At 36.6% G+C, this 144,179-nt stretch overlaps 2 protein-coding genes across 7 annotated transcripts; both read left to right on the forward strand.

Moving 5' to 3' along the window:
- The first annotated feature begins 7,045 nt into the window (after positions 1-7,045).
- LOC132273957 (uncharacterized) lies at positions 7,046-68,585 on the forward strand. 6 transcript variants are annotated; one of them, XM_059775083.1, is made up of 20 exons: positions 7,054-7,272; positions 8,006-8,469; positions 8,601-8,669; positions 9,370-9,472; positions 19,862-19,969; positions 24,456-24,637; positions 26,742-26,937; positions 29,158-29,415; positions 32,702-32,848; positions 33,695-33,773; positions 36,391-36,501; positions 36,599-36,768; positions 47,505-47,623; positions 49,558-49,681; positions 49,791-49,862; positions 50,156-50,282; positions 50,472-50,586; positions 63,871-64,007; positions 64,106-64,218; positions 68,190-68,585. In XM_059775083.1, exons 2-20 carry the CDS (start codon positions 8,156-8,158, stop codon positions 68,454-68,456), a joined length of 2,811 nt encoding a protein of 936 aa, XP_059631066.1. In that variant the 5' UTR covers positions 7,054-7,272; positions 8,006-8,155; the 3' UTR covers positions 68,457-68,585. The 6 variants fall into 6 exon arrangements, with proteins under 6 accessions (XP_059631069.1, XP_059631066.1, XP_059631068.1 ...); XM_059775082.1 differs by having other exon boundaries at positions 7,056-7,272; positions 49,794-49,862; positions 63,814-64,007; XM_059775081.1 differs by having other exon boundaries at positions 7,068-7,272; positions 63,814-64,007.
- A 41,172-nt stretch (positions 68,586-109,757) lies between these two features.
- Positions 109,758-110,799, forward strand: LOC132272622 (F-box protein At5g03970-like). Its single transcript, XM_059773731.1, has one exon. The coding sequence runs from the start codon at positions 109,758-109,760 to the stop codon at positions 110,664-110,666; it is 909 nt and encodes a 302-aa protein (XP_059629714.1). The 3' UTR covers positions 110,667-110,799.
- The last annotated feature ends 33,380 nt before the right edge of the window (positions 110,800-144,179 follow it).

Genomic DNA, 144,179 nt, shown 5'->3' on the forward strand with positions numbered 1-144,179 from the left:
ACTCCTAAATTAACAAAAAGTTATTTATATGGAACCATTAATTGTGTATTGAAATACAAAATAAATTTAATCATAGCGTTTCACATTTTTCAAAACAGCATAGAATTCAAAAAACAACCCAGGCGTGTGAGTTTCTTATTGATAAAAAAAAAAAATATCAGGGTGAATTATAACAATTTAATTATTTTTATAACAATATCAGGTCTTTCCTTTATTATAACAATTTAATTATTTTTAAGAGAAGGTAACTTATAAAAGGGTAAATTACTGTAACCTCTACTGAGGTTTTATACAAATTACACATGACTAGATTATTTGATATTTATTTACTTTGACATTTTCTAAATTCGTCTGCTGAGTATTCAAAAGTAATTTTGTGTGTAAAAAGTCAATAATACCTCTATATTATTTTAATTCGTATCGTTACTTTAAAATACATAAGATTATTATTGTTTTTTTTTAAAGGGATTGTTTTATGCAATGGATTGATAAAATTGTTATTGTGTAATATATATGTGTGTGTATATATAGAGTAATATTTATTAGAGAAACTTTCACACAGAGAGAGAGAGAGCACGAAAGAGTGAGAGAAAATGTTTTTTCATTCAAGTGTCTCCAAATGATACGTATACATGGCCTTATATAGGCTTGGATTTTAGCTTTCACTGTAAGACTCAAATGGAGCTTCCACTGTAAGACTCAAATGTGATCTCATGGATGACATCAACCATTTGGGGACCCCACACATTTATGAGATATATATAACACTCCCCCTTGGGGTCCACAAAACTACACTAAGAATATGCCTCGTTAAAACCTTGCTAAGGAAAACCTAGTGGGACAAAACCTTAGCGAAGAGAAAAGAGTACAGTATTCTTGTGTATCTGAAAATGGTATTGCATATATTAAAATTGCCTCATTAAAACCTTGCCAGGAAAACCAGTGGGACAAAACCTGGACGAAGGAAAAAGAGTACAGTATGCCAATACATTTTTGATCACTTGCCCCCCTCATTAGTTCAACCCTGAAGATCCTTTCGTTGACGCATTCCAATGTTGTCCACTAACTTTTTAAATGTTGTAGTTAGAAGCGCTTTAGTGAATAAATCTGCTAAATTATCACTCGAGCGTATCTGCTGAACATCAATATCACGGTCGTGTGTGGAAAAGAATTTTGGTGAAATGTGCTTAGTTCTGTCACTTTTTATGTATCATCTTCTTACCTGTGCAATACATGCTGTGTTATCTTCATATAATATTGTTGGACTATCTTTGATTGAGGAGAGTCCACATGATTCTCGAATATGTTGTATAACAGATCTCAACCAAACACACTCTCTACCTGCTTCATGAATTGCGAGTATCTCAGAGTGATGTGAGGAAGTTGCAGTCATGGTCTATTTCATATATCGCCATGATATAGCAATATCACCACAAGCAAACAAGTACCCTGTTTGTGATCGAGCTGTGGGTCAGAAAGATAACCTGCATCTGCATATCCGATCAACTGGGGCTTTGATTTTCTTGAATAAAACAACCACATATCAGTCATTCCTCGAAGGTAACGCATAATGTGTTTGATCTCATTCCAATGTTTTCGAGTTGATGCAGAACTATACCGTGCTAGGAAGTTGACTGCAAATGCTATATCAGGTCTGGTACAATTTGCAAGGTACATTAAAGCACCGATTGCACTAAGATATGGTACTTCAGGACCAAGAACTTCTTCGCCTTCTTCCAGAGGACGAAAAAGATCTTTCTTAACATCAAGTGATCGGACAATCATTGGAGAACTCAAGGAGTGAGCTTTATCCATATAAAAGTGCTTCAGGACTTTTTCAGTGTATGTTGACTGATAGATAAGAATTCCACTTGGTAAATGTTCGATCTGCAGGCCGAGACAAAATTTTGTTCTATCAAGATCTTTCATTTCGAATTCTTTCTTTAAATAATTAGCTATCGTGGTGAGCTCTTCAGGAGTTCCCACAAGATTTAGATCGTCAACATATACAACTATAATGGCAATCCAAATTTTGATTTCTTGATGAAAATACATGGACAAACTTGATTATTCACATATTATTCTTTTAGTAAATACTCGCTGAGTCGATTGTACCACATGCGTCCGGATTGTTTCAATCCGTACAAGGATCGTTGTAGCTTGATCGAATACATGGTATGTGGTTTCAAGCTATTTGCTTCAGGCATTTTAAATCCTTCAGGGATTTTCATATATATATCACTATCTAGTGATCCATATAAATAAGCTGTAACCACGTCCATCAGACGCATATCCAGTGCTTCTGAGACTGTCAAACTGATCAAGAAGCGAAATGTGATTACATCCATCACTGGAGAGTATGTCTCCTCATAATCAATACCAGGTCTCTGTGAGAAAACTTGGGCTACAAGTCGGGCTTTGTATCTTACAATTTCATTTTTCTCATTATATTTCCTTACAAATACCCATTTGTACCCTACAGGCATGACATCTTCAGGTGTCTGGACTACAGGTCCAAATACTTCACGTTTTGCTAATGAGTTTAGCCTTGCTTGTATTGCTTCTTTCCATTTTGGCCAATCATTTCTACATCGACACTCTTCGACGTTTTGAGGTTCAGGATCCTCTTTATCACTTGCAATATCAAGAGCAACTGCAAAGGAGAATATATCGCTAATAACAACTGTATTTCTATCCCACAATTCTCTATAGTTTATTGAGATCTCATTATTTTCAGGTACCAGTGCCTCTTCCGGGGCATGTGCCACTTCCGGGGCATGCATATCTTCTGGGGCTACTTGCTTATAAAATTTAGATTGATCAATCATTTTCGTTGTTCCTTTTGCAAGTGTGACCTCTTCAGGAGCGCCAATTTCTTTATTTGATTTCTCTTGTGCTTTCCTCTTTTAAGGAATAGTGTCTTTTGCACCGACTGGTCTACCACACTTCTGGCGTGTCTTAGATGCATTTGCAATAACACTGACAGACTGTCCTACAGGGACATCCATTCTTGCTGGAATGTTTGCAGCTAGTATATGTGATTTTATCACTTTCTTTGTGTCAGTGAATGCATCGGGTAATTGATTTGCAATACTTTGCAAATGAATGATCCTTTGAACTTCTATTTCACATTGATTTGTGTGAGGATCGAAATGAGATAAAGTCGAGACATTCCAATTAATAACTCGTTACTCTTCTGCCTTTTTCTTTTCCTCCCTTAATAGAGGGAAAACAGCCTCATCGAAATGACAGTAAGTAAACCGCGCCTTAAAAACATCACATGTCATAGGTTCAAGATATCTAATAATAGATGGAGAATCAAAATCTACATAAACACCAAGTCGTCATTGATGACCCATTTTTGTGCGTTGTGGGGGTGCAAGGGGAACATATACAATGCAATCGAAAACTCGTAAGTGAGAGATACTTGGTTGTTGACCAATCATAAGTTGTAGTGGCGAAAAAACTATGATATGCAGTTGGTCTAATGCGAACTAGTGATGCTGCATGTAATATCGCATGTCCTCAAGCAGAAACAGGTAGTTTAGTTCTCATGAGTAATGGTCTAGCAACTAACTAAAGACGTTTGATAAAAGATTCTGCAAGACCATTTTGGGTGTGAGTATGTGCAATAGGATGTTCAATAAGAATGCTAATTGACATGCAATAGTCATCAAATGATTAAGATATGAATTCCCCGGCATTATCAAGACGGATAGTCTGGATTGGATAATCCGGATATTGTTCTCGTAATCGGATTATTTGAGCAAGGAGTCGAGCAAATGCAACATTACGAGAAAAAAGTAAACTTACGTGTGACCACCGTGTTGATGCATCAATTAAGACTATAAAATATCGAAATGGTCCACACGCTGGATGAATTGGTTCACATATATCCCCTTGAATTCATTGTAAAAATGGTGGGCATTCAACAACGACCTTGGAAGGTGATGGTCTGACTATTAATTTACCCTGTGAACAAGCGGTACAAGGATAATCATTTGCTAAAAGAATCTTCTGGTTCTTTAGTGGATGACTATGTGAATTTTCAATGATTCGGCGCATCATTGTTGACCCATGATGATCAAGGCGATCATGCCAAAGTACAAAAATATTTGGGTCAAAGCACTTCTGGTGCGTCACTGCATGTGACTCAATTACTCTTATATTTGTATAATATGATCCAGAAGATAAAGTAGGGAGTTTTTCTAATACATGCTTCTGGCATGTAATACAGAGATATTCAACGCCTCCTTCATTTATAGTCTCAATATGATAACCGGTGAGACGTATATCTTTAAAACTTAATAAATTTCTTTTTTATTTAGTGGAGTATAGATCATCATCAATATTCAATTTTGTTCCACATGGTGACACAATGATAGCTTTTTCGGAGCCTTCAATTAGATCTGCTGGACCTGATATTGTATTGACACGAGCTTCAACTAATGTTATACGTGAAAAATATTTTCTATCTCAGAGTATGGTGTGCGTTGTTGCACTGTCTGCCAGACATATATCTTTACCATTTATCTTGGGTACAATCAATGCCTTAGTCAGATCCATGCTTCTTCATACACAAAATATAGATTTTATTACTTCAAACTTGAAATACAAACTAGATTTACATACAAGATAGCCAAAATAAAAACATACCGGTACAACTTAGATAGAGACATATGGATACAATGAAAATTTAAACATACTGATACAGATAAGATAAAACACACAAGGGATAACATGTTAGAGAAGAACATATTAATTGGTATTGACATTTCCATCACTAATCAAATGATCAATACTACCACTAGAATCAGCAAAGAAGTCAGAAACATCAAGGTGAGTAATATCAACTGGTAAGTCGTCATCCACAAAATTCATTTCAATTTCCTTTCCTTTTCTCTTATCATTCATTGAGGCATGGTAAAATCAATTAGATGTTTGGGCGCACGACAGGTACGCGACCAATGACCTTTCATTCCACATCTATAACAAAGCTTGTCATCATATATCTCAGGAGCTTTGTTCTGCAAAGCTTTTCCTTTTGCCTGCTTGGTCGCATTTGAATTCCACTTCTGGTGGGACAGTGTGGAGTTCCTTCTGGGAGTCAATGAGGAATTATGACTACCACGATTATTATAATTATTTCTATTGCGACCATATCCACGACCACCACTATGTCCGCGTCCACGTCCATGATTGTGAAATGAGAACACATTCGCTTCTTGGAATAGTACAGATCCAGTTGGATGGGACTGGTGGTTTTTCATCAAAAACTCATTATTCTGTTCAACTACCAACAAACAATAAATCAGCTCAGAATATTTGGTAAATCTGCGCTCTCTATATTGCTGCTGCAGGAGCACATTTGAGGCATGAAATGTGGAGTATGTTTTTTCTAACGTATCATCACCACTCATCAGTAATTTTTTCTCCACATAATTTTAATTATGAGCTGATTTTAAACAAGGCTGAATTGTATTCACTTACACTTTTAAAATCCTGCAATCGCAGGTGGATCCAGTCATAGCAGGCTTTTGGAAGGATCACAGTTTTCTGATGCTCATATCGTTCTTTCAAATTTTTTCACAGTGTAAGTGGATCCTTAACCGTGATATACTCTGTTTTTAATTCCTCATGGAGGTGATGGCGAAGAAAGATTATAGTTTTCGCGCGGTTCTGCAGAGACGCATTATTTTCTTCCTTAATTATCTCTCCGAGATTCATGGCATCCAAGTGGATCTCGGCGTCAAGGATCCATGACAAGTAGTTTTTGCCCGAGATATCAAGTGCCACAAATTTAAGCTTGGTAAGATTTGACATTATGAACTATAAATGATAAAATAACATAGTTAGAATTATTTTATTAAAAGAATAATCAATTTGAGATTATAAAAATACTGCAGTCATTATAATATGATTTGCATAGTGGTGATACCATATATATAAATAATAGTCAATTTATAATCACAACAGAACAAGTGGCTTGGTGGCTCATTAACTCAACTTGCGTATAAAAGGGCCACGGTTCGAATCTTGTGGTAATTAAATTTTTTTTTTTCTTTTACGTACTCAAATCTGAGCCAATTTATATGTATAGTAATGTACATGAAGTAACATGTAAAAGATTGTAACTAGATATTTAGCAAATATAATATGAATTGTTAATAAATATACTACACAATGTCAAAAAGTTAATCATGTGCTTTCAGTAAACAAAACAATGGCAAAAAGACAAAATATATTTACACTAAAAGACACATATAATATATATTTCTACGTTTTGCAAAACTTCAGGTTTGTAAGGGTACTCAGTGTAAATGACTCTAGGTCAAAGAATTTTAGATTCATCTGGACTTTAGGCCAACAAATTTTGCGAAACTTCGAGTTCGCAAAGAGTACCAAATATTCGTAAAACTTCAGGTTCACAAAGAGTATATTAATATATGCAAAACTTCGAGTTTGCAAATTAAATAATTTAGTATTTACGAGACTTCGGGCTTAGCAATTTACTTTTCTATAAAGAATAGACAAAAATATGATAATATAAATAAATAAATAAGTATTTGCGAGACTGCAGGCTCAACAATTTTAATTTTATGTGAGACTTGAACAACAACAGTTTAATATAAATAATTATTTTTCTTACCCTTTGAAGTGAGAAAGAAAAATAGAATTTTTTTCTCAATTAATAAAATTTCGTGCTGATAACGTGTAATAAATAAATATGTATGTATATATGTAAAGTAATATTAGAGAAACTTTCGCACAAGGAGAACACGAAAAAGAGAGAGAAAATGTTTTTTAATTCAAGTGTCTCCAAATGGTACGTACACGTGGCCTTATATAGGCTTGGATTTTAGCTTCCATTGTGACTCAAATGGAGTTTCCACTGTAAGACTCAAATGTGATACATGGATGACATCAATTATTTGGGGATCTCACACATTTATGGGATGTAATTTTTTTTTTTTTTGGTTTTTTTGCAATTGGTCAGCGTAGGAAGACGTAATTTAGGATTTTTTTATCTGAATATTTTAGTACTGTAGTCCACTAGCTTTCCGAAAATATTTTTGTACTATTCCAGATGTCACTTTATATAAGGAGCGCTCTCTTACAGGTTTTTCTCTCTATTTTTCTCTGCAAAATTGCAAATACACACACATACGAAGAAAAACAAGAAGCTAAGCTCAAAATTCAAACACATTTTGTCAATACCGAGAATCAATGGACTTTAATTGAGCTCAGATCAGTTCATTCATGTCTCAAAACGTAAGTGAATTCTTTCTCTCCATGTTACAAACAGAGCGCGTGAGTATATATATATATATATATATATATATATATGCATATGCATGTGTAATTGTGTGTGTATTTATCTATTTCCAGTTTGTGGGTTTGTCTCATTTCTTCTTTACTACGCATGGTTGTCACAAATTTAGTCATTGCTATATGTTGTTCTCTTTAAATCTGGATATTACTCTGTTTGATGTTCTTTCAGTTCGTCGTGGGTTTGCCTTTTATGGTTAATTTTGGTCTTGAAAGTAAAGTATGAATTAGGTTCATGCATTGCATATGTTGTTCTCTCTAATTTCTAAATGAAGTATGAATTTGGTCTTGAAAAGGAAGTATGAATTAGGTATATGTTGTTCTCTCTAAATTAGGTACATGCATTGCAATATTGCATCTACATGACATCTTAATATGGATATTATTCTGTTTATTCGCTTTCAGTTTTTGTGAATTGTGGTGTTTTTTAGTACTTTCTTTTAAATATTATTTTTGCCAGAGAAATTAGTATGGAGAAGTAGGCCTTTTGGATTATTGAGAGAGGAAAGAGTTGACCTTTGTGGGGTGAGTTGTGTAATTGGAGGTATTGTGTGTTTGGAATAAACTGGTATGTGGTGTTTTGATGACTTTGTTAATACAGGGGTGATATGGGAAAATATTATAGTACAGTGGTTTTGTGAAGTTAACAAACCCCATAATTTTTTCTTAATTGCAGTTTTGGAGAGAGGGCATTGTTGAATGTTTGGGTCCTCGTGGTGGACTTGTGACGGGTACAGAAATGTTCTGTTGTTGTTCAGTCCTTCACAATCAAGGATAAACTGCTACCACTTTTTTCTTTCATAGCAGTTTTTTTTTAAAGCTTATTATGGAAGGAGGAGGAGAAATTAGAAGTACCAGTGAATTGGATGATGATGATGGTGCAGAGGTTAATGATTCAGATTTTGCCTTGAACCGAAGAGACGAAGATGGAGACGACATTGCAGGTGAAGATGAAGATGAAGATGGGGATGGTGCTTATACTTTCGAATTCAATGGCGATATGGATCCTTTGGCTTTCACGGAAGACGATGCTTGTGGTGTTCAGCCTTATGAGCAATTTGAGCGTATGGAGCATGAGTACGAAGCTCTGGCTGAAAAAAAGCGAAAGGCACTCGCTGAGCATCCTCCTCCTCCCCACAGGTAATCATCTATCTACATTTGTTTTATGCCATTATGTTATTTATGCATTGAATTACTTAATGTCATAATTGCACATTACAAGTATTAATTTCAAAATAGCTACTTACAAGAAATAGTTTGTCAAGCATCAGGTTTAAGACTCTAAGGTTCGACTCCTCCTGGGTGCAAACAATTCATTTGGTGGGGGGTGGTTGGCAGGGGTGAGTATCAACTAAGAAAAAAAAGAAAGAAATAGTTTGTTCATATTATTGTCACACGTTCTTGTTATCTGTCTCTATATGTATAGATGCAATTAATTCATTGTAAGAAACTTGTTTCGTGTCTATGCATATTTAGAAGTATTGAATGCACATATGTAAGTATCATGATTTTGTGGTCATAAGTTATTAGTGGTATTTGAAGAAAACTTTGTTTGTGGTTTGTGTGTCACCCATAATTTAGCCTTACTTGTGGGTGGGTTTAATGTGACTAATGTTGTGGGTTTGTGAGGTTGGGTTTTTAATCGCCCAAACTAGTTTAAACTGCTTATGTTCATGAAATCTAAGCATTTTCTATTATGGAGGCCAAATTGGTCATGCTGTGTTGTATGAACCTAATTTTTAAAAATTTGAACAGAAAGTGGCTCATTTTCCACTCAAAGTCAACCCACTTATAATCGGGCCAATTTTAGCATGGTTTAACCGATGGATGAAAATTTACATCCCAAATCCATATATTTCTTTGCATTCTTCAAGTTACATGAGTTAGCTGGGGATTAAGCTTCTACTTCTAGGAAAGTGTTATTTACGTTTGGATAAATGAAATAATTTTCATTAAATTATGTTGTAGTCTTGTAAAAATTGGCACTTATGTACTTGAATAGGACCTTCAGAATCTTACTATATCGAGTTTCCATGGCAGTGGAAGCCCAACTAAGAAGTCAAGGCTAGAGGATGGCGTTGGAGCAAGCTTTGAAGAAATAATGGAAGCCATGAACTTTGGTACGCGGAGAAAATCAAGGAAGGTATGATATATGCTTGTCATCACTTTTAGAGCTGAGTTCATTTGTCAACAATTGTGAAGAAAACAACTATCCATCCAAGCTTGGTTTTGTCTGAATCTTCATGGAAGAAGAAGCAGTTCACCGGCCACTACATTTGTGGATCCCACCAAATTATTAAACCTGACAGCTGCTCGCTCTTTGAGCAGTGATTCACCGTTCAGGCGGTCACTAGATTGATGATGAGGTCTTTTTAAAATTTACTCTTTGCTCAGTGATTGACTGGCCGCTAGATCCAGGGGGATCCTACCTTATTATCAAAACCTAGTTACTTGGTTGATTGGCTCTCTTGGAGGCTCATCTTGCATACAAATTCTGGGGGTCCCAGATCATGCATCTACCTAGAACATTTCTTCGCTTAAGCATAAAACTTCTGATTATAAGGCGTCTCCACAACATAAAGAAAACTTGAATTAGATTAGGGTGCATCAACCTCAAGGATTCACAATTTGCAAAAGAATCTAGGTAATGCGATGGTTATTGAGTCATAAAAGGTATGCTCTTGGAAACCCTATTTGGATTTCTTGGATTTTGGTGAGGAGGAAGGGGCCCCCCTGCCAAGGCGAGCTTTCTAATTTTGAGCTTAATCGTGCTTTCTGGTCAGGTCTAGTAGACTTCGTTTGTTTAGAAGGCTACCATGATAAATTTGCCACCAAGTTCCTTCTCCTAGCTATAATCTTTTGTATATAATAATGTATTGGCTTTGTTTTATTGCTTGGAATGAAAAATTGAAAACAAATCTTTTAAAGCCTATTTGTGATGTGTAATGCATCCTTCCTTAGGTGTGTGTTCCTAACAAACCTCGGTGTGACTGTCTAGTCTTCTCTCTCCTTTTCTTTCTTTTTTTGAAAATTATATTCTCTTTTCTTTTCTTCTATTTATTTTCTTAAACATTTAGGTTCTCTTCTTAGGAGCTGTTCTTTAATAGGTTTAGTGCTGGATTTAAAATGCTACATCAAAATCGAGTTCCGTTTGGTTATTAAATGGTTCACGCCAAAAAAATAAAGTAAAAATGTTTGGTTTTGTTTTGCTAGGTTTTCATTCACCAAGCTTGCTTTGAACAAAATATAGATTTGGAATATTGTATCAAATCAGATTGCAGTGAATTCTGATTGAATCTGAAGAGTTCAGTTGATGAAAGTCTTTGATTGGTTAAAAAATTACTTTTCATGCTTCTTCTTCTTCTTCTCCTTCTTGGTAGATACTCATTTCTAACAAATACATAAATCCTAAGTTTCTGACTCATTTCATCTAAAAATCATTATACTCTTCTGTATTCTGAAACCTTAAAATCTTAAGCTATCTAATCCTTAGCCTGCTGTTAAAGTGATTATAGACAGCATAACATTAATATCAAACGGTGATCCTGCATCATCAGGTGAGTTTTCTTCTTCTCTTTTTAGCTTGGGTTCACCGTTCACCTAGGTACTTCGTATTTTTTTCTGGGCATGTCCTCATCCATGCTGCTTGATACCCATCCCATGAACATGAGAACACATTTTCATTTATAGTGCTTCTAATGGATCCCCTATAGACACACCACAAATTGTCTGTCATGGATAATACTCATTGATTTACTCCCGAACTATTGTGATGTGCTTGTTTACCTTGCTCTGCTAGAACTAAACCTTTGGTAATGCAAGCAAGTCTCCAGTTCAACTAACAATGGCAAACACCTAGAACAGGAAAAGAGATGAGAGAGATGTACCCTCCTTATGCATTGCCCTTGACAACTATGCAAAGTGACATTGATGAACCCAACTTATTATCCATGTCCTTGCGTGGAATCGAAACCTTTTGGAGAATAAGTTGCGATTCTTGATCTTTATAAAAAAAATTCATTATAGACTTTATCTTTCATATGAATTAGTTTCTTTTTGGGATTTATTGGCTGCTCTAAACTATTATTAAAATCTTCACGAGAAATTCAACCACTTTTTATCTTCACGTCCCAATTATGGTCTTATGACCATAATTGAGATGACCTGTTTCATTTATGAGCCTTAAATGTTGTACACACGAAATTAAGTAATTAAACTTAGGTTGCTTCTCCTTTGCATTTACCCTTGTTTGGTGCATTGCAAAGGCCAATGGAATGGGATACATTCCCTTCCTTCTCTTTCCTTGGGGATACCTCTTCCGTCACTCATACCTTACCTTACTTCTAATTTTTAACCTCGAACTCTGCTGCTGTTGATCAACAAATCCGTTCCTCATGCGATTTGATCTTCCTCTTATATTGATCTCCTCTACCAGTCTTCCAATCTTCAATTTTGATGTTATGGTTGATAATTCTTTAAGTAATTAAGTCTATAATAGTTCACCTTGTTTTGAGCATTCAATCACACAGAATATGGTGTCCCTTAGAAACCCAAGGTTGATATCAAAGCTTTCTCCCTCTAATAGATATAAAATTTCTTAATCATGTGAAATCATACCCTAGACTGCCTATAGCCCTATATTGGTGGCCAGTAGGAAAAAAAGCCAACTAAAATGCTGATTTTCGCAAGTTTCCAAATCAGTTTTGATCGGATTGATCGATCCAAGGCAAGGTTGAGCGTTGGAAGTCCCTCCAGTTTCCTTAAAGTGATGTTCCCAGCAAGTTTGAGTGATCAACCTATCACTCAATGCTCTCTGGAGTTGGTTCGAGCTCTCCATCTATCACTCGAGCTCACTATTCTTCTCTTTCTTTTGTTCTCTTCCTTTGTTGGTTTTGTTGGTCTGTTGTTTTGTGGATTTGTTCATGAAAACGCTTGACTGTCAGAAGTTGTCTTATTTAGAGGTTGCTCGTATTCCTCGTCTGGATTTGAAAGGGGAGGTGGAACGGATCCCTTCTTCTAGGGATCATGTGTTTAGGGTGAATTCTCTCACCACCTCCTCTCGAGAATGTGTTCTTAGGGCCTGCCTTGTGGGGAGATTTGATAGAGAGGTGGGGTCTTTGGAGAATATTGAAGATTGGGCCACGAAGACTTGGTTGATTTCGGGCGGGGTTAGGGTTAACTCTTTGCCGGACGGGCTTTTACTATTCTGGTTCTCGTCGGTGTTGGAGGCTCATAAGGTTCTGGACTGGGGCAAGAAATCTTGGGGTGAGGCTTAGCTTTTCATCGATCCCTGGTATTACAGGGTCGGGTGCTCTGGGTTGAGGTTGAGGTTTAATTGCCGGCGAGTTATTCTATATGGTCTGCCGTTGCATCTTTGGTGCCAGAAGCTCTTCGTCGCCATTGGAGATGTGTGTGGAGGTTTTCGGGATGTGGAGGCTTTCGAGATGAGTGACACGGAAAGGATTGTGATCATCGTGGCTGACGGCGGTGAGATTCCGACGAATATCGTTGTGGAGGATGGACGGTGGGCTTTCAGAATCTTGTTATCTGAAGAAATTGTTCCGACCATGGTCTCGTTGTCTGGGGTAAATTTCGGTAAAAGTTCCGGTAAAGGTGATTTAGGACCACCGGCGGCATCGGCTAGTGTTCCCCGCTTGTCTTGAAGGTTTGGTGGTGGGCTTGGATCTAAGCTGGAGTTCCAAAAGGCGGAGGTGCAAAACAGCCGCCGTTAAGGTCAGGGACGTTTGAGCCATCACGCGCCTAGGGCGAGTGGTAGTGGGAAGGATGCTTCTGTGACACGTGGTTAGAGGAGGAATGACGCCCGTTGTGAGTGGAAGACAGCTGTTCCACCACGTGTGGAGTCACGTGATCCTCGGGGTTCTTTGAATTCAAATTCAGTTGGTTAAGACATTGTAGGGCCGATCCAGAGTGGGGCTTATGTAGTGGGCTTGAAAGTGACTGGAAGGACTTCGCTTGAGTGGGGTGGGGCTAGGCCAGTTTCTGGGCCGGGGCGGCTCATCAAGCCCGTTAAGCGGGATGGACGTCTTAAGTTCTCTGGGCCACTTTTTTCTTCTGGGCCAGCTCAGTTTAAGCCAAGAATGGCTAAGGCTAGGGCGGTTAAATGGGGCCCCAATAATTGCCTGTCAATTTCAGTTCAAGGTGGGCAGCCCAATTCATTTTCTGTAGCGGCTAACAGTCTTGCTTTTCAAGAACCTCCTTCGGACATGTTACAGAGAAGATCGACCTCACGTTCTTGGTCGAGGAAAGAGAAGTAGAACTGGGCAAAGGTGAGCTTAAGTTTGACGAAGGGGGATGGCATTTGTCCGAAGACTTTCCGGCATGGATCGTGTTGTCAGAACCGACTCTCGGGTAATAGATTTGATCTCCTTCAGTCTAGGTTTTTGGGTGATGATGAGCATGGTGATTGTGATTCCATACAAGAGGATGGTCCCTCGTGGAGTTTTCCGAAGCAACCCAGCAAGAAATGGACCAGAAAGGACAAACAGAAGTGGGTCGCCCGTCAGGTTCCTCATTCGTGTCCAGGTATGTCTAATCCTTATTAGGTTCGGAACTCTTCATCAGCTTTTATCTCTTCTTCTACTCCTTCTTGTGAGATGTTGAGAAGCAAAGGGGGGGAGGTTCTTGATGGGAGGCAGCAGATGTTGTCGCCTGTTCCTAAGGTTGACTCGGTGGATGTGCCGAGTTCTACAGTTGGCTCTGATTGTGGGGTTGTTGGGCTGTCAGAAAGGGATGGGACGGTTTGTTTGTCTGCTGATAGGGATTTTGACCGGTTATGTGTTGGGATTGCTGAGACTTGTTAGGATTTTTCTTCCTTTTCTCAATTTTATGATTCACTAGGGGAGGAGATGGGTCGGCCGGCCATGCCTCTTTTGGGGGGAACGGAAGGGCTGTGTTCATCTTTGAAAGGTGGCCAAGTGACTTGCTTGAAGGGCCCTCCGGATTTGGTGACTGTCTGTGTGGGCAAAGACATCCGTATTTCCCCAAGCGATGAATCAGCTTCTCTTTTGGTGAAGGAACTGCAGAAGCACAGACTTTCGTCTGATGATCAAACTGCTGACTGCAACCCGGACCCTTTCATCTAGGAAGGTGTGTTGGATTATGGTGAGGACTGGCTGCCACATGTTGAGGAGGCAGTGGAGGCCAAGGGAGGTGAGGAAGATGGGAGCAGGATGGTTCAGGGCAGTTCTCTTGATTTGATTGTGTGGAAGGAGGAGGGTCATGCTAATCTGGGGGTTGTGGACCCCTTGGTTGTTATTCATCCAGAGGATTTGGGTAGCAAGGAGTGCAGGCAGGAAAGGGAGGATACGGAAATGAATGGGTCAAGGCTAATATTAGGGCCATTAGTGATCTGTTGGGTGTTTCTTGCAGGGGTAATCGTGATCAGGCCTTAGCAATTCTTCAGGCCACGGCAGAGGGGAGTGAGGGGGAGATGATTCAATTTTCTAGGAGGAGGAGCAGGAAGAAGAAGAACCTTTCTCCGTGGAGAGGGGAAAGGGAGCTAAGGAAATGTGAACTACGATAGGTTGATTCGAGGGGAGAAAGAGAGGGGTAGTGGTAAGGGAGGAGGGAGGGGTAAGGGGGTGATGGGGGTGATTGTTTTCTCATGAAGCTACGACTTTTATCTTGAAATGTCCGCGGTCTTAATGATTCGGGCAAGCGAAAGGTGGTAAAGATGGCGGTGAGGAAATGGGGGGTGCATTTGGTATATCTTCAAGAAACAAAGATTGATTCTATGACTGATCGTGTGGTGAAGAGTTTGTGGGGTAATCGGTTTGTTGAGTGGGAGGCGCTGGATTCTGTTGGGACTTCTGGCGGTGTTCTTCTTATGTGGGATAGGAGATGGATGGCTAAGGTGGATGCTTGTAGGGGGAGATTTTCGCTGTCTTGTGCCTTTGTGATGGAGGAGGATGGTTTTACTTGGGGTTTTTCTGGGGTGTATGTGCCGGTCGATGATAATGTAAGGGATGGGTTGTGGGAGGAGTTGAGTGGGGTGAAGGGAAGGTGGTCTCTTCCTTGGTGTGTGGCGGGTGATTTTAATGTGGTTAGGTCCCTGACAGAGGGATCTACATGTGGTCCATGGACTCAGGCTATGATGCACTTTTCTGAATTTATTGATGGCCATCAGCTTATTGATCTTCCTCTTGAGGGAGCTTCTTTCACTTGGTCCAGTGGAAGGGAAGTTCCAACTTTTTCTCGCCTTGATAGATTTTTGATTTCCGGTGACTGGGAGGAGAAGTTCTCGGATGTTGTTCAGGCTGTGTTGGCTAGGGTGACGTTGGATCACATCCCTTTGGTTTTGGATTGTGGAGGTTTGAGTTCTCATAGCACTCCTTTCAGATTTGAGAATATGTGGCTTCGAACGGATAATTTCTAAGGATTTGTGCACCCTTGGTGGGAGGAGAACCTGGTGGTGGGTACGTCGAGTTTTATTCTTGCAGGAAAGCTTCGACTTCTGAAAAATAATCTCAAAAGATGGAATAAGGAGGTGTTTGGGAGTTTGGAGTGGAGGAAGAATAGGGCATTGGTTGATATTGCTGAGATTGATAGATTGGAAGGGGAGGGAGTTCTTTCTGAATCTCATCGCCAGTAGGAGAGTAGCTTGTCAGGTAGAATGTGTGGAGATTGCAGTTTTGGAGGAAATTTCGTGGCGCTAGAAATCTCGGGCCTTGTGGCTCAAAGAGGGAGACCGGAATACCAAGTTCTTCCATAGAACTGCTAATGCTCATAGAAGGAGTAATCACATTGGGTGGATGTGTGTGGATGGTACGATCTTAACTACAGAGGAGGAGGTGCGAAGCGGCATAGTCTCTTTCTACCAAAGGCTTTATTCTGAGCCTCTTCGATGGAGGCCATGGCTTGATGGTCTTCACTTTGATTCTATTTCTGCCTTGGAAAGGGATGGGTTGGAGAGTCCTTTTTACTAGGAGGTGCTGAAGGCTCTAAAGAGTTGTAATGGTTATAAATCTCCAGGCCCAGATGGTTTTACTATGAGATTTTTGTTGGAGAGCTGGGAGGTGGTTCGGTACGAGGTTATGGGCACCTTTCATGAATTTCATTCCAGGGGGCGGTCTGAGAAATCGCTAAATGCATCCTTTATTGCCCTCATTCCTAAGAAGGGTGGCGCTTCTAACATCAAGGAATTTAGACCCATTAGTCTGATTGGATGCATCTATAAGCTAATCGCAAAAGTCCTTGCGTTTAGATTGAGGGAGGTGCTGGACGGAGTTATTTCTGAGTCTTAGAATGCTTTCATTGGGGGTAGACAGATCCTGGATTCCGCCCTTATTACTAGTGAATGTGTGGATTCTAGACTTTGCAGTGGGGCTCCTAGTGTTCTTTGCAAGCTGGATATCGAGAAGGCCTATGATTATGTTTGCTGGAATTTCCTGTTTTATCTGTTGGAGAGGATGGGTTTTGGTGAGAGATGGAGGAAATGGATTGTTACATGTGTTTCCACTGTCAGATTTTCGGTGTTGGTGAATGGATCTCCTACGAGGTTTTTCGGTAGCTCTCGCGGTTTGAGGTAGGGTGACCCTTTCTCTCCGTTCCTGTTTATTATTGTTATGGAGGCTCTTAGTAAGTTGATGAGAAAGGCGGTTGATTTGGGTTTCATTAGGGGTTTCAAGATCGGCCCTGACTCGGTTCAGCAGATGGAGATCTCTCACCTGCTTTTTGCGGACGACACTATTGTTTTTTGCGAGGCAGAGGTGTTCCAGTTGAGGTATTTGAGATGTGTTTTGGTCTGTTTTCAGGCTGTCTGTGGGTTGAAAGTCAATGTGGGTAAGAGTGTGCTTGTCCCTATGGGGGAGGTCCAGGATGTGGACATTTTGGCTGCTGTTTTAGGGTGTGGGACGCAACGCTTCCCTATCTCGTATTTAGGTTTGCCGCTGGGGGACTCGGTTAGGAGGGTGGGAAGTTGGGACCCAGTGATTGAGTGGGTCGAGAGAAGTTACGTTAGTGAAAAATACTTTGTCAAGCCTCCCAACGTACTTTCTTTCGCTTTTTTGGGGCTCCGGCCTCTATTGTTGGAAGACTTGAGATGCTTCAACGTAACTTCCTTTGGGGGGGTCGCGGAGAGGAGTTTAAGTATCATCTCGTCAGATGGGAGCAGGTTTGCTGGCCTCATCAGTTGGGAGGGCTTGGGATTAGGAGATTGGCGCCATTCAACAGTGCTCTTCTTGGCAAGTGGCTTTGGAGATTCGGCAGTGAAAGACATAGATTATGGAGAAGGGTTGTTTCGTGTCGCTTTAGGGAGGAGAGAGGGGGGTGGTCAGCTAGGCCAGTCAGGTCTGCCAGTGGAGGGGGGGTGTGGAGGGCGATTGGGAAGGGGTGGGATGATTTTTCCAAACACATTAGATTCAGAGTTCGGGATGGAAGGAATGTCCGGTTTTGGGAGGACTCCTGGTGCGAGGATAGGCCTTTGGCTCTTTTGTTTCCAAGGTTGTTCAGGATTGCTGTTGATAAACATGCTATGGTTGCGAACTGCTATTGCTTTGATAACGGAAGGTTGTCGTGGGATGTGCGATTCCGGCGATCTTTTCAGGATTGGGAGTTGGATGATGTCACTGGTTTGTTGGCTCTCTTGTATAGACAGGAGGTGGGAGGCACTGGGGCAGATTCCCTCATTTGGGTGCCTTCTTCACAGGGGATGTTCCAGGTCTGGTCCTTTTTTGTGTGCCTCACAGGTTTTCATGGTACCACCTTCCCGTGGAAGACGGTGTGGCTTTCTAAGGCGCCTCTTAGGGTGGCCTTTTTTGTGTGGACTGCAGCTTGGAGTAAGATTCTGACTTTGGACAACTTGAGGAAGAGAAGACATATCATTGTCAATCGTTGTTGTCTTTATAAGTTTAATGGGGAGTCAGTGGATCATCTTCTTTTGCATTGTCCTGTGGCCCATGATTGTTGGAGTCTCATTTTTGGTTTGTTTGGTATTCATTGGGTCATGCCTCGGACTTCTCAGGAATTGCTGGATATTTGGAGGGGCCAATGGGTGGGGGCTCAGGCGAGAGACTTCTGGAGGGTGACCCCTTTTTGCGTTTGGTGGAACCTTTGGAAAGAGCGGAATAGAAGATCTTTTGATGGGAAGGAGTCTTCCATTGGGGTGCTGAAGTTTTCTATTATTTGTACTCTTTTTTGTTGGGGATGGGGGAGAGATTTTTCTTCTCTTGAGGACATTGTGGACCTCTTGAGTTCTTTGATTTCATAGATTCTGTTTTTGTACAGCTTGGGACGCGTTCCCCTTACATTTTTCTTATCAAAAAAAAAAAAAAAAAAAAAAAAAAAAAAAAAAATTAAAAATCTGTTTAAATATGTTCAATTTATCCATCACAATTTTCGATTAATTTATGTGTTCTAATTTTGAAAAAAATTGTTTTAAACATTGTTTTGAGCCTTTTAAAGATCAATCTTAAGTCATGGGAGGTCCAATTCTATCTAGTAGATTAACCCCACCTAGATTCCTATGTCCTATAAGATCTCATTTTACCTTAACCTGGACATGAGATTGAGCTCGAGAGGTTTTCTGCACGTTTTGGGTATTCTTCATCTTCATCATCTTCACTTGTTGTTGATGACCCAAGACATTTTGTTCAATCTTACAACCCTAGCTTTGTGTAGGAATTTGCCAACACATGACTCAATATCCCTACACATGTGACAGACTATGACATACGAGTAGTTGGGAACTCTTATTTTTGCTCCACATCTTTCACTTCCTCAAATTTCGTTACTTTCTGATGTTTCATTTATATTGAAGTAAAAGTACTTAAATCTCTTCTTTTTGGAATTCCTAGAACAGTTTTCTAAACTGGATGCTTTTAAGTGAAATTATGAATGATACAAAATATACCAAAAGGTACTTCAAGTATTAGGTGTCAAACCTTTAACACAGGTTTACATATGGGTTATTCTGGGAGTGGAATCTATCTGTCAATGATTCATTTGAATTGTCCAGAAAATGCCTCCTTTTTCTCAATGCTTCAGTTCACATGTTTTATTTTTGTTTACTACTCTGTAGTACTTTTGTTCTGTATGCACACGTCTGTTGTATAGTATATCCTTTTAAAAAAATTTAGTCCTGCCTTCAAATGCTTCACTTGTTTCGCAACCTATTAATAAAACTTCTGTTAGAACTATTTGTTGAATGGCTATAGTTCCTTTTTTTAGTTTGTCTTTCAGGGTAAGTCCTTTATTTTTCGGGGTAAGTCAGTGTCATGCACACTTCCATTTCTCCAACTGGAGACTTGAACTCTTGGAGGACTTGGGCTAAGCCCTTGGTAATAGCTATAGTTTTCTTCATACTTAAACTTGCATATCATGTGCAAATATTCTAGCTAGCTTATTTAATATCTCACAGTGATTTGATTTCATAAACATATCAACACTATTTTGTGCTTGAATGTTTTGTGAAATATCTTCAGTTTTCTTGTAACTTGTAAGAATAGAATGTATTACATGTCTCTTTTATTTATTTATATTCTCCACACTTTTAACTTCTTTTCACCTTATGCAGGTCAAGAAGAGAGGTAGGCGGAAGGGATCAAAGAATAAACTTAGTCCAGAGGTGTCACAAAAGCTTGGTGATGCTACACTTCATTATGCACATGGCCGCTATGAAGAGGTATGGTGTCGAATTATTGATCACTTTCTTGCATTGGGGTAATGGTGTTTGTTAAGCTAAGAAAACCCTATTAACACTGGGTGCTGAGTCAGTTAAGGTATGGTATGCTGGTCAGTCTCAATCCACTCTATACTCATGCTATTGTGCAATATTCAAGCTTTTAGACTCTTATGTATTTCCTTATTGTAACTCTTTTTGGTTGATGCCGTTCTTGTACAATCTTCTACTTGTATCCAAATCCTGCTACTCACAGATGTTTTTTGGTTGCATGACAATGCCATTTGCAGTTTGGTCTTCCGTTACCTACTGCAGTTGCTAATTGATTTTTCTCTCTTGCCAATTTCTGTATCTTTACTTCTAGCTGCTCATGCACTTTAAGTAATTTTTGTAACATTTTTTGGGGGCCTTTTGAACTTGTAATTCATGGCTTTTTTTTTTCCTTTTTAAAAAGTTTTTATGTTTTGTTTATTTTTGCCTTTATAGAATTCCCCTTTAATCTGATTGTTATATTCTGGTGATATTTTCTTGAATCAGGTTTTAATTTCTGCCTTCAGGCTCTGATTCTTTCTTATGCCAAACTATTAAAATTGTGGAAAACATTGTTGTTGAATTCTATAAAGAAAAAATAATCAGGTTTTAATTACTGTCTTCAGGCTCCGATTCTTTATTATGCCAAACTATTAAAATTGTGGAAAACATTGTTGTTGAGTTCTCATATTATGTCTGAACCCACTGGCAACATCAGTATTTTTTCAGGTTTCCAAGTTTTGCATTTCAATTGGGGGGTTGAGAGCTTTCAGTGGATCATAAATTTAAAAGTTCTAAACTGAACTTACTATTATTTTGCACATCTTGTTGATAAAACAAGGAATTAGGTGTCTGTGGTTTGCAGTAATAGTAAACAAGAGAAGTTGCAGAATTAAATCTCAAACTCACCCTTAACTGAAAATAACATTTAATTATTGGGAATGTTCCAAACATAGCTCACTAAACACTAGAATTGGTATTCTGCAGAATGGGGCTCCTTTACTGCATTCAATTCCGTGTGAATTAGATGAGGCTTTGGGGTTTCTATTTTAAGAACAATCAATTTGTGCAACTTAGAATCGGATAATATGATGGTAACTATTTAAAAAAAGAATTAGACAATATAATGGGGTTTAGTATACAAGACAGTTCTCAGATTTGGTCTCTTGGCTTGGTTAAATTAATGTGTGCCCAGGCATTAGTTGACTGGTATAAAAGGTTGTCTAGCATGATTTAGGCGTATTAACCGTTTTATTTAGTTGTTGTTTCTTGCCAATAGGCCAGGTTAGGTGCTAATATTTGTGGTTGATAAGGTGAAAATGGTCTCTTCACCCTGGCAGGAACTTGTATGTTTGTTTGCTAGTTTGCAGTACAACCCCTAAATAACGTTACACAAACCATTAAGACGAGAATATATCAGGTGTCGTTTGTAATTCATTCTCATTTTTTAGTTACAAGGTGAACTTATACAGGAAGTTTGGTGAATCAATGTTGGGGAAAAACAAATTGGAAATTGGCTGAGTGTGGTTTTGGGAAGAGAACTTAGGTATATGGGAGTTGACTTGAAGAAAGGCAAGATTAAATGAGAAAAGAAGAGAGAAGGAAAAAATTGAAGTGTTCATACTCTTTCTAAACCAAGCACTAAAGTTGTAATTCTCAATTCAATATAACTAATGTGAAAGACGATTACAAGCGTTTTACAGGTTCCACAATCCTAAGAAATAGAAATCACAAACCTTGAATAAACTAATCACAACCTTAACTAAATCTTAAATAGAAAATCATTTGGAAGATAAAAACAACTAAAATTTTCCCCTGCAATAGTAGCATGAAAAAAAAGTAACCTCACTATAAAAACATCATTATTATCTTTCTTGCCTTTATCCCTCTTGAATGAGGATGGCCGTATGAATTTTCTTTTGGGACAATTTCATTTTTGACAAGTTTTGGAGGCAATATTCAAAAGATGACCGTATTCCAATAGTATTGTGTGAAAAAGTCAGTTAACACAAAATAATTTCGTAATTGACAACTTTCACTGTTCATCTATACACTTGGTCCAAATTGCCCCTGGCACGCTTTTAAGCTATTACCCAATTGCCTCCAGGCCTCGACCTATCAAATAACCAAAATACCCCAAATTCTTTTCCTCCCTCCCTCTCTCTCTCTCTCTCTCTCTCTCTCTCTCTCTCTCTCTCTCTCTCTCTCTCTCTCTCCTTTCACATATTACTCTCTCTGTCCTCTCTCTCTATATTAGTCTCTCCATTATACAAGCATATTCCAAACAAGTTCAAAAGAGTTTCATCAGTTGTGGATTGAACCACAAATGGGGATTCAGATGGAATCGACTACCGACGAGTTCATGACCACCGATTCCGAGTCAACTCGTGTTAGATCCACAACTCCGAGGTTATTCATCAGGAGAAATGGTCACGAGGAACTTAAAATCCTACGCTGGTGAACGTTGGGTGTTTCCACAAAGTTAGGGTTTCTCTTTGAATCACACCCCTAGACTTCATTCCAATTCTCTCTCTCGCTCTCTCTCTCTCTACATATATTCCAATTCTCTCTACAGATCCAAAGAACCCTCTCTCTACATCTATTCCAATTCTCTCTACCGATCCAAAGAACCCAGCCATCACCCTCCATGGCCACGCACTTCAATCTCACCCCAGATTTAGACACCCATTACCCTCTTCGACAAGCCCATCAACAACAAACCCTTATCTCTCTCAAAATCACTTGTGGAAACTGGGTCTAGGCCAGCTGTTGTGCATAAACAGAGCATCCCCGGACCCCTCGAAACCAATCGGAGCAAACATGCCACCAATGGCATTGCTGTTGTCAGTCATCAGCAGCAAACGGTTGGCTGGGAGCTCAAGAGTTCGAATTCAACTCCGATGTGGCCATGTGAGTTTGAGAACTCAAACTATTGAAACCCATCAAACCAGGGGAATTCGAGCTCTGGTTTGCAAGAAAATTAGCGTCACTGCCCAAATTGAAGCCATTGTCAAAAGGGTTGTTGTAAACAACATTAAAAAGGGAAGAGAAGCAATATTTAGGTGGCAAAAACGACTATGTCTGTGATGGGTTGAGGGTGAATGCCGCTTGTGACGGTGATGGTGGCGGTGGTGGCAAAGTGGGTGGTGCCGGAGGAGGGTTTGAAGATGGAGGTTTGGGTTGAGGGAGAGATGGGTTTTGATGGTGATGGTGGCGGTGGTGGTGGGTGGTGCTGGAGGAGGGATTGAAGATGGAGGGTTGGGTTGAGGGAGAGATGGGTTTTGATGGTGGCGGTTCTGTCTTCTTCTGGAGTCCCATGCAAGGCCCATGTTATAGAGAGAGAGTGTGTAGAGAGAGAAAGGAAGATGGATGGAGATGGCGTCTGCTTATGTTTATGGCGGAATTTGACCTTTCGACGATGATCTAACATTGTATATAATGGTGACTTAAAATATAGAGAGAGAACAAGAAGCCTCAAAAGGTGCTGAAGGCACTTTGGACCAAAATAGTACATATTACCTTATTGGTAATTACCATTGTTAAGTGACTTTTTCACCCAATACGTTTTGGTATTTGTTGTATTTTGAATATTACCTCCAAAACTTGTCAAAAATTAGATTGTCCCTTATCTTTTTCCATTCAACCCCACTATAAAAACATGAGCTAAAGTAGCATGAACAGTATTGCTACTACCATTACAGTAATTTTGCGTCTTTTTAAAATTATAGATAACTAGAGCTGTAGAGCCCAACAAATATGGCTGAATCTAATGGCTGCCTTGGAGCTCAAAGCGTTAGAACTTTGCTATCAAAGAAGGTTTCTTTTCTATGATCGGCAGCAATGCTAATCCCAGGATGCTACGGATAGAGTTTTTAGAGTCTCTAAGTTTCCTTTATGTGTTGCCTTTACCCTCCTAGTTGCAGGAGTTGACGCCATTGTGAAGAACATAACCCTGTTTTTTGAGTTATCTTTGATTGATGTTCAGAATTTATATTTTGAATTTTTATACTTTCTTGGAGCCATTTTTTTATGTGATTGTATCTTTTGGCTTCAGTTGGTATGAGAAAGGCCTAAATTTTTTTCATACGCTTCGTTCACGTGGTGACAGAATGGAGTTCTGCTCATGTTGTACCCTTCTTCTCCACTGTGGTACAAGTACAATATTTATATCTCTAATTAAGTTTAAATGATGCTAGTCAAGTTCTGGGTTCTTTGGTGGCTTGTTACTTCAAGTTTGGTCTTGTTATATTTTTGCATTTTGGTTGGGTTCTATTGAATGTACTATTGTGGGTACTTATCAAAAAAAAAAAAATAAAAAAAAAAAAAAATAAAAAACAGAATGTACTATTGTGGGTGAGTTCTCAGGTTAGCACCTCTTCCTTGTAATCTTAGCTTATAATCTTTTTGGATGTTGTTTTGCTGATTATTCTGATTTTCATTTTTATTTTTTGTGATGTAGGCCATATGTTTGTTGAAAGAAGTTGTTCTGCTCTCACCAAATTCACCTGATCCATATCATACTCTTGGCCTTGTATATAATGCAATTGGTGATAGAAAGAAAGCCTTGAATTTCTACATGCTTGCCGCACATTTGACACCAAAGGATCCATCTCTATGGAAACTTCTTGTCACCTGGTCCATGTGAGTTTTCTGAAGTTTTTTAATTTAATCATTTATATCAAATAATTGAAACAATGATTTATGGATAAATTGGTTCATCAACAACAATAAATTGATTCATATATATATATATATTTTAAAACTACCGTTTAGGCATTATAATCTTATGTGGTTGAAAATTACACATCCTTCCTTTACAATTAACGGCTTTACCTTACCATTTTAGTTGATTTAAATGACAAATTAATATCCTTATTGTACTTTTTGGAAAATGGAGTTCTTTGCTTGCTGTTCTTGATACGCTTCAAAGCATGTTAGTGCATATTGAGTTAATCAGATGTTGTGAGAGTTGGAATGGCTGCTAGATGCCCCTGAAAGCCTTTACATCCTCAAATGACATCTTGAACACAAAAACATTGTGAAGTGTTCCCGCTTGCATCGACAGTTTCACCACGGTAGTCTTTCTGGTCTGCTTCAGATTTTACATCCTCAAAGCATAATAGTGCATATTGAGTTAATGAGATTTGAACTTGATATACCCAAGTGGAATTGACTAAAGATATTGCTAAATCCTCTCTCAGTAACTGGGCCGTTGACAGCCTTGACCAATAAATTAGAAAATGAAGATGTTAGAAAAGATTCTTAATGAGTCTGTAAACTGGCAAAATGAACATTTTTCACTAAATTTTGTTGGACAAACACCGAATGATTGTAAATATTTCACTGTAACTCTCTTTTATTCTATACCATACTGGAATTATCAGAACAAAATCCATGAGATTGTTTCAATGCTTGCTAACTTGGCCTTTTTCGTTTGACTATGCACTGAATTCTAAACTTCCAAATTGCTTTAAACTTGAATTCTCTATATTCTAACCTAAATATAGCAACAGTATTTCACTAAAACATGTTAAAAAGTCTCAGTGGTATAGAGATTCAATTCTATCAAGTTCCATAGTTGTGTTTTCTTTAGATTCCCCCTTTCATGGTCCTTTTGTGGTTTGTATTGAGAACTTTATATCTTGTCATCATTGTCATCCTTGCTTTGTTCCTCATTGAATGGTTTAGCCACTTTAATCCTCTTCTTCCACTCTTTTCTATTACAAGTTATGTCTGCTAATACATATAATATTTGAAGTCTTTTCTCAATGTTGCATGATTTGCATCCCATGTTTGTTCTGGTCAGCCTCATTGATGTAGGAATTTAGGAGCAGCCCCAAATAGCTGAAAATTAAAGAGTGCAGCAGCTGAAAATTCAAATAATCAGGGCTGGAGTTTGAGGTTTGGTAGTATAGATGTTGAAAAATCAAGGAAAAGAGACTTATCAAAAAAAAAAAAAAAACAAGGAAAAGAGAAATGGAATAAGACGAACGGGTCTAGGCATCACATCTAGAGAAGGTCTCACGCCCTCATAATTTGTGAATCACTCACAAGGAAATTTCATAAGATGTTTGATTATTCATTCGTTCATTGATTCAACCAAGATTACAACCATCCCTTTATAGGATTTCTACTCATGCCTCTTAGACTTACAGGGAGGTTAACTCACGACTTTTGAAGAAGAGAGAGAGAGGACGGGCCTTGGCGCAACATTAAGGTTGCTCCATTGTGACTTGGCGGTCTCAGTTTTGAAATGGAGAATGGCCTCTCTGGATGCAAAGGTAGGCTGTGTACATCTGATTCTACTTTTCAATGGCTGAAGCCTTGTGCACTGGGCTAGCCATTTTTTTTATTTTATTTTTACGTGAATCTTGTCGTGTGCGCTATCTAAGGCTCAAGTTTCAGTTTAACCACAAAATAACTTTGGAGGATGCCTAGTTAAGGATGGTTTTCTAGAGGCTCAAATAACTAATTTCATGGAATTTTGATATTCCTGTCCCACATGATTAAGAAATCAGAGCGTTTCTGCTTTTCATAGATCTTGATATTCAATGCATTTAGAGTTGTCCTTGCTTTATATGCCTGCATGGTCAGACTTACTGCATGTATATGCGGATATACCCTTTTTGCTGTATTGAACTAACACCATCCTTGTTATTTATAAAATTATTGCAATATATGACTTCCTATGTTATAGAACAGAAAGAATGAAGTGTCCTCTGATGTTTTAATTTCAATTATGTAGAGAGCAAGGCAATACTGGACAAGCCAGATACTGCCTTTCCAAAGCAATAACAGCGGATCCTGAAGATGTTAGTCTCAAATTCAATCGGGCTTCACTTTATGTGGAGCTGGGAGATAATCAGAAAGCTGCTGAATCATATGAGCAAATCTCACGTCTCTGCCCTGAGAATATTGAAGCACTGAAGACAGCAGTGATGGTTTTTACCCTTCTCTGTCTCTTAATAGCTTTCATTTTAAAACCAAGTAGCTGATATGGCTTCAGTTCATGTGATTGATTTGGAAAATATTTTGACTTTACAATGCTAAATTAGCTTCTTGTGCATTAGGTAATAGCATATGCAGATTGCTTTTGCTAGCTTAGCTGCCCTGCATTTTATGAATATATGCGAATTGAACTGCTACTTCTTGTGTTGTTTCATTTTTACCAATACACACACATATATATTCTCCTTTTTTTTTTTTTTTTTTTTTTTTTTTTTTTTTGTTTTTGTTTTTGTTTTTGTTTTTGTTTTTTTTCATAATTGGGTTTTGTATAACAAGAAGAAAGAATAAATATTTACAGGCGCACAGAGGGCATACCCTCAGAATATTACTGGAGAGTACAACAAAAATACCTTAGATCAAACTCCAGTAATTTAAAGAAGAACTAAAATAAACATCTCTTAAGAGGACATTAGAAACAAAGAAGATCTATATAAAAATTTCTAGTCACTGCTAACTAGAAATAACCTTATAGGGATCAAGATCACACAAGCCAATGCTCCAATAACTTCAGCCATATAACTGTAATAACAACAGTCTCTAGTTGTATTGCATACACTACAATACATCCTGTAGCCTGACATTATGGACTTGTAGAACCTCCATTAGCATAGTTCGAGCCAGCTCAGAAGGCTCATGAATCTGCCCTTCATGTAATCTAGCATTTCTTTCTTTCCACAGCCCCCAAATAGCAGCAGCAAACAGACTTTTCAATGTGTTGAAGCCATGATATAATTTATCACACCACTGAAATAGCTCCCACAATGTATGAATAGCACCAAAATCAGAATCCCATCCTAAGACCTCGGCAAACCAAACCCAAAATTTCTGTGAATATGAACAAGTAATGAACATATGATTTTTTGTCGTCACTATCAGACAAACACAGAGTACAAATTGGAGCCAAAACCATATTTCTCTTCTGCAGATTCACCATGGAAGGCAACTTGTCCTGCATAGCAAAAACAACCGTTGTAGACCACCTTGGTCTAGCTTTACCCCTACACAAATAATGCCACTGAACAGATTCTTCTACTGATGTACAACATTTCCATGCTTTTTTGAAACTGAACTGCCCCCATTCCACAAAATCTTATCAGGTCTCTGCAAAATAGGAATATTCAAAAGATAATCTCTAAAAGGTTGTAATCCCTCTTCATGAAGTAATTGCAAATCCCATCCTCCTTGAACTATTAATGCCTGTAAAGTTGCTGTTTTAGCCATAACCAACAGTCTGCCCAACCTATGACCAAACTGTTGTGAGACAGTTAATCCCCCACACCAAGGATCAAGAAATACCTTAATTTGTTGCCCATTCCCAACCTGATACCTAGTAAACTGCAACATTAAGTCTCTAACCTCCACCATAGATTTCCACACAACTGAATTTGTAGCTTGAGGAACTACATTCCAATATGAAGCTTGCGGAATGTATTTCTGCTGAAACCATGATACCCATAATCTGTCTTTGCTGGTCAAAAAGTCCCAAGCAAAGAATACACCTAGATACAATCTGTAAATCCTTAAGTCTCCTCAGCCCCAGACCACCTTCCTTCTTAGTTTTAGTCACCATTTTCCAACTCAACAGATGCATTTTATGCTCTTGTTCTGTACTACCCCATAAAAAATCCCTGCACAGTCTCTGGATTTGGTTAGTAACAGCCACAGGTACCACAAATAAGCTACACCAATACAAAAAAATTGGATTAACCACAGTTTTCAACAACTCCAATCTTCCTGCTACAGAAAGTAACTTGTTGCTCCAATTCTGAATTTTTTGAGAAATTTTATCAATAAGATCTTTGCAATTGGACTTCTTTAAACCCTGTGGACATAAAGGTAGACCTAGATATTTAATTGGAAATTCATCTTCACTACATTGCAGCATCTGTAACAAAACATTCTTCCTCCTCACTGCCCTTAAGAATAACACTGTGCTCTTAGCAGGATTAATCTGAAGCCCAGTCAAATGTGCAAACTGTTGAAATATATCAAATAAAGCTTTTGCATTAGACAAAGATGCTTCACACACTACTAGAAGATCATCAGCAAATAAAATATGGCACAATTCAGAGTTAATTTTCCTGGCAGAATAGGAAACCTTCAACTGTTGCGAAAGTACTGACATTAGTTTATTTATTGCTTTCCTTTTTTAGTTCTACAAAAAATGTGGCCAGCATGAGCGTTCTGTCAGTGTTCTGGAGTACCATCTTAAACATCATCCAAATGAAGCCAATTTTAGTGTGGTTGATCTTTTAGCTGCAATATGCATGGAAGAAAATGCACACATCAAAGCTCTTCAGCACATTGAGCATGCACGACTGGTTTTGTGTGCTGGGAAAGAATTACCATTACTTTTAAGAATCAAAGAAGGAATATGTTATGTTCATCTTGGACATATGGAAAGGGCAGAGGTTTGTTTCATTTATCTTCTAATATTGCTAGACGCTCATGCAGCTTTTGGAATTGCTTGTTTCTATTTTCGGGTACTCTAATCTTTTATTTGTTGCGTTCTATAATGTCTTATTAGAATAATGTTTTCAGTTGAATGTTCAGTTTTTCTTGGATATGCTGTTTGTGATAATTGCTTTTACACACCGAAACACATTTTTATTTTATTTTTGGGTATAAATTGTATAAACACATTATTGATTTTGAAACATAATTGCCCAAAAAAATTGATAATTTTCTATACGTTATGTTTGTCATTGATGCCAACTACACTCCCTGTGTAGTAGTTGTCGCAACACTTGATAGATTTAATTACGGAACGCATAGATGTCATTTTGACCATAAATTGGATTTTGGTGTGGAATTTTTTGGTTGAGGTGTAGCATTTTGACAATAAATGATATGTTTTGGTTGATGTATATGTGAACATCAACTTGAGGACTACATTACTTAAATGTTATGAAAATGAGTTTGACTTCTGCATAATGGGATTATACTTGCCTATTCAATATAATTGATGATAGGGATGTACAAACTGAATTGTGTAATAGAACACACAAAATTCTAAATTTTATTTTTTAAAAAAACTGTGCTATTAAATCACCAAACTGAAATACTTGGGGAATCGAAGTTTAAGTTTCTTTTCGTTTTGCTTTATGTATTTTCAGTTTCGGCACAATTATTGTTGTTTCTGTAAAATTCTTCTTATACTGTGTATTATTATGTAGCCAGTTTTCACTCTAGAGAAGAGGCAACCACTATAGCAGTCTAAACCTCAGAAAATTCTTTACACTTTTGGTTAGAGAACTTTTTGGGATTAAGAGTCTTTTGCAGTTGGTTGTTATAATTTTGAATGTCAAGTTGCAGTATTTTACTCCCTCCGTCCCACAAAAAGTGTCCCTTTTTCGGGAACCTAATTTTTTAAGAGTGTAGTTTTTAATGTTTTTTTATTTTTTTATTTTATTTTTTATTATAGTGGTAGGGAATGAATTTTCAAATATACCCTTCTATGGTGGATCCACATGAGGTCTTATTTCTTTTATAACTTCAAGGCAAGGAGGGTAAATCGGGAATAGTAAACAATAGTACATTGGATTTTGAATTGGGACAGCCAAAAATGGAAAGGTGGACACTTTTTGTGGGACGGAGGGAGTAGTATTTAATGTATTTTTAGAAGGTTTACTTAATCATCAACTAACCCCCTCAGTTCGTAGGTTACAGCATTGAATGAAGCTCCTCAAGGGCACTTATCATGACATAACGTAGTTACTTTAGCTGCTAAGGGCTCTACTCATAAGTAGCCATTTTTTATCTTTGTTTTCCTGTTAGGTGGAACATGATGGGGATTGAATAGTACTTAGCTAGATAACCAGTTTGTTAATTTTGGGAGGTGCCGAGGTACATCTTTCTCGATCCCTCCTTTTATTTTTCTTATTTCTTCTTTAAAGTACTACTTTTCCCTTTCTCTCTTTCTTAGATCTTCTCTGAAATATATCTTTAGTTCCATCTTCCCTTGCAAGATAATCAAGATTCTTAAGGTTTCTAGGCTTATCCAGTCGTCCTGCATTGGTGTTAGCTACCCACAACAAGAGATGAGAAATTTCTCTTCGATTCAATGTGGTTAGTTTCCCAGGGAACACAAATTTTGGTCTTTTATGATTTATGACTATTCTAAAATTCATTCTGTATTTTTTGCTGATACCAAATTAAGGAAGTCCCATTTTCTAATGGAGAAAAGGTTCCTAAACACCAACTTGGGTTAGGGCTTAACGATGAACACAACTTTTTGTAGTATATTATTTTGTGCCGTTTCACACTCTCGAGTACCCTGAATTGACGAGACCAATACTCAATAACCACCTTCTATGTTTTTTAACTTTCTTGATGTACAAAGGGCAGTCTTCATTGTGTTGGTTCAGTGTTTCAGTGTTCTAGTATGAGACATTGAGCTTGAGAAGCATCACGATTTCTATAGGAGTGCTTTATTTCATATTTGTTGTAATAGGGTAACTTAAAGTATTGTTATGTGTTCAGTATGGTAGAATTACCACACTAGGTTTCTAAAACTATTTTAAAGGATTGGAGCTCTGTTAATTTGAGTAAATTTGGGGCTCATGTTGGCAATACTTCATTTTGTTCTAATGGTGGAAATACCATCAAGCTTTGCTGCCAGCCGATTTCTAGGAAAAGCCTCTAATGATGATTGGGGGCATGCCAGTCCTCTCTCCATCTCTCATCAATTTTAAAAATAGTTACTATTTCTAGATCCGTTTGTCACCAAATTAATAAAAGAACTCCCCCCACCCCTGCCACTTTTATTATTATTTTTAATTTTTTTTTCATTTTTAACTCTCAGATCGGTGTTTTGTAGCCATGTTTTCTACGTGAAAATTGCAGCGGACTATTTGGTCCTTGTTGTATAGCTAATAGTATTTTTGTAATGGTAAAATTTCTCTTATTTAGGAACAAAATTTTTCAAGTTGAAAGATTATTCTATAAAATATGTGTAGTTTTGGCTCATTTGTTATTTTTACTTTTCAGATAAATGATTAAAACCATTGTTATTGTGTCATAAATTCATAATACTTTAGATATTGGGTGTTACTTAGTCATGCATGTAGCATTGGGTGGTATTGGCAATAGAGTTCCATCCAATCATATCCACTTGCTATTGATCTTTACTTTTGTAAGCCAGAGATTGTAGTCAATTTGAATTTTGTGCAAGTGTATAGAGTCGTCTTGAGTTATGAACTATTTTTTCTGTGGTTTTTTTTACCCTTCTTCTTGATCCTAGTGTTATGTTTCCACTCAGTCATAAAACATTATGGATATTTATAGACACTTTGGAAGGAAGAATAAGATACTGGAGTTCTATTGACCACAATTTTCAGATTGATCACAATGTGGATTAAAATGAGCAAGTATTGTCTATGTTTTTACTACTGGAGTTCTATTGTAACCACAATTTTCAGATTGATCACATTGTGGGTTATGATGACCATGCATTGTCTATGTTTTTACAACTAGTATTACCTGTTACTGATGAGGTCCATATCTTGGTTTAGCGGTTTAACGCTTGACCATCTGTGTCCTTGGTGTGAGTTCGAGCCTCAGAGCAGCCACTTTGTGAAATATCAAAGGTTAGGTCTGTCTTGAGTCCTCCCTCCCTAGGACCCTGCTGTAGCAGGACCATAACTGAGTAATGTCCTTTCTATTTCCTGTTTCTGATAATTGCTAAATGTTGTGCAGGCTATATTCAGTATTTTGCAACGGGAGAATGTATTTGATAATCATAACTTAATTACTGCAGTTGCAGACTCCTTAATCAGTCTTGGGCATTATGAATCGGCATTGAAATACTATATGATTTTAGAAGGAAATGGTGAAGCTGACAATGTAAGAGAAACTATCTGCGTTTATATTTCTATTTGGTATGACAAGTATACTTATGCATACTAATTTTTCACCTGAGTTCAATATATCAGGAGAATGATCCATTTCGGCACGAAATAGTTCAGTTCACTTATGTTGATGTCTCAGTTTTCTTGTGTACAAAAACTGATTAACATGTGTTAATTCCTTTGGGACTGACTCAAGGTGTGAAATTCACTTAGCTGTGTAACTAATTTCACATCATACACTGCATGGTTTTCTAATCTTTTAGTTCACAGCATACACTGCATATTCAATCCCTGTTGCTTATTGTAATGGTCGAAACCATAATGTGCATATAATACCAAAGGTTAGTGATATATCTAGTCCACCCTTCTCAGTGCCTTTGATTTAAAGGGATCATATTGGGTAATAGCCTCTCAAATGTGCTTGGTGTCTTTTTATGATCTGTGCAAATGGTGATTTAGCTTGTCCAACGCTCCGTTAATCAGTTTTTAATAGAAAATTATCATACTTATTATAATAAAGATATTGTTAGACTTCAATCCAGGTCTGTGGTATGACAATTGACAGACTTCAATAGATCAGTTAGTTTTTGGTTCTTTATTGTATTCTTAAATATGAAATGAACTATTATACATAAAAAAAGCTCTGATGTTGTTGATTATCTGTAAATTAGTGCCTGAAGATGGATGACGAGACACTTCTATTTTTTCCCTTGGTAGTTTTATTAATTTATTTATTTTCCCCTTCAATTAATCTTATTTGTTTTAAGTTTTCATTTGCTGTATATATTTGTTGCTTTCTAGGACTGAGCTGCTGTTTTCTGTGTTGGTGACCTTTCAACAGGGTTTTCTGCATTTGAAAATTGCCCAATGTAACTTATTCCTGAATGAAAGGTTACGAGCAATTGAACACTTCCGCAAAGGTATGTGGAGTTAATATAAATGGTTCTGGTGTAATCATATTTCATAATCACAGGATTCACAGCCTACCATATGAAAAAGAAGAAAATATTAGCCTCATATTGTTACTGAGGAACTTTATGTATGCATATACATTTATCAACAAAACTATTCAATAACTATCAATTCTTTTGGGGTGGTGAAAGTCTTATTACGCCCATTTGATTCTTCCATCATCAATCAAATTCCATTTCACACTTCATGCTTAATATTTCAAAACGTAGTTGAAGTGTGTTTCATTATTCAACTTTATTTCGATAAATTGAATTTTTTTATATTAACACTTGGTTAATGATTTTTGGCTATATTCTTTATTTTTCAAGCATACTATGTTGGCATTATTATTATTATTTTTTTAGAAAGTTGTGGCTATGTGGGCTCCACATTCCACATTGCACTCAAATATTCTCCCATTCCTTCTACCCAGATCCTTCACCAAAGATATAAGAAAGCTGCCTGCCACTCTTCTCTAATCTATTGTTTAGCACTGGCATGCACATACCTTGTTGACCTGGACGATACCCAACAAACACAAAACCGAGCACAAGAGAGAACTGAGCACACAAACACCTGGCCAGCAAACAATGCACAGACAGAGGCTAACCTATCCCTCATCCCTTCTACGTTTGCAATGTTAGTTAATTATGATCTGCTGCCTTTTCCATAAGTTGTCATTAGTCATAAATCTGTTCTCGAACTGCCAACCATTTAAAGAAAGCAACTTACGAGGAGCTTTTGTGTGCCACAATAGAGCAAGCAGTCCTTTTCATCCATAGATTTTAGGAAAATTCTTATGTGAGCTTTCCAGTAGCTATAGTTGCTTCCTTAAAATAGGGTTGGCCTAGATATGGAATTGCCTTCCTTAAGGCCTTCCACAACCTACTTGGTAAATTTCGAGCAACCCTCTCTGATACTAATTGAGAGTACGAAGGACTGGAACTCGAGGCTTGGATAGAAATAGAGTTTCATTTCGCAAAGCAATGAAAATGTCTAATGAATTAACTGAACTAGAAGATACAAAAGGAATTCAAGTACAAATTGCTGGGCGTATCAACGAAAAAGAAATTGCACTCATACAAGGTCCACTGGTCTAGACCTAGAGGGGAGCTGAATAAGTCTTGTAGAAATGACAAACTGTTTTAACTAATTTTAAAATTAAAATAGAATTAACTTGAGAATCTAGCAGAGTAAAAATCTTATGCAATCCACAGCATTATAAAGCAATAAAAGAAACAAACAGTATATTTTTATGCGGAAACCCTAAAAATGGAAATACAACGAGACTTAGTCCATGCAAACCAAATTCACTATCAAGATAGAAGGTTTACAACCTAGGTTAAGAAATGCTACCCCAAGAATCCCCTGATGGGTAGTGTGGAGCCTGATAAATACTGTACAGTGTACACCAAGGCTCACTTGTTATGTTGCCCCGAGGGTATTTATTCATTCTGAACTCTATGTATTGGTGCCGTTTTTTTATCATCACAGTGAAATCCCTGCAACCCTGCAACCCTTGGACGTAGCCCTAGTTTTGGGTGAACCAAGTAAAAATCTGTGTGTTCTTGTTGTGTGTGTTTGACATGTTTTTCCTTATTTCTACTTAATTTTGCAACTTCCCCTAGTCACCTTCTCGACGCAAAAGACCCCAAACTTTGACCTTGAAAAGTCTCTGGTAGATCTTCCGCTTGTCAACAGCACTTGCTCCTAATTCACCTGCTTCTATATTGAATCCAGTCTCAGCCACTAGTCGTCCAAACGTCAGTTTGGATGTGATTGAACTATAGTGGTGAACTGATCTTTTGAGTACGCAACAACAGATGTCAACACATATGAACACACTCACCAACTAAGAGATGATGAATGTGAAAGAAAAAGAGTGATGCAAATAACTCACAAAAGAAATCATCTCTCAATATATTATTTTGTATGTGTATAATCTGCTCTTGTGTTAGGTATATATAGACAGCCAAGTATTAGAGACAAATTAGGGTGTTTGTAGAGTTCAAACCGACTTGGAAACTGCTGCTTCGAATAGCTCAATCGATCGATCGACATCTCTCTGGAAGACTTTGATTGATGCATCAATCAATCGAATTCTCCTGCAGGTTTTAGAACATTTTTTTATGCAAACTTAAAACATTTTAAGGAATCAAAATAAGATTGAACCTCGGAAATTTAGAAACCCTAGATATGGTATGCATGAACCCTAATTGGTGAATGCATCAATGTGACGAATTACCTATTTACTCTTGTGGACGAAGATTACTGAATTACCCTTGATTGTAGCGTAAATTTCATCTTCGACCTTGGATTGACTAACTTTTGAACATTTCTAAAGTAAAATAGAAATTAAAACAAAAGTATGGACTCAGTTCTATTCTATGAAATTTGCCAACATAAGTACTATTCACCTGACACCATTCTTTGGTAATACGATTCACCTACTCTATAATACAGGTCAAAATTTAGAAATGCTCATTGATTAGTTGTTGTCTTAGAATTTATGATTTTTACTTTACAAGCTTGCATGTTTTGAAAATCTTTTGCCAAGTTATGCTGCTCATGAAAGTTTCTCTTCAGCTTTACATACACTTCAAGACAATGTTGATGCTCGGATAACTCTTGCTTCGCTTCTTCTTGACGAAGATAAAGAAGATGAAGCCATATTCGTTCTTTCTCCTCCTTGTTCTGGTATCTTTCCTTTTATACAAATTCCTAGATTCCTGTTGGTATCGTTTATATAGATATTGTATTACCTTCTTTCATGACCTTTTGGCTTAAATTACAGAATCAACCCTTGACCCAAATTCTGATAAATCTGTACCTTGGTGGCTTAATGGGAAAATAAAACTAAAGCTTTGTCAGATTTATAAAGCTAAAGGGTTGCAAGAGGCCTTCATTGATGCTATCTTACCCTTGGTTCGCGAGTCATTGTTTCTTCAGACATTTCGGCAAAAGGTAATCTTATGCAACTTTTTATAGCAGAAATTCTGTTTGTAACACATGCACGCCCAAAGAAGGGGGTTCTGCGTTTTTGTGAGCATGCAGTAGTGTGTGACTTGGTTGTATGGTAGATTATAGTTATTAACTGTTGGGATGAATCTGAGGTATGATAGCTTGATTAAAATTCTCTTTAGAATTATATATGGATTGGTACGAATGTAGAATATTTGCATTTTGCTTTGAGCAATTGTAGTTGTGGAAAAGTGATTATAGTTGTGTGGTAAGTAACTTCTTCCAATTTCAAGGAAATTAATATAATTTGTAATTATAGATCCGAACATCTTAAAAGAGAGCATTTTTTTTCCCTAATAACATGTACACAACAAGTCTTGTGGCAAGTTATTTCCCCTTATAATCCTTGTTTTTGGTTTTCACTGGAGTGTTTGTGGGGTTTATGGAGCACTTGCTGCCACCCACTGTCCCCACACCTTTTATTTTTCTATCACAACCAAGATGTTCTCGTTTAAAATAATAAAAAGGAAAAGAAGAATAAGAAGAAGAAAAAATAGAGTAGCCCAAAGTTTCCACCATTCTTTATAGATTTTGGTAGCTATTGTTACAAAAAAAAGGAGGGAGAAGGACTAACTTTTTCCTTTTGGTATCTTAGTCTAGTAGTATATTACTGATTAATACAGGTTTTATGCATTTTATCCATATTCATAATCTAAGTGGAGTTATAACTGATTTTTCTTACAATATGGGTCCTCAACCTTGGTTATAAATGTTAAGTCAATGTGTTATGTGTTGGCAACCTTTTGTTTTTCAAAATGATATCAAGTTGTAATTTTTATTTTTATTGAGTAAAGAAGAGTCTCAGGGGTCATGTATGTCGTCAAGCAAATGTGTTGCAGTCATGAATAATCAGTTGTAATATGGGAGTCTTGTGAGGACATTTAAATTGTTTTAAAATCATTAACTTTGATTTAAAGTGTTTCAAGAAGGTCTTTGAAAAGCTAGGTCAAGTTTTCATAATGATTTTCTAGATTTGAAAGTGAAATAGAGATTTGAGCATGAGTGCACTTTGATTTTGCACCTGTACATCAGAGCATGTCCTAACATGTATCAAACTTCGTGGAACTTTTCCCAACAAATTTCAATACAATATATTTTTTGAAGTTGAAAAGGTTTTCAAACCCAAATTAAACATGTTTATGTTTATTTTTATTGTTTATTATGAATATAGAATTAGTGAGAAGAAAGAAAAATGTTCTACTTGAGATTTTAAAGCTTCATGCTTAAGTTCTCTTAAGCTCTTAATCATTTGTTCTTTGAAGTTCTCTAAACACATGTTTTATATATATATATATATTTTTTCCCTTCTAATAGTTGCACCAGTTATAAAAAGTGTCTTGGTCCTTATTGAGACTAGTGCTAAGGGAAGGGAAAGACCAAAACTAACATGGATTGAGATGGTCAGGAAATATTTGATAGCATGTAATGCAATTGAGGCTATGGCATTGGATAGAGCAGAATAGCAAAAAAAGGATTCTTGTAGTTGAAGAAAGGTTTTGTTGAGTTTGGTTGGGTTGGGTATTCTTTTGATTGTTGAAGAAGTGTTTCTTGAATTCTAACATTGGCGAATGATCGGAATGCAGCATTCCATCAAGCAGCATTTGAAGGCCTAAGTTGTCACCGGCGATAAGTTTGAGGTTTCGGCAGTAACTGAGTGTTGTCTAGGTTAGGTGTCAGTCTAGGTTGGAGTACTTGGAATGTACTTCTTCAAAGTTCATAGTTGATTCACCTGAGACGGAGGTCTCCGTGATTTGTTTTGTTGCTGGTTTTGTGATTTGTTGGAGAACTGTTGTGTTCAGAAGAAGTAAAAGCAAGCATGTCTTGTTGCTCTTTTTTTGTCTTAGGTGGAGTATATTGAGAGAGCGGAATAGACAAACTTCTGAGGACATTGTGCTGCCAATCCTTACACTGAAGAATCCAGTTCTTTGTTCGTTTTAGTTGTGAATGATTTAAAAATTTTATTTTATTTTATTATTTTTTTCTTTTTAGTTTTATTTTTGTAGACTTCATAGGAGAGTTGAAATTTTTAATGCTGTGTTAGGAAGGAAGGAAGGAAGGAAGAGGTGTGGAGAGAAAATAGGAAGGAAGGAATGAACTTCCTTTGTTCGGTAGAAATGATACAAGGAAAGAAAGGGAAATATGAATGATGACCCATCCTTCCTCCTTTACAAATTTTCATTCGCCCAAAAAATTGGCGGAAGAAAGGAGGGAAGACATGTGGACTGTTATAGAAGTTTTAATGATGCATGCAGAATTTCAAATTTTTGCAAGTGAAATTTGTGTTTTTCAGAAACTTTCCATATTTTGAAAGTGTCCTTATTTTGAGTAGTTTTATGATTTTAATAAGCTTTCCTTTTTGAGTAGTTTTTTTGATTTTCAACAGCTTTCTTATGTTGATTTTATTTTCTATTTGGTAGTTAGCTAATATAAGGCTAGGATTGGGGAGGAAGAAACTCTATATAAAACCTTGTAATTCCTAGGGTTTATAGTTTAATTGAAGAGATTATTATTTTTACAGCAAATTAAGTTTGCTTTGCAATTTCTCCTTTTCTCATGCACGTCCTTCTATTTCGTTTCAAAATTGCTGTGAACACAATTTCTGAAGCATGCAGAGTTTCAAAATTTTGCAAGTGGAATTTGTGTTTTTTAGAAACTTTCCATATTTCGAAAAGTTTCCTTATTTCGAGTAGTTTTCTGATTTTCATCAGCTTTCCTTTTTGACTAGTTTTTTTTTTTTTTCTATTTTCAACATGTTTCCTATTTTGATTCTATTTTACATTTGGTAGTTAGCTAATATAAGGCTAGGATTGGGGAGGAAGAAACTCTATATAAAGCCTTGTAATTGCTAGGGTTTACAGTTTTAGTTGAAGAGATTATTATTTTTTTACAGCAAATAAAGTTTGCTTTGCAATTTTTCCTTTTCTCTTGCGTTTGTTCTTTATTTCGTTTCAATATTGCTGTAAAGACGATTTAATCGTATCCTCCTGGTAAGGCGGCATCAGTGTGGTATCAGAGCTTAGGTTTCGGCTTTTTGACTGCTCAATTATGCCTCCACTACAACTACCGAGAGGAGGAAATCGTAGGATGCAGGTTCTGGCTGAACCCTTACCCAAGCAACACGAAAGTGAGATAGAGTTTTCGCGGAGACAAGTTGAGTTGTTGACGCAACTATTGGGTCAATGCGTTGTCAACTTGCCGGTTGATGACAATGTTTCGGTGGATAAGGGTGTGTTAGACATTGAGACCATTGCGAAAAAATCGTTTTATTTTTCGCGTCGCCATAGATCACTTGATGAACGGACTGCGGATTGATCGTTGTTGGCCAACATATATCAATTTTCAGATTTCTGTTTTTCACGAGGATAATCTTGAAGAGGATTTTGTTAATCCTTTTTGCAGCAATACAATGCATGTTTTATTTGACGAAAGGCGTTGGGATGGTTACTTTGAGGAGGAAATTCCTAAATTTGCAGGATATTTTGGTGGAAAAGAAGAACAACCCCAAGTAGAAGAGGAAGCTACTATCAAATCATTTGTTGACTGGAGTAAGCATCCAATTTTTGATGAAGAACCACACATTGAATCACGCGAGTCAAAAATAGTAGAAATATAAAAAGAAGAAAAAGGAGAGAATTGTGTAAAGGCTTGAATAAGATTTATAATATGTAAAGGCTTGAATGATATCAATCACTCATTCACAGCTATAGTATTTATAGATAAAATAAGAGCACACGCTCATATTACAATAAAGGAAACTAAATCAAATCTTTACTAATATGGTAAGTCATTCTATATTTCATGGCTATCATATATGCTAACATATGCATAAAATCTATGCTAATATGGTAAGTCATTCCATAAGTTGTGGCTATCATATATGTTTACACTTCCCCTCAAGTTGGTGAGTGGATATTTGAGACGCCCAACTTGGACAATGCATCTTCAAACATGGTCTTGCTAGCACCCTTCTTCAGAATCTACAAATTGCATAGTGCAAATCTGACTAGATTAAAAATGTCGATCAACAAACCAAAAATGTCTCCTCAGTCCATAAACAATTAATAATGTCTCCTCAGACCGTAAACAACCAATCATGTCTCCTCAAACCTTAAACAACCAACAATGTCTCCTTAGACCATTCCCCTTCACATGTTTAAAACATGTAGATGGAAGAATCAACAATGTCTCCTCAGACCATTCCCCTTCATACATACGTTTAAACAATGTAGATGAAATAATCAACAATGTCTCCTCAGACCATAAAAAGAAACAACTATGTCTCCTCAGACCATTTTTGAATAGGTGGTGTCAAACTCGCAACACCCTCATTAAGGTCGGATCACCCTGCCTACCCGACACCTCCCGGATGAGCGATCTCGCCTTAGACCATTCTCGAATGGGTGGTGCCGAACTCGCAGTGCCCTCATTGTAGTCGGACTACCCTGGCTCTGATACCAAGTAGAAATATAAAAGGAAGAAAAAAGGAGAGAATTGTGTAAAGGCTTGAATAAGATTTATAATATGTAAAGGCTTGAATGATATCAATCACTCATTCACATCTTTAGTATTTATAGATAAAATAAGAGCATATGCTCATATTACAAGAAAAGAAACTAAATCAAATCTCTGCTAATATGGTAAGTCATTCCATAAATCATGGCTATCATATATGCTAACATATGCATAATCAAATCTATGCTAATATGGTAAGTCATTCCATAAATCGTGGCTATCATATATGTTAACCAAAATATCTATGGATTGGGATGAATTAGTGATCTTTGATAAGGAAGTTACAAAAGAAGAATCTCATAATGAAGGATATGTGGTTGATGATGAAGCTTTTGGATGATGAAAAATAATGAATTTCACTTTTATGACATACTTTGGGATGAATTCTTTGAGCGTATTACAACTGCTAGGCGATTGTTGGAAGAAAAATTAAAGTTGAATACACTTGTACTGATTACACTTGTACTTCAAGATACATGTTCCACCGAGTTTTGCAAACCTACCCAATTTCAAAGGAGCTCTAGAAAAATCCATGTTTATTATGCGAGTGTATTCTTTGTTAGTATAAGAAGATTAACATATTTGATTCGAGTTTGGAAAAGAAGAAAGAAGGGATGGAAAACTATGCTCGAATTTTTGATTGATTGTGGAAAATTCCTCCAAACTCGAGGGCGAGTTTTTTCCAACACAGGGAGCTTGATGCACGCAGAATTTCAAATTTCTGCAAGTGGAATTTGTGTTTTTAAGAAACTTTCCATATTTTAAAAAGTTCCCTTATTTTGAATAGTTTTATGATTTTCATCAGCTTTCCTTTTTGACTAGTTTTCTAATTTTCAACAGCTTTCCTATTTTGATTCTATTTTATATTTGGTAGTTAGCTAATATAAGGCTAGGATTGGGGATTAGGAAACTCTATATAAAGCCTTGTAAATGCTAGGGCTTACAATTTTAGTTGAAGAAATTATTTTCTTTTTACAGCAAATAAAGTTTGCTTTGCAATTTATCCTTTTCTCTTGCTTTTGTTCTTTATTTCGTTTTCAATATTGCTGTGAAGACGATTTAATCGTATCCTCTTGGTAAGGCGGCATTAGTTATCAACCAGCGGGTTAAACATCACGCTGACCCAAGAACCAAACTGATGCCGCCTTACCAAGAGCATACGATTAAATCGTCTTCACAACAATATTGAAACGAAATAAAGAACAAAAGCAAGAGAAAATGATAAATTGCAAAGAATTGCAAAGCAAACGTTATTTGCTGTAAAAATAAAATAATCTCTTCAACTAAAACTGTAAACCCTAGCAATTACAATGTTTTATATAGAGTTTCTTCCTCCCCAATCCTAGCCTTATATTAGCTAAGTACCAAATATAAAATAGAATCAAAATAGGAAAGCTGTTGAAAATCAGAAAACTACTCAAAAAAGAAAGCTACTGAAAATCAGAAAGCTACACAAAATAAGGAAACTTTTCAAAATATGGAAAGTTTTTGAAAAACACAAATTCCAGTTGTAGAAATTTGAAATTCTGCCTGCATCAATTTCATCGTCTCCTCTTGGTTAGGTGGCATCAGTTTGGTATCAGAGCTTAGGTTTCGGCTTTCCGACTGCTCAATCATGCCTCCAAGACATCAATCGAGAGGAGGAAATCGTAGGATGCAGAATCTGGCTACCCAAGCAACACGAAAGTGAGAGAGAGTAGAGACAAGTTGAGTTGTTGACTTAATTATTGGGTCAACGTGTTGTCGATGGATGATGATGTGTCAGATATCGAGACTATTGCGAAAAATTCATTCTATTTTTCGCGTCGCTGTAGATCACTTGACGAGCGGACTGATCGTTGTTGGCTGACATATATCAATTTTCAGATTTCTGATTTTCATGAGGACAATCTTGAAGAGGATTTTTTCAATCCTTTTTGCAGTAGCACAACATCTAGACCAACACCTATTCCACTTGATGAATGGCGTTGGAATGGTGGCTTTATGGAGGAAATTCCTGAATTTGTCGGAAATCTTGTTGGAGAAGAAAAACAACTTTTGATCGAGGAAGATGATGCAACCCCACTGGTCAAGCCAAAATATGATGATTACCGGGAGGAAGAGGATGAAATCATATATGGTGATATAGGTGAATTCTTGGTTATGCAAAAGTTACTATTGATCCTGAAACATGAGGATGATAAGGAAGCTACAAAAGAAGGATCTCAAGATGAAGTATGCGTGGTTGATCTTGACGATTTGGATCCATGGAGATGAAAAATAATGGATTTTACTTTTATGACATAATTTGGGATGAATTCTTGGAGAGTACTACAACTGCTAGGCAATTGTTGGAAGAAAAATGAAAGTTGATTACACTTGTACTTTAAGATACATGTTCCACCGAGTTTTGCAAACCTACACAATTTCAAAGGACATCTAGAAAAATCCATGTTAATTATGTTAGTGTATTCTTTGTTAGTATAAGACGATTAACGTGTTTGATTCGAGTTCAGAAAAGAAGAAAGAAGGGATGGAAAACCATGCTCGGATTTTTGATTGATCGTGAAAAATTGCTTCAAACTCGAGGGCAAGTTCTTTCCAACCCGGGGAGACTGATGCAGGCAGAATTTCAAATTTCTGCAAGTGCAATTTGTGTTTTTCAGAAACTTTCCATATTTTGAAAGTTTCCTTATTTTGAGTAGTTTTATGATTTTAATCAACTTTCCTTTTAGAATAGTTTTCTGATTTTCAACAGCTTTCCTATTTTGATTTTATTTTCTATTTGGTAGTTGGCTAATATAAGGCTAGGATTGGGAGGAAGAAACTCTATATAAAGCCTTGTAATTGCTAGGGTTGACAGTTTAGTTGAAGAGATTATTATTTTTTTTACAGCAAATAAAGTTTGCTTTGCAATTTCTTCTTTTCTCATGCATTGTCCTTCTATTTCGTTTCAAAATTGTTGTGAAGACAATTTCATCATCTCCTCTTGGTAAGGCGGCAACAGCTTTGCTTCCGAAACATGAGGATGATGAAGTTAAGGAGTTCGATACGGCAAAAGAAGAGGATGGTGACAAGATGTTTGCTATTGACAATGAACAACATGGATTAGCTGATGAACGGATCGAAGAAATTTTCAAATTCCATGTCCAAGATGGAGTGGAGAAGTATAGGCATCAAGTTTGTGAAGGATCATTATGTGAGTCAATTGTTGATGAAGAACTGAAGAAGTTATTACTCCAGAATGTGCTAGTGAAGATACTTTGGTATCGTATTCTGAAGGTTCTCTTGGCAATGTATGGAATGATTTTGTGGCAAACAGGACTTGTTTGGCTGAGATTGACTTTGGTGCAATGCTTCGTGCTCCCCTTACTAACTATTTTGAGGATGATATCATGCACCTCGAGGTTTGGAAATATGAGGACTGAGCTCATAGTTATCTGAGTATGAAAGTTCACCACGAAGTGATCATTGTAGCATGTCCCTTGGATACAAAATGGCTTGATTGTCCACTTAAAGGTGGAGGCAAGGTGAACTTCATATTTGCTCGAACAATACAATCAGACCAACAAAAAAAAAAAGAAAAAGAAAAAAGTGAAGCAAGATTTTGTAGCATTAAGATCAAGTCTTCATTGGTATGAAATCTTGTTCATACTAATATACGATGAGCCATGTGATCCAAACTCGAGGACAAGTTATTTCCAACCTGGGGGGACTGATGCAGTGGCAAAATAAAATCCCTAATTTTATGCTGGCATCTTTATGAATTTTTGGAAATTCCCATATTCTGATTTTTGGAAGCTTTCCATGTTCTGATTTTGAAAGCTTTTCTGATTTCTGTAATTTTTTGATTTTTAGATACTTTTCTTTATTGTAATTAAGCCAATCATGGCTAGGATTGCTTAAAGGCTCTATATAAAGGGTGGCTAGGGTATTGGCGAGGGGGTGATTAATATTATTTTTAAATAGATTAGCAGCAACGATTGTTTGCTTGTTTGTTTTCCTCCTTGTTCTAGCATTCTTTTCCTTCTTCGTTTATTTCTCTCTTGCTTTAGACAACAATTGTTTGTTCTCTCCTGGTAAGGCGGCAGCATTTAAATTAAATACTATCCTAAATTATACAAGTTTTAAATTACAGTACTATCCTCTATAAATTACAATATTATAAATATTATTAGATATAATGGTAAAAATAATTAAAACTTTCTCTTTCCTTCTCTCTTAACGAACACAGGAAATTATAAGCTTATTCTCTTCTCTTCTATCCAACCGAACAAAAAGAAAGAAATACACAATCTCTTCCCTAGGGATGTTTCATCCATCTCTTTTTCTCTTCCTTCCATCCAATTTTTTTCTTTCCTACCGAACGGAGCATAAAGGATTGGTGAGGTGGTCTGGTAGTGGAGGTCCTTGGAAACATTATAAATTCAATGTCTCCTATCAAAAAAATTCAAAAGAAGTTTTATTGGACGAATATAAGACCTGTCATGCTTATTTGGACAGAAGGTTGGATGGTAGTCTCTCAGGGATCTACGTGAATAAAATAAGTTCACAAAATGTTGATATTGATGCCTACCAGTCTATTTCTTGTTTTTCTTCCAAGAAGAATTTTCTATTTCAATCAGCCTTTTGTTTGCTTGAATTTGACTTAAATGTAAAATGCCACAATGCTAACACTTTCCCACCTTAAATGTTATATATTTAACTCCCAATACACCAAGATTTGCCATGGAAAAATTTCCAACAGCTTTATGATATTCCATCAATCTTTCAACCTCTTATCTCCTACGAAACCAAGTCAATTCAGATCCTTTCCCTTTAGCAGTGCCATTCTTACGCAGACAAATACTCCATGGAGACTCGCTGCTTGGAAAATTCCTAGTCTCTTTCTATTTATTTTATCTTCTGCTTGTTCTTCTCTTGTTTTCAACAGTTAACCCTAAACGCCCTTATATATCGGGCTACAAGAGAGTACTAATTAGGGTCCACGACCCATGAGCAAAAACGGGTCAAAAATTTTCCTCGAGGCCAAGCCCCGAACCCCCAGAGCTTTCCAACGTGTCGTTGGGTCGCAACGCGACCTGGCACCAAATTCGGGCCATAACATCATAATATATATATATATATATATATATATATATATATATATATATAAGTTACATACATATATATGTGTGTGAATAGAGTTGTAATATTTATGTTGTAGCTATTAAGGATTACAATAATAATTAATAGATGTTTTACTAGATTTAAATTTGTAAAAGCGCCACTAAAAAGGTTCATTCAAACCACCTTTAATAACTGTTGAAGGATTTATATATTTAAGTTACACCCTCTCAAACAGCTCAAGCTTTTGAAGTAGATGGTTGTTAACATGGTATCAGAGCCAAAAGTCTCGAGTTCAAAACCTCACCGTCACCATAAAAAGTTGAAAAACACGTGTTGGACCAAAAGAAGGCCACTCGTGAGGGGGCGTGTTGAAGGATTTATGTATTTAATTTACTCCCTCTCTAACAGCTTAAGTTTTTGGAGTAGATGGTTGTTAACAATAACCATAAAAAAAAATTGAAGAAAATTTTTGAGGAGATCAACTTCAATTTTTCTATACAAAATCACCATAAATAATCATAAATTAGTAGCATTAATATCATATATTAGTAGCAATAATATAGTTTTGAGAAAATTTGGGGGATTAAATAATTTGAGGGGGCCAACTTTAATTTTTCTATTCAAAATTACCATTAAGAATCGTAAATTAGTAGCATTAATAATTTTTGAGAAAATTTTGGTGGGGAAGGGGCCAGGCCCCCCCTTGCCCACCCCTCCCTCCGCCCCTGACAACCCTTATAATGCCTATACTTGCTTGACAGCTTCTTCTAAACAAAACATAGTGCTCTAATCATCTCTACGGCAATCCTCACTACAAAATTTTAAATTTTCCGGTTGCACAGAGAGGACGCAGTGATAGGTAAATAGGCAGCAAAATTATCTGGTTAAGACCTCTATGAACATTAATCATTAGAAGTTTGCAGCATTGAGAAATACAGTTGAAATTTGTATCTTGTGTTGGAAATTGATTTTCTGTGCATATGTATAATACATGTTCAAATCCGTACTCCAGTACCATTTGACCTAGTGGCAAATGGCCCATACCTCATATGTCTTCTGTTGCTTGATTTTTGTTTTAGGTTGGAGTGAGGAAGAGGCTCTCGAGAAGTGTCCTTTTTGAAAGAGTGAAGGTATTAGACGATCACCAAGTCGATAATGTATTTCACGGTTTCAGGCCTGTAGCATCAACGTCAGATCTGTGAGTATTACGTTCTGCATTAATTTTCTTTAATTGTCATTTTATATCCAGGAATTCATATGCTTATGATCTTTTATTTCACCTCCACTCTTTCCCCTCTTGAAAACATGGCCTTGTTCACATTGCGAATGCTCCACTCCATAGTCATATGCAATGAACTGTACTAGGGGTAATTAGCAGTATTGATACATGTGTTAATTATACTGCCTGTTTGACATATGGTGGAATTATGTTTTTCTGTGTGCTGATACAACACATTATTGGCGACACAATTCAGTAATGGCTGAAATGCAGTAATACGATAAATATAATGCTTTAGATATCCTAGAAAACTGATGCAAACCAAGAATGGTGCCTTGAAAAGTGTCTTATTTGATGAAGTCCAAGTTCATCCTTGCTTCTAAAACACTCGTGAGATTTTTTGAATGTGTAAAATTTTGTAAGAAACATATAATTGAAACAATCCTTGTGTGGATAAAAACTATAGGAAATGCATTGGAGCTATTGTGCACTCAGCTATACTATTTTATAACATGCAGGTTAAAAGTTTCAATATGATCACAAATGATTAGAACATACTGATTTCATTCTGCCGAATCTAGGAATATTAATTTGATGAACACAAAAAAAGTAAGACAAGAAACTGAGTTTCGTAATGTCTTTTCTTCAGTTTGTCAAATTCTGTAAGCTTTAAGAACAACTCAAGATGTTGGAGACATTCTAATCGTTTCAACAATTTAGGTTCTGGCATCTCAAATATATTGATTGGATTATGTAGATTTGAACTTTATTTGCTGTTCCTGAAATGGTAAAATAAGTGGGTTATTTAAATTTGAAGTTTGTTTGCTGTTCCTGAAATGGTAAGCTTAAGTCAATTAAATTTCTCTTTTGGGCAACAGGAATACTAGGAAAAATGCTTCTAGATCTGGATGTGATGGGAAGAGTGAACAGCAGTTGTTGCCCTTTTAGAAAAGATTCCTTTGTTTTATTCATCCAAACCGGGTGGTAGAACTAGTGAACATCAAGTTGGTTTTTAGTGCATGAGATCATCTTGGATTTTGCATGCTTTATATCTCATCATCATCATCATCCTTGCCTTTTTCCCAAATGAATGGGGTCGGCCACATGGATTCTCTTTCTCCATTCTATTCTATTATGTACCATGTATCCTCTAATATTTAGTGTTTTAAAGTCATTTTTAATAACTTCATTCCATGTTAGTTTTGGCCATCCTCCCGTGTTTTATTTCTCTTATTAGTTTTTTTCTTTATCCTCATAAAGTTTGTCTTTTTCATGTTCATTTATACCACACATTAGAAAGCGTCATACAACTTTACATATTGGTGGCGTTAGCTTTGAATGAAAATTTTATTTTTATTGGTATGTTACCCCTGAATTTACCAGTGTTATTGTGATGTTGTGGCTCGAATTTGGTGCGACCCGTTTATGACCCGATGGATGAGCTTTGTGTGGGCCCAAGGGAAAATTTTTGACCTGTTTTTTTTGCTCATTGGTCGTGGACCCTAATTAGTCTCTTGTATCCCGATATATAAAGGCGCTTAGGGTTTGGAGTGGTGGAAGAGAGAGGCTCTGAAATTCGTACAGAAGCAGAGTGAGGGGCTGAAAACTTGTAAACTCCGATTTTATACATGGTGAAGACTTTCGCCCGATCCCAACCATGGACGTAGGCTATTGTTGAACAACGTATAAATCTTTGTGTTTTTTGTGTGGTGTGTTTACGTTTCTGCCGTGATTCTTGGTTTTATCTTGGGTTCGTTGCATTTGTCATAACAGTTATCATTCTGAAGATGGTGTTGATGGTCATCTATGCAATGTAGCATCTCCATGGTCATCTTTACATCATTCTTCTCTAAATTATGTTCCATTGGAATAGAGTAATAAGTTATCTGCTTCATAATTTATCCTTCATATAGGTCGAAAGCTGCCAGAGCAAAGAAATTGCTTCAAAAGAAGGCAACATTAAAGGAAGCAAGAAAAGCTGCAGCATTGGTTGCTGGAATTAATTGGAAAAGTGACGATTCAGATGATGATTCGCCGGTAAAAACTTTTTGTCATATGTCATGAATGAAAAGTCAAATCACGGACACAATTCTAGGATTTTGACCCATCTGGCTTGCATGTTTTATGTGATCTTTAATGTCATCAGCAGCAAATGCTGAAGAAGATTCCCTTGCCTAATCTCCTGAAAGACGAGGAGCATTATTGTCTCATTATTGATGTTAGTATATCTGGCTTTATTTTTTTGTTTTTTCAGTGCCTGTAATGTAAATGCTCTTCGGTAGATCTTTTTGTCAACTCTTCTTTTTTCTTTTATTTTTTCTATATCTTTGGATGGCATCATTTTCCCTTTATGTCTCTGTTTTAATTGGATTTTCTCAAAAAAAAATTCTCAGTTGAGAATTGAGATCATAACTGCTATAGAATTCTTGTATTTTTTCTGGTGTCCTTACCTTTTTCCCTGTTACATTTGCAATTAGGCTGAACAAGTTTACTTCATTTTATTGTTCACAGTTATGCAAGGCATTGGCATTCTCACAAAGATATTGGGAAGCATTAGAGATTATCAATCTCACCTTGAAATTGGCGTACAACACACTTGTTGTGGAGAAGAAAGAGGAACTTCGATCCCTTGGAGCTCGTAAGTCATGAACTTATTTTAGATTCTTTTAAATCTGTTCCTCCTCCACCGAAACGCTATAATGTTTGTTAATAAGAATTTCCAATTTGAATTTCTTAAACCTTCTTTAAAGGCATCTTCTTGCTTATGAACTAAAAGATAGAGACTATTGCAGCAATTTAAAGCACTGTTATATTTCATATCCTACAGAAATGGCATACAATACTACTGATCCTACGCATGGGTGGGACTGTGCAAGGTACATTGTTAATCAGCATCCATACAGCTTTGCCGCATGGAATTGCTACTACAAAGTAATATCAAGGTAACACATACTTGTTTGCATGTAAACATCATTCTTTGTTGGTTTTACTTAGTTTGCTTCCCATTGAGACGTCTCATGAACTAAATAAGTTTCATCAACGCAACAGCAAGCCTTCAGTTTATGTTGAGGATATTTTCTTGCACAGAGGTTTTGCATTTTTTTTTTCCTAATTGTTTTGCAGTCTTTTAACTTTAGGATGTACTGTAGAAACATGAAGATGATTTTCCCAAGCCACTTTATAAACCAGTGTGTATCATACCATATTTCATTTGATTTTATGCTCCTTAAATCTTAAGGATTACAGGGCTCAATAACTGTTTACAGCTAGGATTATGTAGAAAATATGGTGTGCAAAGATCTTAATCAGAGCAGTGAAACTATGTCAAAGTTCTGTTGGTCTGGAATTGGAACTAAAATTATGTTAAGAGGTGAAAAATATAATGATGGTGAACAGGAAGTCCATGTGTCAGACTTGCTTCTCACTTATTAGGGTTTCTTTATTAAGAGAGAGAATTCTTTAATTTTAATTTGGGTTAATTTGAATAATTTAGGGTTTCTTTCACTTAGATCAATAGGGTTTTATGGGTTTATTAAATATTTTTTTCCTCTTTTTTCTCCCTATATAAGGGACGTTCTTGTGATCAATTATTCTGACTTGTTTTTTTTGTTTTTTGTTTTTTGATAAATAAAAAGTATATTAGAGTAGAAATATATAAAAAGAAGAGAAAAGAGAGAATTGCGTAAATGCTTGAATGAGATGAATTACCCATTCACAGCTCTAGTATTTATAGATAAAATGAGCACATGCTCATATTACAAGAAAGGAAACTAAATCAAATCATTGCATATTCTATGCCTAGACATATGCGTAAATAAAGTCAAATACATGATTTTTGGCTATCATATCTCATAGATAATATGGTAAATCACATCCCATGATTTGGGCCTATCATATCTCGGCTATTATGGTAAGTTATACCATAAATCTTGGTATCATAAATGCTAACACTCCCCCTCAAGTTGGTGCGTGGATATCTGAAACGCCCAACTTGGACAATGCATTCTCAAACACAATCTTGCTGACGCCCTTTGTAAGAATGTCTGCAAGCTGCTGAGAGCTTGTGACAAATGGAGTGCAAATTTGACCAGAGATGATCTTCTCTCGAATGAAGTGATGGTCCACCTCTATATGCTTAGTCCTGTCATGTTGAACGGGATTTGTTGCTATGCTAATGGCAGACTTGTTGTCGCAGTAGAGTGAGAATGGAAGCGACACTGGAAGGCACAAGTCTGTCATCAAGGTTTTCAGCCAAAGCAACTCATCTACCCTAAGAGCCATAGCCCTATACTCTGCCTCTGCAGTAGATCGAGAGACAACATCCTGCTTCTTACTGCGCCAAGTAACCAAGTTACCACCAATAGTGGTACAATAACCTGAAGTAGACCTCCTATCTGAAATTGAACCTGCATAATCAGCATCTGTCCAAGCCTCAACACGTAAGTGACCATGATTAGCAAACAAAATACTACGGCCTGGACACCCTTTTAAGTAGCGAAGAATCCGAATAGCTGCATCAAGGTGTGGGGCACGAGGAGAGTGCATGAATTGACTCACGACACTCATGGCATAAGCAATGTCAGGTCGAGTCATGGATAAATAGATGAGCTTCTCGACAATTCGTTGATACTAACCAATATCTGACAACAACTCCCCCTCAGAATCAGCCAACCGATGATTCTGCTCAATCGGAGTATCAGCAGGACGAGCGCTAAGCTGACCAGAAGCAGAAAGCAAGTCAAGAACATACTTGTGTTGAGAGATGAAAATGCCAGTCTTAGAGCGAGCCACCTCAATGCCCAAGAAGTATCGTAGGGGACCAAGATCCTTAATCTCAAACTGACGGCCAAGATAGCTCTTAACCTCATTAATTCCGGTAGTATCATCGCCGGTAAGAATAATATCATCGACATACACAATGAGAGCAACTGTCTTACCGCCTGAATGACGTAAAAATAAGGTATGATCAGCTGCACTTTGATGGAAACCAGACTTGAGCATAGCAGTGCCAAAGCGATCAGACCAAGCTCGAGGAGACTGCTTGAGGCCATATAGAGAACGACGAAGACGACATACCATACCAGAATGAGCAGTTGAACGAAAGCCCGGAGGAGGAACCATGTACACCTCCTCCTGCCAATCACCATTAAGAAAGGCATTCTTGACATCTAACTGAAATAGAGGCCAAGATTGAATTGCAGCAATGGAAAATAATACACGGATGGTATTCATCTTGGCAACAGGGGCAAAAGTCTCTTGATAATCTATGCTATAAGTCTGAGCATAACCCTTGGCAACCAATCGGGCCTTGTAACGAGCAACTGACCCATCTGGATTATGCTTGACTGTAAACACCCAACGACAACCCACAACCTTTCGTCCAATATGAAGCGGAACCATGTCCCAAGTCTGATTTTTCTCAAGTGCTTGTAGTTCTTCTGTCATAGCATCACGCCATTGAGGTTGTGCTAGCGCATCTGCAACACTGGAAGGAACAGGAACCGAGGCAACAGAAACAAGAAAACTCCGATAGGAGGGTGAGAGAGCGTAATCAGAAACAAAATTAGAAATAGGGTAAGTACAAGAACGTTTATCCTTTCGAAGAGCAATGGGGCGATCATCAAGCGAAACAACAGCTTGAGAAGGCGGAGCTGGTGCCGAAGGAACAGGGCAGTCGATCGTGGGAGTAGAAGCTTGTACCTGTTGTCTCCGATTATAAACCTGTGAAAAAGGAACAATTAACCCTGCTGGAGGGGTATCACGAGGAGGAATTATAGAAGAAGAAACAGGTAATGGTAGAGGAGTTGAAGACGGAAGAAGGTGATCATCCATAATATTCAATGGGAACCATTCACTCTGAGAACCAACTGAACCACTATAGTATGGTGTATGCTCAAAGAAAGAAACATCCATGGATATAAACCGCCGACGACTGGCAGGATGGTAACACCTATAACCTTTTTGAGAGTGAGAATAGCCCAAAAACACACTTCAAAGCCTTGGGGTCAAGCTTTGTACGAGTTTGCCCCAACTGCTAAACAAAGCACACACACCCGAAGACTCGTGGAGGAATCAAAAATAGAGATGAATTGGGATGTAAGATTGAGAGTGGGGCTGCAAAGTTAAGAATCCTAGAAGGAGTCTTATTAATGATGTAAACAGCGGTAAGAACTGCATCTCCCCAAAATGACTGGGGAACATTCATGCCAATGCAGATTGCTCTGGCTAAGTCAAGGATGTGGCGATTCTTTCTCTCAGAACGACTATTCTGTTGAGGAGTTTTAAAATTAGCCAGCTGATGTGCAATCCCAAATTCTGTACATAACCGTTGTACCTCCCCATAAGTGTACTCTGTACCCTGGTCAGATCGGAATTTTTTAATGGTACGACCAAATTGAGTCTGAACCATTGTCATAAAATTTTTAAAAATGGTGTATACCTCATTTTTGGTTTTCATAAGATAAACCCAAGTAACACGACTTTGATCATCAATGAACAACACGAAATATCGAAATCCAAGACTAGAAGTAACTGGGCAAGGACCCCACACATCTGAATGAACAAGATCAAAAGGTGTTAAAGCAGATTTATTACTACTAGTAGGATAATTGGAACGAACATGTTTAGCCATATGACATGTTTCACAAGATAAATCTGACACTGCCACGTTACAAAATAAGGAAGAAAATAAATGTTTCAAATAACCAAAAGAAATATATGTCCTAAACGCATAAACTGGGCTTTATTAGATGAAACAATATTAGAAAATGAAGCTGAATGTGCTTTACGGTGACAAAGGAACATCCAACAGGTATAAACCTTCCACTTCACGCCCACTGCCAATCGTCCGTTTTGACACCAGATCCTGAAAAATACAATGAGAGGGAAAGAACGTTACACTACAATTTAATTGTTTGGTAATGCTACTAACAGAAATAAGATTTGTAGTCAACTTTGGAACATGAAGTGTATTTGACAAAGTTAATGAAGGAGTAACTGATATGTGACCCTTCCCAGCAATGGAAGATGGAGAGCCATCCGCAAGGCGGACCTTGCGTTGGCCAGAGCAGATACTATAAGATTGGAAGAGTGAGGACATACCGGTCATATTGTCTGAAGCACCAGAATCAATGATCCATGGTGTTGAAGATGTAGATACGTTATGTGCAGACGCAATAGTACCTGAGTGGGCATAAGTGGAGGTTGGCTGAGATGATGCCTCCATTTGGTTGAAGAATTGCTTAAACTTGTCCAAATCAGCTTGAGTCAAGGTAACTATGGCAGAAGATGTAGAGGCAGGGTTGTCAGGAGTTGATAACGAGACTGGTTGTGTAACAGAATGTGCAGAGGATCGAGGTTGTTGTTTTTGTTGCGGTGGACGTCCATGTAGAGCATAACAATGAGATTTGATGTGACCAATTTTTCCACAATGGTTACATTGTCCACGTTGTCGTCCCAGAGGAGGACCGGTGGTAGTGCTCTGAACTGACTGGGATGGTGAAGTTCCTGAAAGGTTGGGAATCCGAACTGCCATAGCAGAACGATCAACAGAAGCAACACCTAATGGATGAGTTCGGCGGCTCTCATCTGACAACACATAGGAATATGCATCCTCAAGAGTAGGGAATGAAGATAAGCCCAATAAATGAACACGGGCATACTCAAACTCGTCGTTCAACTCGGCAAGAAACTGAAACACTCGATTCTTCTCCACAATTCCTGCATATAAAACTGCATCATTTGGATCCTTCTAAGAGTGGAAGGAATCATAATATGACATTTCCTCCCAAATAGCACGAAGCTTGGCGATGTAACCTGAAACTGTCAAGTCATTCTGAGAAATCCTGGTGATATCTCGCCCCAGCTGAAAAATTCGTGCATTATTCTGCCTCTGAGAATAAGTGCGTTGAATTGAATCCCAAATCTGCTTAGCAGTCTTCATAAACATATAGCCAACAGCTATGTTTGGTTGCATCGAATTGACTAGCCAAGACATAACCATAGCGTTATCTGCAAGCCACTGTGGATATGCCTTCTCTGACTCAGCTGGCTCTTTCTCAGAACCAGTAATATAGCCAATCTTGCCTTTGCCACCAATGAACATCTTGGCAGACTGTGCCCAAATCAAATAGTTGGAACCATCCAACTTCACTGTGGTGATTTGAAGTCCTGGATTTTCTGATGAGTTGGTGGGAAAAATGGCACCACCACCCACAGAACGTGAGCCAAGAGAATTAACAGTCGAGGACTCTGAATCTGTCATAATCTGTCACACGACAATAAAAAGAACTCCAAAAACACCACAAATTTTGTTAATAAATCAAAGGGTCTCCTCAGACCATAAACAATGTCTCCTCAGACCATTCCCGAAAAATACAAATACATACATTTTTTAAGGAGCGCTGCCTGCTTACATATAGCCAGGCAACCTCCTTCTTAATATTCGGAACCTCTTTGTAAACTAATTTTTTTTTTTACCCAAGCCCTTCTAGGTGTTGGAAACCAACTATCCCAATTTACCCAACCCTAGAAGAGTGAAAAAGAAATTGTAAAACTTAAAAATACCTGTTTTTGATCACAAAACAGCAACACAGAAAAACATGTGTAGGCAACATCACACGATGTCACAAACAGCCTAAGGTAGCTGTCGCACAAGTAGCAAGGCTGCTGAAAGGTGTGGAAAGGTGTTGGCTTTGATATCAAGTAGAAATATATAAAAAGAAGAGAAAAGAGAGAATTGCGTAAAGGTTTGAATAAGATAAATTACCCATTTACAGCTCTAGTATTTATAGATAAAATGAGCACATGCTCATATTACAAGAAAGGAAACTAAATCAAATCATTGCATATTCTATGCCTAGACATATGCGTAAATAAAGTCAAATACATGATTTGTGGCTTTCATATCTCACAGATAATATGGTAAATCACATCCCATGATTTGGGCCTATCATATCTCGGCTATTATGGTAAGTTATACCATAAATCGTGGTATCATAAATGCTAACAATTAGAGAGCGTTCAAACGGGGAACGCATCCCGAAAGTTGTACAAAGAAAGGTCCTAGGGACCCAAGGAACCCAAAAAATCCATGATTTCATCAAAAGATGTACAATTTCTCCCCATCACCTAACTAAAAATAACACTAATAATAGTAAATTCAACACCCCAATGAAAGATTCCTTCCCCTCAAAAGATCTTATATTCCGCTCCTTTCCTATACACCACCAAACACAGAGGCGAGACACCCACCAAAAGTCCTGAGCGTGGGCCCCCACACTAAAGCCTCTCCAACCGTTAATCAAATCCCTCGAGGACCTTGGCATGACTCATTGAACGCCGAACAAACCAAAAATAAGACTCCAGCGGGCATAAGCCATAGGGCAATGCAGAAGAATGTGATCCACAGACTCTTCATCATTCTTACACAGACAACACTGGTTGACTGTTGATTGTGATATGTCTTCTCTTTTTCAAATTGTCCAAGGTCAAAATCTTGCCCTAAGTTGCAGTCCAGGCAAAGAACGCCACTCTGAGGGGAGCCTTTGAACCCCACACCGCCTTCCACAAGAAAATGAAATCCGGCAAGGTAGAAAAATAAAGAACGGACCTAAAACTCCTCTGAGGAGATGGCACCCAAATCAAAGAATCAGACCCTCTACCATCCACCTCTTATCTATACAACAAATCCAGCAAGCCAAAAACATTATCAAGTTCCCAATCTTGAAAGGAACGTTGAAAATGCACATCCCATGTAAGCCTACCGCTAACAAGCCGATAACATTCTGCTACCATAACATGTCTATCCACAGCTATCCTGACAAGTCTTGGTAACAAACAAGACAACGGGCGATCGCCACACCAAGAATCCTCCCAGAACCGGACATCCCTGCCCTCCTGAATTCTGAACCTAATATGTTTAGAGAACTTATCCCAATCCTTTCGAATGCATTTCCACACTCCGACGCCAACAACATATCTAACCGGTTCCAAAGACCACCCCCTTCTTTCCTCCCTAAAGCAGCACGAAATAATCCTCCTCCATAAACGATGCCTTTGCTACCAAATCTCCGCAACCACCTACCAAGGAGCGCCTTATTGAAAGGGACCAACCTTCTAATCCCTAGTCCACCCATCTGAACACGCCTACAAACTTGCTCCCACTTGACAAGATAATACTTGAACTCCTCTCCCCAGCCACCCCAAAGAAAATTTCGTTGGAGACTCTCGAGTCTTTCAGCTACAGAGGAAGGAATCTGGAAGAGAGAGATGAAATAAGTTGGGAGACTCGATAAAGTACTCGAGTAACCTTCCCACCTTTCGAGAGATACGGTGTCTTCCGTCCAGCCAATCTTCTCTCAAAGCGCTGAATCACTGGAGCCCAAACTCCCACCCTCCTTGACGAAACACCCAAAGGCAAGCCTAGATAAACAATAAGAAAAGACTCGTCCCACACTCTAGAACCACGACAAGAGAACTAACCTCCTGAACCTCCCCCACAGGATAAGCACACTCTTTCCCATTAATCTGCAAACCTGACACTGCTTGAAAACAAACCCGAACACGCCTCAAATATCTGAGTTGGGACACGTCCGCATCATAGAAAACCAATGTATCATTCGCAAATAGTAAATGGTAATCTGCAAACTTGACACTGCTTGAAAACAAACCTGAACACGCCTCAAATATCTGAGTTGGGACACGTCCGCATCACAGAAAACCAATGTATCATTCGCAAATAGTAAATGGGAAACATCTATGTGTTGAGCCGAATCTGGACCCACCTTGAATCCTCTGATAAAACTCAAATCCACTGCTCTCCACACAAGCCCACTAAGGGCCTCCATAACAATAATGAACTGAAAAAGGGGAAAGGGGATCCCCTTGTCTCAAACCTCGAGAACTTACAAAGAAACGGAAAGGAGCCCCATTCACCAACATAGAGAATCTAACGGAAGAAATACAAGCCTTGATCCATCTCCTCCACTTCTCCCCAAATCCCATCCTCCCCAACAGATACAAGAGAAAATTCTAGTTAACATGATCATAAGCTTTCTTAATGTCAAGCTTACACAAGACTCCAGGAACCCCACTACTCAACCTAAAGTCCACACATTCACTGGCAATAAGAGAGGAATCCAGAATCTGCCTACCCCCAATAAACGCATTTTGAGACTCTGAGATGGCTCCATCCAGAACCTCCCTTAATCTCAAGGCAAGGATTTTTGCAATAAGCTTATAAATACAACCAATAGACTTATTGGTCTAAAGTCCTTAACATATGACCCCTCACCCTTCTTAGGGATGAGGGCAATGAAAGATGCATTTAACAACTTTCCGAACCTCGCATTAGAATGAAACTCATGAAAAGTGCCCATCACCTTATGCCTCACCACATCCTAACTTTCCAACAAAAAAGTCATTGTAAATCCATCCGGACCGGGGCTTATCACCATTGCGGCTCTTCAATGCTTTCAACACCTCCTCCTTGGAAAAAGGAATTTGCAAGTCATCCCTATCCATTACTGAAACTGAGTCAAAGTGAAGTCCATCAAGTTGAGGTCTCCAATCTAAAGGCTTAGCATAAAGCCTTTGGTAGAAGGAAACAATCCCCCTATGCACCTCCTCCTCCGCACACAACTCCACTCCATCCACTCTAATCCGCCCTATGTGATTACCATTCTGTGGGCATTGGCAAGTCTGAAAAAACTTCATATTCCGATCACCCTCTTTTAGCCATAAAGCCCAAGATTTTTGGCGCCACGAAATCTCCTCAATAACAACAATCTTTGCAATCTCCGCCTGACAAGCTGTTCTCCTGTTGCGTTGTGTCTCACCAATACCACCCACCTCTTCCAACCGATCAATCTCGATAATCTCAACTAGTGCCCTGTTCTTTCTCTACTCCAAATTTCCAAAGGTCTCCTTATTCCATCTTTTAAGCTCAGTCTTAAGAAAAAGAAGCTTTCTAACCAAAATGAAACTCTGCGTACCCACCACCGTGGCCTCCTCCCACGAAGCCCGAATTTTCCCCTGAAAATCATCTGCTCTAAGCCACATTTTCTCAAATCTGAAGGGGGTACACCGAGAACGCATTCTTCCACAGTCCAAAACTAACGGAATATGATCAGAAGTTACCCTAGCCAAAGCAGCCTGAACAACATCCGGAAACTTCTCTTCCCACTCCCCAAAAATCAAGAATCTATCCAGTCGGGAAAAAGTGGGTGAATCCCGACCGTTGGACCACATAAAAACATCACCCTCTAAAGGAAGGTCGATAAGATAATGCCTGTCAATGAACTACGAAAAATGTGTCATAGCCATAGACCATCTACCACCTGAAGATCTCTAAAGGGGACCTAACCACGTTCCCCAGCCACACACCTCGGAAGAGACCACATCCTCTTCACAACGTTGAGCTCCTCCCACAACACAGTCTCTCGCTATCCTCCACCGGCCCATACACCCCTGAGAAGGCCCATTAAAAACCATCCTCCTCCATCACAAAAGCACATGAAACAGAGAATCTCCCTCTCCAAACATCCACCCTTGCCATCCATCTCCTATCCCACATGATAAGAATACCACCAGTGGACACTGAAGCATCCAACACCTCCCATTCCACAAACCGACTACCCCAAACGGCCCAAAGGCTCCTAACCACCCTATTCGTCATCGAAGCGACCTTTGTTTCTTGCAAGCACACCACATGAGCCCCCCATTTTCTCACTGCCAACTTCACCACCTTCCTCTTATCCGGTTCGTTGAGACCACGGACATTCCAAGAAATAAGTCGTAGCTTCATGAGGAAACTATGTCAAGAATCCCTCCATTAACCCACCCCCCGCCCCCCCTTCCCTTTTTTTGGGATAAGTAAGAAAATTTCAATAAAAAGCATTCAAAAGGAGAACACGTCCCAAAACAACAAAGGGATCCTACAGTCCTAAGGAAGAGATAAACACAATTTTATCCTCCGGGAAGGAGCAATGCCTGCCCGAACCCCAAAAGCATAACAAAGAAATAAAAGTGGATTTTAGAGCAACAATAGAGGATTCCACTCCTTCAAAAGATCGATTGTTCCGCTCCCTCCACAAACACCACTATAAGCACAACGGCGCAATCCTCCAAGACCCACGAGCATGGCCTCCCACATGGCATCCTCTCCAAGCCTCCATCAAACCTCTCGCTGATCTAGGCATCACCCACAACACTCTAAACATACCAAACACAAGGCACCAACAGTCAACAGCTACTGGACAGTGTAAAAGAAGATGATCTACCGATTCGCCATTACATTTGCACATGCAGCACTAGTTAACTATGATATGTCTTCGTTTCCTCAAATTATCAAGAGTCAAAATCTTACCCCACACCACTGTCCAAGAAAAGAACGCCACTTTGAGTGGCACCTTAGATCTCCACACAGTTTTCCACGGAAACCTAGTCCCTGTAAGCTCTGAAAGGCAACGGAAGAAGGATCTCACTTCAAACCTTCCTTTAGCAGAAGGCATCCAAACCAGCGAATCTCTACCTGTACCACCGATCTCATGTTGATACAAGTGCTCTAGCAACCAATTAAATAAAAATATTAGATATATGAATATTTAGCAGTGCCCCAGCGTCCTTCGTTTGGGGATTTGATGTGTTTGATGTCTGGATACACACCTTCACCCGACACACGTACCCGAGTCCAGGTAACATAGTCTATCACAAGTTAAGGTTTTGTATCAATAAGTTTCAGAGTGTTCCTCGGTATCAGAGCATTTTTACGTTTTGCATCACATAACTCTGCAAGATTGAAACTGAGAATCAAACCGATTAATACATTTCTGAACCTAAGCATTGAACAAGCCATGCTTAATCTGTTGATTAATCCAATAATCAATGAATGCTTTGAGTGGGTTAATTTGAAACAATCCATGCAGAAAATAATAACACATTGTATATGCTTCTATTAGCATTATACATCTATGTAACTAATATTTGACTCTTAGGCTGTTAGTTAGCTTGAGTATTCAACTCAAAACCAACCATACATTATTTCTACTTCCATTTGGTGAACCGAGAGCTAGATCCAGTTACAAAGCCTTCAATCTAGATTGAGCCAGCATCAGGTTGAGTCTATCATGTTCCTTCTTGAACTGACCCAACTTAGGATGGTGCAATTGATTCACTGACATAAATGGCTCAACTTTTATTCCTAAGAAAAAAAAAAGGTTCCAGTCAAGAAATTCTCATCTTTCTCGTATATAGAAATCTTGGGTGAATTCTCACTTCTTTTTTTTTTGCGTACAGTTGTACCTTTGTCCTTTTGTTGCAAATGTTATATAGCACGCAAAACAACTATTTAGGTGCCCTTACAGTAAGAATCTCACATCACATGTGGCGTAATATTTAGAAGGTAGGTAATGGGGTTGTTGGGCTTCAGAAGTCTCATTTGAGTTGGCAGATCAAGTCTGAAGAGTCAATTTGAGGAAATAATTTTCCTCAATGGTAAAGTCCTTAATAAAGTGCCTCAATCATTGCTGATATGAAGCGATTGATCTCCAAGGCCAGCAATACCCTAGTTGGAAACTAAGCCCAAATGATACTTTGAAGCCCTGGGCTCCTCATAGCGACTCGTAAGGAAAGAAAATTGCTGGGTTATAATGATATGATGTCCTCAAGATGTGAGAACTTCAAGATATGGGGATTTTGAGGTCATCTTTTAAGGGAATATGCACTCAGCAAAAAAAAAAATTAAAAAAGAAGAAAAAAGGGATACATATGAAAGGAAGCTACTAAAAAACATGAGCAATGTACACTACACAATTCCTTTCAGCATATATATATATTTTTGAAGATTTTAACAGATAGAAAATGAATGAGTTTCAAGTTTAATGTTACAGAGAACGAGACACTAGAGATATTGAAATTTGTAACTATTCATTCAATAGCCATAAAAAACCCATGGGGACTGAATATTTCAATGATGGTTTTCTAGATTACATTATTTAAGAACTGACTTCGGATGAATCTGTGGAGAAAGGTATACATGCTTCTGCAGAATCAAAGAAAAATTAGCTATGGAGAATCTTATGCGAGTCTTAATTTTGGGCTTGATGATCACTCTAAACTAATTTTGGGAGATTAACCTTGGTTTAAGTCAATATGTCAAACAGCCCATCTTTTTCTCAACAATTTAATGTAGTTTAGTAAAACTTTGCCATTCATGAGAGTGGTTCTTTTTATATCCACATCTTATGATTGGAAGCTATATAAGCCTACTTCTGTCCTACCACATTCTAGGGTGAATAGTCTACTTTGTATTTATGCTTCTTGCACATGGCATGGCATCCCGTGTTCCCATCAACATTGGGCTAAATGTTATGCATACCTTATTGACTACTAAAAAGTCTAAAATAGCTATGTAAGCCTACTTCTGTCCTACCACATTCTAGGGCGAATAGTCTACTTTGTATTTATGCTTCTTGCACATGGCATGGCATCCCGTGTTCCCATTAACATTGGGCTAAATGTTATGCATACCTTATTGACTACTAAAAAGTCTAAAATTTTCCTCTTTATTTTCATTTTGTGCTCCTCATCATCGTTGATGATGACGATGATTTTTGCTTTGTGCTCAATGTTGAGTAAGATGCATACAGATACCATAATACCATTTAACTTATGTACCCAATTTGTAACGACAAATGCAGCGAACCCAAGCAATAATCACGAAACAAGACAGAAAATAAACACCACTCACAAAGAATACAAAGATTTATGTAGTTCGGCAAAGCCTACGTCCACAGTGAAGTTCCGGCGAAGAATTCACTGCGAAAATCTGGAGATTACTTTCAGCCCCCAAACCCTAGCTCTCGCTCTCAATCTCTTTTCTGCAATTTACAATGTCTTTCAATATCCCCACTCTAACCCTACACGCCCTTATATATTGGGCTATAAGAGAGTACTAAACAGGGTCCACGACCCGCAAGAAAAAAATGGGTCAAAATTTTTGCCGGCCGCAACACGCCCTCTTGCATGGCATCTTAAGCAAATGAATAGCATCCATGGCCTTTTGAATTTGCACCTGTAGTTTCTCTCTCTCTCTCTCTCTATATATATATATATATCCAAACGCATCTTTTAACTCGTGTAATTGATCTATGGTTTACTATGATGCATAGACTGGAGAGTCGGTGTTCGAAGAAGCATAACAAATTTCTGCATGTTATGCGTGTCAGACATAAAGATTGTATACCACCAATTGTCATTTTCGGGCATCAGCTTACCATGATTAGCCAACATCAGGCAGCTGCAAGAGAATACTTAGAGGCTTATAAATTGATGAAAGATTGTCCACTAATCAATCTCTGCGTGGGTATGATTATTTTCTCAGATTTGAAAGATGTGGAGAATTTCATGATTATACTTTACGTTATTACGGAAACATAAGGAAAATTTTTCTCTACCATTTAGGAACTGCCTTAATTAATTTAGCCCTTGGACTCAGACTTCAGAACAAGCACCAGTGTATGCTACAAGGCTTAGCATTCCTCTACAACGGTTTGCTGCTCTCTGAGAACAGCCAGGTTTGCTATTGTCGTCATTCCTCTGAAATTTTTTGGATAATACTTTTTTGTTGTTGGTTATTTTAGATATCTAGCAGAAATAAATTTTGCTTTCCAATCTTGTCTTACTTCAATGGAACTGCTTTGCAATTGTTTGAAATTTGGAATATGCATCAATCTTTCTTCCAATTGTCCTTGATGTGTCAATGAAGATCTGTCCCTTTCTAGGTTCTTCATGTCTCTAATTACATAATATTTCTATTCTGTGACCTCTGTGCTATTCTTTTAAAATGTGGTGTTGATGTTTTGAATTGCAGGGATATTATTGTCATGCTTAATTAATTTACTCTTTTTGTCAAGTATGTATGTATTAGGGCTATTCTAGTAGAAGCATGAAACCCAAATTAGAATGTTTAAGTCATAGGGTCAATTGTAACGTCTCTCTTCTTCCATCCACTCTTTATGTCAAGTATGTATTTATTAGGGCTATTCTAGTAGAAGTGTGAAACCCGATTTAGAATCTTCAAGTCATTGGGTGAATTATAACGTCTCTCTTCCTCCATCCTTCGTAACTTAACATTCTTAATTTCTATATTAAAGTTATATAAGTTAGAATATATTAAAAAGAATATATTATATATGATATTACTCTCCTTTCTTGTCGTTATAGTTGTTTTTTTGTTCATTACATATTGTGAAATGTATTTAGTGCCAATTTTTAAAAGAAAAAGTGATTGAACATTTTGATGTATGTTCATAGTGTTGTTTCTACTACAATCATATGTTTGTTTTATGTAAGACAGAGAGTGTAGGATGTGTTGGTCAGGTGCCCGGAATTTGTTGACAAGTGTCCAAAATGTGTCAGCCAAATGTCCAAAATAATAAAAAGTATTTTTAAATTATGGACATGACCACAGCACCTCGTAGAAGTGTCTGTCCATGGTTCTTAGGTCGGAGTGATGGTGCTGTTGAGTAGATTGTTGTGAGAATGAATTGGAGTGTAAGGTGCCTTTTTGTCTTCGGTATTTATGATAAGCCCTGAAATTAAAAGCCTTATAATGCAAGTAATTTTACTCAAATGTCTTCAACACCCTAAACCTGGATTTTGGTTCTTCAAGTATGCTAAAGTACTTGCTCATGTTTCCTTGTCTGAAAATAGTAAGTTGAACAATATGTTTGCAACTTTGCAGTGGGACTTGGATACCTTCGTTTAATTTGTAACGTCTGATCGGCAATAGGAAGCTGGCCAACATTTGGTAATAGCAATTTGAACTCGTTCTGTAATTGGCATTTAAACCAATAAAAAAAATTCCTCCAATCTGAAAAAGTCAAGTTTTTTACCAAAGTTTGTAACTTTTACAGGCTAATGAGACCTTGGAATTGTTTAGGGTTTGTAGCCCTTCTCTGAGAACCTTTATAAAGTTGGATGAGGAGTTAGCTCCTTGTTGCGGCAATTATCTGAATGTTCTAACAGAAGTAATGCAAACTAAAGTAATGGTGCTGAATGGGCAGGCAAAAATACTTAGAAGTGCTCAAGAGGGGAGCGCCCCAAGTAGACCTGTCAATGGATCGGATTCTGATCCGAATCTGATCCAATTAGTCGGATATGGCTCGAGTACAAAATCCGATACCCCGATTATGATCCGAATCTGATAACTTACAAATCGGATTTGGATTCGGCCTGATCCGATTTGATCAAAATTATACATAATTATATTTATATTTTATATATCAGCAAATATCCACCGTTAGATTTGTTTAGATTACATACAAAAGACCAATCAGAATATTATATGTACAGAAGTATAATGTTCTCACCTACACAATAATATATCTCCTAGTATGTACATATCACCTAAGCTTCAATTAGCCACAAACTGAAAGCTCCAAAACCCTCCCTTTATGATAGTTTCAGGTTGGAGAAACTCAACAACCAAGAGAAAGGGTGCTTGTTGATCAGTCGGAACCCTTGTTCAGTGAGTATTTTGTTTGTATATTCTCTAATCTCTCCTTTTCCTTCTCTTCTTCTCCACTACCCTAAATTTTTATGCCCTAATTTTCTTTCTTTCACAACTTGATCAGTCGGAACCATTGTTCAGTGAGTAGTTATTTCAATTTTTTTATTTTTTATTTTTTTCTCTCTCCTCATCATCTTCTTCTTCCCCCTCTCTGTCTCAATTTTTTTTTTTTCCAATCTTTATTGTGATTTTATTTCTTTAACAAAGAGTACAAAACCAAGTGATATTATTTCACTCGAACAAAAAATTGAAATACTCTTTGTTCTACCTTCAAATAATTTCTTTTAAACATATTGTTAGTGAACTTGAGATTTTGTTTTGGTTTTTGAGTAGTTAAGAATGAGGAAGTTGTTTGCCCTAATTGATTGATTTCTACAAAAGTCTGTAATTTAATCGGATCGGATTGGACATCCGATTAAGTGTGTATCGGATATGGATTCGTCAAATAAAAATCCGTCGGATTATCAGATCGGATCGGATCGTGTGTTATGCTTATCGGATTTGGATCAGATCAACCATGATCCGGTCGGTATCCGATCTGTTGACAGGTCTACCCCCAAGGATGTACAAAATATATTAAACCTACCAACAAACCAAAAGCTCTATACCCTTAAACTATAAACGAACTCCACTAAAGCTTCCAATGATTTACAATTTCTCCCATTGACCCAAAAGAATAAAGAACTCAAAATGAAATGTTTAAATGCTGGAATAGAAGATTCCTCCCCGTCAAAGGACCTCATATTCCTTGTCCTCCACAAACCCCCCAAACACAGAGGGGTCACCCTCCAAGCATCTCGAGCTTATGCACCTACTATAAACCTATCAAACCCTCAAGCATACTCAATGTGGAACTCGTCGAAACCCAAGAGACTCCAAAAAGAGTGAGAAACATAGCCCACACATCCCTGGTTACTAGGTACACACCAATTCAACAAAAAATGATGTCGAAAAGCTTTCAAGTATGGAGTTAAAGAAGTGTGAAGCTGAGACTGGTGTATTTAAAACCGGAAAAAGAAAATAACAAAAAGGGTGGAAGAGGTTGATATATAGATGCATAATAAGAAGAGAGGGAGAGAGAGATTATCAAGAGGGAGGCAAGAAGCACACTTCGTAGCCTCTTGAGCACAAGGATTGGCAACAGATGTGTAGAATCAAGCAGGCTGCCCCCAACAGAGACCACCAAAGGGAGAGCAGCAAACAAAGGGATGGGGAAGAGAGAGGACGAAAATCTTGCCAGCAGCCTCTTTTTTTCTGGCAATGTAGAGACCCATCACAATGTGGATTAGTGCCTTTATTGACGTGATGTTGTGGCTTGAATTTTGTTTTAGTCCGGGCCGCGTTGCGATCCACCCGAATTTTTTTGACATGTTTTTCTCTTACGGGTCTTGCACCCTATTTAGGATTCTCTTGTAGCTCACTATATAAGGTGTTTAGGGTTTGGAGTGGAATACGAGAGAACATTGAAAACCGCATGAAAGAAAGTGAGAAAGAGAAACAGAGCTAGGGTTTGGGAGCTGCAACTTGCAATCTCCTGATTTTCGCATAGTGAATATTTTGCCGGATCTACATCGTGGATGCAGGCTTACGCCGAACCACATAAATCTTTTTGTTCTTTGTGTGGTGTGTTTATTTTGCTACTTGATTCTTGATTTGTTCTTAGTTCGCGGTGTTTGTCGTAACAATTGTGAATAATGTACTGCCCTGTAAACATGAGAATCTAAGAATACAATACAAAACAACTCATAGATTGCGGATTGCCAAGGTTAATGGTGCCCTGACCCTAGGTTTAGAAAGTAGTACTATTTAAGTAATCATTTGCCAGGCATGTAATCACTGAGTTGTCTTGTGGACATCGTCCACTTTGTAAGACAAAACTACTTATTAATGGTGTCATTTTATTCTCTATCAAATTGTCACAATGTGCTTGGTAATCACAACAATTTTCAGATTAGTTTCTTATTCTTTCTGTAGGAAGCTATATATAACATAGCTCGGGCTTATCATCATGTTGGTCTCGTTACCCTGGCCGCTTCATATTACGAAAAGGTACTTGCAATTCATGAGAAGGATTACCCGATCCCAAAGCTTCCGAATGAGAATCCAGATCTTCTGAACAGTCAAAAGCCAGCTTATTGTGACCTTCGTAGAGAAGCGGCTTACAATCTGCATTTGATCTACAAAAACAGTGGAGCATTTGATCTTGCTAGGCAGGTCTTAAAGGATCATTGTGCTCTTTGATTATAAATTCAAGATACATAATAGAGTCATGAAACAGTATATTTATGTTGTATGCACTCGTGTGACAATAGTTGCCGAATTTTGTACCCAAGTGATGCTTTTTCTGGAATATCATATGTTTTTTCTTCATTCGTTTTGGTTGATCACTAGTAACAAAATGACTCGTTTCCTTGAAATATTAATTAATCAACTTAATCAACAATACAGCTACAAAAACATATGAAAAATGATCAGATCAAAACATATATAAGATGACAAAAACAGGTGATCTTTGAGCATTTCTTTCAAAGGCGGCCACAATTGTATCTGGTATGACCAAACCTGTCGGGAAAGATCATCATCAAAATGACACACAATTTTCAGCAGCACAGATGAAGATTCGAGCAGCAATCCGATGATGTAGGTCTTCGTAGAGACCTGCACCAATCTCATCTTCCTCTTTCAGATACTGATCAATTGCCATTTCCGCGCTTTTGACACTAATCACTTGTTTCGCGCCATCCATGCTGCGTGTTTTCTGTGCTAAGCATCTAGCCAGGACAACTGCGTCTTCTAATGCTATGGAGCCTCCTTGTCCGAGAAATGGTCCCATTACATGCATTGCATCTCCGGCAACTGTCGCTGCCCCTTTTCTAAAGCTTCCGAATTGCAGGTCCCATGGGGCACGATACCTAGTGTCCGAAAGGGTGAGTGAGTTGGCGTCACTATTCTCTATCATCTCTCTGATTTCCATTGGAAAATCCTTAACGGACTCTAATGTTGACAGTCGAATTAGTCCTGGATCTTTATAGATTGTTGAATCTGTCATCGCAATTGTTTCAGATTAACTTGACTTGTTCAATGGTGACATTTAACTCATTTTGAAGTAATAATATGCTTTATAAAATTTAATTAATAATATGCTTTTTAGGTGCATGTCCAACAAATGTTGAAATATTTGTGGTAACGGGACATTTTTGGAAGAAAGTTACCTTTAGGTGTTCGTTCACGGGCGACGAACCAATATACACTTTTCTCATCAAGAGGAATTCTTCCTAACAAACGATGGCCTTTGTTCATTGTGACAAATTCTTCCGTTTCAGGCATCGAGGTTCTCCGTATCTGTCAAGGCCAAATTTTCATAAATTGTAAAGATAAAAGAAATGTACTGAGAATGCAAATATATATATATATATATATATATATATATATATATATATACCTGAGTGGTATTTCTTGCAGGGATTTGTTATCTGTGGATAACTCACGGAATCTGGACATAAATTAACATCAATTAACTTATTACAAGAAAAAATCATATATACATATAGAGAGAGAGATAATTTTACATATCTTACTAAATTTATGTGAGTAAAAATGACATCATGATGACATAATCATATTTGATGATGTCATTTCTTACTCGCATAAGACTGGATGCATCGATTACTTATCATTATTCTTAGTTTAAGTTCATTATTTTTTAGTTAACAATTTTACCAAAAAAATTTTGGCGGGAGTCATTCCATGAGATGCAACAAAGCAGAACTCTAACCCTATTGTTTCTCATAAATGGAATGACTTTCGATCCATTATTTCAACTGAAATATCAAGACAATGTCGTAGTATGATTCGTAAATTATACACGTTAGGTACCCAACGATGGGGATGGCAGTTTGTCCAAGAGTTGAGGCCACCCCAAGCTGATCGAGTGCACGCCAACCATTAACCTGAATACCAATTGCTGCTCCTGTGGCTCTTAGACTCTATGCTCTTTCAAGAATAATACTACTCATGCCCTTCCTGTATCAACCCCACAGACCAAATTAATACTCCACAAATTTGCAACATATAATATATATTAATTAAAATTAAAATGTTCCACACTAATTAAGAATTTTGGAACAGGTTTAGTTTTAGAGGCTTTTGGTTGAATTCAAGTCTGGCCAATTGTCCCGGTTCAAGTATCACAGAAAGTTTAGATTGTTTTCTTCCAAAACTTATTGGCCACCCTGAACTGAGCAAATTGGGTCTTTTGCAGCAAAGTTTGTAGTGACAAAAGGAATTTGTCGCAAAAAATCGATGTTTGCAACAAAAACTTATTTTTGATACCATGATGTGTTTGATTTGGCCAGCTATTAAAAGTCACTTGTGAAGAGCAAGTGCAGTGGCCGGACCACATATACCACCCCCAACTATTACTATCTCTTTTTCTTCACCAACGTCCATCTCTCTCTCTCTCTCTCTCTCTCTCTCTCTATATATATATATATATATATTTCTCTTTCTAAATGTTATAGAACGACTCAATTGTATGCTCTTGGCTTGATGATCTGTTCTGAAACAGTGGTGTCTTCTATTTATAATATACTGTAATTGTTAGCTTCACGCAAACTTGAAAAACGCGTTCGCCAATCATTTCGATAAGAAAATTTGGTTTTTTCAATATATAAGTCAACCTAAAACTTTTATGCAAGAAAAAGAAAAATTGAAGATTCTTTCTTATTCTCTTCTTCTCTCATCTTTTAAATGAGGATGTGTGGTCAGTTATGTGAACGTATTCTGATGGAAAAAAAATATAAATAAGATAATTTATTCACAAGATATAGATGATTTGGAAAAAAATGAAAGGAAGTAAAAAAAAAAAAAAGAGCGAGAAAAAAATCCAAAAAGAATAAAAATAAAGAAAAAAAAAATTGATTATATATTTCTTTCTTTTTTGTTTTTTCATACATACATTTATATATATATATGTGTGTGTGTGTTTCTTTTTCTTTTTCTTTTTTATTTTTACAACTATCCTTATATAAATGGATTTTAAGGAAAAAAAATGAAATAAAAGAAAAGGAAATAATTCATTCACCAAAAAAGAAATATATACATATATAAAACTAATTTTGTATACATCTTTTTTAAATCTCAGAATCTATCTTGTTCTTTTTTCTTCTTCTTTTTTCGGTTTTTTTTTTTCTTTTTGTTTTTATTTTTTATTTTTACAACTATCGTTATATAAATGGATTTTAAGAAAAAAAATGAAATAAAAGAAAATGAAATAATTCATTCACCGAAAAAGAAATATATACATATATAAAACTAATTTTGTATATATCTTTTTTAAATTTCAGAATCTATCTTGTTCCTTTTTCGGTTTTTTTTCTATCCTTTTTTTCGTTTTTTTTTTTTTTTTTTTCAACATTGATTAAAAGAGGAGATAAGATGACAGGTATGATTTAAAAGGGTATTTTTTTTTAAATTTCAGGTATGACAGGTATCATTTGCGTGACTGCAATTAGCATTCCTCTAATTATAATTAGTAGATTAGTGGATGAGAATGAATACCCACTTACAAACATAAACTTGTAATTTTCTCTCTAATTTTTTTTCTCCTTGTCCACATAATCTTTATATTCATACTTCCCTATTCTTTCCCTTTCTACATCATGTTTCTCTCTCTACATGATTATTCATCTCTTTTTCTTTCTCCTCAGTTGTAATTTCCATTATTGGTCAGAGAAGAAACTTCTACATGTCGTTGATAAAAAAAAGTTAATTCACTGTTAAAGGTTGAATTACATGGTTAAATATTGAATTACACTTTTCAAGTTCAGATATCTGCAACCTTAAGTAGGCCTGTCAATTCGAAAAAAAACAAAAATCATTAATCGAAAAAAAGAAAAGAAAAAAGAAGTAGGCCTGTCAATGGATTAGATTCAGATCGGATCGATCAAATCCATATCCGATTTGTTAAGCAAACGGATTATTGGATTTGGATCACTAACGGGTTAAGTAGGCCTTTCGATGGATCGAATTCGGATAGGATCGAATTCGGATTGGATCGAGATCAAATCCATATATGATTTGTTAAGCAAACAGATTATCTGATTCGGATCACTAATGGGTTCTCGAACTGAATGTACCAATCCATATCCTATTTAGTTCGAACTCAGATCGAATCAAATTCGAATTCGAATTAAAATCATAATAATTATTAACATATATAATTATAAAGTTAGATGAAGCGGAGAATTGTTAATATATAATGTTACATAATATGACTATGCAACCAAATAAATATAATAATAAATAATTAATATATATAAATTTAGTAATATATAATTAATATATATAACAAGAACACCACACATAATATTGATGAGAACACCGCACTATTACAATGTATATTAAGAGATTTATTAACAAGTGGATGAAAACATCACACTATTATATATATAACATTATGAATTTTTTTTTTTATTTTTTTTTTTTATAGATTTTTGGGTTACCTCTAATACAATTCTAATTGGAGCATTGATATAAATATATATAATTATTGGTAAATAATTATATATATATATATATATATATATATATAATTATTTACATATATAATTTAATCGGATTTGATCGAATTTTTATTTGATCGGATTAGCATAATCCATATCCGATTTGTTAAGTTAACGGATTATTAAATTCGGATCATAATCGGGTTATTGAATTTTTTGTTCAATTCATATCCGACAAATCGGATTCGGAGCAGATCCGGATCAAAATCCGCTCCATTGACAGGTCTAACCTTAAGGGGTCAACCCAGGCCTACTAGACTAATTGGGTTAGGAGACATTATATAATATATATATATAATTTTGTAACCATGTTTAGCCCCCTCTTCTTTTTCTTTTTCTTTTTCTTTTTTTTTTTTTTTTTTTTTTTTGCCTTCTAAGTCCTTTCTATACGAAGTACTAATTTTTTTTTGGAGAATTTATTAAGTTGAATTGTGCTTGAGTTAAAAAAATTTATAGTTTTAATTGAGCCAGGTTGACCTCTCAAATTGCCAAACCTACTAGAGTTACACTATAATAATGCAGGCTCATCTTTATTTATTTTAATAAATCATGCTACATGGATCGAGTTGCCTACAAGGCAACAAACATTTTACTACGCAAATTGTTTATTGTTCTAGTCTCATTGTTGAAGGGACTTTTGCATGTTTGCATTGATATATGACCTATATATACTTATGTACACATGTATGGTGAAGTTTTTCGAGTAAAATATTTGTACTAATGTAGAGTATGGTAAAGCGCAAAAAAATAATAAATAAATAAAATATCGGGTCTTTGAGTTAGGTGTGAATTAACTCACTCATTTAATTTCTAAATCCGTTAATACAGTTAATACCTAAATCCGTTAATAACCCGTCACAAACCGTTTGTTCACGGGTTTATGACTCAATCATCACCAATCCATTTATAACCCACACAGAACTCATCCAAACTCACCCCATTTCCAACACTAGTGACATCTAACAACACATTGTTGACGTGGGATGATTTAAGCCTCATTGTATTTTTTTTTTTTTTTTTTTAATTTTTTTTTTTCTCCCTGATACTCTTACACAATTTTTTTTAAGGAATTGTATGCACCAAAGGGGAATCACTTCCCTATAAAAGGAATTAGTTTTTGTTTTTTTATTTTACATTTTCAAGAATTTTTGGTTCAATTTTAAAGAAGACAGTCATGGAAAGAGGTCTAACTATATCGCAAGAATATAAATTAAATTTATTAAATATAAGAAGTTGCCTTCAATTTTGAAGAAAACTAATTTTTACATTATAATAATTCTTAATTTTATATAAATAAGAATAGGGATTAAATTTGAAAGCACAATTCCATACAAACACTGAATAATTTTTTTTTATTGACAATGTTAATATTAAAATAGCAGTGCTTTCATTTTTTATGGAACAAATGTCACGCTAAACTTCACATTAAACTTCACATTGTTGAAACATTTAATTAAGAACTAATTTAGTTCATTTCCTTCTTGAGGAATAGTATATTCATCAATTTCTCTAACAGATTTTCAAAATCCTTTTTGAACTTAGACCATCCAATTTGCATGCTTGTGACTGAATCAAAAACAGAAATTAAAGGCAACACATCAACAGATGATTTTCAGACATGATGCAAAAATCAACCATTAATCAACAACTATGATTTGATCTACTCTGTATATCGAGTAATCCGCTCTGATACCAAATTGTGAAACAAGAGTGACGCGAGATGCAGAAACAATTAATTGATTTTTATTGTGATTAACTCCTTTAACAACCTAGATCTAATTATTAGGTCAACTTGCTCAATTTTATGATTGATTAAATTATATGATCAATTTAAACATTCACAATCACAAATATATGAATAGTAAAGCAAGTTAGAGTTAGAAAGATTGCACCAGGATTTTAGCGAGGAAATCCCAGTTGATAAAATGCATGAACTGTTTGCGTAGGAAATATCTCGTGGATTATGCAGTCCAAAGTAAACCAATTCACTGTGTTTGAAACAAAGTATACCGAACTTTGACTCTGGCTTACACCCCATCGTTCTACATCACACCAACCGCTGATGATCCTCTGGCTTTGCGACTCCCCGTCTAACAACAACTTGACCTCAGGCTTACACTTGATACTTGTGGAAGAGTAGCAGGTAGATCAGATAACACTCCTCGAATGTTCCAATCCTTTCAAAGTGTGACTGCGTTTACTTCTATTCTTGAAGATCTAAACGCAATTGTAGAAGAATTAAATCCTGCTGATCATCCAGAATATCTGAATCTTCAATATAGCTTCAATTCCAATGAGATAGAGAACACTACAACTAAATCACTCATGAATATATATGTGTGCTCTTGAAAATAAATTCAGAATAATCAGATTTGATTTTTTGAATTTTTCTCTCTTTAAAGGCTTTCTCAAAGTATAAAATTGATTCTCCCTAAAGCCATCCCCTAACTAATGTATATGACATGGTTTATATAGAGTTTTGAAAGTCCTAATCCCTCAGAAAATATGGTAAATTTAGTGCACAAGACTTGAAAACAAGTTGGGATAAAAAAGGAAACAACTAAAGAAGGAAACCTAAAAATCTGATGCATCCAAGACTTCTTGAACTGGTTCAGCCATCTTGAACCGGTTCAAGATGGACAGTAAGGAATCCCATGGATTCTTGAACCGGTTCAGCCCTCTTAAACCGGTTCAAGATAACCAGTCTTGAAATTGTTCAATTAAACTTGGTCCGAACCTTCCAAAACCCTTCCTATTTGTTCTCACTACCCTCAACCTTCTTAGAGCATCGTTCTCATTATTTCGAAGTGTAATATATTATGAACGCTTGACTTTCTTCACATCCGCATCCGATCGTCAATCTTTGAAATTTTGAACTAAAAAATTACAACTCGATTAGACTTATTTTGACAACGAAATTGGCCAATTACAACACATATATCTCATGGAGGGTACAAGGTCAAAATATTTTTTCTTGGAGATCAAAGCAAACTTGAGATGAAGAACAAAACCAGTATTGAATTTATTCAGGTCTAACTATTTTCCGAGTCTATTAATGATTTTCACAGGTATGTTTAATTAATTAATTATTATTGATGTGTAGTATGCATGTATATGAAATTTTTAATTAAGTTTACACGATGTATTTCCGTCAAGGAGTAGAGCTCCGGTCTGCATTTACATTTGCGCGTACAAGGAAATAGCAAGTAGAAAGTATTCAACATTTCTTGTCAAAATTCTAATGTTATTATCATGTTCACACTAAGCAAGAAAATCTAAAACTAGTGAACTTTTATGGAAGAAAAAAGATTTGAAGATACATGTTGGAGGAGTCAAAAACAACACGATTAGGTAACTCCTGTAAAGCTCAATCTGTTTAATCACTATTATGTCAAAGCTGACTTTCTTATTAATAGGCCGAACCACACGTAAGCCACATAAACTTCCTTAAGGCAACACCAAGTTCCCAACATAGCTACGTAATTCTTTCAATTAATTAATTAATTTTTTTTTTTTTTAATCAAAAACAACACGATTAGGTAACTCCTGTAAAGCTCAATCTGTTTAATCACTATTATGTCAAAGCTGACTTTCTTATAAATAGGCCGAACCACACGTAAGCCACATGAACTTCCTTAAGGCAACACCAAGTTCCCAACATAGCTACGTAATTCTTTCAATTAATTAATTAATTATTTATATATATATTTTTTTAAAAAAACCTCCAATTAATATCATCTGTAATTATTCCTTATCCAATAGAAAATATAATTTCTATATTTTCCAATGGATCATTACTATTATTTTGTTTTGATTACATCACAATCAATTAAAACTAAGTTGTAAGTTTGTTAAGTCAACAAAGGAGCCCCCTTGGATTTAACTGACACGAAGTGTAAAAACACTAGAATTTAAATGAGATGTGCGATTTGCCATTAGAAGTGTCCGAATTTTGTATACTATTTCATAATAAAAAATGATTAGGGGTGTGGGGTGGATTGATTCTTCCTTACAAAAAAACCATAATAATAAAATTTATAACGAATTAGTTTTTGTTTTTATTTTACATTTTTAGGGGTGTCGGGTGGATGGATTATTCCTTACAAAAAAACATAATAATAAAATTTATAACGAATTAGTTTTTGTTTTTATTTTACATTTTTAGGAATTTTTATTTTATTTTTGGGGTTCAATCTTAAAGAAGACAATTATAAAAAGAGGTCATCATATATTCACAAAAAAATTCAAATTATTAAACATAAGGATTTTGGTTCAATTTTGAAGATAACAAATTTTAAATCATAATTATTTTGTATAATTTAGAACAGAGGTTTTTACTTTTTTCAATTATACAAAATGGCATTTAAAAAAAAAATATGTTATTGATATTTTAGAGTGATAAAAAAATAATTTTAAATTTGTCACACCGTTGATTAGATTCTACAAAAATCCAAACGATATTAAATTCTTTCTAACTAGTATGATAGAAATCTGAAGAGTTCCTCTCATGGCAATTTTTTTCATTTGAACTACTTGCGAAAGACAAGAAGGTCAAATAGTTCAATTAATGGTATTAATTTCCTCCCATATATTATTTTAATATTGAGAATGACTCTTGAGGGAAAAAAATGATCAACCATTCAAATGGTTAAAAATAAATGAAAAAAATAAAAAAGAAAGTTAAATAATTATCCCTGTTAAACTAGAGAACACATTTTATAAGTAAAGAAAAGCACAAACGAATGAATAAACAAAGCTATTAACATTCTTGAAGCAGGTATGGGAAACATGAATATTGCTTTTAAAATAAAAATGTAATGAATAAACAATTGTTTACCATCAAAACCGAATGATGGTGGCATAGCATGATCATGAGTTATGGATTTTGATTAAACCTCCCCACTAATAATTTAGAAGGAGTGAGACTATTGCTGATTTATTATTTCAAGCAATAGTCTCACTTCACAGTTCGGTTCAGTGGCGCGGTTTTTTGTGCATTCTTAATTTGTCATAATTGAGTGTGTGAATGAATAATTGAGTGTGTGAATGAATACAAAGGCACCATATATAAATTTTGAATTTCAGTTTTGCTATATATACTAAGCATGGTTTAAAGTTTCAAGAATTATAAAAATATGTACTTGGGAAGGAAATATTTAAATACTAGTGAAATTAAGCAGGTATGAATGAAATAGTATGCGTAACACTGTAAACACTAAAATTTTAGTGGACTTTGGTTTTGACAAATGGACCCATTAAATATGGGTCTAATATTTAATTAAGTTATTTAATTGGCCCAAGTTTGGTCCACTTAAATTATGTAATTAATCCAGCCCAGATGGTTAAATAAAAAGAATAATTATTCCTAATAAAATATATTTGGAATAATTATTTTTAAGGATAATTATCATAATATAACCGGCCCGGCCCAGTTATTATTTTATCCTTATCAGGAGATAACACGTGTCATTATCCTATGGATCCAAGAAGCCTATAAATAGAGGCCTGGAGGAAGAAAGGGGAGACACACAAATTCAGAATACCAGAAGGTCCAGAAATTCGGAGACACAAATTCAGGGTCCAAAAATCCAGAGATTCAGAAATCCAGAAAGTCCAGAAATTGAGAAAATCAGAAATCCAGAGGGAAAACTTGAAGGCGAAGAACAACAAGCACATTCAAAGCTGTGCCGTTCTTTATCAAATTCAACAAATCCTCTCTGAATGCGAAAAACAACAAGCACATCAAATCGTGCCATTCTTCATCCAAATTCCACGGTGATCAACAACAAGCACATCAAATCGTGCCGTTCTTTATCCAAATTCCACGGCGATTTAAGATCAAGCTTGTGCAGCCCTTAGATCCAACCAACAAAAAGGAGATCGAATTAGAGGACCTTATTCTTTGTAAAGAATATTACAGAGGATTGTACCCCATCTTTATAAATTAATAAAATATTATATTATTTGTTCCCAATTTTGTTTCTATTGCAGACTTACAAAATTTGTGTGTACAAATTTGTGTCACACCCGGTGGAACATCCTTTGCCTCTCATCTCTTTCTCCTACTATCAAGTTTCTTTTCTATCAGATTCTATGGCTCCCCTTAAGACTCCGACAGATAAGAAAGCCCAAAAGAACATCACTACTGCAAAGGTCGAAGCCAAAGCCACCATGAAAAGTGGCACGAAGGCCAAATTAAGTGATGGAAGTACCTTGGCGGGCCCTGTGCCACGTAGTAAGTCCCAGGTAATCAAGTCATCCAAACATCAACAAGACTTGGTGAAAACCAATCCTGCAAAGCCGGCGAACGTGAAAACTTAACATGTCAAGAACCCTGACGTTGTTCTAGCGGAGATTTCGCCACCAGATTTACCTCATTCCGTCTATGATGCTCACTCTAGTGTCAGTTCACCCCCAAAGTCACCACGTCAGACTTCAGAGCAATCAATCACTTCAAAGAACATTGACTCTCAAGGCCTATCATACTCAGATGTGGTCGCTGCTATGATGACTGGAGATGCCACGGTAGAGGAACAACTAGTAACTATATCTCATGCCATTGAGAACCTTACAAAGACTGTTGAAGAGAAGGACTTACAAATCGCTACACTGATGAACAAATTAGAAGTTCAGACCTTCGGTAAATCACCAGTCAATCTGGGCATCCTACAGCTTCCATAGCACCGCCAACTGGGAATCGTGCAACTTTCACACCACCACCGTCTGGGAATCCTACATCTTCCACAGCAATGCCGACGGAGAATCCTAATTCTATTGCACAAGGTACTCATATGAAGGACCCCAAACAGACGCCGGTGACAGAACAGGCGGCTAGTCAAAACCAGATGCTAGTGACAGAACAGGCAGCTAGTCAAACCAATCATGCTTCTTCAGTCTATTCATTATCTGTCGAACAATTGTAAGATATGATAACAAATACAATCCGAGCCCAATATGGAGGTGTCTCACAAAGTACTCTCATGTACTCAAAACCCTATACAAAGAGAATCGACAGTATGAGGATGCATGTAGGATACTAACCTCCGAAGATTCAGCAATTTGACAGAAAAGGCAACCCCAAACAACACATTGCCCATTTTGTTAAGACTTGCAACAATGCCGGAACTGATGGGGACTTACTAGTTAAACAGTTTGTCTGCTCCCTTAAAGGAAACACGTTCGAGTGGTACACCGACCTAAAGTCAGAATCAATTGATAGTTGGGATCAAATGGAATGAGAATTCTTGAACAGGTTCTATAGCACTCGTCGTACTGTTAGTATGATAGAACTGACTAACACGAAGCAAATGTAGGATGAGCCTATAATCAACTACATTAATTGGTAGCGAGCATTCAGTCTTGACTACAAGGAATGCATTGGGGCCTCCTTTACATACTTCAAGGCATAAACCTTGCACATTTGAAGAATTGGCTACGCGTGCCCATGATATGGAGATCAGTATAAAATCCCATGACGACAAAGGTCCGGTAGCTATAGAACCATGCAAGGATAAGAAAGACTGAAAAAAGAGTGACAAGTCGTCAAAGAACACTGCTAAAGAATCCATAATTATCTTAACTACCCCAATCAAGATATCTGTTAAAGATAACAAAAAGGATGATAAAAAGTCTTGCCAGTTTCAAGAGGGGGAAAGACAGCGTCCTACACTAAAGGAATTAGAGAAGAAGGAATACCCATTTCCCGATTCTGATGTTCCTGGCATATTAGAATGCTTACTCGAAAGTAGAATTATAGAACTCCCTGAAAGTAAACGCCCTCAAGAGATGGGATGTGTCAACGACCCAAAATATTGCAAATATCATTATATTATCAGTCATCCAATTGAGAAGTGTTTTATCTTCAAGGAGGTGGTGATGAATCTAACAAAATAAGGAAAAATCTTGTTGGACACAGAAGAAGTTGTAACTTCAAATCATACTACTACTACTTTGACAACCTCTGTCGTGGGGAGTGCTCGTTCTCAACCTTCAACTTCTGAGGTATATTGCACAACCATCCAGTTTGGCTCATTGGAACCAATCTCCATCTATCTTGGCCAAGGGAGTGTACCAGACGTTTCAACATTTGGAAGGGTCTTTCCTCAGGATGATAAAGAAGGATGGACTCTGGTGACAAGAAAGAAACTACGGAAGCAACGAGCTGACATTTTTCAGACTAGTTATTCTAACAGGGGGTAAAGGAAGAAGAAACCTCAATATCGCCATACGCAGTCTGGCCATAATAGAAAATAGGTCAAGAAGACACAGTCATCCAAACACGCCTATATGAGCAAAGGGCTCCAAAAGCCCATTACTTTGCAAGTGTTCTTTCCAGAAGGATATCTAGATGACGAAGTTATGATAGCTTATATGGTTTTAATTGAGAAAATGAGCCCTGATGATGAGAATAGCGAGGATCAAGATGAAGCCCAGACTATAGAGAACCATGCAAAGGATGTAGCCATCATTGAAAAGTTTGACGATGATGAAGTAGTAGGAGGTACGTTTGATTCATGTTATGCACCAATTATTTTCACTGACGAGAATCTTCAGTTGGGTTCGGAGCTGCATAATTGTCCTCTCTTCATTTCCGGTTACATAAAAGAACAAAAATTTACTCGAATGTTTGTTGATGGTGGATCAACGGTAAATCTCATGCCAAAATTTACGATAAAAAATCTCGACATCACAGTCAATGAGTTATCTCATAGCCGTCTTATTATTCAAGGTTTTAACCAAGGAGGACAGAGAGCTATTGGCATGATTCGGGCAAAACTAACTATTGGCGAGCTCCAAGCTGAAACCTTATTCCACGTTATTGATGCAAAGACATCCTACAATTTGTTGTAGGGAAGGCCTTGGATACATAGTAATAGTGTCATTTCATCGACTCTTCATCAGTGCTTCAAATTCTATAATAATAACGTACAAACGATTGTAGCGGACCATAAACCAATTACAGAACCAGAATCTCATTTTGCCGATGCCAAGTTCTATATCGATCCTGATACACCTTCGGAAATGCCCATCCCAAGCCATCCGTCTACACAAGAGATTCGAACTATAAAAACAAAATAAGCATTAAGTGATCCATTAGATGTTCAGTGACAGACATTGTAAAGGTAGCTAAAACGCGAGAGGTGTCTATAAAAGCACATCGAATGAAACCTACTTTAAAGTATGTTCCAAAATCTTAACGACAAAAAGGGCAGTCACCTGTCATCGAGATAATTAAAACCAAGGAATTTAAATAAAAGATGTCACAAACCAAGGAAAAAGAAGATATGCAAAAACTTAAAGGAGAGTTAACTCTTCCTCTCACTAAGATTCAAAAGTCTTCGTTGTCCAAGTCTCCATTAAAAGGGCTCGTGCGGCCTTTTCAATCTATGGTCGGACATTGATCACTTTCAAAACAAAGGACTGATAAAGGATTCAATCCTAAGGCATACCAACTCTTGGCTAAGTTGGGGTATGATTTTGCTAATCCTGTAAGCCTTAGAAAACTTAATTCTGAGGTCACCGGTGAGAAAGTGCATGGCCTCAATGAGACACAAAAGAAGTTGAAAGATCAAGGGCATAAAATCATTGCACCCAAGTCTGGTATCGGTTTCGTAGCTTCTAAGCCACTTCGAATTCAAATCGGAAAAAAGGATAAGAAGTCAAACACCTTATACATTGGGTATGAAGAAGTTGAGGATGAACAAGATCATCAGACTATGCATCAAAGATCGGTCTTCGACCGTATAAGAGCTCCATGTGATCGAATATCTGTATTCAATAGGTTGTCGAGCTAAGAATCAAATGTCTCAAGTTCTCATGTCAGCAGTTTGCCTCGTGCCTCTGTTTTTAATAGAATGAGCTTTCGTGACCAAGGAACAAAATCTCCACAACCTCAATCTTGAAAGTCAATATTTTTTCGAATTTGTACTATCAATGATGTACCGCTAAGAAGCAGCAAGAGTGGAAAGTCAAAGAAAACTAACATCAACGTGGTGAAGAATAGTGAAGTTCAGAGCTTAGTGCCCTCGCGAATGAAACGTAAGACAGAAATAGATGTCACCAATGATGTAACACTAAAAGCTCGAAGGCGAACCATTGTATTCACTAATCAATCAGAAGAAGTGGATAGAGCAAAAGACACTGACGAATCATCTTGTGTTACTTCGTACCACATCACTGTTGAAGAAGAACCTGACTCTAAACAACCAGATGACATCGAGAAAGCTCCACTAACACTAGAAGACGGGGGGCAGGCTATCGTTGATCAACTCAAAGAAATCAACTTAGGGACTGATGATCAACCCAGACCAGTTTTCGTTAGTGCATTCCTAAGCCCCTTAGAAGAAAATGATTACTTTTAATTGTTATCTGAGTACAAGGATGTCTTTGCTTGGACATACAAAGGATGTTCGGTCTTGATCCTAAAATTACAGTGCACAATTTTGCTGCCAAACATAGGACACGTCCGATTAAGCAGTCTCAACATTTTTTCCGTCCAGAACTAGTTCGGAGGATATAGGAAGAACTCAACAAATTGATTGAAGTAGGGTTCATTCGTGAGGTCAAATATCCAACAAAGATTTCGAGCATTGTTCCAGTGAAGAAGAAAAATGGACAGATTCGAATTTGTGTGCACTATGTGATTTGAATGAGGCATGCCCAAAAGATGACTTTCTTCTTCCCATCCCCGAGCTCACTGTAGATGCAACCACGGGGCATGAAGCTCTTTCGTTTATGGATTGTTACTCCGGGTACAATCAGATAAGAATGACTCTGAAAGATGAGGAGCTAACTGCTGTTCGCACTCCTAAAGGTATATATTGCTACAAATTTATGCCCTTCGACTCAAAAATGCGAGAACAGCGTACCAGCGCGCTATGCAAAGGATCTTCGACAACATACTCCACAAGATTGTTGAATGTTATGTTGATGACTTGGTAGTAAAGACGAAAGAGAGAAGAAATCATTTACAGGATCTACGTACAGTTTTTAATCGCCTCCAAAAATATCAGCTCAAGATGAATCTCCTTAAATGTGTATTTGGTGTGACTTCAGGGAAATTCCTAGGATACGTTGTACGTCATCATGGTATAGAGATTGATCCTAATAAAGTTGAAGCCATTCAAAAGATGCCGCCATTAAAGAATTTACATGAGCTTCGAAGTTTACAAGGTCAACTTGTGTTCATTCGTCGGTTCATCTCAAATTTAGCTGGTCGTTGTCAGCCTTTTAACCGACTCCTAAAGAAAGATGTTCCATTTAATTGGGACCAATCATGCCAAAATGCTTTTGATAGCATCAAAAAGTACCTTCTCAATTCTTCGGTATTGGGAGCACCTGTACTTGGAAAACAACTCATACTTTACATTGCTACGCAAAAAGAATCACTGGGTGTCTTACTTGCTCAGAATAATAAAGAACATAAAGAAAAGGCATTGTATTACTTAAGTCCCAGACTCACCCCGACAGAGCGAAATTATCCTCCAATTAAAAAAACATGCCTCACATTTGTCTTCGCCTCTAAGAAATTGAGGCATTATTTCTTGGCTCATACGATACATCTTGTTACAAGAGCTGATACTCTCAAATATGTCATATCGAAACCGGTCATTTCCGGAAGCTGGGCGAGGTGGTCAATTTTGTTCAACGAATTTGAAATTATTTATGTGCCATGAAAAGCAGTGAAAGGACAAGTCTTAGCAGATTTCTTAGCTGACCATCCTATTCCAGCCGATTGGGAAATTTCTGAAGATTTTCCTAATAAAGAAGTCTTCCTTGTGGACATCCTCCTTCCATGGATTATGATTTTCGATGGGGCAGCACGATCAGACGGGGCCGGAGCAGGTGTAGTTTTTGTCTCTCCAAAAAGACATGTTATGCCATATTCTTTTGCACTCGCTGAAAACTGTTCAAATAATGTAGCTGAATATCAAACCTTGATTATCGGCCTTCAAATGGTGAATGAGATGAAGATCACGGATCCCGAAATATATGGAGACTCAAAATTGGTGATCAACCAACTTCTTAAAGAATATGAGGTTGAGAAAGATGATCTAGTGTCGTACCATCGTTATGCCTCTCATTTGTTGGAACGGTTTGATAGTGTCATACTAAAGCACATTCCGAGGAAGGAAAATCAGATAGCTGATGCTTTGGCAAATTTAGCTACAACATTGGCATTAATTGATGAGGACCTAGTTGATGTTCCTGTATGTTAACGATGGGTCTTGCCACAAGTCTTGGAGGATAAATATGAAGAAAGTAATTTGGTTTCTTGTTGAACACAAGAGGAAGAAGACTAGAGACTCCGTATCATTAATTATCTGGAACATGAAAAGCTTCCCAAAGACCTACGTCATAAGACTGAAATACGAAGACGAGCACCTTGTTTCATCTATTACAACGATACGTTGTATAGGCGTTCATATGAGGGCCTTTTCCTTCACTGCCTCGGAAATGACGAAACAACCCATGCAATGAAGGAGGCACATTCTGGGATTTGTGGAGCCCATCAATCTGGTCCAAAGCCTCACTTTCGCATCAAAAGAATGAGTTATTATTGGCCCACCATGGTCAAGGACTGCTTGAAGTATGCGAAGAGGTGTCAAGCCTGTCAATTCTATACTAACTTCATACACCAACCACCAGAGTCGTTGCACCCTACTGTGATATCATGGCCATTCAATTCATGGGGATTAGATATAGTTGGTCCTCTAGAAAAGTCTTCAAAGGGCCACTTGTATATCTTAACTGCCACTGATTATTTTTCCATTGGAATAACAGATCCCTTCGTTGAGGATTGCCATACAAGAAGGCCTTACAAGTGAAAAAAATGCCATCTTACGTCTTCAAGGACTAGAATGTTATCAAGCTCGACTTTCTAAAGCATTCAATAAGAAAGTTCGACCTCGGTCATTTCAAGTTCGAGACTTAGTATTAGCTGTTCATAGACCAATTCTTATGAATCGTAAAGGAAATAAATTTGTATCCAAATGGGATGGACCATATGTTGTTTGTGAAGTTTATACTAACGGCACATATCTCATTATTGATGAAGACGGAGTAAGAGTGGGGCCCATTAATAGCAAATTCCTGAAGCGCTACTACCCATGAAGGCTATGTTCCTGATCGTACGAGCTTAAACTGCACTATGCTCCTGGCCCGCATGAGCTAAACTGTGTACGGCCCCAAAAAAAAAAAAAAAAAAATCACTCCTGGCCCGCAAGAGTATAAACTGTGAATGGCAAAATAAATAAATCAAATTCATTAGTTGGTTGTAATCAAATGATAGTTTTACTGCAAAGTATGTGGATATATATATATATATATATATATATATATATATATATATATATATATATATTAAGGCAACAAAGGGGATCCTTAATCTCATTTCGAGCACTTTGTAACAATTTCTCCAGTAAATTCGGGGCTCCTATATTATCGCCAGTGATGATGGGGGTTTCTTCAATTGAATTTTGTTCCTCCTTAAATTTTGAAATGCTAGTTTTCCTTTGGAGTTTCCAGTAATTGGCTTCTTCAATGGCAGCTTTATGTTGTTCAATACGAGCATGCAAAAGTTTAATTTCTTTTGTGTTTATATCATCTAAAATGAGAACTTCATTGAAGCGAGAATCAACGTCGGTTAAACATTGTTTGCGTACTTCTTCAGGTAAGTGTCTGTGGAAGGCCAAAAATAGGTATTGACAACTCAAGAGGAGAAAATTTTTGTTGTTGCCAGTTCTCGAGAGTTCGTCTACGCAAGCAATAACTTCATCATAAATTTTTCCTTGATGAGGGAGACCGCCTAGCATATATAAATCTCGAAGGAAAATTGATAGCTCGCCAATAGAACAATGAAGAGTATTAGTGGCTGGGCACCAACATTCAAGGAATGCTTTGAATACATCTTTATGTCGATCGTATGAAAATATGGAGGCGAATAGAGCACCATATAGTTGTTGTTTTAATAGAGGAATAACTTCATCATAAATTTTTCCTTGATGAGGGAGACCGCCTAGTATATATAAATCTCGAAGGGAAATTAATAGCTCGCCAATAGAACAATGAAGAGTATTAATGGTTGGGCACCAACATTCAAGGAATACTTTGAATACATCTTTATGGCGATCATATGAAAATAGGGAGGTGAATAGAGCACCATATAGTTGTTTTTTTGATAGAGGAATAACTTCATTATAAATTTTTCCTTGATGAGGGAGACCGCCTAGTATATATAAATCTCGAAGGAAAATTAATAACTCGCCAATAGAACCATAGAGAATATTAGTGGTTGGGCACCAACATTCGAGGAATGCTTTGAATTCATCTCCATGGTAATCATATGAAGACAACTCACCGATAGAACCATGAAGAATATTAGTGGCTGGGCACCAACATTCGATGAATGCTTTGAATACATCTTCATGACGATCATATGAAAATAGTTGAGAGAATGACTCAATTTTATGCTTCAATTGACAAAATTCTCATTGATGTTAATAGGATCATGAAAAAAAATAATAAAAAAAGAGAAAAAATAAAGAAAAAAAAGTGCATGAAAAAAATGTGTGGAAAAAAAATATATAAATAAGCGTGACAAAAAAAACGCGGGGGGGGGGGGGGGGGGGGGGTTGTGGATAAAAAAAAGAGAGAGAGAGAAAAAAAAAAAAGGGGAAAAAAAAATGTGTGGAAAAAAAAAGATAGAGAACAAAAAGGAAAGGAAAAAAAAAAAGAAAAAAAAAAGAAGAAGAAGAATGTGAAAAATAAATAAATCAATAAATAAATAAGAAAAAGAAAAAGAAGAAAGAAAAAAAAGTCATACCTATTATTTGTGTTCAAGCAAAGGCCGCAATCCAACACAGTCTTCAGAAATTGTAATCAGACAAGTCTTCAGAGATTATTGGAATTGTTGTCAAACCCTATAAAATTGGGGGTATATATAGGCAACAAAATACTTCCTATTTGTATTAGGATTTGTATAATTCAGTTCAAATAGAAAAATAAAATTTCAATCCAAAGTTGGATAGAAAAAGCAAAAGAGGAAATCTTACAATCCAAAGTTGGATAGGAAAGCGAAAAAAAAAAAAAAAAAGAAGAAAAAGAAGAAGAAGAAAGAAAGAAAGAAGAAAAGTTGGATACTTCAAGTCCCACTTGAAAAAAGAAACAAGTCTTGTCAAACTTGAGACTTGAAGTGGGGGTAATTTGTAGACACTAAAATTTAGTGGACTTTGATTTTGACAAATAGACACATTAAATATGGGTCTAATATTTAATTCAGTTACTTAATTAGCCTAAACTTGGTCCACTTAAATTATTTAATTAACCCAGCCCAGATGGTTAAATAAAAAGAATAATTATTCCTAATAAAATATATTTAGAATAATTATTTTTAAGAATAATTATCATAATATAACCGGCCTGGCTCAGTTATTATTTTATCCTTATCAGGAGATGACACGTGTCATCATTCTATGGATCCAAGAAGCCTATAAATAGAGGCCTGGAGGAAGAAGGGGGGACACAAATTCAGAAATTCAGAAGGTCCAGAAATTCAGAGTCCAAAAATCCAGAGACTCAGAAATCCAAAAGGTTCAGAAATTGAGAGAATCAGAAATCCAGAGGGAAAACCTGAAGGCGAAGAACAACAAATACATCCAAAACCGTGCCGTTCTTTATCAAATTCAACAAATCCTCTCTGAAAACGAAGAACAACAAGCACATCAAATCGTGTCATTCTTCATCCAAATTCCACGGTGATCAACAACAAGCACATTAAATCGTGTCGTTCTTCATCCAAATTCCATGATGATTCAAGATCAAACTTGTGCAGCCCTTGGATCCAGCCAACAAAAAGGAGATCGAATCAGAGGACCTTATTATTTGTAAAGAATATTACAGAGGATTGTACCCCATCTTTTTAAATTAATAAAATATTATATTATTTGCTCCCAATTTTGTTTCTATTGCAGACTTACAAAATTTGTGTGTACAAACACATACCAAACCATTGGTGATTCTGTAATATTCTGCACCACCAATGTAATACCTCTAATTTTAAAAGGATAGTCCTGGTATTTTAATTAATTATTTTGTTTGCACTTTTAAGTATTTAATTTTTTTGTTGCTGGGTTAATTAACTTGTTTGGATGTTTGATTTAATATTTGATTTAATTGCATTATTTGCTTTATTACTTGTATTACTTGATTTAAAGTTTGGATTATTTGATTTAATTGCATTATTTGTTTTACTTGTATTACTTGATTTAATTAAATTATCTGAATTGTTTTTATTATTTGTGTGTCCTTAATTAATTAGTATAAATGTTTAATTATGTAATTAGGTTAAATGAGTATTTAAATTACGTTAATAAATTCTTTAGGGATTCTGTTAGAAGTCCCGTAGGTGGAAGCAGATAAAGTTTATAACGAGGGTTTTATCCTATGGGCCGACTAGGGTTTAACTTAGATTAGGGTTTCTGTCTTGGATTACCATTAGAATTAGGTTATACTTGTGCCTATATATACACGGTTATAGTCTGTAGGAAGGGTTGGAAAAACGCTATTCACGTATCAAAGCACAGTGAAATACAGAGTGAGGTTTTGAGAGAACAGAGCACATTTGGTGAGGGTTTCGACTGAGGCTTCAAGGTCGGACCTAGGAGAAGGGAAGAGCAGAAGTAAGAGAAGGCTAGACAGTAGTTCAGTGTTGCCGGAACAGTGGACAGGACGCCGAGATTTTAAAACTGAAATCACAGGCAAGTTCTTTTCTTCCTCCTTCCCTTTGGCTTGTGTTCTGTGCACCTAGATAGTCTCTAGGAGATTAATTAGCCATTAACTGAACCATGCATGATCTGTATATGTTTATTTGATCGTCTTTTATCTGTGAAAACTTATCTGCAAAACAATTCTAGCATGTATGTTTTTATTGTCTCTGTTTTGGCATCAAACGTCCCACTGTTTTAATTTTGTTTTGAATCTTACTGAAATAAACCAAGGTATAAATTAATACTAGATGTGACTTAATACCTTTAAGTTCAATTTAGAGGAAGAACAGTAAGGTTGGAGTGGCCGGAGAGGGAGCAGATGGGCTGAAACGGAGCAGAAGGAGGCCAGAAGCTCTCAGAAGAGGTGAGAGCCGACTCCATAGAAGTGGGAGCCGGCTCCCACACATGTAGAGCCGGCTCCAAGGTCCTTGGAGCCGGCTCCAGGCTTAATAGAGCCTGCTCCCAAAGTCATGGAGCAGGCTCTCTCTCAAATTGCTTCCTGAATGTGTTTTTAACGCATTGTTTGAAGTTGTTGAGTGTCTGAACTGTTTTGAAAAATTCTGGGACTTTCCAGAGTGATTAAGAAGTTAATTTTGGGTGGTAATAGGACTTTTAATTGATTAAAGTTTACCTCTAAATTAACGGAACAAACCGTATAAAATTTATGCACATTGTATACGGTTAATGGATGGATGAAGACTTAATTGCTTAAGCTTATTTTTGGCATTTCAGTGGGATATAATATGTTTATAAAATTGTTCTAAATGCATTATAGGGTCATTGATGTATTGAAGTTGATCTATGCATTCTTTGGAGGCTAATTGTTGAAATATTAAATCATTTATGCAATTATATGGATTATCATTTGGATTTCAATTGCTAGAATGTCAAATATCTTCCTGCAATTATTTGGATAATGTTTTGGACTGTAAATTACTAAACTATTATTTACATATTGTAATTTGCATGGATGTGGAGGATTGTATGCACCGGTATGGGACGGTGGCATACTCGGGACGGTTTAGCTCAAAACGCTAATACTTAACCTACTGGATGAAAGGAATGGATTGTAAAATATTGAATCCTAAATTGTGTTCAAGTTAGATCAACTGGCTAAGTTGAATGACTTCCTGGATTAGTTGGTTGTAGTTCAGTCATATCAGCTAAATAAGTTAAGTGACTATCTGGACTGTGTTTTGTATGTCACTTCAATAAATAATTGAATGATATACTCTGGCTTCGAACGGACTTTAGATATATGATTATGGTACCACGAGATGAGCTTGAGTCTTAGGCTAATTGGTTAGGGTGCATGTATGCAGTGGATGAGTAGCTGGATATAGTAGGTAGGTGTATCCTGTTAGGTCTAGGTACTCATGCCCACCTTTGGGTGCGTTTTCGCATATTGCCTTCTATTCAGGTTGAGACCCATATTATAGTCCAGTGAATGTCCCTTAGTGCAGATATATATATGTATGGACTAAACAAATATTGTGAGGTATCTAGGGTATATCTGCGTATCGGGTCACTGTATGGATTGCAGTTAGATTAGAACTTGTTCGTGGGCCTGACCCACTCCTTTATTCTTTTCAGGTACAGGACGGTTCCAGCCTTAGAGCTTGATCGTGCTGGTCGAGGACAGTTTCTTATTCATCGGATTATGTAGGACTTCTCTTTATGATCTAGCTTAGTTTTATTTTTCAGTTTAGTTGACATTTTTATTTAGGGGTCCACTAGATGGATTCCCAAGTTGTACTCATGGAGGTATGGATTTGGAGTTTTATTATTCAGTATTAATTGGAGGACTTTATATTCATAACTCTTTCTGCTTTATTATTTAAATCTTTTTATTCTGTGTTCGCTTTAAAATACTTTAATTATTTGATATTTTCCTCGGGTTTGGGCCCGGACCTGATCAACTCGTGTCTCGGATCCGAGGGGTATCACAACCAACAAGCAGGGACAGAGTCAAAAATTATGTTTAGGGGCACACAATTTGCAATGATTTTCATCTCAACACCTATAGATTGTTTGATACAATTGGCCTTAGATCATTTGTTGGAATGAATGAAGGTTACTATCTAAAATCAGTAAAGTTATTTTACACTTATCTTGAAGAAATGCCTAGAGAAGAAAAACTTAACTGCTATGTGGCTGGAATATATTTTCACCTTGATACAAACAGCATTGCTCGAATCCTTCACCTTCCCCCTGTGGATGGAATTCAATTCTATTCTCATTTCAACTGGTTTAAAGGACAAGGCTTTAATAAACTCGCGGCTATTCGGCAAATGAGTTATGATTCAAATGTAACCAATACCAAAAAGGTCAACACCAAGCAATTGACTATGGAAGCTCGGTTGATTCACAAGATCATCATGTACTCTATTCTTCCCAAATTCGGCAGTCGATCCAAAGTTTCCTACATGGACGTCTTTCTTATCTGATGTGTCTTAAATGGCAAGCACTTTGATCTTGCATACATAATATTTCATCACCTTCTTACATGCAAAAGAAAGAAAAAGGTCTCTCTGTATTATCCCATGGTTCTCTCTCACATATTTATGGCTAAGAAGGTTCCGCTTGATAGTCGTAAAGCAGTCAAACCAGCGCCAAGACACATTCTCACTGCCTCAAATCTTGCGTCAATGGGGCTAAAAAGGGATTCCAATGGAGTGTGGTTTTATCCTAGGCAACAAAGGTTCGAAGAGGCTAGAGCTAGAGGAGAAGAGATTGAGGATGTTGATGATGGGGATGAAGACGAACATGAAAGTGATGACGATGATGAAAATGAGGAAGTTCCAGTTGAAAATTGTACCAATCGTGCTCTCTTGTTGGAAATTCTCAAAGGCACTCGTCAAAACCAAGCCACTCTTGAAAAACAACAAACTCAACTTGACGAAATGCACATGGCAATCGCTTATCTTAATGAGGATTTTGCAGAATTTCGAAACCAATATGGACCTTCTTCTCCTTAGAATAGTTTTTCTCCATTTCAAACCCTCTTTTGTGTGCACTTATTAGCTTTATTTGCTTTAGAGAAGCCTTTTTCTATGTTTTATTAACTATGCCTTTATCTGTCATATGGTACTCGTGCTCACAGTCTCTTTCTATTATCTATAAAATGCCATATTTGCCCATCTCTTGCCCTTTAATTCATTCTTCTCTGATATTTCCTGAAATGCCAAGTTATTTTTCTTTATTTATTTTGTCTCCCATTTTTTTTTGAGATGACAAAGGGGGAGAAAGATGTGTTATGATGTGCTACTCTATTGCGTGTTAAATATCTTGATAGATGCATATTGATAGGGGGAGTCTTCTAAAAATGTCTGTGAAATTTATATGCTTTCAAATGGTTTAAAATAATTATTATAGAATCAAGCATGATATAATTTTTAAGATATGCTTATTGATAGGTGGAGCATTCTTTCTAATGCAACTCCATGTTATCTATAAACACATCAATGTTTTGTCACCATAAAAAAGGGGGAGATTGTTGGCCTAAGGATTTTATCTAAAGGTAAATCTTATGTTTTGATGATTACAAACCATTAATGATGTTTATGTACTAATATTTTCATTGAGTGAATTATAGTTGATCAATCATTCAATCCTCAATGATGAGCTAGAAGTTCCATTTCAAGCACTCCAAACACTCAAGCAATGATTTCAAAGAAGCATCAAAGTGCAAGAAATTAAAGAAGAACTTGGACTTCAAAGATCATTCAAGCTTTTCAGCAAATCTTCATCAAGCCTAGATGATCATGGTCAAGAAATGAAGAAAAGGGTAGATAGGATGGTGAGAGCTTAAGGTTTAATGTCAAAGTTTAGATGAATATATTTTAAAGCTCAAAATTACAATTCATGCATATCATTCTCATTTCATCTTTCAAAGAATATAAAATTAGCTCATTAGGTTTTTGAACACATTCATATGAGCCTTACATCATATTGGAATTCATTTTAAGTCTCCTACTGAAAGTAGAGAAGGCTCTACAAAAATTAGAAAAGGCTCAGGGGAAAGTAGGAGAAGGCTCTACAAATCTAAAGAAGGCTCAGAAAATTAGAGCAGGTTCCATTTCAAATAGAGACGGCTCTCAAAGCTATCTTTCAACGAAAAATGAAGTTTCCATCCAAAGAGCAGGCTCCCAAAAAGGAGAGCCGGCTCTCAAGGCTAGGGAGCTGCCTCCTCTTGTTTACAAGAACCGGCTCCTTCTAGGGTTTTGATCTACAACGGAAACTTTTTCATTTATTGTTTTCCAACCACCTGCAACAGCTATATTGACCATTGTTTATCTATAAATACAGAGGTTGGTCTGCATCAAAAATTACACTATTACAGAGAGCATTCTACCATTCTTGAAAAACATTAAAGAAGCATTCGTTGAGCTTTCATTCCCTCTGCTTTCATTTCCTCTCTTACATTTCATTCTACTATAGTAATTCTGAGCTTCATATATATATATTCATCTTTACTATAGTCGTGAGCAGAACTGTGTACTTCTATCTGTGAGAGATTTATTGTACAATTCATTTCTATTCCAAGTTATTGTAAAAGGGTTGGTGTGACCCAAAAGAAAGTCTAAGAGAAGGGTGTTCTCTTAACAAGGAAGAGAAGCAAGGTCTTGCTTCAATTGAAGGTTTGCTCTCCACCATTAAGGAGAAGCTCTAGTGATTTTGGGAAGTCTCAAGGGGGACCTTGAGCCGAGGAGTAGGAGTTTCCGAACCTCGCTAAATCGCCGAGTCATAGTTTGCAATCTCTCATCTCTATCTTTCTTATACTTGTGCCATACACTGCTTGAATATTTCAGTTTCTCTGTGCTTAATAGTTTGTTAGATTTAATATTTTTAAATTGCAAAAAATTGGCCCTTGACTCTATTCACCCCCCCTCTAGAGTCAATTAGTGACTAACATTTTATTTTTAGTTCGGCCCCCCCAAACTGTAATTCCGGGCTCTACCCCTGGTTACATAGTTCCTAAGCACCGGTGGTTAAATCAAAACCTTCATCAAAACCAATCAGCACCACGAGGCTGAACTAATATTCTTCCAAATTAATCAACATCAAATGGCCGAAGCTAATTAAGACTCTCCTTCTAAATAGAAGCATTAAAACAACACATCATATTACAATCCCAACCAATTTGCACCTCATAATCGAATAAAAATATTTTGAAGTAGCTGATCATCGAAAAATATTTTAAAGGTGCAAACACTTGGTTATATGTATTTCCTAACTTTTATTTTTATTTCTACCTTTTTATTAAGTAAGCGAGAACACACACATTTCACCTCCCTTCGATGGGAGAGAAGAGGTTATATCATTAAATTAATGGCCCATTAGTATTAGTTATCTTTATTGGTATTTTTAATTTTACAAAAAAATACTACTATTTATTGCTATAGACGACTATAGCAACACGCACAACCCAGCAAATGTAATTTTCCTTTACATGTAGTATGATTTTTCTTCTGCTACCTGATTAGCTATATTTTAGTCCTTATTGGGTATGAAAGAAAGATAACATTAGAATAATGGCCATGAAACATGTATGGTTTATTATATTATTTATTTAGATTTTCTTTTTCCTTTTTTTTTTTTTCCTGACATAAAGAAAGCAAAAATTTAAGAAACAAAGCAGAGATCACCCTCTATAGCTTTGATTTTTTTTTTTTTTTTTTTTTTTTTCCGTTACTCACTGTAACTTATATGTAAATTAACTATTTAAGCAAACATACATTCTTATACATGTGTTATATCCCAAACTTAGAACTCTCGAAGTATTGAATCGGTGTTTTGAATTTAGAATTGTAACAAATTTAGTTTAAAATTTTAACTAAATTTTTTTCTATTTCAAATTCAAATCATAAATTCGATGCCTTCAATCACACTGTTGACTAATTTTAAAAAATTAAGTCAATTTATTAATTTAATTGAGAAAAATTATACGGAGCTTAGTCCTTATGATGCACTTTTATCCGTGATTTGACACGGAAAAACTTTAATGCGTCAGGAGTATTTAACAAATGGTATCATTCATTGATTAAATATCAATTAATATATAGTGATAGAGTCTAGTTAATAATATTAATTTTTTTTAATTGGTATTCACACACCTATATATATATGTCTCTATTAAGATTTGAATCTCTGATTTTCTTTTGAAAAATAAGGGCTTGATACCCGTTGGTAAGTTGATAATATTGATGATATGGTATTGTAAGTGCAAGGAAGATTTTCTCATGTATAGAATATGAATGTGTTTATATCATGTTTTGCAGTCGGGGTATCATTTGTACGGGGTATGGCTCGCGATCGTGGTGTAACGGATTTAAATGAATATTGATGTAAACTCGTCGAACCTACCGGTTCATGAAGATGTGTAACTGTATAGGACCCTTAAAAAAGGGTTACGAACTGATCAATACATGAGAAAACCTACAAGATTCGATCATATTTAACCTATAAGATTTTATCACCCATAAGCAAGACAACCTTCCCCACAAGAAAAAAGACAACCTCCCCCACCCTTCGCCCAGAATCGTCACCACCACCCACCTTCACCACCGGCCGCCCCTTCTTTCCCCCTTTCTCCACTCACCATCACAACCTCCACCACACAACCACCACCCACTATCGCCATAGACCCTATTTTTGTAAAACCACCATAACTCTCACCGGGAAAACTCCGCCGAAATTTGAAGAAAACAAACAGAGGATCTACCCACAGATCAATTCGGATCCATTTGCATCATCAGACCATGGTTAGAGATTGCGGCGGAGGTGGTGGTGGCATCACCAAAATTAGTTGAATCGGATTCATAGATTGATTTGATTCATTTACGCGATCTAAAACCTCGCTTGAATCTACCCCGAGAAGCAAAAGGATTGGAGAAGTCAGAAGATTGTTAGCTGGCGACAATGTAGTTTTGAGAGGTAGCGGCAAAACACACTCTGTTCTGGCCACAGATCGGTATATGTGAGTCGATATATATATCTTCAGACCTGCAGAGACCCAGATTGTAAAGTGAGGTATATATACATATACGTATTGCTGATCAAAGAAATTCTGTTTTGGTGTGTTATTGACAAAAGTTTGGCATGATTTGGGCGATTTTACAGCACTGTTGTTTCGTCTTTCTCCAATAGACCTAGGGCTTCGTCGATTCTAGCGCAGAACTCCGGCAACCACCCCATTGGTACGTTGGAGAACCATGGAACATGAATTTGTGTATATATACAAGCAATTTCAACCCAGGGCTCTGACGACCCTACTGATACGTTAGATGCATGGAACGCATATGTGATATATATATCAGGTTATGTATATATTGACAATATTTGTATATAGAGAGATGTGGGAGAGGTTATTTTGGACATTTCAAATTTATTAGAATAGGTAACTTAGTAATTTCTCTATTCAAAAGTGTTATTTCACAAGCCAAATGGCACTTATGTCATTTTACCACATGTTAGGCCCTCAATGGGTGTCTTTGTCAAAAACATTAAAGTTGAGGGGGTGTTATTGCTCAAAAGTGAGTTAACTTGTATATGGCTGTTAATAGGGCAAACTCAATAGGTGTCATTGTAATTAACCCAAAAGAAAACTATTATTTTTGTGGACCCATTATAGACATAATTGGTAATTCATTTTCTACCAATACCCAAAAAAAAAAAAAAAAAAAAAAAAAAAAAACATCCTCTTACAAAGTTATATTTCAAAAAAAATATATGCATTTAATTTGAAATCGATGGTGTATTATTTAGTATATAATCTTACAAATTGTGCCACTTTTACAAAGGAAAAAATAAATAAATAAATAAATAAAGAATAATTTTTTTTTTTAAGGTAAAAACAATTCGCTCACACATCCAGAGGCTCTAACAATGTTGTTAGTACATCCATAAGTTTATTTATTGGTTGGTTGTAAATTTAAAACAACGTAGAAGGGTTTTATAATTTTCTTGCATCTCACGCTTATTATTATGATTTTATATATATATTCCCGGAAATTATGTGACTTGGAAATTCTTTTCCTACCACTATTAGGATTTTTAAACAGCTTATAAATATTTAAAATGGCCCATAAAGAAATCTAGGTTTTTTTTTTTTTCCTTCTCCAAAAGCAGAGACTAGAAAGCCTCCCCCTTGTTGCTCTTCGTCTCGTCCCATTGAACTCCAAATCAATCCAGTGGAAAGTGTAGAGTTCATTCGAAGAGGTCAACCCACAGTTCTCTCTGATCGGCTTTAACTTCAGGTAATTAATCTTAATTTCGATCCATTTGGGGATCCAATTTCAATTTCACTCTGATCTGATTATTTCATGTTTTTCTTCGTTTTAAATTTGTATCAATCTGTATTGGGTTTTGGTTTAAATTTCATTTGTTGATGAATCGTGCCGATTGGGTATGCAATTTATGGTTAAAAATATTTTCTTTTTTCCTTCTCCTCGAAGTTAAAATTAAGAATACAGTTCTGTTGTGTGTTTGATTTAATTTTTTTTTTTTTTTTTGTTGCTGAATCGAGCCGATTGTGTATGCAGTTTATGGGTAAAATTTTTTGTTTTTGTTTTTTTTTTTGTTTTTCCTCCTCCTGGGTTGGGGTTGAGATGATGCTAGCTCTACCAATGCCAGATTAGAGTAGAGTTATGATGTGTTTTGATTTTTATTCAGAAAGTCACATTATCTTTCTTCTTGTGTGTATGCAATTTATGGGTAAAAACTTGATCTTTTTTATTATTATTATTTTTTCTTTCTTTTTTGTGTTGGGGTTGAGCTGCTGCTTATGCAAATTAGAGGAGTTGGTTTTTTTATGATTTTGGTAAAAGTTCAGAATTTTCAGTTTCGTTAATAATGAAACTTTTTTAGTTGTTATATTTGTTACAATTGCTTCATTTTATTTTTATTTTATGTCAGTCACATTATCATTGATTTTAGTTTCTTCTTCTTTGTTTATTAATCTCCTTTTGTTGTTGAGTCCTGCTGATTCGGGATACAATTAATGGGTAAAAATGTGTTCTTTTTGAGGTTTTCTTATTTCTTTCTTCTCTGCCAGAGTAGAGTTATGTTGTGTTTTGGTTTTGGTAAAACTTTTTTAGTTTTTCTATTTGTTACAATTACTTTCTTTTGTTATTTTTATTCAGAATTTTTATCTCAGTCACATTATCTTTCTTTTTGTGTGTTTGATTTTAATTTCTTTTTCATAAATTGTTTTTTAATCTCCTTTTGTTGATGAATACCAATATATATATATATATATATATATATATATATATATATATATATATATAGTTTTTTTTATAGTTTTTCTACATCTTGTCAGAATTACTTTATTTTGTTATTTTTTTTCAGAATTTGTGTGTCACATTATCTTTCTTTTGGTGTGTTTGATATAATTTCTATTTCATAAATTGTTTATTGATCTCCTTTTGTATATCTCTCCTTAATTTCCAGGATAATGAAGAGGTGCCACAGCAGGTTTAGCAGTGTGGAAGCTGTGTCACACTGTGAAGAACTTGTAAATGAGATTTTGCTTTGATTGCCTCTAGATGCCGTCTGCAAGTTCAAGTGTGTATCGAAGACATGGAACAGTTTGATCTCTCATCATATTTTCTGCAGCAATTACATTTCTCAAAGTAAGAATTCTCTTCTCCCATTGTTGGGATTCTTTCGGAGTACTCGTGCGGCTAAAGATGGTGATGGGTCAACACTTGAAGTTTCATTCCTACAAAATTGTAAGGAAAGGAAATTTACGAGTTTCAATGTCATTGTAGATCATTTGTTTCTTAAAGCTTCTCCTGAAGGCCTAATACTATGCCTGAAGATACAAGAAATTCCTTCCCCCTTTCTCTCTCTAGAATTCCTGTATCTCAACCAAAAAGATCTCCCCTTTTCTTTACCTTACTTCTCCTATTTATAGAGATTTACAAATGTCGATGGACTGCTGGATCTAGGCCCGTTCCTCCATGAGTCCCGGTCCTCTTTGATGGGCTTATGCGCGTTCGGCCCATATGGCAGTGCCTTTCTATGGGCCTGACCAACCTGTACGGACTAAATGTCGCGTTTGCAAGTCATATCCGGCCCATGTCCTATCGGGCCTCCTCAACTGCCCCCATAATTACCCCTTGTTTAATAAGGGGGTAATTATTGAAGGCGTCTCATCATGACGTTGACGGCTCGAGAAACCCACATGGGGGAACTGACGGTCAGATCCAGAATCAATGTTCCGGGGCTCGATGAATTTCTCACCTTCCTGACGCTTCGGCCCTCGGGTCCCCCTCGCCTTTATAAGGCTCTAGAATACCACTCCATGCCTTTTTACCGTCTCCATCATCAGTCAAATCTCTCTCTTTTTAGAACAGCGCTAAGCTTTTTCCGGTGAAATCCTTCAAGAGTCGTTCTTCCAGCGGTCTTGCAGTGCTCTTTGTTGCTTTCTACCTCAGAGGTTAGTTTTGTTCCTTTTTACTTTCGGCAGGCTTCTTTTTACCCCTTTTAGATCCTTCAAACACTTCCACCATGGTTGTAGATCTAGATGTTCTTCGTATGAGACTTAGACTTCCTGACAACATCGAAGTTAGGGTTTGCCCTAAGGATGTTAATATTATGACCGGTGCCGGCCTCCTGCCCGGCGAAGTTTTATTTACAAACCTTCAACTGAATGTCGTTAGGTTCCCTCGCACCCCTTCTTTAATTATGTCTTCAATAGACTTGGGATATCCCCCCTGCAGGTAAACCCCAATTTCTTTAGAATCATATCTGTTATGCTTCTGTTGATTCGTGACAGAAGTCTGGACCTTGACCTCATAGATCTTCTTCTGTGTTATAAGGTCAGTAAGATCCGAACTAACGAGCCCTTCTACCACCTCTACCTGATCGAGAAGATGTCCATATGTACGGACACAATCAAATCTGAAAAGGGTTGGAGGGATAACATCGTGGGCATTAGTGGGGCTTGGTCTTCGCCGGCTGCAGAGGGTTACCCAATCCCGAGCGTCTTTGGCGTCTGTTCTGTTTCCTCATATAAGAAATTCAAATCTCACAAACACAATTGCCCCTGCGAAACATGCGTTCCCCGCTTTTGTACTTTCTTATGCCGCTCCTTAGGAATACTTTGTGATGACTTGAGCTACAGTGTTTGCAGGGATAGGAGTAATTACTTGAAGAAATACGTTCTGAACGATATTCCTTCCTGCTCAGACCTCCTCACTTCAGACAACCTCTTAGCGCTCTCATCCCTCGGCTACAACATGAGCAGGCTTCAGATTCCTTCTTTTGGCAGGAAGAAAAATAATCCCCCAGCCACTTTTGCTGCTGAGGCAACCTCCTCTCCTGCATCAGCCTCTTCCTCAGCCACCATCTCTGACACTATCCCGAGCACGGTGGCTATTGACTCTGTTGTCAGCACCCCTGCTGCCAACCCGAGCGCGTCTCCCCAAATCACCACAGCCCCTGCTGCCGCTGGGGGTGCTCGGGACAAAGAACGAGGTAAAAGGCCTCATCCTGACAGTGGAGTCGACCCTGAGGAGGAACCTCTCATAAGAAGGACTTGGGTCTTTGGGCCGGGTGCTTTCTTGCATCGCCCGGTCAGAGCTCTTGCCCCCTCCGGGCCTATTGCAGCTGGTGCCTCTGCTTCTGCTTCAGGCTCCCCTTCTCTTCCCACTTTACCACCATGGGCCCCTCGGTACACCCGAACGGATGGGACGTTCGTGAAGCCGAACGAGACCATGCTGAAGGATGGCCAGACCGCCATGGCGTATTATAGGAGCATGTGGACTTCGAAAGACCTTGAGGCGGCGAAAGGCCTATCCCAGAAGGATGTGTTCAGCCGCTTTCCCCAATCTGCCATGGAGGTGACTTTTATTTTCCAACTCATGAATTCTCTCATATTATTTGGTTTTGCCTTCGCCCGACCAGACTATTGGCTTAACCGTTATTAATGTACATCTATGCAGAGTTTGTTCGGAATGATGGCTATGCAGAAGCAGGTAGAGATGGGGAACGCCAGGGCTCGTAAGTTTTCTGATAGCCTGGAGGTGGCCAATAAAGAAAACGACCTTCTCGCCAGCAAGAATACCGAGGTATTGGCTCTGCTTGAAAAAACTGAACAAGAAAGAGATGTCTTGAAGAAAGAGAACGACTCTCTTCTGGATGAGAAGGATGCCCTCCAGCTTGAAAAGAGCGTCTGGCAGACTGAGCATGATTCAATCAGAGACGAAAAGGCAGAGCTCTAGCGCCTTCTGGCTGATGAACAGTCTGCTCGGATGGCTTTTGAGAAGAGAGCTCTGGACGAGCGTACTGCTCTGATTGATACAATCAGCAGAGTGAACGGTGGGATGTTGGCTTTTTATGCTCGGTTCTCAAGGGTCGGCGCTCTTAGATATGCTCAAGGATTCCGAGAAGGTTTCTCCGACCGAGTTCCGGATGAGGGACAGACCAGCTCCACTCCAGATGAGGTCGACAAGGATTTAGGGATCGACCCTCTGGGGGTCTATGTTGACCCAGAACCCACTGAAGCGGAGCGCATATTTGATGAGTGCCAGGACATTGCTTCCTCAAGGATCATTACAGCTCCTCCTACCGCTCTGCCTCTAACCGTTCCTCAATCGTCAACTGTGGTACCTCCCATAGCCACTACTGACGTTGACCCCCAGCAGAATGATTCTGTTATTCATCTTGATTCCCCACCTCGTGAGGGTGAGACGGCTGATGGGACAGAGGAGGCGGGTCGGCACAACCAGGATGCTGTCGGTACTGAGGCAGCTAGCTAGGACTCCTCCGGACTCTTCGATTCCATACTCTTTTGTAACAATGTGACTTGAATATTTCATTTTTTGTAAACTCAATGCTTATTATGAATGAAATGACAGAACTCTTTTTCCCTTTTTCCTTTGTGTTGCGCTCTGTTCAACCTATTTTCAATACATATATACCTTTTCTCTTTTTTTTTTTCTTTTTTTTTTTATATTAACTTTGTTGTGTGCTTGTTTATGGCAAGTGCTTGGCGTTCGGCTTGCGGTGCCAGCTGCCACTTTTCTTGCTCAAGTGCCTGGCGCTCGGCTAGAATGCCACTTGCCACTTGGCTTTTCATTTTATAGCAAGTGTCTGGCGTTATGCTTATGGTGCCAGCTGCCACTTATCTTGCTTAAGTGCCTGGCGCTCGGCTGGAATGCCACTTGCCACTTGGCTTTAAATTTTTAGCAAGTGTCTGGCGTTCGGCTTGTGGTGCCAGCTGCCACTTATCTTGCTTAAGTGCCTGGCGCTCGGCTAGAATGCCACTTGCTACTTGGCTTTAAATGTTTAGCAAGTGTCTGGCGTTCGGCTTGTGGTGCCAGCTGCCACTTATCTTGCTTAAGTGCCTGGCGCTCGGCTAGAATGCCACTTGCCACTTGGCTTTAAATTTTTAGCAAGTGTCTGGCGTTCGGCTTGTCGTGCCAGCTGCCACTTATCTTGCTTAAGTGCCTGGCGCTCGGCTAGAATGCCACTTGCCACTTGGCTTTAAATGTTTAGCAAGTGTCTGGCGTTCGGCTTGTGGTGCCAGCTTCCACTTATCTTGCTTAAGTGCCTGGCGCTCGGCTAGAATGCCACTTGCCACTTGGCTTTTCATTTTATAGCAAGTGTCTGGCGTTCGGCTTGCGGTGCCAGCTGCCACTTTTCTTGCTCAAGTGCCTGGCGCTCGGCTAGAATGCCACTTGCCACTTGGCTTTTCATTTTATAGCAAGTGTCTGGCGTTCGGCTTATGGTGCTAGCTGCCACTTATCTTGCTTAAGTGCCTGGCGCTCGGCTAGAATGCCACTTGCCACTTGGCTTTAAATGTTTAGCAAGTGTCTGGCGTTCGGCTTGTGGTGCCAGCTGCCACTTATCTTGCTTAAGTGTCTGGCGCTCGGCTAGAATGCCACTTGCCACTTGGCTTTTCATTTTATAGCAAGTGTCTGGCGTTCGGCTGGCGGTGCCAGCTGCCACTTATCTTGCTTGAGTGCCTGGCGCTCGGCTAGAATGCCACTTGCCACTTGGCTTTAAAAAAATTTTTTTTTTATTTTTTTTATTTTTTATTTTTAGCAACCCATTGAAGAGGAAAGTTATTTTTATAAACTTCAGTAATTTGCACATTCATACGTACTTGATTGACAACAAACAACATCCAATAAAGCCGAAACTTAGCTTTTATTGGTAGTACCTCTTTAGAGACGTGGCATTCCAGGGCTTGCTGACCAACCTTCCCGCCATGGTTTCCAACGTATATGCTCCCTTGCCTATGACTTCTGCAATTCTGTATGGGCCTTCCCAGGGTGGCATCATTTTTTTTACTATCCCCACCTTTCTTTTCAGAATCAGATCGCCAGGGGCAAAGTCCCTGTGTTTCACTATTTTGTTGTGACTATTCGCCAATACTTGCTGATATGATGCTAACCTTATAGCTGCAGCGTCCCTCCTTTCGTCTATCATATCGAGGTTCAATCTTAACATCTTGTCGTTCTGATCTCGACTCCATGCTAAGCTTCTGATAGTGGGGACCAAGTGCTCAACCGGTATAACTGCCACGGTACCATATGCCATTGCAAACGGGCTCTCCCCAGTCGGCCGCCTTGGGGTGGTTCTGTAAGCCCATAGGACGTTCGGGAGCTCATCCAACCACTTCCCTTTATGGTCTTCCAGCTTCTTCTTAATGCAGGCGAAAATGGTTCTGTTTGTGATTTCTGCTTGTCTGTTGGCTTGAGGATGACTTACTGCAGCCAACTTCTGGTTGATTTCATACTCCTCCAGCAGCTCTCTTACTTGCCTGCTGTCGAGGTTCGTGCCATTATCCATGACTATTGATCTTGGAACGCCGAAACGGCAGATAATATTGTTCCAAATAAATCGTCTCACATGAGTCTGAGTCACGCTAGGATATGGTTCTGCTTCCACCCACTTAGTGAAGTAATCCGTGGCCAGTAACACATACTTGTTCTGAGCTCTTGCAGTTGGCAGAGGACCGACCACATCCATCCCCCATTGCGCGAAAGGCCATGGCGAGGCCATTACGTGCAATTCCTCAGGTGGTTGGTGGATCAATGGTCCATATCGTTGGCATTTATCGCACCTTCGAGAGAACTCCTCCGCATCTCTTGACATGTTCGGCCAGAAATACCCTTGTGTCATTGCTTTATGCGCTAACGATCTTCCCCCAGAATGATTGCCACACACACCCTCATGAATAGCTCGCAATACCTGCTGCGACTCCGCGGGGGTGACACACTTCAAGTATGGGCCAGAGTAGGATCTTCTGTACAACTGGTTATGCACGATGGCGTACTTTGCAGCATTCTTTTTGAGTTTCCTAGCTTCATCCCTTTGCATAGGCAAAACGCCATCTCGAATATAAGTAATGATGGGGTCAATCCAACTCGGTTCATACGGTATGACGTTGACTTGCCAAGGGTCAGAGTCCAAGGGTTCTTCGAAAATAGATGGCTGGGTCAATATTCCTACTGGAATCACCCTCGCCAATGTTTCACCGGAACTCGAAGCACTACATGCTAACCGGTCCGCATCTGCATTCTGTTCCCTCGGTAACTGTATGAATTCAATCTTTGCAAAGGCCTTGGCTTTATGCAGAACGACAGAACGATATGCCCCCATCGTGTCATCCTTGGTCGCGTACTCACCATTTACCTGCCGAACAATCAACTGTGAGTCACTATAAACAGTCAAACTTCTGACCTGTAGCTCTTTGGCCAACTTTAACCCATTCAGCAACGCCTCGTATTCCGCTTCGTTATTGGTGGCTCGGAACTCAAGTCTAAGTGCTTGACTCAAAGAAGTACCCTCTGGGGTTTGCAGTTTAACCCCAATGCCAGCCCCCATCTGATTAGAGGAGCCATCCACATAAAGTTTCCAAGAGCCGCACCTGAGGTCTTCTTCCGTATCTTCAGAATCACATTCTAGCAGAAAATCGGCTACCGCTTGTCCTTTGACAGCTGTTCTCGGCTCATATGTTATGTCAAATGAACTTAACTCTATGGCCCACTTTGTCATTCTGCCCGAGAGTTCTGGCTTGTGCATAAGTATTCTGATTGGGAAAGTTGTTAGAACAGCTATAGGGTGGGATTCGAAATAATGCCTCAACTTTCTTTTTGCGTTTACCAGTGCAAGTATCACCTGTTCGGCCTTCGAGTATTTTCGTTCTGCCTCGGTCAATGTTTTACTGACATAAAATACCGGGTGTTGCACGCCTTCCTTGCAACGAATCAGAACGGCACTTGTCGCAACACTAGATACTCCAAGATATAAAAATAACTTTTCTTCTGGATCCGGGGTTGACAGGACTGGTGGATTCTGCATATATTCCTTCAAATGGGTCAATGCTTGTCGTTGCTCATCTCCCCAGACCTGTCTTCCATGACTCCGAATCGTGTCAAAGAACGGCTTGCAACGGTCTGACAATTTTGAAATAAATCGATTTAATGCAGCTATTCGTCCTGTGAGGGCTTGCACCTCTCTGATCGTCTTTGGCTCGGCATTCTTAATCAAAGCCTCTGCTTGAGCGGGGCTAACTTCGATGCCTCTGCGGTTGACCACGTGTCCCAAAAACTGACCGGAACTCACACCGAACGAGCACTTGGTTGGATTGAGCCTCATACCGTATCGCTTCAGCACATCAAATATATCTTGCAGATGTTTCAGATGATCATTCTTCTTCCTACTCTTTACCCCCATATCATCAATATAGGCTTCCACAATCTTTCCTATTTAATCCTTGAAAATTTTGCTAACAAGTCTTTGATAAGTTGCTCCCGCGTTCTTTAGTCCGAAAGACATAACTTTGTAGCAGTATGTCCCTCGCTCGGTTACAAAAGAAGTTTTTTCTTCATCTGCCGGGTCCATAGGGATCTGATTATAACCTGAATAAGCGTCCAGAAAGGTTAAGCGTTCATACCCGGTGGTAGCATCCACCATTTGATCAATCTTTGGCAGCGGGAAGCTATCCTTCGGACAGGCTTTGTTCAAATTGGTGAAATCAATGCATACTCGTCATTTCCCATTCTTCTTCTGCACGACAACGACGTTGGACAACCAATCAGGGTAGTGTACTTCTCTGATAAATCCGGCATCAAGCAGCCTATCAACTTCCTCGATTCTGATTTGGTTGCGTTCTGGAGCAAATCTTCGTTGCTTCTGTTTTACTGGTTTGAAATTGGGATTGACATTCAAAGAATGACAGGACACGGAGGGATTAATTCCAGGCATGTCTAGGTGACTCCATGCAAATACATCGGCATTGTGAGACAAGAAGTCAACTAGCTCTTCCCGCTCTTCCATGGTCAGTCTTATTCCTACTCTGGTAGTTCGTTCTGGCCTGGACTAATCGATCTGCACATCCAGAAGGGGCTCCTCGGTCAAGTCAACTAACCCCTCCACCCTGTTCTGCTTGGGCGGAGGTTCCTGTAATTGCTATCTGGGGCTTGCCGGTCGGACGGGCGCCTTCCCTTTCCCAGCATACTTTAGTGTGACGGAATAGCACTCTTTGGCTGCAACCTAATCCCCACGAATATCTATTACCTTATTTCCATCAGGTCCGAGGCACTTCATGACCTGATACAAAGTTGAGGGTACTCCTTGGACTCTGTGAATCCATCCTCTTCCCATCAGGAGATTGTACGAGGGGTGAATATCTACAACCACAAAAGTTTCCATAAGAGTTCGTTTTGCAGCTTGAACTTCTACTTCCACCATTCCGACGGGCTCCACCCTCTTGCCATCGAACCCTAACAAGGGATTTCCAGTGGGCTTGAGCCTCTCTGGTTTAATCTCGAGCCGATCAAATGTGTCCCTCGGCATGACATTCGCACTGCTCCCGGGATCGATCAGAACTCTGTACACCAAGCAGTCTGCCACTGTCAAACTGACTACCAACGGATCTTCATGGGGACTTGAACACGCTACAGGTCTGTCCTGTCGAACTTTATCTGTATGGATGCGATCTGCTGGTGTAGAGTATTCACACTGCTGACCCTTTTCTTCATCTGCGCCTGCCGTAGGCGCGCTCGGAGCAGCTCATCTGAATCTTCGCTGGGCTCGGGTCGACCGTGGATAGCATTGATTATACGAACTGGTTGTGAATTGTGGGAGCTTTGTTTATGGCTCCTTTTTACTTGTTCCATCGGTCGATTCTGCTCTGTTGCCGAGCCTTGAACATAACTCGCAAACTCCCCTCTAGTTATCAACATCTCCACTTGCCTTCTCAAATTCTTGCATTCATTAGTCTGATGACCGAAATCGGAATGGAAAGCACAATGTTTAGTCTGATCCCTATGTTCGAGGGGTTGCCTAATTGGCAGTGGTGGATGAAACTTATCTTTGTTCTCCTGATATAGCCTCGCTAGGGTGACCTTCAGCGGAGTGATCAGCTCTTCCTCCCTGGACCTCTTTTCTGCCTTCCAGGAGGTCTGACGCTGCGGCTGAGCCTGCTTCTGCCTGATCTTTGCCTTGGACTTCTCCTCGGTCGACACGAGCGACGCTGTCCGAGCATTGGCTGCCTCCTCTTCTTCTAGGCGCACAAAGCCGTCGGCTCTTTCATTGAGTTCATCCATAGTCGTCGGCGTGTTCACTACCAGACTGGTATGGAACGGAGTGCCACGTGTCATGGCTAACTTGAAGGCTTGAACCGCTGTAGAAGGGTGGCATTCGATCACCATACTTTTAGTGAGATTAAACCTGGTGAGAAAAGCCTGGAGACGTTCATCTTTGTGCTGTCTCATTGTGAATAGGCTTGAGATGTCCTTTGGCGGACGCTTGTTCCCATAGTACTGACTTATGAACCGATCGCACAGATCTCGGAAGCTACCAATGGAGCTCTTAGGCAAGTTCTTGAACCAGCTGAGCGCCGGTCCAGCTAGGTTTGTAGGGAAACATTTGCACATTAAAGCATCGTTTTCCGTATTCAGGGCCATCTTCAACTGGATATGGTACACATGATCGATCGGATCGGTTGTTCCGTTAAACAGAATAAATGCTGGCATAGCAAACTTCCTTGGATGAGGGGCATTCAGGATCTCGTCAGTGAAGGGTGAATCAACCGTTCGAGCTGCGGATCGGAGCGCTTCATTCTCTCTTTGGCGCCCAGTGATAGCTCTGTGGGCTACGGTTCTGCTCTCCGAACCGCGATGAGTGACTGTAGCCATGGAAGGCCGGTAGGACGAATCGAACGACCGTTCCTCTAAGAGTTCTCTTTGCCAAGGCGACGCAACTTGGCGGCGATCAACCTCTATCACCTCCTCTCGGTTGAACCTTTCCCGATGTGGATCTAAGGTCATGGCTTCATTCTGTCTGATCTGTTCATGTCGCGGATCAACGTGAGTTGATCCTTCGTGATCCTCAACTCGACGAGCATTTGGCGACAAATCACGGTGGAGAGCCGACTGACTGTTCTCGTCCTGTTCGCCTTGATGCGCGATATTAGATTGAACACCTCCTTCTCCGGCCAGAGGTAGACGCGAAACCGCGGGCATTTGCTGATGTTGCATTCCAGCTTTCAATTCTGCATTCTCTTTTTTGAGAGCTTCGATCAAGTTCATCAACTCCTCAAGCTTTGTTTGCTGGACAACCTCCATCGGATTGGAGCTTTCACCTATCATTATTCCTGAACGGAGTAAAGGCATTAATCTCAAGTTCGCGAGTAGATCCGAGTTTCGTGAGTGGGAATTTTTCAGATCTGGTTTCGAATTCTCCGAATTATGCTCACAGTTGACGAGATCTGAATTGTCCGAATTCTAAATCCGTCAGATCCTGCCACAATCGAACAACTCGTTGTTGCGTAGATCTGAAGCCACTTCTGCCAAAGCTTCAGGAACTGAAATTCCTCCAGAGTAGGTCACAATCGCTCAGATCTGGATCCAACTCCCAAAGATCGAGTCTCGATCAACCGAATTGGTCTGAATCCACGCGATATTCCTCATTGATCAACCAAACTTCCATGCGGTTCCCACAGACGGCGCCAATTGAAGATACAAGAAATTCCTTCCCCCTTTCTCTCTCTAGAATTCCTGTATCTCAACCAAAAAGATCTCCCCTTTTCTTTACCTTACTTCTCCTATTTATAGAGATTTACAAATGTCGATGGACTGCTGGATCTAGGCCCGTTCCTCCATGAGTCCCGGTCCTCTTTGATGGGCTTATGCGCGTTTGGCCCATATGGCAGTGCCTTTCTATGGGCCTGACCAACCTGTACGGACTAAATGTCGCGTTTGCAAGTCATATCCGGCCCATGTCCTATCGGGCCTCCTCAATGCCGTTTAGAAAGGTACACGGTTTTCAAATACTACGTTTGTAATCCTGTCACAAACCAATGGTTTGCTCTTCCTGAACCAAGACATGCTCCATCCTCGGCGGGTTTGTCTTTTGAAGAATGTAGCAGCAAAGATGGTGATGGTGTGGTGCATTTCAAAGTAACTCTAGCTATTATGGAAGCGATAGTGGGAGGCACGTATGACAGATTACATATAGAAACTTTCTCTTCTCGTACAGGCGAATGGAGCGAATCATTTCTCACTTGTCCATCTGAATTTTCATATGAGGTGGAGGAGTCCTATGTATGCCATTCAGTAGATGGGATGTTGTACTGGAAAGTTAGTGGTCAATTGGCTGCTTATGATCCCAACATGGGGGAAACTCGTATCTGGCTGATAGAGCTGCCTCCTCTCTGTTGCAAAGAGAGAAAAAGGGGATTCTTTATGGATTATATCCTGGGACATTCGTCGTCTTCCGATGGTTGTCTTCTTCGGTTTGCATTAAATGAAAAATTGATGATCAAAGTGTGGGAGCTCAAAAAGAAGCTTTCTAGTTATAGTTTATCTCGCATCATACCAAGCAGTGAATGGCTGTTGAAGGAAGTTGTGAGTCACAAGAATTTGGGCATCGGTAATTCTCTTCCTCACATTCCTCCTCAAATTCGTTTGATAGCTTTTCATCCTCGCAATGCAAAGCTTCTGTATCTTAGGCGGGGAAGCATGGTGTTTTGCTATGATTTTAGGACTAGAAGATTGGAACCAATTCAGTATCATGGAAATGGAACTGTCTCGGCAAAGGATAGACTAGTTCCTTATTTCCAACCACCTTGGCGCCCTTCTTTGCCTTCGTTTCCTTAGTTTAACTCGTCCAAGACTTTGACATAAAACATATTATTATATGTAATGTATTTCCTTCTTTTTGAAGTGCATTGTTGTTGATGGTAAAATGTATAGAGTTACTTCGGTTTTATCTAGGAGTTACTCATATGACATAAACAATATTACAGTGAGTTTTTCAAATGTCTTTTTTTCAGTATGTCCCTCGCCAGTGTTATGAGATTACCTTGTTTTACAGGTTGGTGATTGTGTTTGATGATCACTTTTTCCCTTGATGAATACCAACTACTACCACCACCACGACACTCAAATATTGCCCACCTCCCCTTTCCACTGGTTCTGCTTCCCGCTAAAGCAAGATGTGAAGAGTGTGCTGAAAATCAACCCATATATATAAATTCATTTATTGAACTATTACACAGACACCCGAGCCCAACCGGAATAATAAAAAAGATAGAAATACACAATCTCCTCTCTATGAATTCCCGTACATTGTAATCTTATTCTCTTCTCTTGCACCAAAACTTATAAAAAGAAGGTCCTTCTATCATTTTAAAACATCTATCTCCATATATTTTACGACTTTTTCGTCTATATAAACCTTTCAAAACATGAAACCTAATATGTTTTAATTAGGGAAAAATAAAGTATTATATTTAGATCATTATTGAAGCTTTTTGACAAAAAAATTTCAAGAAATTTTGATTTTATATTTTTGAGTACACACTTGAGCACACTAGTGATTTAGAGTGATATTCTACATCTAGTCGGATCTATCAGAGATTCAAAGGTTCCATTTAGAAGCAAGGTTTGATCTTCAACTACAAATTCAAAGTTGAAAGAAGGTTTTGATTGTCCTACAGGCAGGAATGAGTCATCACCCTTCATCCTTTAGAAATTTGTATCCATCCTAGTATAGGTGATAGTATGGGTGAAAGAGACGAGGGAAAACAATTGAGGTTATTATAAAAGTTTTAAATTAAATATTATTTTAAATTATACAAGTTTCAAATTACAATATTATAAATGAAAAACAGGGATTAATTCCATAAAACTGCTATTACTTTCAAAATTTTGATCATAAATCCCGAACCTATTTTAGAAAACCACCAACACTTTAAAAAGTTATCACATTGCCCAATTATCCATGTCCGACCCGTTTACCAGGTTGTGAAATATCGAATTTGATCTTATGATTTACTATTAAATTAAAAGTTGATATTTATTACTTTAAAATTACAAGAATACCCATAAATGGGTCTTCTTCCTCTTCACATGAATTGGGGTCATGGTAGCAGGACTTGGATCTTCTGAGTTAAATATTCTCTAAGTTATCCTAAGTTTAATTTGTTACCGATTGACACGTGATATTCTCTTCCTCACATACCTCCTCAAATTCGTTCGATAGCTTTTCATCCTCGCAATGCAAAGCTTCTGTATCTTAGGCGGGGAAGCATGGTGTTTTGCTATGATTTTAGGACTAGAAGATTGGAACCAATTCAGTATCATGGAAATGGAACTGTCTCGGCAAAGGATAGACTAGTTCCTTACTTCCAACCACCTTGGCGCCCTTCTTTGCCTTCGTTTCCTTAGTTTAACTCGTCCAAGACTTTGACATAATACATATTATTATATGTAATGTATTTCCTTCTTTTTGAAGTGCATTGTTGTTGATGGTAAAATGTATAGAGTTACTTCGGTTTTATCTAGGAGTTACTCATATGACATAAACAATATTACAGTGAGTTTTTCAAATGTCTTTTTTTCAGTATGTCCCTCGCCAGTGTTATGAGATTACCTTGTTCTACAGGTTGGTGATTGTGTTTGATGATCACTTTTTCCCTTGATGAATACCAACTACTACCACCACCACGACACTCAAATATTGCCCACCTCCCCTTTCCACTGGTTCTGCTTCCCGCTAAAGCAAGATGTGAAGAGTGTGCTGAAAATCAACCCATATATATAAATTCATTTATTGAACTATTACACAGACACCCGAGCCCAACCGGAATAATAAAAAAGATAGAAATACACAATCTCCTCTCTATGAATTCCCGTACATTGTAATCTTATTCTCTTCTTTTGCACCAAAACTTATAAAAAGAAGGTCCTTCTATCATTTTAAAACATCTATCTCCATATGTTTTACGACTTTTTCGTCTATATAAACCTTTCAAGACATGAAACCTAATATGTTTTAATTAGGGAAAAATAAAGTATTATATTTAGATCATTATTGAAGCTTTTTGACAAAAAAATTTCAAGAAATTTTGATTTTATATTTTTGAGTACACACTTGAGCACACTAGTGATTTAGAGTGATATTCTACATCTAGTCGGATCTATCAGAGATTCAAAGGTTCCATTTAGAAGCAAGGTTTGATCTTCAACTACAAATTCAAAGTTGAAAGAAGGTTTTGATTGTCCTACAGGCAGGAATGAGTCATCACCCTTCATCCTTTAGAAATTTGTATCCATCCTAGTATGGGTGATAGTATGGGTGAAAGAGACGAGGGAAAACAATTGAGGTTATTATAAAAGTTTTAAATTAAATATTATTTTAAATTATACAAGTTTCAAATTACAATATTATAAATGAAAAACAGGGATTAATTCCATAAAACTGCTATTACTTTCAAAATTTTGATCATAAATCCCGAACCTATTTTAGAAAACCACCAACACTTTAAAAAGTTATCACATTGCCCAATTATCCATGTCCGACCCGTTTACCAGGTTGTGAAATATCGAATTTGATCTTATGATTTACTATTAAATTAAAAGTTGATATTTATTACTTTAAAATTACAAGAATACCCATAAATGGGTCTTCTTCCTCTTCACATGAATTGGGGTCATGGTAGCAGGACTTGGATCTTCTGAGTTAAATATTCTCTAAGTTATCCTAAGTTTAATTTGTTACCGATTGACACGTGATATTCTCTTCCTCACATACCTCCTCAAATTCGTTCGATAGCTTTTCATCCTCGCAATGCAAAGCTTCTGTATCTTAGGCGGGGAAGCATGGTGTTTTGCTATGATTTTAGGACTAGAAGATTGGAACCAATTCAGTATCATGGAAATGGAACTGTCTCGGCAAAGGATAGACTAGTTCCTTACTTCCAACCACCTTGGCGCCCTTCTTTGCCTTTGTTTCCTTAGTTTAACTCGTCCAAGACTTTGACATAATACATATTATTATATGTAATGTATTTCCTTCTTTTTGAAGTGCATTGTTGTTGATGGTAAAATGTATAGAGTTACTTCGGTTTTATCTAGGAGTTACTCATATGACATAAACAATATTACAGTGAGTTTCTCAAATGTCTTTTTTTCAGTATGTCCCTCGCCAGTGTTATGAGATTACCTTGTTTTACAGGTTGGTGATTGTGTTTGATGATCACTTTTTCCCTTGATGAATACCAACTACTACCACCACCACGACACTCAAATATTGCCCACCTCCCATTTCCACTGGTTCTGCTTCCCGCTAAAGCAAGATGTGAAGAGTGTGCTGAAAATCAACCCATATATATAAATTCATTTATTGAACTATTACACAGACACCCGAGCCCAACCGGAATAATAAAAAAGATAGAAATACACAATCTCCTCTCTATGAATTCCCGTACATTGTAATCTTATTCTCTTCTTTTGCACCAAAACTTATAAAAAGAAGGTCCTTCTATCATTTTAAAACATCTATCTCCATATGTTTTACGACTTTTTCGTCTATATAAACCTTTCAAGACATGAAACCTAATATGTTTTAATTAGGAAAAAATAAAGTATTATATTTAGATCATTATTGAAGCTTTTTGACAAAAAAATTTCAAGAAATTTTGATTTTATATTTTTGAGTACACACTTGAGCACACTAGTGATTTAGAGTGATATTCTACATCTAGTCGGATCTATCAGAGATTCAAAGGTTCCATTTAGAAGCAAGGTTTGATCTTCAACTACAAATTCAAAGTTGAAAGAAGGTTTTGATTGTCCTACAGGCAGGAATGAGTCATAACCCTTCATCCTTTAGAAATTTGTATCCATCCTAGTATGGGTGATAGTATGGGTGAAAGAGACGAGGGAAAACAATTGAGGTTATTATAAAAGTTTTAAATTAAATATTATTTTAAATTATACAAGTTTCAAATTACAATATTATAAATGAAAAACAGGGATTAATTCCATAAAACTGCTATTACTTTCAAAATTTTGATCATAAATCCCGAACCTATTTTAGAAAACCACCAACACTTTAAAAAGTTATCACATTGCCCAATTATCCATGTCCGACCCGTTTACCAGGTTGTGAAATATCGAATTTGATCTTATGATTTACTATTAAATTAAAAGTTGATATTTATTACTTTAAAATTACAAGAATACCCATAAATGGGTCTTCTTCCTCTTCACATGAATTGGGGTCATGGTAGCAGGACTTGGATCTTCTGAGTTAAATATTCTCTAAGTTATCCTAAGTTTAATTTGTTACCGATTGACACGTGATATTCTCTTCCTCACATACCTCCTCAAATTCGTTTGATAGCTTTTCATCCTCGCAATGCAAAGCTTCTGTATCTTAGGCGGGGAAGCATGGTGTTTTGCTATGATTTTAGGACTAGAAGATTGGAACCAATTCAGTATCATGGAAATGGAACTGTCTCGGCAAAGGATAGACTAGTTCCTTACTTCCAACCACCTTGGCGCCCTTCTTTGCCTTCGTTTCCTTAGTTTAACTCTTCCAAGACTTTGACATAATACATATTATTATATGTAATGTATTTCCTTCTTTTTGAAGTGCATTGTTGTTGATGGTAAAATGTATAGAGTTACTTCGGTTTTATCTAGGAGTTACTCATATGACATAAACAATATTACAGTGAGTTTCTCAAATGTCTTTTTTTCAGTATGTCCCTCGCCAGTGTTATGAGATTACCTTGTTTTACAGGTTGGTGATTGTGTTTGATGATCACTTTTTCCCTTGATGAATACCAACTACTACCACCACCACGACACTCATAAATTGCCCACCTCCCCTTTCCACTGGTTCTGCTTCCCGCTAAAGCAAGATGTGAAGAGTGTGCTGAAAATCAACCCATATATATAAATTCATTTATTGAACTATTACACAGACACCCGAGCCCAACCGGAATAATAAAAAAGATAGAAATACACAATCTCCTCTCTATGAATTCCCGTACATTGTAATCTTATTCTCTTCTCTTGCACCAAAACTTATAAAAAGAAGGTCCTTCTATCATTTTAAAACATCTATCTCCATATATTTTACGACTTTTTCGTCTATATAAACCTTTCAAAACATGAAACCTAATATGTTTTAATTAGGGAAAAATAAAGTATTATATTTAGATCATTATTGAAGCTTTTTGACAAAAAAATTTCAAGAAATTTTGATTTTATATTTTTGAGTACACACTTGAGCACACTAGTGATTTAGAGTGATATTCTACATCTAGTCGGATCTATCAGAGATTCAAAGGTTCCATTTAGAAGCAAGGTTTGATCTTCAACTACAAATTCAAAGTTGAAAGAAGGTTTTGATTGTCCTACAGGCAGGAATGAGTCATCACCCTTCATCATTTAGAAATTTGTATCCATCCTAGTATGGGTGATAGTATGGGTGAAAGAGACGAGGGAAAATAATTGAGGTTATTATAAAAGTTTTAAATTAAATATTATTTTAAATTATACAAGTTTCAAATTACAATATTATAAATGAAAAACAGGGATTAATTCCATAAAACTGCTATTACTTTCAAATTTTGATCATAAATCCCGAACCTATTTTAGAAAACCACCAACACTTTAAAAAGTTATCACATTGCCCAATTATCCATGTCCGACCCGTTAACCAGGTTGTGAAATATCGAATTTGATCTTATGATTTACTATTAAATTAAAAGTTGATATTTATTACTTTAAAATTACAAGAATACCCATAAATGGGTCTTCTTCCTCTTCACATGAATTGGGGTCATGGTAGCAGGACTTGGATCTTCTGAGTTAAATATTCTCTAAGTTATCCTAAGTTTAATTTGTTACCGATTGACACGTGATATTCTCTTCCTCACATTCCTCCTCAAATTCGTTCGATAGCTTTTCATCCTCGCAATGCAAAGCTTCTGTATCTTAGGCGGGGAAGCATGGTGTTTTGCTATGATTTTAGGACTAGAAGATTGGAACCAATTCAGTATCATGGAAATGGAACTGTCTCGGCAAAGGATAGACTAGTTCCTTACTTCCAACCACCTTGGCGCCCTTCTTTGCCTTCGTTTCCTTAGTTTAACTCTTCCAAGACTTTGACATAATACATATTATTATATGTAATGTATTTCCTTCTTTTTGAAGTGCATTGTTGTTGATGGTAAAATGTATAGAGTTACTTCGGTTTTATCTAGGAGTTACTCATATGACATAAACAATATTACAGTGAGTTTCTCAAATGTCTTTTTTTCAGTATGTCCCTCGCCAGTGTTATGAGATTACCTTGTTTTACAGGTTGGTGATTGTGTTTGATGATCACTTTTTCCCTTGATGAATACCAACTACTACCACCACCACGACACTCATAAATTGCCCACCTCCCCTTTCCACTGGTTCTGCTTCCCGCTAAAGCAAGATGTGAAGAGTGTGCTGAAAATCAACCCATATATATAAATTCATTTATTGAACTATTACACAGACACCCGAGCCCAACCGGAATAATAAAAAAGATAGAAATACACAATCTCCTCTCTATGAATTCCCGTACATTGTAATCTTATTCTCTTCTCTTGCACCAAAACTTATAAAAAGAAGGTCCTTCTATCATTTTATAACATCTATCTCCATATATTTTACGACTTTTTCGTCTATATAAACCTTTCAAAACATGAAACCTAATATGTTTTAATTAGGGAAAAATAAAGTATTATATTTAGATCATTATTGAAGCTTTTTGACAAAAAAATTTCAAGAAATTTTGATTTTATATTTTTGAGTACACACTTGAGCACACTAGTGATTTAGAGTGATATTCTACATCTAGTCGAATCTATCAGAGATTCAAAGGTTCCATTTAGAAGCAAGGTTTGATCTTCAACTACAAATTCAAAGGTGAAAGAAGGTTTTGATTGTCCTACAGGCAGGAATCAGTCATCACCCTTCATCCTTTAGAAATTTGTATCCATCCTAGTATGGGTGATAGTATGGGTGAAAAAGACGAGGGAAAACAATTGAGGTTATTATAAAAGTTTTAAATTAAATATTATTTTAAATTATACAAGTTTCAAATTACAATATTATAAATGAAAAACAGGGATTAATTCCATAAAACACATATTACTTTCAAATTTTGATCATAAATCCCGAACCTATTTTAGAAAACCACCAACACTTTAAAAAGTTACCACATTGCCCAATTATCCATGTCCGACCCGTTAACCAGGTTGTGAAATATCGAATTTGATCTTATGATTTACTATTAAATTAAAAGTTGATATTTATTACTTTAAAATTACAAGAATACGCATAAATGGGTCTTCTTCCTCTTCACATGAATTGGGGTCATAGTAGCAGGACTTGGATCTTCTGAGTTAAATATTCTCTAAGTTATCCTAAGTTTAATTTGTTACCGATTGACACGTGATATTCTCTTCCTCACATACCTCCTCAAATTCGTTCGATAGCTTTTCATCCTCGCAATGCAAAGCTTCTGTATCTTATGCGGGGAAGCATGGTGTTTTGCTATGATTTTAGGACTAGAAGATTGGAACCAATTCAGTATCATGGAAATGGAACTGTCTCGGCAAAGGATAGACTAGTTCCTTACTTCCAACCACCTTGGCGCCCTTCTTTGCCTTCGTTTCCTTAGTTTAACTCTTCCAAGACTTTGACATAATACATATTATTATATGTAATGTATTTCCTTCTTTTTGAAGTGCATTGTTGTTGATGGTAAAATGTATAGAGTTACTTCGGTTTTATCTAGGAGTTACTCATATGACATAAACAATATTACAGTGAGTTTCTCAAATGTCTTTTTTTCAGTATGTCCCTCGCCAGTGTTATGAGATTACCTTGTTTTACAGGTTGGTGATTGTGTTTGATGATCACTTTTTCCCTTGATGAATACCAACTACTACCACCACCACGACACTCATAAATTGCCCACCTCCCCTTTCCACTGGTTCTGCTTCCCGCTAAAGCAAGATGTGAAGAGTGTGCTGAAAATCAACCCATATATATAAATTCATTTATTGAACTATTACACAGACACCCGAGCCCAACCGGAATAATAAAAAAGATAGAAATACACAATCTCCTCTCTATGAATTCCCGTACATTGTAATCTTATTCTCTTCTCTTGCACCAAAACTTATAAAAAGAAGGTCCTTCTATCATTTTAAAACATCTATCTCCATATATTTTACGACTTTTTCGTCTATATAAACCTTTCAAAACATGAAACCTAATATGTTTTAATTAGGGAAAAATAAAGTATTATATTTAGATCATTATTGAAGCTTTTTGACAAAAAAATTTCAAGAAATTTTGTTTTTATATTTTTAAGTACACACTTGAGCACACTAGTGATTTAGAGTGATATTCTACATCTAGTCGGATCTATCAGAGATTCAAAGGTTCCATTTAGAAGCAAGGTTTGATCTTCAACTACAAATTCAAAGTTGAAAGAAGGTTTTGATTGTTCTACAGGCAGGAATGAGTCATCACCCTTCATCCTTTAGAAATTTGTATCCATCCTAGTATGGGTGATAGTATGGGTGAAAAAGACGAGGGAAAACAATTGAGGTTATTATAAAAGTTTTAAATTAAATATTATTTTAAATTATACAAGTTTCAAATTACAATATTATAAATGAAAAACAGGGATTAATTCCATAAAACACATATTACTTTCAAATTTTGATCATAAATCCCGAACCTATTTTAGAAAACCACCAACACTTTAAAAAGTTACCACATTGCCCAATTATCCATGTCCGACCCGTTAACCAGGTTGTGAAATATCGAATTTGATCTTATGATTTACTATTAAATTAAAAGTTGATATTTATTACTTTAAAATTACAAGAATACCCATAAATGGGTCTTCTTCCTCTTCACATGAATTGGGGTCATGGTAGCAGGACTTGGATCTTCTGAGTTAAATATTCTCTAAGTTATCCTGAGTTTAATTTGTTACCGATTGACACGTGATATTCTCTTCCTCACATACCTCCTCAAATTCGTTCGATAGCTTTTCATCCTCGCAATGCAAAGCTTCTGTATCTTAGGCGGGGAAGCATGGTGTTTTGCTATGATTTTAGGACTAGAAGATTGGAACCAATTCAGTATCATGGAAATGGAATTGTCTCGGCAAAGGATAGACTAGTTCCTTACTTCCAACCACCTTGGCGCCCTTCTTTGCCTTCGTTTCCTTAGTTTAACTCTTCCAAGACTTTGACATAATACATATTATTATATGTAATGTATTTCCTTCTTTTTGAAGTGCATTGTTGTTGATGGTAAAATGTATAGAGTTACTTCGGTTTTATCTAGGAGTTACTCATATGACATAAACAATATTACAGTGAGTTTCTCAAATGTCTTTTTTTCAGTATGTCCCTCGCCAGTGTTATGAGATTACCTTGTTTTACAGGTTGGTGATTGTGTTTGATGATCACTTTTTCCCTTGATGAATACCAACTACTACCACCACCACGACACTCAAATATTGCCCACCTCCCCTTTCCACTGGTTCTGCTTCCCGCTAAAGCAAGATGTGAAGAGTGTGCTGAAAATCAACCCATATATATAAATTCATTTATTGAACTATTACACAGACATCCGAGCCCAACCGGAATAATAAAAAAGATAGAAATACACAATCTCCTCTCTATGAATTCCCGTACATTGTAATCTTATTCTCTTCTCTTGCACCAAAACTTATAAAAAAAGGGTCCTTCTATCATTTTAAAACATCTATCTCCATATATTTTACGACTTTTTCGTCTATATAAACCTTTCAAAACATGAAACCTAATATGTTTTAATTAGGGAAAAATAAAGTATTATATTTAGATCATTATTGAAGCTTTTTGACAAAAAAATTTCAAGAAATTTTGATTTTATATTTTTGAGCACACTAGTGATTTAGAGTGATATTCTACATCCAGTCGGATCTATCAGAGATTCAAAGGTTCCATTTAGAAGCAAGGTTTGATCTTCAACTACAAATTCAAAGTTGAAAGAAGGTTTTGATTGTCCTACAGGCAGGAATGAGTCATCACCCTTCATCCTTTAGAAATTTGTATCCATCCTAGTATGGGTGATAATATGGGTGAAAGAGACGAGGGAAAACAATTGAGGTTATTATAAAAGTTTTAAATTAAATATTATTTTAAATTATACAAGTTTCAAATTACAATATTATAAATGAAAAACAGGGATTAATTCCATAAAACTGCTATTACTTTCAAATTTTGATCATAAATCCCGAACCTATTTTAGAAAACCACCAACACTTTAAAAAGTTATCACATTGCCCAATTATCCATGTCCGACCCGTTAACCCGGTTGTGAAATATCGAATTTGATCTTATGATTAACTATTAAATTAAAAGTTGATATTTATTACTTTAAAATTACAAGAATACCCATAAATGGGTCTTCTTCCTCTTCACATGAATTGGGGTCATGGTAGCAGGACTTCGATCTTCTGAGTTAAATATTCTCTAAGTTATCCTAAGTTTCATTTGTTACCGATTGACACCTGATATTCTTTTCCTCACATTCCTCCTCAAATTCGTTCGATAGCTTTTCATCCTCGCAATGCAAAACTTCTGTATCTTAGGCGGGGAAGCATGGTGTTTTGCTATGATTTTAGGACTAGAAGATTGGAACCAATTCAGTATCATGGAAATGGAACTGTCTCGGCAAAGGATAGACTAGTTCCTTACTTCCAACCACCTTGGCGCCCTTCTTTGCCTTCGTTTCCTTAGTTTAACTCTTCCAAGACTTTGACATAATACATATTATTATATGTAATGTATTTCCTTCTTTTTGAAGTGCATTGTTGTTGATGGTAAAATGTATAGAGTTACTTCGGTTTTATCTAGGAGTTACTCATATGACATAAACAATATTACAGTGAGTTTTTCAAATGTCTTTTTTTCAGTATGTCCCTCGCCAGTGTTATGAGATTACCTTGTTTTACAGGTTGGTGATTGTGTTTGATGATCACTTTTTCCCTTGATGAATACCAACTACTACCACCACCACGACACTCAAATATTGCCCACCTCCCCTTTCCACTGGTTCTGCTTCCCGCTAAAGCAAGATGTGAAGAGTGTGCTGAAATTCAACCCATATATATAAATTCATTTATTGAACTATTACACAGACACCCGAGCCCAACCGGAATAATAAAAAAGATAGAAATACACAATCTCCTCTCTATGAATTCCCGTACATTGTAATCTTATTCTCTTCTCTTGCACCAAAACTTATAAAAAAAGGGTCCTTCTATCATTTTAAAACATCTATCTCCATATATTTTACGACTTTTTCGTCTATATAAACCTTTCAAAACATGAAACCTAATATGTTTTAATTAGGGAAAAATAAAGTATTATATTTAGATCATTATTGAAGCTTTTTGACAAAAAAATTTCAAGAAATTTTGATTTTATATATTTTAGTACACACTTGAGCACACTAGTGATTTAGAGTGATATTCTACATCTAGTCGGATCTATCAGAGATTCAAAGGTTCCATTTAGAAGCAAGGTTTGATCTTCAACTACAAATTCAAAGTTGAAAGAAGGTTTTGATTGTCCTACAGGCAGGAATGAGTCATCACCCTTCATCCTTTAGAAATTTGTATCCATCCTAATATGGGTGATAGTATGGGTGAAAGAGACGAGGGAAAACAATTGAGGTTATTATAAAAGTTTTAAATTAAATATTATTTTAAATTATACAAGTTTCAAATTACAATATTATAAATGAAAAACAGGGATTAATTCCATAAAACTGCTATTACTTTCAAATTTTGATCATAAATCCCGAACCTATTTTAGAAAACCACCAACACTTTAAAAAGTTACCACATTGCCCAATTATCCATGTCCGACCCGTTAACCAGGTTATGAAATATCGAATTTGATCTTATGATTTACTATTAAATTAAAAGTTGATATTTATTACTTTAAAATTACAAGAATACCCAGAAATGGGTCTTCTTCCTCTTCACATGAATTGGGGTCATGGTAGCAGGACTTGGATCTTCTGAGTTAAATATGCTCTAAGTTATCCTAAGTTTAATTTGTTACCGATTGACACCTGATATTCTCTTCCTCACATTCCTCCTCAAATTCGTTTGATAGCTTTTCATCCTCACAATGCAAAGCTTCTGTATCTTAGGTGGGGAAGCATGGTGTTTTGCTATGATTTTAGGACTAGAAGATTGGAACCAATTCAGTATCATGGAAATGGAACTGTCTCGGCAAAGTATAGACTAGTTCCTTACTTCCAACCACCTTGGCGCCCTTCTTTGCCTTCGTTTCCTTAGTTTAACTCTTCCAAGACTTTGACATAATACATATTATTATATGTAATGTATTTCCTTCTTTTTGAAGTGCATTGTTGTTGATGGTAAAATGTATAGAGTTACTTCGGTTTTATCTAGGAGTTACTCATATGACATAAACAATATTACAGTGAGTTTCTCAAATGTCTTTTTTTCAGTATGTCCCTCGCCAGTGTTATGAGATTACCTTGTTTTACAGGTTGGTGATTGTGTTTGATGATCACTTTTTCCCTTGATGAATACCAACTACTACCACCACCACGACACTCAAATATTGCCCACCTCCCCTTTCCACTGGTTCTGCTTCCCGCTAAAGCAAGATGTGAAGAGTGTGCTGAAAATCAACCCATATATATAAATTCATTTATTGAACTATTACACAGACACCCGAGCCCAACCGGAATAATAAAAAAGATAGAAATACACAATCTCCTCTCTATGAATTCCCATACATTGTAATCTTATTCTCTTCTCTTGCACCAAAACTTATAAAAAAAGGGTCCTTCTATCATTTTAAAACATCTATCTCCATATATTTTACGACTTTTTCGTCTATATAAACCTTTCAAAACATGAAACCTAATATGTTTTAATTAGGGAAAAATAAAGTATTATATTTAGATCATTATTGAAGCTTTTTGACAAAAAAATTTCAAGAAATTTTGATTTTATATTTTTGAGTACACACTTGAGCACACTAGTGATTTAGAGTGATATTCTACATCTAGTCGGATCTATCAGAGATTCAAAGGTTCCATTTAGAAGCAAGGTTTGATCTTCAACTACAAATTCAAAGTTGAAAGAAGGTTTTGATTGTCCTACAGGCAGGAATGAGTCATCACCCTTCATCCTTTAGAAATTTGTATCCATCCTAGTATGGGTGATAGTATGGGTGAAAGAGACGAGGGAAAACAATTGAGGTTATTATAAAAGTTTTAAATTAAATATTATTTTAAATTATACAAGTTTCAAATTACAATATTATAAATGAAAAACAGGGATTAATTCCATAAAACTGCTATTACTTTCAAATTTTGATCATAAATCTCGAACCTATTTTAGAAAACCACCAACACTTTAAAAAGTTATCACATTGCCCAATTATCCATGTCCGACCCGTTAACCAGGATGTGAAATATCGAATTTGATCTTATGATTTACTATTAAATTAAAAGTTGATATTTATTACTTTAAAATTACAAGAATACCCATAAATGGGTCTTCTTCCTCTTCACATGAATTGGGGTCATGGTAGCAGGACTTGGATCTTCTGAGTTAAATATTCTCTAAGTTATCCTAAGTTTAATTTGTTACTTATTGACACGTGATATTTAAAGTCTATATCTACTGTTAGTGTTAAACCACGCCAACTAATTTAAAGAAAATTTGAAAGCTGTACCGTTTTGAGGTAAGAAAATTTTAATTAAGTTTAAAAACTGCACTATTTTGAATTAAGGTAAATTTACCATGCTTTAACGTTGTTATCTCTCCCTCATCTTTTCCCAAAAAAAAAAAAAAAAAAAAACCTTCATCTCTCTCATCTTTATTTCTATCTTAAACAAGTCGCGAAGGTCTCTGTCTCTCTTTTAACCTGACCAACATTATCTCTCATATTTTCTATATTATAGTGCTATTTAGTTGTATTTTTCTAACTCCATTAATATCCATGCTTTTGTATATAAACGTTGCATGTCTTGCAATCACATTTTCGTCCATTTTAATTCCATGGCAAAGAACATTAATTTTTAACGCGAAATATTTCCCCAATCGTCATCGGAATAAACAAGAAGAAAGAGAGAGGGATGATCTTTTTTTGGAAAAAATGAGGGAGAGATAGCATCGTGTTATAGTGTGGTGAATTTTCCTTAATTTAAAAGGGTGCAGTTTTTAAACTTTTGTAAATTTTTCTTATCTCAAAGCAGTGCAGGTTTCAAATTTTCTTTAAATTAGTTGATGTAATTTAACATCAGTAGTAGATAGATTTTAAATGTCACGTGTTAATTTATAACGAATCGATCCAAGTCCCATGGTAGCATGGGTTCACTGGAAATTTTAATGGTGATTTCTCGAGTATGATGGTTGATATGATTAAATCCAGATGATGCAAGAAATAGAGAAAACGATACAACGAGAGAAGGAAATAGAGAGGTTGGGCGAGGTCATTGGCGAGCAACTCGTTGCCTTCACAACGATGGGAAGTTGTCACCAGAGGCAACCTCATTGGTCTTAATACCTCATTGGTGTTAATACAACTCATATTTTGCCGATTTCACGCTCTCGCTTTCGAAGTCACTGAAAATGAAGTCTTCGGTGGCTTAATTTTACCGCTTTTGTATTCCCACTCTCGAATTCACTCGAACTCCAAAGATAAGTTTAATTCTCCAAAAATATTTAGAGTTATAGAATATTCGCATCATAATGTTTTTAGTATAACCTAAAAGAAGTGATATTTTAATTTCTTAGCATTTATTTGGAAAAAAAAAAAACAAATAAATAAAAAAATCACACAAAAAATCATTTTCAACTGTAGATAGCCATCATATTTCTCAACCCCTTGTACTAGCATGGAAATGGACCATAATTTTCTTTGTTTGGATTAAGAAGAAAGTCTATCCTTTGTTTGGATTAAGAGGGCTGACAAAGGAAAAGGAAAAATATAGAAAGTATTTCTTACATGGCAGTGGAAGTTAACAATTCCCAATTTTTTTTGGATGTGAGATGACATGTGCTGGACCCCACCATTTGATCCAAACAAAGATGTGTACGTCAGTTGTTGGAACTCGTAGGCTAATCAAATTTATGCAAAATGAATAAAAATAAAGCCATTAAAAGTTTCATTTGGCCAATAATTTTTCTGAATATTGTTTATTATTGAGGAAAGGTCCAATTTCAGGACACACCCCTTCTTCTTCTTCTTTTTTTCTTTTTTATTTTTTTATTTTATTTTAATACTCTTTAATTGTTTTATAATTTCAAAGTTCTTTAAATTTGGATTCAGTTTTCATTCGTTTCAATCTTCCAGACAAAAATAACTTTTAACAATCTTCAAATGATATGAAAAAAGAAAAAGTTAATCTTCTCAAATTAAATGTCTTGGCTGAAGAACCATGACTCACAAATTTAAAAGTTACGGTTCTCAAATAATAGTTCTCTAATTGGCTGCACAAACTTTTTTTTAAAAAAAATTTACTTTTGTAGCTCAAACCAATATCAATGTCAAATCTGAAACTCTATATAAAAGTGTTTGATGAATTCATTCATGAATATGTCTCGTCACCAAAAATTAAATATTTATATTAAAGTACAATGGGGTAACATAATTCTCTCAAATTACATAAAAATAATATTTTGAATAAAATGTTACCTTTGAATCAACATCAAATGGCCATGACGCTGAATTAAAAATTCTTCCAAATTAATCAACATCAAATGACCGAATGAGGAAGTCATATGCTAATTAAGACTTTCCTTCCAAATAAAAGTATTAAAACAACACATCATATTGCAATTCCAACTAATTAGCACCTCATAATCAAATAAAATATTTTTAAGCAACAAATCAACATCAGTGGTCGAAAAATATTTTTAGAGTGCTAACACTAGGTTATATGTATTTTCTAACTTTTATTTTTACCTTTTTATTAGGTAAACCCACGCGCACATTTCACAAATTTATATGAAACTTCATTAAATTAATGATCCATTAGTATTAGTTATATTTATTGGCATTTTTAGTTTTACACAAAAAGAGTACTATTTATTGCCACAGACGACTATATATGGCGACACTCACAACCCAACAAATGAAAATTTTCTTTACAGTACGATTTTTCTTCTGCTACCTGATTAGCTATATTTAAGTCCTTACTGGGTATGAGAGAAAGATAACATTAGAATAATGGCCCAGAAACATGCATGGTTTATTATATTATTAATGTAGATTTTTTTTTTTTTTCCTCCTCCCATAAAGAAAGCAGAAAATTAAGAAACAAAGCGGAGATCACCACCCTCTATAGCTTTGATTTTTTTTCACCCCTTACTCACTGTAATTTATACGTAGATTGATTATTTAAGGTCCCATACCTAAAACTCTCGAAGCATTTTTTTACTTATCAAAAAAAAAAAAAAAACACTCTCGAATAATTTTTCATTTAAACTCAATTGGGGCCGGAAAATGTCACAATTAAGTTGGTCCATCAACAAATTACTTACCATCAATGTTTTAATTAATCAACCAATTTTGTTTTGGTGATATTGTTGTTGTGGAAATTCCACATATTTTATAAAATAACACAAATACCAATGAATAGTCAAATAACAATAATTTTATTGAACTAAATAGTACATCAATTGAGTAACATGGATATAAAAATGAATAAAGATTTAACAATATAATAATTCTGCAATAGAAAATTAATATAATAATAAAAATTATGAAATGAAAACAATATTAAAATAGGTAAGAAAGTGTTAGCCTGATTATTGAGGCATGTGTAAATACATTGACCTAAAGTTGATAGTCATCCCCTTCGTGCGGGTATTAGTGAAACTAGTCAATTCCAATATACAACCTAATCAGTTCGCAGCGGCATCTCCTCCATGTGCACGACCATAGAAAGAATAAGTCCAAGTTTATATAAGTCTAGTTGCTCATAAACTCAATATGTAAAATTACTCTCAAGGAAATAGGTTCACGGCCTTGTACACGAAAGTCTAACTTGCTCTGATAAATTACTATACGTCTCAGCTCTCCCTATGATACTTTATATAGGAAGTATATATAGAGAGAATAAAGATGTAACGTTTAAGGTAATATAATGATAGACATAATGATTAAAATAATATACCCATAAATATTTTTTAAATCATATAATAAATATAAATATCATGTAACTCATATAATAATTATTATTATTATAAATATAATAAATTATATTAATTACTATTTATATTTTTATTAAAAAATCCATAACAGTCCATAACTATTTTAATAAAAATAAAAAAAATAATATTGAGCAACTTTATACTTTGCAATCGGTGTAGGTGTTTTCTGGACTTGAACCTACACTTAATGTGATAGTCTCCATTTGAGGAACCTAAATGAACTAAGTCTTGAATTCAGTTCCTTGAGCCAAACTTTAACATACCACACACATAGTATTGACGATAGACTGGGTTTGGCAGGTGAGCGCGATTAATGTCCATACTCTAGTATCTTGATTCTCATGAAAGCTTTAAGGAACAGCCCAACTCTCACTGTCGCGGCCTCACGACAACTTTCACTTAGGTGAATCATTCAAGGATATATGTGACCTATACCCTGCGAGAGTATGCCCGCCTTGAATTCATTTAGGGCAAAACCCTTCCTTAACGTCACATCACAACACAGACGCGATATGGATGAACAGGAAATAATCTCCTCGAGAAACCAAGGTAAAACATGTTCAAATTCATCTATATGCATGCTTATTACATAATCACATACACAATAACATAATTTATCATATCAAAGGCATTAATAAACCCTAATTTCATACCAAAGTTTAATAATTCTATAGACACAATAAAGAGAGGACAAATTTACTCAAATAGAACCAAAACTTGGGTATTAGAAAGACCCCTACCTCAATTAGAGAGCAATCCTCAAGAAGCCCCAATTTCACCTCAAACCCTAAAATTTTAAAATCCTAAAATGTTGGCCAAACAGAGATTAGCTCTGATCAAATCGTAGATCTTGACAAGCTCTCCAACTTGCCGCAAACGGCACAACCAAACTCCCAACGGTTGGAGAGAATTCAAGGTTTGAAATTTGAATAAAAAGAAAAAGAAAAATGGGAGGAGAGAAAGAGAGAGGGACATGAGATAGAGAAAGAATTTGAGGCCCAAAAATGGCCTCTTGGCCAAATAAAAGGGAAAAAAATGGGGTGGGCCCCACAATACTAAAAATATCCCATTTTCTTTATATATATATATATATATATATATATATATATATATATAACTTAATTTTCAACCACACAAAATTTCTAAATCATAATAATATAAATATACACAAATAATTATGCATGAAATGCAATGAACCTATAACACCATTCCTACACACAACAGTACTAGTAACGGGTCCCACCCGGGACTTCCAGGTCCGAAAAATAGAAAAATGCCGAAATGACCACCGATACATTTCCAAGAATTCTAAACCCAAAGGGATGTCCCAAACCACTCTCTGACACATCCGGCACACCCCATGGTGTCCAATTCGCAAAACGAGAAAAAATGAAAATACTCCCAAGAATTTGAAAATTCCAGAAATTGGAACATGATAAAATTCAGGAACATTACAAGGTTATGCTCCTTTGAATCCACGATGAACTCCATCTCTACATCTGCCATGGTTAGACCTCTGTGTATGAGAGGTTTGAGATCTCATTTTTGATCTTTAATTTTGAAAAGAGAAGAAGTAAAAAGGCTATTTAGTAAGTAAATATTGATTTGGGTCCCATGTATAACTTTTGTATACCGTATTTATATATGGTAATTATGAATTTTATCTGCAGTATTCATACATGGTAAAATAAAGTAACTTTCAAACTTCAGTGCTGAGTTGGCGCTTCATCATCAGTGATAAGACAATGACAAAGCAAGGTCAGCTAAGCAAGGTAAGCTGACCTGGCTTCATCCCAACCATTGAATTTGTCACGGACACCCTCCCGTGAGAGGTGCTTCGGATAGGATTTGCGCCCATTGTTATACTGACCATTTTGGCCAGACGTGGCAGTTTATAACAGTCTCTAGTTATATATGTGATATGACATGTGCTGGACCCCACCATTTGATCCAAAGTCCAAACACAGTCTCGTCTTGGCCAAGACCCGAATCTTCTCAACAATTGCGTCATAATATAAGACAAATTTTTTTTCTTTTATTTTTTTATTTTTTTTTATTTTTTTCATTAATATAAGAGGCTTGGTTTGATGTAATTTGAGACCTAAAGCAAAATGTTAAATTAAATTTTCTTGTATTAGTTATGTTCAAATTGAAATAAGTTAAAAATATATTAAAAAAAAATATTATTTATGTTTTTAGGGATAGTAATTTAATATTGAGGCAATTGATATGTGAGAAAGTCAATAAATTACAAAGTTAAAAATATATATATATAGTCTAATAAATTACAAAGTTAAAAAAAAAAAAAAAATTAATAAATAAAATATATATATAGTGTTAAATAAGTATTAGTATGTAAGAGGAAAAAAAAAATAGAGTAATGATAACACGAAACTTGTATAAGAGTAGTGGAAGAGTAGTTGTATTTTCTTCATAATTAATATATTAAAAAGAAAGAAATGTATAGGTATTATTATGATATTATTTTGATGGGCATCTTTTCTCATTTGGATTCTAGATGGCTGCTTTTTGTAACACTTATGCAACAAATTTACTTTTTTTTTTTTTTTTTTTTTTTTTTGAGGTGTTCGAGGATTCTTTTCAACTAATTTATATTGACCCTGCAAATTGCAACCTATTTACTTTAATCGCTTTGTGATTGAACCATTTTTTATAACACTCGTTTTAACTTATTTTATACAAAAAGAAAATATATAATGCTTATATAATATAACATATTATGTTGTAACTCTGCAACACTATTAAATCGATAATTTAATACTTTTTTTTTTTTTTAGTTGATACTTAAATACATATGTATTTTCTAAGATGTGAACCTCTAACCTTCTTTTAAAAAGTAAAAGATCGATACCGCTAAGCCACTAACTCATTAATAATAATTTAATATCTTTGCATATACTTTGTTGCAATATTCGTTCAAAATTATTGCCCTGCTGATTTTAATGCACGGGGCTACAAAAAAAAAAAAAAATAAGACCGACCATTCTAGGCCAACCCAATTTGAAAAACATCCAAAAAGATGTGTACGTCAGTTGTTGGAACTTGTAGCCTAATAAAATTTATACAAAATGAATAAAAATAGAGGGATGTTAATCACAGTCGCCCCCATGACTGTAAAATTTCAGTCGCCAATTGAGGGGTTGACGCATGTGTTTTCTTTTTTAATAATTAATTACTCTTTTTAACTTCCTTTTGGGTCTCTTATTATATATAATTACTATACTAGCCTCCTAACTGAGAAACTTCATAAACCTCCACGATTCCATCTCTTTAAAATTTTATTTTTTACAAAATTCCATATTTAAATGTTTGAAGTTCCAACACTAAAATTTTCTTTTTTGCAAAAGTACATATCTAAATGTTTGAAGTTCAAATCTGAATTTTTTCAGATCCGTAATCTATGTATTCGAAGTATTGCTCTGATTTTTCATATTAAAAAAATAAAATAAAAAATTTATCATAAAATAAAAAGAAAAAAGTACTATAAATTTGTTTTGAGGTTATACTTTTTTTTATCTGATTTTATTTTTTTTTATTTGAAAAACAACCGAATACTTCGAAACAGAGAATAGGGATCTGATAGTACTTTTTTCACTGATTTTTTTTTTTTTTTTTTTTTTAATCTGAAACCTCCACGGTTCCATCTCACTTTAAAATTTCATTTTTTACAAAATTCCATATCTAAATGTTTGAAGTTCCAACACTAAAATTTTCTTTATACAAAAATCCGTATCTTAATATTTGAAGTTCAAATCTGAATTTTTTCAGATTCGTATTCTCTGTATTGGGAGTATTGCTCTGATTTTTTAGATTAAAAAAATTATCATAAAATAAAAAGAAAAAAGTACTATAATTTTTTTTAGATTATACTTTTTTTTTTCATCTGATTTTTTATTTTTTTTATTTATTTGAAAAACAACCGAATACTTAGAAACAGAGAATAGGAATCTGAAAAAAATCAGATAATTTTAGAAAGAGAACCAAATTATAGTACTTTTTTTACTGGTTTCTGGAGGCTAGTATAGTAATTATATATAATGAGAGACCCAAAAGGAAGTTAGTATAAAAAAAAGTAATTAATTATTGGAATTTTGTAAAAAATAAAATTTTAAAATGAGATGGAACCGTGGAGATTTCTGAAGTTTCTTAATTAGGAGGCTAGTATAGTAATTATATATAATGAGAGACCCAAAAGGAAGTTAGTAGAAAAATAGTAATTACTTATTGGGAAAGAAAACACACACGTCAAACCCTCAACTAGCGACTGAGATTCCACAGTCGCGGGGGCGACTGTGATTAGCATCCCTCGTAAAAATAAAGCCATTGAAAGTTTCGTTTGGCCAATAATTTTTCTGAAAAGTGTTTATTATTGTGGAAAGGTCCAATTTCAGGACACACCCTTTTTTAATTCTCTTAAATTGTTTTATAATTTCAAAGTTCTTTAAATTTGGATTTAATTATTGTGAAAAGTGTTTATTATTGTGACTAAGCAGTCAAGTATAGTTAATTACATACGAATTTATATACGTAAAATAATAATAATATTAAATAATAAATAATAAAAAACAGAGTCTAAGCAGTCAAGTATAGATAACTATATACGAATTTATATATGTATATACAGGCACAAACATAAATTTATATATATATATAAGAATAAGCACATATAAATAGTAGGTTTGGGTACACAATTTTATGTAGACATACAGCACGTGCATGACATAGAATGAAAAGTAAAATACATAATACTCTTCCCATGTTTATATCCGATTTAATCAGTGTCCGGGAGCAAACAAATATGGTGAGAAGTGTGAAGAGCGTTCCTTCTCTTATATGTGTAGTGTGTGTGTATATAGTATATACATGCATGTATTTTTTACTTCAACTCTTGTGACTGACCTCTCATTCCATACTTTTGTAATTACGTTTTTTTCATTATGCATTCAATTTTATTACAATAGACATATCTTTCAATTGTATAATTGATATTTGAAAGTTAACAAAATTGTTGATATCAACATTTTTGGTCATTGATGTTGGCCGTTAACTAATGGAAGATATGTGTTATTTAGATAAAAATCTTAAGGGAGGTAAGTCTCATTTGGCAAACAAATGAGGATGTCTGTGTATATATTAATGAATCCTCAAGGGAGATCAATGCAACTATCTATTTCTTTTTGGTGTGTCTTTTGATCCGAATAAAAATTACATCTCAAATTTGCTAAATGAAACACAATTACTAGATACATTCATGCAAGGTTTGTTTTAGACTTGGTGTTCGGGTTTTTTTTTTTTTTTTAGGAGCGTGCCACAATCTTTCGATTCAGAGGGGTTGGATAGTCAAACTATCATTGGTGCTGACCGAATTCATAATTGTTTCTTTTGTGAATACTACTGTAAGGCAAGAATGACCCATTCGTTCGGTTTTGCAACATCCTCAATAAAGAGGGCTTACAATACTAAAAGTGGAATGGACGAAGAGAGTAAAACAAACTACACAAGCATCCATCTTTTTCAAGACACTTAAGAAAATAAAAGTAGAGGGGACTGAAGCCAAGTGTTGGATTTTATTTCATAAGTAGGGTAAAATAAAAGACTTAAAAGTAAATTTGCAAAAGTATGAAAGACAAAATGAAATTCTAATGGTGTGGTCTTTAGACCTTTTGCTCACCCCTTTTGGTGTTATTCATAAGGGTTTGAAGCAGCGGTTGAAAGCAATTGCAATTCCCTTTTGAATTTAAATTCAAACACTAGTTTGAATTCAAACATAATTTGACTGAACCTTTTCATCTTGTAATATCTCCTTCACAAGCACGTGCCTTTAAGCAAATATGAAGGATGACTTCTTGATGATGTTGTGCTGGAAATAATTCCCTTTTGATGCAACCATTTTAAAGGAAACGATTCTTCCAATCAATCAACACCACAAGTTGAACTAAAACGTTCTCAAATCAGTCGACGTTAGGTGGCATGTTACATGCTGATTTCTCCTCTAGCATGTTACATACAGGGGCGGAACCCCCCCCCCCCCCCCAAAAAAAAAAAAAATCCAAATTCTTATTATACCCCCCATTTAAATTATTATGTTATATAAATACCCTTATCTGTGACCTTTAAAATTGCACCCCCCTTCCGCGCCCAAAAATTTTAAATCACTTATTTATCGTCCCAATAATAATAAATTCAAAAATAAGTATAAGTTGTGTCACCTAAATTTATATAAAATTTTATTTCGAACCTTTTTAGCTTACTTTGAAAGCTTCAATCTAGTAAAATAAATATATAAGTTCATTGTTGGTAGAAGTTTATAGCAGTACATCATTGTTTTATTTACATGTACATATACACAAGTATAACATCTATTATATGAATTCAAGAGAGAGAAGAAAAAATTATTCTAATGTCTCCTTGTATTTAATAAAAATATATGAACCTTCTTTGTGAATCAGTTCATAAGAAGTATTAAAAATAAAAATATTTAAGATATTGTGATACAAAGAAAACAATAATGCCATCAACAAAAAAAATATAATCACTATCAAAAAATATAATCACATAATGCTAATATTTTTTTGGTTGTCACGTATTAGACCACAAATTCTATAGCAACTCTTTATATAAATTATTAAAGCACTCCTCCATTTTGTGCTTGCTAACAGTTTGTTTCAAAGTAGAATAAAAACAACAATTGTGAAATAAAATTTAATTCTTGAACAATATTGTATTTTCTTTACAACTTCTTCGACTCCAACTCTGTAATGAGGGGAATCTCATACACTATTTGACCCCTTTTTTAATTTTTTATGTTGGCCTAAGGATTTTATCTAAAGGTCAATCTTATGTTTTGATGATTACAAACCATTAATGATGTTTATGTACTAATATTTTCATTGAGTGAAATATAGTTGATCAATCATTCAATCCTCAATGATGAGCTAGAAGTTCTATTTCAAGCACTCCAAACACTCAAACAATGATTTCAAAGAAGCATCAAAGTGCAAGAAATTAAAGAAGAACTCGGACTTCAAAGATCATTCAAGCTTTTCAGCAAATCTTCATCAAGCCTAGACGATCATGGTCAAGAAATGAAGAAAATGGTAGATAGGATGGTGAGAGCTTAAGGTTTAATGTCAAAGTTTAGATGAATATATTTTGAAGCTCAAAATTACAATTCATGCATATTATTCTCATTTCATCTTTCAAAGAACATAAAATTAGCTCATTAGGTTTTTGAACACATTCATATGAGCCTTACATCATACTGGAATTCATTTTAAGTCTCCTACTGAAAGTAGAGAAGGCTCTACAAAAATTAGAGAAGGCTTAGGGGAAAGTAGAGAAGGCTCTACAAAAGTAGAGAAGGCTCAGAAAATTAGAGCAGGCTCCATTTCAAATAGAGACGGCTCTCAAAGCTATCTTTCAACGAAAAATGAAGTTTCCATCCAAAGAGCAGGCTCCCAAAAAGGAGAGCCGACTCTCAAGGCTAGGCAGCCGCCTCCTCTTGTTTACAAGAGCCGGCTCCTTCTAGGGTTTTGATCTACAACGGAAACTTTTTCATTTATTGTTTTCCAACCACCTGCAACAGCTATATTGACCATTTTTTATCTATAAATACAAAGGTTGGTCTGCATCAAAAATTACACTATTACAGAGAGCATTCTACCATTCTTGAAAAGCATTAAAGAAACATTCGTTGAGCTTTCATTCCCTCTGCTTTCATTTCCTCTCTTACATTTCATTCTACTGTAGTAATTCTGAGCTTCATATATATATTCATCTTTACTATAGTCATGAGCAGAACTGTGTACTTCTATCTTTGAGAGATTTATTGTACAATTCATTTCTATTTCAAGTTATTGTAAAAGGGTTGGTGTGACCCAAAAGAAAGTCTAGGAGAAGGGTGTTCTCTTAGTAAGGAAGAGAAGCAAGGTCTTGCTTCAATTGAAGGTTTGCTCTCCACCATTAAGGAGAAGCTCTAGTGATTTTGGGAAGTCTCAAGGGGGACCTTGAGCCGAGGAGTAGGAGTTTCCGAACCTCGCTAAATCGCCGAGTCATAGTTTGCAATCTCTCATCTCTATCTCTCTTATACTTGTGCCATACACTGCTTGAATATTTCAGTTTCTCTGTGCTTAATAGTTTGTTAGATTTAATATTTTTAAATTGCAAAAAATTGGCCATTGACTCTATTCACCCCCCTCTAGAATCAATTAGTGACTAACAATTGGTATCAGAGCCGAATCTCTAGAAAAAGATCTAACCATCTTAGAGAACGACCATGACCAATACAAATTTTCATCAAGAAGGTCAATCTAATAATAGACCTCCTTGGTTTGACGGAAATGACTACAACTATTGGAAGATCAAAATGAGAGCATTCCTAAGAGGTGTTGATATAGATGTCTGGAAAGCCACAGAAAAAGGAGACCATGTTCCAACCAAAATAGTAAATGGTGAAACTGTTCCAACACCTGATATTGAATAGACCCTAAATGACCGTAGGCTTGTACAGTGTAATGTCAAGGCTATCACTAATCTCTATTGTGCTTTAAGCAAAGATGAATTCAATAGAATTTCGGATTGCGAAATGGCCAAAGAAATTTGGGATAAACTTTAAGTTACCTATTTAGGGACCAGTCATATAAAGGAATCCAAAATGAATATGCTTGTCCATAAATATAAACTTTTCATCATGAACAACAGAGAAACTATTAGTGAAATGTATTCTCGTTTTACTAACATTGTGAATCCTTTGAAGGCTCTTGGAAGATCATATACATCGTCCGACAATGTGAGAAAAATTCTTAGGTCTTTGCCTAAAAATTGGGAAGCCAAGAAAACCGCCATCCAAGAGGCCAAGGATCTCAATACACTCCCCATAGATGAACTCATTGGCTCATTAATGGCCTATGAGTTAGAGATGAATGATAGAGATGATGACAAAAAAGCTCAAAAGAAGGATATAGCTCTGCAAGCTACTGCCAAAGAAGTCACAATTGATAAAGCTCCTAATGATGAAGAAGAAGAAGAAGAAGAAGTTGCTTTCATTACCAAGACCATGAGAAGAGTTCTTCAAATGAAAAAGTTCCGAAAGAGTAACAACTTCAAAAGAAATGGTGCATCAAGTGAGCAAGGAAAAAGAGAAGCACCTACATGTTTTCATTGTGGAAAACCAGGACATTTCAAATCTGATTGCTATGCCTACAAAAATGAAAAGGAAAGGAAAAAGAAAGGCAAAATCATGCGAGCTACATGGGAAAATGATGATTCAAATGGATCCGAAAGTGACGATGAACTCAATGAATTGGTTAATCTTTGTCTCATGGCCGATGAAGATGAGGTAAATTCTAATCATAACTCATTTGATTTAGAAACTTCGTATGATGAATTAGTTGATGCACATAATTAATTGCTAGATGCTTTTAAAGAATTACATGATGAATTAGGCAAAATGGTTCAAAAGTGTGCTAGCCTTAGAAGAGAAAAGCTTATCATCTCTCAAAACCTTGAAAAATCTTAACTTGAAAATGAAACCTTGAAAAAGGAAAAAGAATTAGCTAAAGAAGTGGCCTCAATTGAATTAATTTCTGAAAATGAATCATTGAAAGTCATTATTGAGGATCAAGTTGAAACCTTAGCCAAATTCACAAAAGGTAGAGAGAATTTAGGCATCATTCTTGGAAAGCAACGAAATGCTTATGCTAAGGATGGGCTTGGATTTGATCCTCATAACAAAGATTCATGTTTATTGAAAAGGAGAAAGCCCTTGAACAATTACTTTGTTAAAAATTCCTCATTTAGTCCAACATGCAATTATTGTAAAAAGATAGGACATAAGATCAATCATTGTCCTATTAGGCCATGTAGGACAAAAGAAGTTTGGGTTGTTAAAGGGACTTATATGCTTCTTCCTAACTCTCATGGACCCAAAAGAATGTGGGTACCAAAAGAAGATTACTCAAATTCATTTTGTAGGTTTGCGTGAAGTCTTCATATTCATCCAAGGACAAATGGTTCCTTGATAGTGGATGCTCAAGACATATGATGGGAGATCAATCAAAATTTCGCTCTATCAAACCTTACAAAGGAGGAAATGTTACATTCGGCGACAATTCAAAAGATAAGGTTATTGGCATTGGAGCTATTGGTATCTCCTTTTCCTTATCTATTGATGACGTTTTACTTGTTAAAGGTTTAAAACACAACTTATTTAGTATTAGCCAACTATGTGATAAAGGATATGATGTTTTGTTTAAATCAAATAAATGCATTGTCAAAAAGGATAATAATGAAGTTTTCCATGCTCTAAGAAATGGTAATGTGTACACTTTGCTTTTGTGTGAATTACATGATCAAGATGTCAAGTGCTTTGTATCCTCAAATGAAAATTGTTGGTTGTGGCATAGAAGGTTAGGTCATGCTAGTATGGATTTGATTTCAAAGCTATCTAGAAATGAATTAATCAAAGGCCTCACAAAGACTAATTTTTCTAAAGATAAAACTTGTAGCGCATGCCAAATAGGCAAGCAAATCAAGACATCATTTAAAAGGAAAAAGGACATAACAACTACAAGACCACTTGAATTAATTCATATGGACTTATTCGGTCCGGAGAGAATTGCTAGTCTTGGTGGAAAACTCTATGCATTTGTCATTGTTGATGATTACTCTAGATTCTCTTGGGTATTTTTCCTTACACACAAAAATAAGGCTCATACAATTTTTGCTAAATTTTGTAAGAGAGTCGGGAATGAGAAAGAGTGTAAGATTAAGTCCATTAGAAGTGATAGAGGAAGAGAGTTCGATAACCAAGATGTAGAAAGATTTTGTGATGAAAATGGATACAATCATAATCTTTCGGCTCCTAGAACTCCTCAACAAAATGGAGTTGTTGAAAGGAAAAATAAGTCTCTCCAAGAAATGGCTAGGACTATGTTAAATGAACATAAATCTCCTAGAACTCTATGGGCCGAAGCCGTTAGTACCTCATGCTATGTTATAAATAGAGTAATCATTAGAAAACTTCTTAATAAGACTCCTTATGAACTCTGGAACAAAAGGAAGCCAAATATTGGATACTTTAAAGTTTTTGGGTGTAAATGTTTCGTGTTAAATGACAAAGATAGTCTAGAAAAATTTGATCCTAAATCGGATGAAGATATTTTTTTAGGTTATTCAACTCGTAGCAAGGCATTTAGAGTGTTCAACAAAGGAACACTAGTGGTTGTGGAATCTATACATGTCGTATTTGATGAATCACCATTACCCCCTCTTAGGTGCTCATTGGATGATAATGAAGATGTGATTGAGATTGAAAAGAACATTGAAAATCTTGATTTAAATGGTTCGTCTATTGAAGATCACTCCAAAGATGTTCCAAAAGATAGTCACTCTTATGAAGATACTCTTCCTAAGGCTTGGAAGCAAGTGTCTAATCATCCAATAATCTAAAGGAGTAAGCACTAGATCTCAAATAAGTAATGTTTGCAACTATGTAGCTTTTGTTTCCCAACTTGAACCAAAGAATATTCTTGAAGCCGAAAATGATAAATCTTGGCTCTTGGCCATGCAAGAAGAACTTAATCAATTTGAAAGAAATGAAGTTTGGCATTTGGTTCCAAGACCTAAAGATAAAACTGTCATTGGCACAAAGTGGGTGTTTAGAAATAAAAAGGATGAATCGGGAACAATTGTGAGAAATAAGGCAAGGCTTATTGCTCAAGGTTATAATCAAGAAGAAGGAATTGATTATGAGGAAACTTTTGCCCCCGTAGCTCGACTTGAAGCTATAAGAATGCTCCTTGCATTTGCATCTCATAAAAACTTTAAGTTATATCAAATGGATGTAAAAAGCGCTTTTTTAAATGGCTTCATTGAAGAAGAAGTGTATGTTGAACAACCACCAGGTTTTGAAAGCTATAATTGTCCAAACCATATTTTCAAATTGACAAAAGCATTGTATGGTTTGAAACAAGCTCCAAGAGCTTGGTATGAAAGACTAAGTGGTTTTTTACTTGCTAATGGGTTCATTCGAGGAAAAATTGACAATACTCTTTTCACTAAAACCATTGATTGCAACTTGTTGGTCATTCAAATTTACGTTGATGATATTATCTTTGGATCAACCAATAGTGTATTATGTGAAAAGTTTGCCTCTTGTATGCAAAATGAATTTGAAATGAGCATGATGGGTGAACTAACCTTCTTCTTAGGGTTGCAAATCAAACAAACACTTGATGGTATTTTTGTTTGCCAATCTAAGTATGTTAAGGATTTGCTAAAGAAATTTGGCTTGGAGGAAGTCAAACATGCCATTACTCTAATGAGCTCTTCTTTGAAACTTGACAAAGATGAAAAGGGCATTAATGTGGATATTAAAAAATATAGAGGTATGATTGGTAGTCTCGTATATTTAACCGCAGGTAGACCGGACATCATGTTTAGTGTATGCTTATGTGCTCGTTTTCAATCTTTCCCTAAAGAATCTCATCTATGTGCTGTTAAACGCATCTTTCGTTATTTAAGTTATACTACATTCTTAGGTCTTTGGTATCCTAGACATACATCATTTGAACTTGTTGGTTATTTGGATGCTAACTTTGGAGGATGAAAAGTTGATAGAAAAAGCACTAGCGGGACTTGCCACTTCATTGGACAATCACTGGTTTCTTGGTCTTGTAAGAAACACAACTTTGTTGCTCTATCAACGGCGGAAGCCGAGTATATTGCAGCCGGTAGTTGTTGCGCTCAAACACTTTACATTAAGCAACAACTTGAGGACTTTGGACTTCATTTTGATCATGTTCCTATAATGTGTGATAATACAAGTGCAATTTGTATTTCAAAAAATCCGATTCAGCATTCTAGAACAAAGCATATAGAAATTAGGTACCACTTTATTAGGGATCATGTCTCTAAGGGCGACATTGAACTTATGTTTGTCAATACGGAGAAACAATTAGCTGATATTTTTACAAAACCACTCCAAGAAAATAGGTTGTGTTTGCTTAGAAGGGAAATTGGAATGTGCTCAGAGAAGAAATACAGCAGTAAAGCAAAGCAGCAGCAGAGCCAGCTCCATTCAGAAAAAGAGTCGTCTCTTTGAAGAAAAAGAGCCGTCTCTACACAAGGCAGAGCAGTCTCCACAGATGATATCAATTTGCTTGCTTTCGGGATCTCAAAAATTTTAAGAAAGAGCCTGCTCTATGAAAACAAGAGCCGGCTCTCCAACCTGCATACAAATTGGAATAGGAAGAGCCGTCTCTAGAAAAAGGCAGAGCCGGCTCCTTCAGTGTTAAATTTTTTTTCCAACTCTCGGGATCTCCTTTGCAAACAATTGAGCCTGCTCAACAAAAAGGAAGAGCCGGCTCCTAAAATGCCTTAAACATTCATCTCTCGGCATCTCTGAAAAAGCCTAAAAGAGCCGGCTCTACAAATTTATTGAGCCATCTCCAAAAATTGGTTTGAGCCGTCTCTACATTCCTTCTTGAGCCGGCTGTTTCATTTATTTTTTATTTTTGCTTGGCAAGGAGCCGGCTCTAAAATTTCTAAGAGCTGGCTCCATCTTTTTTTAGAGCCGGCTGCCAATGGCCAAAGAGCTGGCTCAACAATCTAAGAGCCGGCTCCATTAAATTCTAAGAGCCGGCTCCATTTGCTGAATACAGGCCTCACGAATTGCTTCTGCCTGTTGGATTTTTTTTTCTATTTACATCTATTCACTATTGGGCATTATTTTATCCACTTCCAGAGACCTTCTCGGCTAGGGCATTGTTCTTTCTCCTCCAATTTCTTCACAAGTAAGTGAATTTCCATCTAATTCTTTCCACATTTCATAAATTCATTAGTTGTTAATTGAATTTTCAGTCATTAATTTTTAATTTCATCCTTTGAATCCATCATTCTATGAATCCCTTATCTATACCATAACTTTTTTCTCCATATGAAATTTGCTTGTTTATGATCTGTAATTTCAAAATTTATTCCACAAACTTCCATTTGTACTTTAATCAATTTGTTTATCCATCATACTTAGATCAAATCTTGAGTTCTTGCATAAATTTTGTTATCAAACCCATTTTTTTTGTTTTATTATCTGATTTTTTTTTTTTTTTTAATAAATGTGATAACTTTGGTTCATTTGAGTAGTACATTTCAATATGATGACTTTGGTTCACAAATCTGTCGAATTCCTACTCTTAAGATGAATTTATATATATCTCAATCCCTAGAGCATGTTATATAATTTTTTTTTGGGTTTATCAAGCACACATTTTAGGATTATTCCATGCACTGTCTTGTCAAAATTCCATATGCTTCCATTTAAGTTTAAATTTGAATCCTCTATTATGATTCCATTTTGGTTCTTCATATCTAGATAAATTATTTTTCACTCAAAATTCTAACTAAATTTGCAACTTTAACTGGGCCTTTTCATTGGTTCAATTTTCTTTATTATTTCTAATGTTAATCTTCTATCTAAACTTATTTGAGATTTGAATTTTTCATTGCCTTTTAAATTTGATTTTTATTCAGAGAATTCCTCTGTAATTTCAGTTTAATTTCTAGAAATGTCCACGGCTTCATTCTCACGTAGAAAGAATCCTTCTCGTGGACAAAAACGGTCTACTCAACATAATGATGAATCAGGCCCTAGTGAACCAAATCCTCCTCCACTTCAAATCTCTGCCACCATGCTATATAAAAACCCCACATACAAAAGCACATATGACAAATTCTTTCAGCATAGAAAATTGGCCACAGCAATGGTGTTGTCTGACACAATTTGCAATGATCTTCATTTCAACACCTATAGATTGTTTGATACAATTGGCCTTAGATCATTTGTTTGAATGAATGAAGGTTCGAAGACGCTAGAGCTAGAGGAGAAGAGATTGAGGATGTTGATGATGGGGATGAAGACGAACATGAAAGTGATGACGATGATGAAAATGAGGAAGTTCCAGTTGAAAATCGTACCAATCGTGCTCTCTTGTTGGAAATTCTCAAAGGCACTCGTCAAAACCAAGCCACTCTTGAAAAACAACAAACTCAACTTGACGAAATGCACATGGCAATCGCTCATCTTAATGAGGATTTTGCAGAATTTCGAAACCAATATGGACCTTCTTCTCCTTAGAATAGTTTTTCTCCATTTCAAACCCTCTTTTGTGTGCACTTATTAGCTTTATTTGCTTTAAAGAAGCCTTTTTCTGTGTTTTATAAACTATGCCTTTATCTGTCATATGGTACTCGTGTTCACAGTCTCTTTCTGTTATCTATAAAATGCCATATTTACTCAGCTCTTGCCCTTTAATTCACTCTTCTCTGATATTTCCTGAAATGCCAAGTTATTTTTCTTTATTTATTTTGTCTCCCATTTTTTTTTTTTTTGAGATGACAAAAGGGGAGAAAGATGTGTTATGATGTGCTATTCTATTGTTTGTTAAATATCTTGATAGATGCATATTGATAGGGGGAGTCTTCTAAAAATCGAAAAATCCCATTCATTATTGGCTCATTCTTCACCGGTTGTATGGGATGCATTAGAGAGAAGCTAGATTAGGTTGTATTCTCCACCACTCAAATTGGGCTTAAGTTTATAAAAAAAAAAAAAAATTTAAGTCACAAGTAGGTTGTAGGTATTAAAAAAAAGTTGTATTTACATGGGCCCTTCACCAAATGAGCTGCAATTCATTTTATAAAAAAATATATATATATTTTTTACAGTATATATATTACATATATGGGCTCACAACAAATTTTGGGGGCTGTGTGCGGTGGCACTACCCAAGAGCCGACTCTGAACTTATCAGATAATATCTATATACAACTTTGGTCCCCACTTTCACACACTCTCAATACGATTAGTCTAGTCCCATTGAGCATAGTTTTGAGCAAAAATGGAGAGGGTAAAAGATCAAAACATTTTTTTCTTGCAGATCAAAGCAAACTTGAGATGAAAAGCAAAACCAGTATTGAATTTATTCAGGTCTAACTATTTTCTGAGTCTATTAATGATTTTCACAGGTATGTTT

This window comes from Cornus florida, unplaced genomic scaffold (genome assembly GCF_030987335.1).
Source record: "Cornus florida cultivar Cherokee Brave unplaced genomic scaffold, ASM3098733v1 CherokeeBrave_3.0.0_Hap2_Chr09, whole genome shotgun sequence".
In the NCBI taxonomy this organism is placed as follows: domain Eukaryota; kingdom Viridiplantae; phylum Streptophyta; class Magnoliopsida; order Cornales; family Cornaceae; genus Cornus; species Cornus florida.

Excerpts from the sequence above, each read along its gene's own strand:
- LOC132273957 (XM_059775081.1), top strand. The coding sequence starts at position 8,156 with ATGGAAGGAGGAGGAGAAATTAGAAGTACCAGTGAATTGGATGATGAT. Across the intron at positions 24,638-26,741 it reads CTTCTTGTCACCTGGTCCAT|AGAGCAAGGCAATACTGGAC; the intron begins GTGAGTTTTCTG and ends TCAATTATGTAG. Across the intron at positions 32,849-33,694 it reads GAAATGGTGAAGCTGACAAT|GGTTTTCTGCATTTGAAAAT; the intron begins GTAAGAGAAACT and ends ACCTTTCAACAG.
- LOC132272622 (XM_059773731.1), top strand. The coding sequence starts at position 109,758 with ATGTCGCGTTTGCAAGTCATATCCGGCCCATGTCCTATCGGGCCTCCT.